This window comes from Schistocerca gregaria, unplaced genomic scaffold (assembly GCF_023897955.1).
Source record: "Schistocerca gregaria isolate iqSchGreg1 unplaced genomic scaffold, iqSchGreg1.2 ptg000077l, whole genome shotgun sequence".
Taxonomy (NCBI): Eukaryota; Metazoa; Arthropoda; class Insecta; order Orthoptera; family Acrididae; genus Schistocerca; species Schistocerca gregaria.
Genome location: NW_026061710.1, coordinates 12,837,893 through 12,982,071, shown reverse-complemented (window position 1 = coordinate 12,982,071; position 144,179 = coordinate 12,837,893). Strand labels below are relative to the sequence as shown.

At 45.2% G+C, this 144,179-nt stretch overlaps 1 non-coding gene across 1 annotated transcript; it reads left to right on the top strand.

The window, feature by feature from the left end:
* Positions 1 to 78,101: 78,101 nt before the first annotated feature.
* Trnar-ucg (transfer RNA arginine (anticodon UCG)) lies at positions 78,102 to 78,174 on the top strand. Its single transcript has one exon. It is a non-coding gene; the product is annotated as a tRNA-Arg (tRNA).
* Positions 78,175 to 144,179: the final 66,005 nt, after the last annotated feature.

Genomic DNA, 144,179 nt, shown 5'->3' with positions numbered 1-144,179 from the left:
TTTCTGATTAACGAGATTTAATGGAAATAGCAACTTTAAACTTTGCCTACGTCTCTGTCAGTCGCAAGGAAGCTGTATTTGAAGGTGAAGGTGATTTTGTAGACATGTGTGAAAGACATGTTCTGAAATGCAAGTGTTGTTGTTTGGAGAGCACATCGGTTACGTGTCAGATGTGTAGCCAAGCAGTAATGGGTCGTCATAGCTGCAAATATTAGCTGGTAATATGAAGTGTTGTCAGCTGAAGTCGGATGATGCAGACGACCGTAAGGACGAAGTACCCAAGAGTACCGCTAGGCCGCGCCTCTTTAGCTCAGCGATAGAGCAGTGTTCTAATAAACCAGGAGTCGTAAGTTCCATCCTAACAGGAGAAAGATTAATTTTGGAAATCAGTTGCGCGTCGTGGCCGTATAGCAAACAGTACCTGTGATGACGAACAATTAGCGACAGGCGTTTTTTTAAGAATTACTTTCAGATGCGATTAAGGCGAATGGCGCAGATAAAGCATTTGCCAAAGCGGTACAGCATAAGGTGGGACGAGGCAGTCTGAATTACATTTTATAGATGTATTTCTCACATATCTCAGAGCCTCTCGCGATATTCGTCGTCGTCGTCGTCGTCGTCGTCGTCGTCGTCGTCGCCGCCGCCGCCGCCGCTTCTGCAGAAGTAGCATATGGCAATCGTAGCAAATGCGGCGAGGGACGACCTGCCTTCGATTCCGAATGCACAAAGTGTGTGGTCTTGTTTCTCAGTCTATATTTGGTCGGTCACGTCAGAAGTTGAATGTAACGAATGGGTGGGAAAGAGCAAGGGGCAGCGGCTGTGTAGAACGAAAACACAAATCCTCAGGGGTGTGAGCGTTTCGAGATACATGTAAATGTTGGTCGTCAGTGACCGTGTGGCATAATGGATAAGGCGTCGGACTTCGGATCTGAAGATTACAGGTTCGAATGCTGTCACGCTTGTGTTTGTCCAGTTCTGAAAAAGAAACATAACGTTTTAATGTAGCAATTGAGCAGTACGAAACCGTCTGAATGTTGCTGTTGACCATTTTTTGCTTGGAGATGCTCTTGAGCTTGAAACACACACAACAAGACCGGTGTTAACTAGCGAAATGGTCGGCAGAGTGCCGACACAGTGAGATTTGACTATCACTTGCACATCTAAAACAACGTCGGAAAGTAACTCGTTCGGCTTTTGAGTCACATAAAGTATGTGTGTTAATTTTGACGCCACTAGCTCTGCATGTTGTCATGCAATTTCTGTACCTCTCAGAAATGATTATGACATAAAAGTGAAGTACGTGACGAGTGTGACGTTAGGAAAACATTAGGCATCATGGAGAGATTCTGTATGGGACCACCCAACGCAAACGAGTACTGTGTGACGTGCTACCCGGCAGGTATTCACCGAGGTAGCCGGCTAGCTCAGTCGGTACAGCGTCAGACTCTTAATCCCAGGGTCGTGGGTTCGAGCCAGACGCTGGGCGGAACGGAATTTTGTTCCGCTGCAGGTGTAAATTACCGTTTTTCTGATTAACGAGATTTAATGGAAATAGCAACTTTAAACTTTGCCTACGTCTCTGTCAGTCGCAAGGAAACTGTATTTGAAGGTGAAGGTGATTTTGTAGACATGTGTGAAAGACATGTTCTGAAATGCAAGTGTTGTTGTTTGGACAGCACATCGGTTACGTGTCAGATGTGTAGCCAAGCAGTAATTTGTCGCCATAGCTGCAAATATTAGCCGGTAATATGAAGTGTTGTCAGCTAAAGTCTGATGATGCAGACGACCGTAAGAACGAAGTACCCAAGAGTACCGCTAGGCCACGCCTCTTTAGCTCAGTGGTAGAGCACTGGTCTAATAAACCAGGGGTCGTAAGTTCCATTCTCACAGGAGAAAGATTAATTTTGGAAATTAGTTGCGCGTCGTGGCCGTATAGCAAACAGTACCTGTGATGACGAACAATTAGCGACAGGCGTTTTTTTAAGAATTACTCTCAGTTGCGATTAAGGCAAATGGCGCAGATAAAGCATTTGCCAAAGCGGTACAGCATAAGGTGGGACGAGGCAGTCTGAATTACATTTTATAGATGTATTTCTCACATATCTCAGAGCCTCTCGCGATATTCGTCGTCGTCGTCGTCGTCGTCGTCGTCGCCGCCGCCGCCGCTTCTGCAGAAGTAGCAAATGGCAATCGTAGCAAATGCGGCGAGGGTCGCCCTGCCTTCGATTCCGAATGCACAAAGTGTGTGGTCTTGTTTCTCACTCTATATTTGGTCGGTCTCGTCAGAGGTTGAATGTAACGAATGGGTGGGAAAGAGCAAGGGGCAGCGGCTGTGTAGAACGAAAACACAAATCCTCAGGGGTGTGAGCGTTTTGAGATGAGTCGTATACATGTAAATGTTGGTCGTCAGTGATCGTGTGGCCTAATGGATAAGGCGTCGGACTTCGGATCTGAAGATTACAGGTTCGAATGCTGTCACGCTTGTGTTTTTCCAGTTCTGAAAAAGAAACATAACGTTTTAATGTAGCAATTGAGCATTACGAAACCGTCTGAATGTTGCTGTTGACCATTTTTTGCTTGGAGATGCTCTTGAGCTTGAAACACACACAACAAGACCGGTGTTAACTAGCGAAATGGTCGGCAGAGTGCCGACACAGCGAGTTTTGACTATCACTTGCACATCTAAAACAACGTCGGAAAGTAACTCGTTCGGCTTTTGAGTCACATAAAGTATGTGCGTTAATTTTGACGCCACTAGCTCTGCATGTTGTCATGCAATTTCTTTACCTCTCAGAAATGATTATGACATAAAAGTGAAGTACGTGACGAGTGTGACGTTAGGAAAACATTAGGCATCATGGAGAGATTCTGTATGGGACCACCCAACCCAAACGAGTACTGTGTGACGTGCTACCCGGCAGGTATTCACCGAGGTAGCCGGCTAGCTGAGTCGGTAGAGCGTCAGACTCTTAATCCCAGTGTCGTGGGTTCGAGCCAGACGCTTGGCGGAACGGAATTTTGTTCCGCTGCAAGTGTAAATTACCGTTTTTCTGATTAACGAGATTTAATGGAAATAGCAACTTTAAACTTTGCCTACGTCTCTGTCAGTCGCAAGGAAGCTGTATTTGAAGGTGAAGGTGATTTTGTAGACATGTGTGAAAGACATGTTCTGAAATGCAAGTGTTGTTGTTTGGAGAGCACATCGGTTACGTGTCAGATGTGTAGCCAAGCAGTAATGGGTCGTCATAGCTGCAAATATTAGCTGGTAATATGAAGTGTTGTCAGCTGAAGTCGGATGATGCAGACGACCGTAAGGACGAAGTACCCAAGAGTACCGCTAGGCCGCGCCTCTTTAGCTCAGCGGTAGAGCAGTGTTCTAATAAACCAGGAGTTGTAAGTTCCATCCTAACAGGAGAAAGATTAATTTTGGAAATCAGTTGCGCGTCGTGGCCGTATAGCAAACAGTACCTGTGATGACGAACAATTAGCGACAGGCGTTTTTTTAAGAATTACTTTCAGATGCGATTAAGGCGAATGGCGCAGATAAAGCATTTGCCAAAGCGGTACAGCATAAGGTGGGACGAGGCAGTCTGAATTACATTTTATAGATGTATTTCTCACATATCTCAGAGCCTCTCGCGATATTCGTCGTCGTCGTCGTCGCCGTCGTCGCCGCCGCCGCCGCTTCTGCAGAAGTAGCAAATGGCAATCGTAGCAAATGCGGCGAGGGACGCCCTGCCTTCGATTCCGAATGCACAAAGTGTGTGGTCTTGTTTCTCAGTCTATATTTGGTCGGTCTCGTCAGAGGTTGAATGTAACGAATGGGTGGGAAAGAGCAAGGGGCAGCGGCTGTGTAGAACGAAAACACAAATCCTCAGGGGTGTGAGCGTTTCGAGATGAGTCGTATACATGTAAATGTTGGTCGTCAGTGACCGTGTGGCCTAATGGATAAGGCGTCGGACTTCGGATCTGAAGATTACAGGTTCGAATGCTGTCATGCTTGTGTTTTTCCAGTTCTGAAAAAGAAACATAACGTTTTAATGTAGCAATTGAGCAGTACGAAACCGTCTGAATGTTGCTGTTGACCATTTTTTGCTTGGAGATGCTCTTGAGCTTGAAACACACACAACAAGACCGGTGTTAACTAGCGAAATGGTCGGCAGAGTGCCGACACAGCGAGTTTTGACTATCACTTGCACATCTAAAACAACGTCGGAAAGTAACTCGTTCGGCTTTTGAGTCACATAAAGAATGTGTGTTAATTTTGACGCCACTAGCTCTGCATGTTGTCATGCAATTTCTGTACCTCTCAGAAATGATTATGACATAAAAGTGAAGTACGTGACGAGTGTGACGTTAGGAAAACATTAGGCATCATGGAGAGTTTCTGTATGGGACCACCCAACGCCAACGAGTACTGTGTGACGTGCTACCCGGCAGGTATTCACCGAGGTAGCCGGCTAGCTCAGTCGGTACAGCGTCAGACTCTTAATCCCAGGGTCGTGGGTTCGAGCCAGACGCTGGGCGGAACGGAATTTTGTTCCGCTGCAAGTGTAAATTACCGTTTTTCTGATTAACGAGATTTAATGGAAATAGCAACTTTAAACTTTGCCTACGTCTCTGTCAGTCGCAAGGAAACTGTATTTGAAGGTGAAGGTGATTTTGTAGACATGTGTGAAAGACATGTTCTGAAATGCAAGTGTTGTTGTTTGGACAGCACATCGGTTACGTGTCAGATGTGTAGCCAAGCAGTAATTTGTCGCCATAGCTGCAAATATTAGCCGGTAATATGAAGTGTTGTCAGCTAAAGTCTGATGATGCAGACGACCGTAAGAACGAAGTACCCAAGAGTACCGCTAGGCCGCGCCTCTTTAGCTCAGTGGTAGAGCACTGGTCTAATAAACCAGGGGTCGTAAGTTCCATTCTCACAGCAGAAAGATTAATTTTGGAAATTAGTTGCGCGTCGTGGCCGTATAGCAAACAGTACCTGTGATGACGAACAATTAGCGACAGGCGTTTTTTTAAGAATTACTCTCAGATGCGATTAAGGCAAATGGCGGAGATAAAGCATTTGCCAAAGCGGTACAGCATAAGGTGGGACGAGGCAGTCTGAATTACATTTTATAGATGTATTTCTCACATATCTCAGAGCCTCTCGCGATATTCGTCGTCGTCGTCGTCGTCGTCGTCGTCGCCGCCGCCGCCGCTTCTGCAGAAGTAGCAAATGGCAATCGTAGCAAATGCGGCGAGGGTCGCCCTGCCTTCGATTCCGAATGCACAAAGTGTGTGGTCTTGTTTCTCAGTCTATATTTGGTCGGTCTCGTCAGAGGTTGAATGTAACGAATGGGTGGGAAAGAGCAAGGGGCAGCGGTTGTGTAGAACGAAAACACAAATCCTCAGGGGTGTGAGCGTTTCGAGATGAGTCGTATACATGTAAATGTTGGTCGTCAGTGATCGTGTGGCCTAATGGATAAGGCGTCGGACTTCGGATCTGAAGATTACAGGTTCGAATGCTGTCACGCTTGTGTTTTTCCAGTTCTGAAAAAGAAACATAACGTTTTAATGTAGCAATTGAGCAGTACGAAACCGTCTGAATGTTGCTGTTGACCATTTTTTGCTTGGAGATGCTCTTGAGCTTGAAACACACACAACAAGACCGGTGTTAACTAGCGAAATGGTCGGCAGAGTGCCGACACAGCGAGTTTTGACTATCACTTGCACATCTAAAACAACGTCGGAAAGTAACTCGTTCGGCTTTTGAGTCACATAAAGTATGTGCGTTAATTTTGACGCCACTAGCTCTGCATGTTGTCATGCAATTTCTTTACCTCTCAGAAATGATTATGACATAAAAGTGAAGTACGTGACGAGTGTGACGTTAGGAAAACATTAGGCATCATGGAGAGATTCTGTATGGGACCACCCAACCCAAACGAGTACTGTGTGACGTGCTACCCGGCAGGTATTCACCGAGGTAGCCGGCTAGCTGAGTCGGTAGAGCGTCAGACTCTTAATCCCAGTGTCGTGGGTTCGAGCCAGACGCTGGGCGGAACGGAATTTTGTTCCGCTGCAAGTGTAAATTACCGTTTTTCTGATTAACGAGATTTAATGGAAATAGCAACTTTAAACTTTGCCTACGTCTCTGTCAGTCGCAAGGAAGCTGTATTTGAAGGTGAAGGTGATTTTGTAGACATGTGTGAAAGACATGTTCTGAAATGCAAGTGTTGTTGTTTGGAGAGCACATCGGTTACGTGTCAGATGTGTAGCCAAGCAGTAATGGGTCGTCATAGCTGCAAATATTAGCTGGTAATATGAAGTGTTGTCAGCTGAAGTCGGATGATGCAGACGACCGTAAGGACGAAGTACCCAAGAGTACCGCTAGGCCGCGCCTCTTTAGCTCAGCGGTAGAGCAGTGTTCTAATAAACCAGGAGTTGTAAGTTCCATCCTAACAGGAGAAAGATTAATTTTGGAAATCAGTTGCGCGTCGTGGCCGTATAGCAAACAGTACCTGTGATGACGAACAATTAGCGACAGGCGTTTTTTTAAGAATTACTTGCAGATGCGATTAAGGCGAATGGCGCAGATAAAGCATTTGCCAAAGCGGTACAGCATAAGGTGGGACGAGGCAGTCTGAATTACATTTTATAGATGTATTTCTCACATATCTCAGAGCCTCTCGCGATATTCGTCGTTGTCGTCGTCGCCGTCGTCGCCGCCGCCGCCGCCGCTTCTGCAGAAGTAGCAAATGGCAATCGTAGCAAATGCGGCGAGGGACGCCCTGCCTTCGATTCCGAATGCACAAAGTGTGTGGTCTTGTTTCTCAGTCTATATTTGGTCGGTCTCGTCAGAGGTTGAATGTAACGAATGGGTGGGAAAGAGCAAGGGGCAGCGGCTGTGTAGAACGAAAACACAAATCCTCAGGGGTGTGAGCGTTTCGAGATGAGTCGTATACATGTTAATGTTGGTCGTCAGTGACCGTGTGGCCTAATGGATAAGGCGTCGGACTTCGGATCTGAAGATTACAGGTTCGAATGCTGTCACGCTTGTGTTTTTCCAGTTCTGAAAAAGAAACATAACGTTTTAATGTAGCAATTGAGCAGTACGAAACCGTCTGAATGTTGCTGTTGACCATTTTTTGCTTGGAGATGCTCTTGAGCTTGAAACACACACAACAAGACCGGTGTTAACTAGCGAAATGGTCGGCAGAGTGCCGACACAGCGAGTTTTGACTATCACTTGCACATCTAAAACAACGTCGGAAAGTAACTCGTTCGGCTTTTGAGTCACATAAAGTATGTGCGTTAATTTTGACGCCACTAGCTCTGCATGTTGTCATGCAATTTCTTTACCTCTCAGAAATGATTATGACATAAAAGTGAAGTACGTGACGAGTGTGACGTTAGGAAAACATTAGGCATCATGGAGAGATTCTGTATGGGACCACCCAACCCAAACGAGTACTGTGTGACGTGCTACCCGGCAGGTATTCACCGAGGTAGCCGGCTAGCTGAGTCGGTAGAGCGTCAGACTCTTAATCCCAGTGTCGTGGGTTCGAGCCAGACGCTGGGCGGAACGGAATTTTGTTCCGCTGCAAGTGTAAATTACCGTTTTTCTGATTAACGAGATTTAATGGAAATAGCAACTTTAAACTTTGCCTACGTCTCTGTCAGTCGCAAGGAAGCTGTATTTGAAGGTGAAGGTGATTTTGTAGACATGTGTGAAAGACATGTTCTGAAATGCAAGTGTTGTTGTTTGGAGAGCACATCGGTTACGTGTCAGATGTGTAGCCAAGCAGTAATGGGTCGTCATAGCTGCAAATATTAGCTGGTAATATGAAGTGTTGTCAGCTGAAGTCGGATGATGCAGACGACCGTAAGGACGAAGTACCCAAGAGTACCGCTAGGCCGCGCCTCTTTAGCTCAGCGGTAGAGCAGTGTTCTAATAAACCAGGAGTCGTAAGTTCCATCCTAACAGGAGGAAGATTAATTTTGGAAATCAGTTGCGCGTCGTGGCCGTATAGCAAACAGTACCTGTGATGACGAACAATTAGCGACAGGCGTTTTTTTAAGAATTACTTTCAGATGCGATTAAGGCGAATGGCGCAGATAAAGCATTTGCCAAAGCGGTACAGCATAAGGTGGGACGAGGCAGTCTGAATTACATTTTATAGATGTATTTCTCACATATCTCAGAGCCTCTCGCGATATTCGTCGTCGTCGTCGTCGTCGTCGTCGTCGTCGTCGTCGTCGTCGTCGTCGCCGCCGCCGCCGCTTCTGCAGAAGTAGCAAATGGCAATCGTAGCAAATGCGGCGAGGGACGCCCTGCCTTCGATTCCGAATGCACAAAGTGTGTGGTCTTGTTTCTCAGTCTATATTTGGTCGGTCACGTCAGAGGTTGAATGTAACGAATGGGTGGGAAAGAGCAAGGGGCAGCGGCTGTGTAGAACGAAAACACAAATCCTCAGGGGTGTGAGCGTTTCGAGATGAGTCGTATACATGTTATAGTTGGTCGTCAGTGACCGTGTGGCCTAATGGATAAGGCGTCGGACTTCGGATCTGAAGATTACAGGTTCGAATGCTGTCACGCTTGTGTTTTTCCAGTTCTGAAAAAGAAACATAACGTTTTAATGTAGCAATTGAGCAGTACGAAACCGTCTGAATGTTGCTGTTGACCATTTTTTGCTTGGAGATGCTCTTGACCTTGAAACACACACAACAAGACCGGTGTCAACTAGCGAAATGGTCGGCAGAGTGCCGACACAGCGGGTTTTGACTATCACTTGCACATCTAAAACAACGTCGGAAAGTAACTCGTTCGGCTTTTGAGTCACATAAAGTATGTGCGTTAATTTTGACGCCACTAGCTCTGCATGTTGTCATGCAATTTCTTTACCTCTCAGAAATGATTATGACATAAAAGTGAAGTACGTGACGAGTGTGACGTTAGGAAAACATTAGGCATCATGGAGAGATTCTGTATGGGACCACCCAACCCAAACGAGTACTGTGTGACGTGCTACCCGGCAGGTATTCACCGAGGTAGCCGGCTAGCTCAGTCGGTACAGCGTCAGACTCTTAATCCCAGGGTCGTGGGTTCGAGCAAGACGCTGGGCTTAACGGAATTTTGTTCCACTGCAGGTGTAAATTACCGTTTTTCTGATTAACGAGATTTAATGGAAATAGCAACTTTAAACTTTGCCTACGTCTCTGTCAGTCGCAAGGAAACTGTATTTGAAGGTGAAGGTGATTTTGTAGACATGTGTGAAAGACATGTTCTGAAATGCAAGTGTTGTTGTTTGGACAGCACATCGGTTACGTGTCAGATGTGTAGCCAAGCAGTAATTTGTCGCCATAGCTGCAAATATTAGCCGGTAATATGAAGTGTTGTCAGCTAAAGTCTGATGATGCAGACGACCGTAAGGACGAAGTACCCAAGAGTACCGCTAGGCCGCGCCTCTTTAGCTCAGTGGTAGAGCACTGGTCTAATAAACCAGGGGTCGTAAGTTCCATTCTCACGGGAGAAAGATTAATTTTGGAAATTAGTTGCGCGTCGTGGCCGTATAGCAAACAGTACCTGTGATGACGAACAATTAGCGACAGGCGTTTTTTTGAGAACTACTCTCAGATGCGATTAAGGCAAATGGCGCAGATAAAGCATTTGCCAAAGCGGTACAGCATAAGGTGGGACGAGGCAGTCTGAATTACATTTTATAGATGTATTTCTCACATTTCTCAGAGCCTCTCGCGATATTCGTCGTCGTCGTCGTCGTCGTCGTCGCCGCCGCCGCCGCTTCTGCAGAAGTAGCAAATGGCAATCGTAGCAAATGCGGCGAGGGACGCCCTGCCTTCGATTCCGAATGCACAAAGTGTGTGGTCTTGTTTCTCAGTCTATATTTGGTCGGTCTCGTCAGAGGTTGAATGTAACGAATGGGTGGGAAAGAGCAAGGGGCAGCGGCTGTGTAGAACGAAAACACAAATCCTCAGGGGTGTGAGCGTTTCGAGATGAGTCGTATACATGTAAATGTTGGTCGTCAGTGACCGTGTGGCCTAATGGATAAGGCGTCGGACTTCGGATCTGAAGATTACAGGTTTGAATGCTGTCACGCTTGTGTTTTTCCAGTTCTGAAAAAGAAACATAACGTTTTAATGTAGCAATTGAGCAGTACGAAACCGTCTGAATGTTGCTGTTGACCATTTTTTGCTTGGAGATGCTCTTGAGCTTGAAACACACACAACAAGACCGGTGTTAACTAGCGAAATGGTCGGCAGAGTGCCGACACAGCGAGTTTTGACTATCACTTGCACATCTAAAACAACGTCGGAAAGTAACTCGTTCGGCTTTTGAGTCACATAAAGTATGTGCGTTAATTTTGACGCCACTAGCTCTGCATGTTGTCATGCAATTTCTTTACCTCTCAGAAATGATTATGACATAAAAGTGAAGCACGTGACGAGTGTGACGTTAGGAAAACATTAGGCATCATGGAGAGATTCTGTATGGGACCACCAAACCCAAACGAGTACTGTGTGACGTGCTACCCGGCAGGTATTCACCGAGGTAGCCGGCTAGCTCAGTCGGTAGAGCGTCAGACTCTTAATCCCAGTGTCGTGGGTTCGAGCCAGACGCTGGGCGGAGCGGAATTTTGTTCCGCTGCAAGTGTAAATTACCGTTTTTCTGATTAACGAGATTTAATGGAAATAGCAACTTTAAACTTTGCCTACGTCTCTGTCAGTCGCAAGGAAGCTGTATTTGAAGGTGAAGGTGATTTTGAAGACATGTGTGAAAGACATGTTCTGAAATGCAAGTGTTGTTGTTTGGAGAGCACATCGGTTACGTGTCAGATGTGTAGCCAAGCAGTAATGGGTCGTCATAGCTGCAAATATTAGCTGGTAATATGAAGTGTTATCAGCTGAAGTCGGATGATGCAAACGACCGTAAGGACGAAGTACCCAAGAGTACCGCTAGGCCGCGCCTCTTTAGCTCAGCGGTAGAGCAGTGTTCTAATAAACCAGGAGTCGTAAGTTCCATCCTAACAGGAGAAAGATTAGTTTTGGAAATCAGTTGCGCGTCGTGGCCGTATAGCAAACAGTACCTGTGATGACGAACAATTAGCGACAGGCGTTTTTTTAAGAATTACTTTCAGATGCGATTAAGGCGAATGGCGCAGATAAAGCCTTTGTCAAAGCGGTACAGCATAAGGTGGGACGAGGCAGTCTGAATTACATTTTATAGATGTATTTCTCACATATCTCAGAGCCTCTCGCGATATTCGTCGTCGTCGTCGTCGCCGTCGTCGCCGCCGCCGCCGCTTCTGCAGAAGTAGCAAATGGCAATCGTAGCAAATGCGGCGAGGGACGCCCTGCCTTCGATTCCGAATGCACAAAGTGTGTGGTCTTGTTTCTCAGTCTATATTTGGTCGGTCTCGTCAGAGGTTGAATGTAACGAATGGGTGGGAAAGAGCAAGGGGCAGCGGCTGTGTAGAACGAAAACACAAATCCTCAGGGGTGTGAGCGTTTCGAGATGAGTCGTATACATGTTATAGTTGGTCGTCAGTGACCGTGTGGCCTAATGGATAAGGCGTCGGACTTCGGATCTGAAGATTACAGGTTCGAATGCTGTCACGCTTGTGTTTTTCCAGTTCTGAAAAAGAAACATAACGTTTCAATGTAGCAATTGAGCAGTACGAAACCGTCTGAATGTTGCTGTTGACCATTTTTTGCTTGGAGATGCTCTTGAGCTTGAAACACACACAACAAGACCGGTGTTAACTAGCGAAATGGTCGGCAGAGTGCCGACACAGCGAGTTTTGACTATCACTTGCACATCTAAAACAACGTCGGAAAGTAACTCGTTCGGCTTTTGAGTCACATAAAGTATGTGTGTTAATTTTGACGCCACTAGCTCTGCATGTTGTCATGCAATTTCTGTACCTCTCAGAAATGATTATGACATAAAAGTGAAGTACGTGACGAGTGTGACGTTAGGAAAACATTAGGCATCATGGAGAGTTTCTGTATGGGACCACCCAACGCAGACGAGTACTGTGTGACGTGCTACCCGGCAGGTATTCACCGAGGTAGCCGGCTAGCTCAGTCGGTAGAGCGTCAGACTCTTAATCCCAGTGTCGTGGGTTCGAGCCAGACGCTGGGCGGAACGGAATTTTGTTCCGCTGCAAGTGTAAATTACCGTTTTTCTGATTAACGAGATTTAATGGAAATAGCAACTTTAAACTTTGCCTACGTCTCTGTCAGTCGCAAGGAAGCTGTATTTGAAGGTGAAGGTGATTTTGTAGACATGTGTGAAAGACATGTTCTGAAATGCAAGTGTTGTTGTTTGGAGAGCACATCGGTTACGTGTCAGATGTGTAGCCAAGCAGTAATGGGTCGTCATAGCTGCAAATATTAGCTGGTAATATGAAGTGTTGTCAGCTGAAGTCGGATGATGCAAACGACCGTAAGGACGAAGTACCCAAGAGTACCGCTAGGCCGCGCCTCTTTAGCTCAGCGGTAGAGCAGTGTTCTAATAAACCAGGAGTCGTAAGTTCCATCCTAACAGGAGAAAGATTAATTTTGGAAATCAGTTGCGCGTCGTTGCCGTATAGCAAACAGTACCTGTGATGACGAACAATTAGCGACAGGCGTTTTTTTAAGAATTACTTTCAGATGCGATTAAGGCGAATGGTGCAGATAAAGCATTTGCCAAAGCGGTACAGCATAAGGTGGGACGAGGCAGTCTGAATTACATTTTATAGATGTATTTCTCACATATCTCAGAGCCTCTCGCGATATTCGTCGTCGTCGTCGTCGCCGTCGTCGCCGCCGCCGCCGCTTCTGCAGAAGTAGCAAATGGCAATCGTAGCAAATGCGGCGAGGGACGCCCTGCCTTCGATTCCGAATGCACAAAGTGTGTGGTCTTGTTTCTCAGTCTATATTTGGTCGGTCTCGTCAGAGGTTGAATGTAACGAATGGGTGGGAAAGAGCAAGGGGCAGCGGCTGTGTAGAACGAAAACACAAATCCTTAGGGGTGTGAGCGTTTCGAGATGAGTCGTATACATGTACATGTTGGTCGTCAGTGACCGTGTGGCCTAATGGATAAGGCGTCGGACTTCGGATCTGAAGATTACAGGTTCGAATGCTGTCACGCTTGTGTTTTTCCAGTTCTGAAAAAGAAACATAACGTTTTAATGTAGCAATTGAGCAGTACGAAACCGTCTGAATGTTGCTGTTGACCATTTTTTGCTTGGAGATGCTCTTGAGCTTGAAACACACACAACAAGACCGGTGTTAACTAGCGAAATGGTCGGCAGAGTGCCGACACAGCGAGTTTTGACTATCACTTGCACATCTAAAACAACGTCGGAAAGTAACTCGTTCGGCTTTTGAGTCACATAAAGTATGTGCGTTAATTTTGACGCCACTAGCTCTGCATGTTGTCATGCAATTTCTTTACCTCTCAGAAATGATTATGACATAAAAGTGAAGTACGTGACGAGTGTGACGTTAGGAAAACATTAGGCATCATGGAGAGATTCTGTATGGGACCACCCAACCCAAACGAGTACTGTGTGACGTGCTACCCGGCAGGTATTCACCGAGGTAGCCGGCTAGCTCAGTCGGTAGAGCGTCAGACTCTTAATCCCAGTGTCGTGGGTTCGAGCCAGACGCTGGGCGGAGCGGAATTTTGTTCCGCTGTAAGTGTAAATTACCGTTTTTCTGATTAACGAGATTTAATGGAAATAGCAACTTTAAACTTTGCCTACGTCTCTGTCAGTCGCAAGGAAGCTGTATTTGAAGGTGAAGGTGATTTTGAAGACATGTGTGAAAGACATGTTCTGAAATGCAAGTGTTGTTGTTTGGAGAGCACATCGGTTACGTGTCAGATGTGTAGCCAAGCAGTAATGGGTCGTCATAGCTGCAAATATTAGCTGGTAATATGAAGTGTTATCAGCTGAAGTCGGATGATGCAAACGACCGTAAGGACGAAGTACCCAAGAGTACCGCTAGGCCGCGCCTCTTTAGCTCAGCGGTAGAGCAGTGTTCTAATAAACCAGGAGTCGTAAGTTCCATCCTAACAGGAGAAAGATTAATTTTGGAAATCAGTTGCGCGTCGTGGCCGTATAGCAAACAGTACCTGTGATGACGAACAATTAGCGACAGGCGTTTTTTTAAGAATTACTTTCAGATGCGATTAAGGCGAATGGCGCAGATAAAGCATTTGTCAAAGCGGTACAGCATAAGGTGGGACGAGGCAGTCTGAATTACATTTTATAGATGTATTTCTCACATATCTCAGAGCCTCTCGCGATATTCGTCGTCGTCGTCGTCGCCGTCGTCGCCGCCGCCGCCGCTTCTGCAGAAGTAGCAAATGGCAATCGTAGCAAATGCGGCGAGGGACGCCCTGCCTTCGATTCCGAATGCACAAAGTGTGTGGTCTTGTTTCTCAGTCTATATTTGGTCGGTCTCGTCAGAGGTTGAATGTAATGAATGGGTGAGAAAGAGCAAGGGGCAGCGGCTGTGTAGAACGAAAACACAAATCCTCAGGGGTGTGAGCGTTTCGAGATGAGTCGTATACATGTAAATATTGGTCGTCAGTGACCGTGTGGCCTAATGGATAAGGCGTCGGACTTCGGATCTGAAGATTACAGGTTCGAATGCTGTCACGCTTGTGTTTTTCCAGTTCTGAAAAAGAAACATAACGTTTTAATGTAGCAATTGAGCAGTACGAAACCGTCTGAATGTTGCTGTTGACCATTTTTTGCTTGGAGATGCTCTTGAGCTTGAAACACACACAACAAGACCGGTGTTAACTAGCGAAATGGTCGGCAGAGTGCCGACACAGCGAGTTTTGACTATCACTTGCACATCTAAAACAACGTCGGAAAGTAACTCGTTCGGCTTTTGAGTCACATAAAGTATGTGCGTTAATTTTGACGCCACTAGCTCTGCATGTTGTCATGCAATTTCTTTACCTCTCAGAAATGATTATGACATAAAAGTGAAGTACGTGACGAGTGTGACGTTAGGAAAACATTAGGCATCATGGAGAGATTCTGTATGGGACCACCCAACCCAAACGAGTACTGTGTGACGTGCTACCCGGCAGGTATTCACCGAGGTAGCCGGCTAGCTCAGTCGGTAGAGCGTCAGACTCTTAATCCCAGTGTCGTGGGTTCGAGCCAGACGCTGGGCGGAACGGAATTTTGTTCCGCTGCAAGTGTAAATTACCGTTTTTCTGATTAACGAGATTTAATGGAAATAGCAACTTTAAACTTTGCCTACGTCTCTGTCAGTCGCAAGGAAGCTGTATTTGAAGGTGAAGGTGATTTTGAAGACATGTGTGAAAGACATGTTCTGAAATGCAAGTGTTGTTGTTTGGAGAGCACATCGGTTACGTGTCAGATGTGTAGCCAAGCAGTAATGGGTCGTCATAGCTGCAAATATTAGCTGGTAATATGAAGTGTTGTCAGCTGAAGTCGGATGATGCAGACGACCGTAAGGACGAAGTACCCAAGAGTACCGCTAGGCCGCGCCTCTTTAGCTCAGTGGTAGAGCAGTGTTCTAATAAACCAGGAGTCGTAAGTTCCATCCTAACAGGAGAAAGATTAATTTTGGAAATCCGTTGCGCGTCGTGGCCGTATAGCAAACAGTACCTGTGATGACGAACAATTAGCGACAGGCGTTTTTTTAAGAATTACTTTCAGATGCGATTAAGGCGAATGGCGCAGATAAAGCATTTGCCAAAGCGGTACAGCATAAGGTGGGACGAGGCAGTCTGAATTACATTTTATAGATGTATTTCTCACATATCTCAGAGCCTCTCGCGATATTCGTCGTCGTCGTCGTCGCCGTCGTCGCCGCCGCCGCCGCTTCTGCAGAAGTAGCAAATGGCAATCGTAGCAAATGCGGCGAGGGACGCCCTGCCTTCGATTCCGAATGCACAAAGTGTGTGGTCTTGTTTCTCAGTCTATATTTGGTCGGTCTCGTCAGAGGTTGAATGTAACGAATGGGTGGGAAAGAGCAAGGGGCAGCGGCTGTGTAGAACGAAAACACAAATCCTTAGGGGTGTGAGCGTTTCGAGATGAGTCGTATACATGTAAATGTTGGTCGTCAGTGACCGTGTGGCCTAATGGATAAGGCGTCGGACTTCGGATCTGAAGATTACAGGGTCGAATGCTGTCACGCTTGTGTTTTTCCAGTTCTGAAAAAGAAACATAACGTTTTAATGTAGCAATTGAGCAGTACGAAACCGTCTGAATGTTGCTGTTGACCATTTTTTGCTTGGAGATGCTCTTGAGCTTGAAACACACACAACAAGACCGGTGTTAACTAGCGAAATGGTCGGCAGAGTGCCGACACAGCGAGTTTTGACTATCACTTGCACATCTAAAACAACGTCGGAAAGTAACTCGTTCGGCTTTTGAGTCACATAAAGTATGTGCGTTAATTTTGACGCCACTAGCTCTGCATGTTGTCATGCAATTTCTTTACCTCTCAGAATTGATTATGACATAAAAGTGAAGTACGTGACGAGTGTGACGTTAGGAAAACATTAGGCATCATGGAGAGATTCTGTATGGGACCACCCAACCCAAACGAGTACTGTGTGACGTGCTACCCGGCAGGTATTCACCGAGGTAGCCGGCTAGCTCAGTCGGTAGAGCGTCAGACTCTTAATCCCAGTGTCGTGGGTTCGAGCCAGACGCTGGGCGGAGCGGAATTTTGTTCCGCTGCAAGTGTAAATTACCGTTTTTCTGATTAACGAGATTTAATGGAAATAGCAACTTTAAACTTTGCCTACGTCTCTGTCAGTCGCAAGGAAGCTGTATTTGAAGGTGAAGGTGATTTTGAAGACATGTGTGAAAGACATGTTCTGAAATGCAAGTGTTGTTGTTTGGAGAGCACATCGGTTACGTGTCAGATGTGTAGCCAAGCAGTAATGGGTCGTCATAGCTGCAAATATTAGCTGGTAATATGAAGTGTTATCAGCTGAAGTCGGATGATGCAAACGACCGTAAGGACGAAGTACCCAAGAGTACCGCTAGGCCGCGCCTCTTTAGCTCAGCGGTAGAGCAGTGTTCTAATAAACCAGGAGTCGTAAGTTCCATCCTAACAGGAGAAAGATTAATTTTGGAAATCAGTTGCGCGTCGTGGCCGTATAGCAAACAGTACCTGTGATGACGAACAATTAGCGACAGGCGTTTTTTTAAGAATTACTTTCAGATGCGATTAAGGCGAATGGCGCAGATAAAGCATTTGTCAAAGCGGTACAGCATAAGGTGGGACGAGGCAGTCTGAATTACATTTTATAGATGTATTTCTCACATATCTCAGAGCCTCTCGCGATATTCGTCGTCGTCGTCGCCGCCGTCGTCGCCGCCGCCGCCGCTTCTGCAGAAGTAGCAAATGGCAATCGTAGCAAATGCGGCGAGGGACGCCCTGCCTTCGATTCCGAATGCACAAAGTGTGTGGTCTTGTTTCTCAGTCTATATTTGGTCGGTCTCGTCAGAGGTTGAATGTAACGAATGGGTGGGAAAGAGCAAGGGGCAGCGGCTGTGTAGAACGAAAACACAAATCCTCAGGGGTGTGAGCGTTTCGAGATGAGTCGTATACATGTAAATGTTGGTCGTCAGTGATCGTGTGGACTAATGGATAAGGCGTCGGACTTCGGATCTGAAGATTACAGGTTCGAATGCTGTCACGCTTTTGTTTTTCCAGTTCTGAAAAAGAAACATAACGTTTTAATGTAGCAATTGAGCAGTACGAAACCGTCTGAATGTTGCTGTTGACCATTTTTTGCTTGGAGATGCTCTTGAGCTTGAAACACACACAACAAGACCGGTGTTAACTAGCGAAATGGTCGGCAGAGTGCCGACACAGCGAGTTTTGACTATCACTTGCACATCTAAAACAACGTCGGAAAGTAACTCGTTCGGCTTTTGAGTCACATAAAGTATGTGCGTTAATTTTGACGCCACTAGCTCTGCATGTTGTCATGCAATTTCTTTACCTCTCAGAAATGATTATGACATAAAAGTGAAGTACGTTACGAGTGTGACGTTAGGAAAACATTAGGCATCATGGAGAGATTCTGTATGGGACCACCCAACCCAAACGAGTACTGTGTGACGTGCACCCGGCAGGTATTCACCGAGGTAGCCGGCTAGCTCAGTCGGTACAGCGTCAGACTCTTAATCCCACTGTCGTGGGTTCGAGCCAGACGCTGGGCGGAACGGAATTTTGTTCCGCTGCAAGTGTAAATTACCGTTTTTCTGATTAACGAGATTTAATGGAAATAGCAACTTTAAACTTTGCCTACGTCTCTGTCAGTCGCAAGGAAGCTGTATTTGAAGGTGAAGGTGATTTTGTAGACAAGTGTGAAAGACATGTTCTGAAATGCAAGTGTTGTTGTTTGGACAGCACATCGGTTACGTGTCAGATGTGTAGCCAAGCAGTAATTTGTCGCCATAGCTGCAAATATTAGCCGGTAATATGAAGTGTTGTCAGCTAAAGTCTGATGATGCAGACGACCGTAAGGACGAAGTACCCAAGAGTACCGCTAGGCCGCGCCTCTTTAGCTCAGTGGTAGAGCAGTGGTCTAATAAACCAGGGGTCGTAAGTTCCATTCTCACAGGAGAAAGATTAATTTTGGAAATTAGTTGCGCGTCGTGGCCGTATAGCAAACAGTACCTGTGATGACGAACAATTAGCGACAGGCGTTTTTTTAAGAATTACTTTCAGATGCGATTAAGGCGAATGGCGCAGATAAAGCATTTGTCAAAGCGGTACAGCATAAGGTGGGACGAGGCAGTCTGAATTACATTTTATAGATGTATTTCTCACATATCTCAGAGCCTCTCGCGATATTCGTCGTCGTCGTCGTCGTCGTCGTCGTCGTCGTCGTCGCCGCCGCCGCTTCTGCAGAAGTAGCAAATGGCAATCGTAGCAAATGCGGCGAGGGACGCCCTGCCTTCGATTCCGAATGCACAAAGTGTGTGGTCTTGTTTCTCAGTCTATATTTGGTCGGTCTCGTCAGAGGTTGAATGTAACGAATGGGTGGGAAAGAGCAAGGGGCAGCGGCTGTGTAGAACGAAAACACAAATCCTTAGGGGTGTGAGCGTTTCGAGATGAGTCGTATACATGTAAATGTTGGTCGTCAGTGACCGTGTGGCCTAATGGATAAGGCGTCGGACTTCGGATCTGAAGATTACAGGTTCGAATGCTGTCACGCTTGTGTTTTTCCAGTTCTGAAAAAGAAACATAACGTTTTAATGTAGCAATTGAGCAGTACGAAACCGTCTGAATGTTGCTGTTGACCATTTTTTGCTTGGAGATGCTCTTGAGCTTGAAACACACACAACAAGACCGGTGTTAACTAGCGAAATGGTCGGCAGAGTGCCAACACAGCGAGTTTTGACTATCACTTGCACATCTAAAACAACGTCGGAAAGTAACTCGTTCGGCTTTTGAGTCACATAAAGTATGTGCGTTAATTTTGACGCCACTAGCTCTGCATGTTGTCATGCAATTTCTGTACCTCTCAGAAATGATTATGACATAAAAGTGAAGTACGTGACGAGTGTGACGTTAGGAAAACATTAGGCATCATGGAGAGTTTCTGTATGGGACCACCCAACGCAAACGAGTACTGTGTTACGTGCTACCCGGCAGGTATTCACCGAGGTAGCCGGCTAGCTCAGTCGGTAGAGCGTCAGACTCTTAATCCCAGTGTCGTGGGTTCGAGCCAGACGCTGGGCGGAACGGAATTTTGTTCCGCTGCAAGTGTAAATTACCGTTTTTCTAATTAACGAGATTTAATGGAAATAGCAACTTTAAACTTTGCCTACGTCTCTGTCAGTCGCAAGGAAGCTGTATTTGAAGGTGAAGGTGATTTTGAAGACATGTGTGAAAGACATGTTCTGAAATGCAAGTGTTGTTGTTTGGAGAGCACATCGGTTACGTGTCAGATGTGTAGTCAAGCAGTAATGGGTCGTCATAGCTGCAAATATTAGCTGGTAATATGAAGTGTTGTCAGCTGAAGTCGGATGATGCAAACGACCGTAAGGACGAAGTACCCAAGAGTACCGCTAGGCCGCGCCTCTTTAGCTCAGCGGTAGAGCAGTGTTCTAATACACCAGGAGTCGTAAGTTCCATCCTAACAGGAGAAAGATTAATTTTGGAAATCAGTTGCGCGTCGTGGCCGTATAGCAAACAGTACCTGTGATGACGAACAATTAGCGACAGGCGTTTTTTTAAGAATTACTTTCAGATGCGATTAAGGCGAATGGCGCAGATAAAGCATTTGCCAAAGCGGTACAGCATAAGGTGGGACGAGGCAGTCTGAATTACATTTTATAGATGTATTTCTCACATATCTCAGAGCCTCTCGCGATATTCGTCGTCGTCGTCGTCGCCGTCGTCGCCGCCGCCGCCGCTTCTGCAGAAGTAGCAAATGGCAATCGTAGCAAATGCGGCGAGGGACGCCCTGCCTTCGATTCCGAATGCACAAAGTGTGTGGTCTTGTTTCTCAGTCTATATTTGGTCGGTCTCGTCAGAGGTTGAATGTAACGAATGGGTGGGAAAGAGCAAGGGGCAGCGGCTGTGTAGAACGAAAACACAAATCCTTAGGGGTGTGAGCGTTTCGAGATGAGTCGTATACATGTAAATGTTGGTCGTCAGTGACCGTGTGGCCTAATGGATAAGGCGTCGGACTTCGGATCTGAAGATTACAGGTTCGAATGCTGTCACGCTTGTGTTTTTCCAGTTCTGAAAAAGAAACATAACGTTTTAATGTAGCAATTGAGCAGTACGAAACCGTCTGAATGTTGCTGTTGACCATTTTTTGCTTGGAGATGCTCTTGAGCTTGAAACACACACAACAAGACCGGTGTTAACTAGCGAAATGGTCGGCAGAGTGCCGACACAGCGAGTTTTGACTATCACTTGCACATCTAAAACAACGTCGGAAAGTAACTCGTTCGGCTTTTGAGTCACATAAAGTATGTGCGTTAATTTTGACGCCACTAGTTCTGCATGTTGTCATGCAATTTCTTTACCTCTCAGAAATGATTATGACATAAAAGTGAAGTACGTGACGAGTGTGACGTTAGGAAAACATTAGGCATCATGGAGAGATTCTGTATGGGACCACCCAACCCAAACGAGTACTGTGTGACGTGCACCCGGCAGGTATTCACCGAGGTAGCCGGCTAGCTCAGTCGGTACAGCGTCAGACTCTTAATCCCACTGTCGTGGGTTCGAGCCAGACGCTGGGCGGAACGGAATTTTGTTCCGCTGCAAGTGTAAATTACCGTTTTTCTGATTAACGAGATTTAATGGAAATAGCAACTTTAAACTTTGCCTACGTCTCTGTCAGTCGCAAGGAAACTGTATTTGAAGGTGAAGGTGATTTTGTAGACAAGTGTGAAAGACATGTTCTGAAATGCAAGTGTTGTTGTTTGGACAGCACATCGGTTACGTGTCAGATGTGTAGCCAAGCAGTAATGGGTCGTCATAGCTGCAAATATTAGCTGGTAATATGAAGTGTTGTCAGCTGAAGTCGGATGATGCAGACGACCGTAAGGACGAAGTACCCAAGAGTACCGCTAGGCCGCGCCTCTTTAGCTCAGTGGTAGAGCAGTGTTCTAATAAACTAGGAGTCGTAAGTTCCATCCTAACAGGAGGAAGATTAATTTTGGAAATCAGTTGCGCGTCGTGGCCGTATAGCAAACAGTACCTGTGATGACGAACAATTAGCGACAGGCGTTTTTTTAAGAATTACTTTCAGATGCGATTAAGGCGAATGGCGCAGATAAAGCATTTGCCAAAGCGGTACAGCATAAGGTGGGACGAGGCAGTCTGAATTACATTTTATAGATGTATTTCTCACATATCTCAGAGCCTCTCGCGATATTCGTCGTCGTCGTCGTCGCCGTCGTCGCCGCCGCCGCCGCTTCTGCAGAAGTAGCAAATGGCAATCGTAGCAAATGCGGCGAGGGACGCCCTGCCTTCGATTCCGAATGCACAAAGTGTGTGGTCTTGTTTCTCAGTCTATATTTGGTCGGTCTCGTCAGAGGTTGAATGTAACGAATGGGTGGGAAAGAGCAAGGGGCAGCGGCTGTGTAGAACGAAAACACAAATCCTTAGGGGTGTGAGCGTTTCGAGATGAGTCGTATACATGTAAATGTTGGTCGTCAGTGACCGTGTGGCCTAATGGATAAGGCGTCGGACTTCGGATCTGAAGATTACAGGTTCGAATGCTGTCACGCTTGTGTTTTTCCAGTTCTGAAAAAGAAACATAACGTTTTAATGTAGCAATTGAGCAGTACGAAACCGTCTGAATGTTGCTGTTGACCATTTTTTGCTTGGAGATGCTCTTGAGCTTGAAACACACACAACAAGACCGGTGTTAACTAGCGAAATGGTCGGCAGAGTGCCGACACAGCGAGTTTTGACTATCACTTGCACATCTAAAACAACGTCGGAAAGTAACTCGTTCGGGTTTTGAGTCACATAAAGTATGTGCGTTAATTTTGACGCCACTAGCTCTGCATGTTGTCATGCAATTTCTTTACCTCTCAGAAATGATTATGACATAAAAGTGAAGTACGTGACGAGTGTGACGTTAGGAAAACATTAGGCATCATGGAGAGATTCTGTATGGGACCACCCAACCCAAACGAGTACTGTGTGACGTGCACCCGGCAGGTATTCACCGAGGTAGCCGGCTAGCTCAGTCGGTACAGCGTCAGACTCTTAATCCCACTGTCGTGGGTTCGAGCCAGACGCTGGGCGGAACGGAATTTTGTTCCGCTGCAAGTGTAAATTACCGTTTTTCTGATTAACGAGATTTAATGGAAATAGCAACTTTAAACTTTGCCTACGTCTCTGTCAGTCGCAAGGAAGCTGTATTTGAAGGTGAAGGTGATTTTGTAGACATGTGTGAAAGACATGTTCTGAAATGCAAGTGTTGTTGTTTGGAGAGCACATCGGTTACGTGTCAGATGTGTAGCCAAGCAGTAATGGGTCGTCATAGCTGCAAATATTAGCTGGTAATATGAAGTGTTGTCAGCTGAAGTCGGATGATGCAGACGACCGTAAGGACGAAGTACCCAAGAGTACCGCTAGGCCGCGCCTCTTTAGCTCAGCGGTAGAGCAGTGTTCTAATAAACCAGGAGTCGTAAGTTCCATCCTAACAGGAGGAAGATTAATTTTGGAAATCAGTTGCGCGTCGTGGCCGTATAGCAAACAGTACCTGTGATGACGAACAATTAGCGACAGGCGTTTTTTTAAGAATTACTTTCAGATGCGATTAAGGCGAATGGCGCAGATAAAGCATTTGCCAAAGAGGTACAGCATAAGGTGGGACGAGGCAGTCTGAATTACATTTTATAGATGTATTTCTCACATATCTCAGAGCCTCTCGCGATATTCGTCGTCGTCGTCGTCGCCGTCGTCGCCGCCGCCGCCGCTTCTGCAGAAGTAGCAAATGGCAATCGTAGCAAATGCGGCGAGGGACGCCCTGCCTTCGATTCCGAATGCACAAAGTGTGTGGTCTTGTTTCTCAGTCTATATTTGGTCGGTCACGTCAGAGGTTGAATGTAACGAATGGGTGGGAAAGAGCAAGGGGCAGCGGCTGTGTAGAACGAAAACACAAATCCTCAGGGGTGTGAGCGTTTCGAGATGAGTCGTATACATATAAATGTTGGTCGTCAGTGACCGTGTGGCCTAATGGATAAGGCGTCGGACTTCGGATCTGAAGATTACAGGTTCGAATTCTGTCACGCTTGTGTTTTTCCAGTTCTGAAAAAGAAACATAACGTTTTAATGTAGCAATTGAGCAGTACGAAACCGTCTGAATGTTGCTGTTGACCATTTTTTGCTTGGAGATGCTCTTGAGCTTGAAACACACACAACAAGACCGGTGTTAACTAGCGAAATGGTCGGCAGAGTGCCGACACAGCGAGTTTTGACTATCACTTGCACATCTAAAACAACGTCGGAAAGTAACTCGTTCGGCTTTTGAGTCACATAAAGTATGTGCGTTAATTTTGACGCCACTAGCTCTGCATGTTGTCATGCAATTTCTTTACCTCTCAGAAATGATTGACATAAAAGTGAAGTACGTGACGAGTGTGACGTTAGGAAAACATTAGGCATCATGGAGAGATTCTGTATGGGACCACCCAACCCAAACGAGTACTGTGTGACGTGCTACCCGGCAGGTATTCACCGAGGTAGCCGGCTAGCTCAGTCGGTACAGCGTCAGACTCTTAATCCCACTGTCGTGGGTTCGAGCCAGACGCTGGGCGGAACGGAATTTTGTTCCGCTGCAAATGTAAATTACCGTTTTTCTGATTAACGAGATTTAATGGAAATAGCAACTTTAAACTTTGCCTACGTCTCTGTCAGTCGCAAGGAAGCTGTATTTGAAGGTGAAGGTGATTTTGTAGACATGTGTGAAAGACATGTTCTGAAATGCAAGTGTTGTTGTTTGGACAGCACATCGGTTACGTGTCAGATGTGTAGCCAAGCAGTAATGGGTCGTCATAGCTGCAAATATTAGCTGGTAATATGAAGTGTTGTCAGCTGAAGTCGGATGATGCAGACGACCGTAAGGACGAAGTACCCAAGAGTACCGCTAGGCCGCGCCTCTTTAGCTCAGTGGTAGAGCAGTGTTCTAATAAACTAGGAGTCGTAAGTTCCATCCTAACAGGAGGAAGATTAATTTTGGAAATCAGTTGCGCGTCGTGGCCGTATAGCAAACAGTACCTGTGATGACGAACAATTAGCGACAGGCGTTTTTTTAAGAATTACTTTCAGATGCGATTAAGGCGAATGGCGCAGATAAAGCATTTGCCAAAGCGGTACAGCATAAGGTGGGACGAGGCAGTCTGAATTACATTTTATAGATGTATTTCTCACATATCTCAGAGCCTCTCGCGATATTCGTCGTCGTCGTCGTCGCCGTCGTCGCCGCCGCCGCCGCTTCTGCAGAAGTAGCAAATGGCAATCGTAGCAAATGCGGCGAGGGACGCCCTGCCTTCGATTCCGAATGCACAAAGTGTGTGGTCTTGTTTCTCAGTCTATATTTGGTCGGTCTCGTCAGAGGTTGAATGTAACGAATGGGTGGGAAAGAGCAAGGGGCAGCGGCTGTGTAGAACGAAAACACAAATCCTTAGGGGTGTGAGCGTTTCGAGATGAGTCGTATACATGTAAATGTTGGTCGTCAGTGACCGTGTGGCCTAATGGATAAGGCGTCGGACTTCGGATCTGAAGATTACAGGTTCGAATGCTGTCACGCTTGTGTTTTTCCAGTTCTGAAAAAGAAACATAACGTTTTAATGTAGCAATTGAGCAGTACGAAACCGTCTGAATGTTGCTGTTGACCATTTTTTGCTTGGAGATGCTCTTGAGCTTGAAACACACACAACAAGACCGGTGTTAACTAGCGAAATGGTCGGCAGAGTGCCGACACAGCGAGTTTTGACTATCACTTGCACATCTAAAACAACGTCGGAAAGTAACTCGTTCGGCTTTTGAGTCACATAAAGTATGTGCGTTAATTTTGACGCCACTAGCTCTGCATGTTGTCATGCAATTTCTTTACCTCTCAGAAATGATTATGACATAAAAGTGAAGTACGTGACGAGTGTGACGTTAGGAAAACATTAGGCATCATGGAGAGATTCTGTATGGGACCACCCAACCCAAACGAGTACTGTGTGACGTGCACCCGGCAGGTATTCACCGAGGTAGCCGGCTAGCTCAGTCGGTACAGCGTCAGACTCTTAATCCCACTGTCGTGGGTTCGAGCCAGACGCTGGGCGGAACGGAATTTTGTTCCGCTGCAAGTGTAAATTACCGTTTTTCTGATTAACGAGATTTAATGGAAATAGCAACTTTAAACTTTGCCTACGTCTCTGTCAGTCGCAAGGAAGCTGTATTTGAAGGTGAAGGTGATTTTGTAGACATGTGTGAAAGACATGTTCTGAAATGCAAGTGTTGTTGTTTGGAGAGCACATCGGTTACGTGTCAGATGTGTAGCCAAGCAGTAATGGGTCGTCATAGCTGCAAATATTAGCTGGTAATATGAAGTGTTGTCAGCTGAAGTCGGATGATGCAGACGACCGTAAGGACGAAGTACCCAAGAGTACCGCTAGGCCGCGCCTCTTTAGCTCAGCGGTAGAGCAGTGTTCTAATAAACCAGGAGTCGTAAGTTCCATCCTAACAGGAGGAAGATTAATTTTGGAAATCAGTTGCGCGTCGTGGCCGTATAGCAAACAGTACCTGTGATGGCGAACAATTAGCGACAGGCGTTTTTTTAAGAATTACTTTCAGATGCGATTAAGGCGAATGGCGCAGATAAAGCATTTGCCAAAGAGGTACAGCATAAGGTGGGACGAGGCAGTCTGAATTACATTTTATAGATGTATTTCTCACATATCTCAGAGCCTCTCGCGATATTCGTCGTCGTCGTCGTCGCCGTCGTCGCCGCCGCCGCCGCTTCTGCAGAAGTAGCAAATGGCAATCGTAGCAAATGCGGCGAGGGACGCCCTGCCTTCGATTCCGAATGCACAAAGTGTGTGGTCTTGTTTCTCAGTCTATATTTGGTCGGTCACGTCAGAGGTTGAATGTAACGAATGGGTGGGAAAGAGCAAGGGGCAGCGGCTGTGTAGAACGAAAACACAAATCCTCAGGGGTGTGAGCGTTTCGAGATGAGTCGTATACATATAAATGTTGGTCGTCAGTGACCGTGTGGCCTAATGGATAAGGCGTCGGACTTCGGATCTGAAGATTACAGGTTCGAATGCTGTCACGCTTGTGTTTTTCCAGTTCTGAAAAAGAAACATAACGTTTTAATGTAGCAATTGAGCAGTACGAAACCGTCTGAATGTTGCTGTTGACCATTTTTTGCTTGGAGATGCTCTTGAGCTTGAAACACACACAACAAGACCGGTGTTAACTAGCGAAATGGTCGGCAGAGTGCCGACACAGCGAGTTTTGACTATCACTTGCACATCTAAAACAACGTCGGAAAGTAACTCGTTCGGCTTTTGAGTCACATAAAGTATGTGCGTTAATTTTGACGCCACTAGCTCTGCATGTTGTCATGCAATTTCTTTACCTCTCAGAAATGATTATGACATAAAAGTGAAGTACGTGACGAGTGTGACGTTAGGAAAACATTAGGCATCATGGAGAGATTCTGTATGGGACCACCCAACCCAAACGAGTACTGTGTGACGTGCTACCCGGCAGGTATTCACCGAGGTAGCCGGCTAGCTCAGTCGGTACAGCGTCAGACTCTTAATCCCACTGTCGTGGGTTCGAGCCAGACGCTGGGCGGAACGGAATTTTGTTCCGCTGCAAGTGTAAATTACCGTTTTTCTGATTAACGAGATTTAATGGAAATAGCAACTTTAAACTTTGCCTACGTCTCTGTCAGTCGCAAGGAAGCTGTATTTGAAGGTGAAGGTGATTTTGTAGACATGTGTGAAAGACATGTTCTGAAATGCAAGTGTTGTTGTTTGGAGAGCACATCGGTTACGTGTCAGATGTGTAGCCAAGCAGTAATGGGTCGTCATAGCTGCAAATATTAGCTGGTAATATGAAGTGTTGTCAGCTGAAGTCGGATGATGCAGACGACCGTAAGGACGAAGTACCCAAGAGTACCGCTAGGCCGCGCCTCTTTAGCTCAGCGGTAGAGCAGTGTTCTAATAAACCAGGAGTCGTAAGTTCCATCCTAACAGGAGAAAGATTAATTTTGGAAATCAGTTGCGCGTCGTGGCCGTATAGCAAACAGTACCTGTGATGACGAACAATTAGCGACAGGCGTTTTTTTAAGAATTACTTTCAGATGCGATTAAGGCGAATGGCGCAGATAAAGCATTTGCCAAAGCGGTACAGCATAAGGTGGGACGAGGCAGTCTGAATTACATTTTATAGATGTATTTCTCACATATCTCAGAGCCTCTCGCGATATTCGTCGTCGTCGTCGTCGCCGTCGTCGCCGCCGCCGCCGCTTCTGCAGAAGTAGCAAATGGCAATCGTAGCAAATGCGGCGAGGGACGCCCTGCCTTCGATTCCGAATGCACAAAGTGTGTGGTCTTGTTTCTCAGTCTATATTTGGTCGGTCTCGTCAGAGGTTGAATGTAACGAATGGGTGGGAAAGAGCAAGGGGCAGCGGCTGTGTAGAACGAAAACACAAATCCTCAGGGGTGTGAGCGTTTCGAGATGAGTCGTATACATGTAAATGTTGGTCGTCAGTGATCGTGTGGCCTAATGGATAAGGCGTCGGACTTCGGATCTGAAGATTACAGGTTCGAATGCTGTCACGCTTGTGTTTTTCCAGTTCTGAAAAAGAAACATAACGTTTTAATGTAGCAATTGAGCAGTACGAAACCGTCTGAATGTTGCTGTTGACCATTTTTTGCTTGGAGATGCTCTTGAGCTTGAAACACACACAACAAGACCGGTGTTAACTAGCGAAATGGTCGGCAGAGTGCCGACACAGCGAGTTTTGACTATCACTTGCACATCTAAAACAACGTCGGAAAGTAACTCGTTCGGCTTTTGAGTCACATAAAGTATGTGTGTTAATTTTGACGCCAGTAGCTCTGCATGTTGTCATGCAATTTCTGTACCTCTCAGAAATGATTATGACATAAAAGTGAAGTACGTGACGAGTGTGACGTTAGGAAAACATTAGGCATCATGGAGAGTTTCTGTATGGGACCACCCAACGCAAACGAGTACTGTGTTACGTGCTACCCGGCAGGTATTCACCGAGGTAGCCGGCTAGCTCAGTCGGTACAGCGTCAGACTCTTAATCCCAGGGTCGTGGGTTCGAGCCAGACGCTGGGCTTAACGGAATTTTGTTCCGCTGCAGGTGTAAATTACCGTTTTTCTGATTAACGAGATTTAATGGAAATAGCAACTTTAAACTTTGCCTACGTCTCTGTCAGTCGCAAGGAAACTGTATTTGAAGGTGAAGGTGATTTTGTAGACAAGTGTGAAAGACATGTTCTGAAATGCAAGTGTTGTTGTTTGGACAGCACATCGGTTACGTGTCAGATGTGTAGCCAAGCAGTAATTTGTCGCCATAGCTGCAAATATTAGCCGGTAATATGAAGTGTTGTCAGCTAAAGTCTGATGATGCAGACGACCGTAAGGACGAAGTACCCAAGAGTACCGCTAGGCCGCGCCTCTTTAGCTCAGTGGTAGAGCAGTGGTCTAATAAACCAGGGGTCGTAAGTTCCATTCTCACAGGAGAAAGATTAATTTTGGAAATTAGTTGCGCGTCGTGGCCGTATAGCAAACAGTACCTGTGATGACGAACAATTAGCGACAGGCGTTTTTTTAAGAATTACTCTCAGATGCGATTAAGGCAAATGGCGCAGATAAAGCATTTGCCAAAGCGGTACAGCATAAGGTGGGACGAGGCAGTCTGAATTACATTTTATAGATGTATTTCTCACATATCTCAGAGCCTCTCGCGATATTCGTCGTCGTCGTCGTCGCCGCCGCCGCCGCTTCTGCAGAAGTAGCAAATGGCAATCGTAGCAAATGCGGCGAGGGACGCCCTGCCTTCGATTCCGAATGCACAAAGTGTGTGGTCTTGTTTCTCAGTCTATATTTGGTCGGTCACGTCAGAGGTTGAATGTAACGAATGGGTGGGAAAGAGCAAGGGGCAGCGGCTGTGTAGAACGAAAACACAAATCCTCAGGGGTGTGAGCGTTTCGAGATGAGTCGTATACATGTAAATGTTGGTCGTCAGTGACCGTGTGGCCTAATGGATAAGGCGTCGGACTTCGGATCTGAAGATTACAGGTTCGAATTCTGTCACGCTTGTGTTTTTCCAGTTCTGAAAAAGAAACATAACGTTTTAATGTAGCAATTGAGCAGTACGAAACCGTCTGAATGTTGCTGTTGACCATTTTTTGCTTGGAGATGCTCTTGAGCTTGAAACACACACAACAAGACCGGTGTTAACTAGCGAAATGGTCGGCAGAGTGCCGACACAGCGAGTTTTGACTATCACTTGCACATCTAAAACAACGTCGGAAAGTAACTCGTTCGGCTTTTGAGTCACATAAAGTATGTGCGTTAATTTTGACGCCACTAGCTCTGCATGTTGTCATGCAATTTCTTTACCTCTCAGAAATGATTATGACATAAAAGTGAAGTACGTGACGAGTGTGACGTTAGGAAAACATTAGGCATCATGGAGAGATTCTGTATGGGACCACCCAACCCAAACGAGTACTGTGTGACGTGCTACACGGCAGGTATTCACCGAGGTAGCCGGCTAGCTCAGTCGGTACAGCGTCAGACTCTTAATCCCACTGTCGTGGGTTCGAGCCAGACGCTGGGCGGAACGGAATTTTGTTCCGCTGCAAGTGTAAATTACCGTTTTTCTGATTAACGAGATTTAATGGAAATAGCAACTTTAAACTTTGCCTACGTCTCTGTCAGTCGCAAGGAAGCTGTATTTGAAGGTGAAGGTGATTTTGTAGACATGTGTGAAAGACATGTTCTGAAATGCAAGTGTTGTTGTTTGGAGAGCACATCGGTTACGTGTCAGATGTGTAGCCAAGCAGTAATGGGTCGTCATAGCTGCAAATATTAGCTGGTAATATGAAGTGTTGTCAGCTGAAGTCGGATGATGCAGACGACCGTAAGGACGAAGTACCCAAGAGTACCGCTAGGCCGCGCCTCTTTAGCTCAGCGGTAGAGCAGTGTTCTAATAAACCAGGAGTCGTAAGTTCCATCCTAACAGGAGGAAGATTAATTTTGGAAATCAGTTGCGCGTCGTGGCCGTATAGCAAACAGTACCTGTGATGACGAACAATTAGCGACAGGCGTTTTTTTAAGAATTACTTTCAGATGCGATTAAGGCGAATGGCGCAGATAAAGCATTTGCCAAAGCGGTACAGCATAAGGTGGGACGAGGCAGTCTGAATTACATTTTATAGATGTATTTCTCACATATCTCAGAGCCTCTCGCGATATTCGTCGTCGTCGTCGTCGCCGTCGTCGCCGCCGCCGCCGCTTCTGCAGAAGTAGCAAATGGCAATCGTAGCAAATGCGGCGAGGGACGCCCTGCCTTCGATTCCGAATGCACAAAGTGTGTGGTCTTGTTTCTCAGTCTATATTTGGTCGGTCTCGTCAGAGGTTGAATGTAACGAATGGGTGGGAAAGAGCAAGGGGCAGCGGCTGTGTAGAACGAAAACACAAATCCTCAGGGGTGTGAGCGTTTCGAGATGAGTCGTATACATGTAAATGTTGGTCGTCAGTGATCGTGTGGCCTAATGGATAAGGCGTCGGACTTCGGATCTGAAGATTACAGGTTCGAATGCTGTCACGCTTGTGTTTTTCCAGTTCTGAAAAAGAAACATAACGTTTTAATGTAGCAATTGAGCAGTACGAAACCGTCTGAATGTTGCTGTTGACCATTTTTTGCTTGGAGATGCTCTTGAGCTTGAAACACACACAACAAGACCGGTGTTAACTAGCGAAATGGTCGGCAGAGTGCCGACACAGCGAGTTTTGACTATCACTTGCACATCTGAAACAACGTCGGCAAGTAACTCGTTCGGCTTTTGAGTCACATAAAGTATGTGCGTTAATTTTGACGCCACTAGCTCTGCATGTTGTCATGCAATTTCTTTACCTCTCAGAAATGATTATGACATAAAAGTGAAGTACGTGACGAGTGTGACGTTAGGAAAACATTAGGCATCATGGAGAGATTCTGTATGGGACCACCCAACCCAAACGAGTACTGTGTGACGTGCTACCCGGCAGGTATTCACCGAGGTAGCCGGCTAGCTCAGTCGGTACAGCGTCAGACTCTTAATCCCACTGTCGTGGGTTCGAGCCAGACGCTGGGCGGAACGGAATTTTGTTCCGCTGCAAGTGTAAATTACCGTTTTTCTGATTAACGAGATTTAATGGAAATAGCAACTTTAAACTTTGCCTACGTCTCTGTCAGTCGCAAGGAAGCTGTATTTGAAGGTGAAGGTGATTTTGTAGACATGTGTGAAAGACATGTTCTGAAATGCAAGTGTTGTTGTTTGGAGAGCACATCGGTTACGTGTCAGATGTGTAGCCAAGCAGTAATGGGTCGTCATAGCTGCAAATATTAGCTGGTAATATGAAGTGTTGTCAGCTGAAGTTGGATGATGCAGACGACCGTAAGGACGAAGTACCCAAGAGTACCGCTAGGCCGCGCCTCTTTAGCTCAGCGGTAGAGCAGTGTTCTAATAAACCAGGAGTCGTAAGTTCCGTCCTAACAGGAGGAAGATTAATTTTGGAAATCAGTTGCGCGTCGTGGCCGTATAGCAAACAGTACCTGTGATGACGAACAATTAGCGACAGGCGTTTTTTTAAGAATTACTTTCAGATGCGATTAAGGCGAATGGCGCAGATAAAGCATTTGCCAAAGAGGTACAGCATAAGGTGGGACGAGGCAGTCTGAATTACATTTTATAGATGTATTTCTCACATATCTCAGAGCCTCTCGCGATATTCGTCGTCGTCGTCGTCGCCGTCGTCGACGCCGCCGCCGCTTCTGCAGAAGTAGCAAATGGCAATCGTAGCAAATGCGGCGAGGGACGCCCTGCCTTCGATTCCGAATGCACAAAGTGTGTGGTCTTGTTTCTCAGTCTATATTTGGTCGGTCTCGTCAGAGGTTGAATGTAACGAATGGGTGGGAAAGAGCAAGGGGCAGCGGCTGTGTAGAACGAAGACACAAATCCTCAGGGGTGTGAGCGTTTCGAGATGAGTCGTATACATGTAAATGTTGGTCGTCAGTGATCGTGTGGCCTAATGGATAAGGCGTCGGACTTCGGATCTGAAGATTACAGGTTCGAATGCTGTCACGCTTGTGTTTTTCCAGTTCTGAAAAAGAAACATAACGTTTTAATGTAGCAATTGAGCAGTACGAAACCGTCTGAATGTTGCTGTTGACCATTTTTTGCTTGGAGATGCTCTTGAGCTTGAAACACACACAACAAGACCGGTGTTAACTAGCGAAATGGTCGGCAGAGTGCCGACACAGCGAGTTTTGACTATCACTTGCACATCTAAAACAACGTCGGAAAGTAACTCGTTCGGCTTTTGAGTCACATAAAGTATGTGTGTTAATTTTGACGCCACTAGCTCTGCATGTTGTCATGCAATTTCTGTACCTCTCAGAAATGATTATGACATAAAAGTGAAGTACGTGACGAGTGTGACGTTAGGAAAACATTAGGCATCATGGAGAGTTTCTGTATGGGACCACCCAACGCAAACGAGTACTGTGTTACGTGCTACCTGGCAGGTATTCACCGAGGTAGCCGGCTAGCTCAGTCGGTACAGCGTCAGACTCTTAATCCCAGGGTCGTGGGTTCGAGCCAGACGCTGGGCTTAACGGAATTTTGTTCCGCTGCAGGTGTAAATTACCGTTTTTCTGATTAACGAGATTTAATGGAAATAGCAACTTTAAACTTTGCCTACGTCTCTGTCAGTCGCAAGGAAACTGTATTTGAAGGTGAAGGTGATTTTGTAGACAAGTGTGAAAGACATGTTCTGAAATGCAAGTGTTGTTGTTTGGACAGCACATCGGTTACGTGTCAGATGTGTAGCCAAGCAGTAATTTGTCGCCATAGCTGCAAATATTAGCCGGTAATATGAAGTGTTGTCAGCTAAAGTCTGATGATGCAGACGACCGTAAGGACGAAGTACCCAAGAGTACCGCTAGGCCGCGCCTCTTTAGCTCAGGGGTAGAGCAGTGGTCTAATAAACCAGGGGTCGTAAGTTCCATTCTCACAGGAGAAAGATTAATTTTGGAAATTAGTTGCGCGTCGTGGCCGTATAGCAAACAGTACCTGTGATGACGAACAATTAGCGACAGGCGTTTTTTTAAGAATTACTCTCAGATGCGATTAAGGCAAATGGCGCAGATAAAGCATTTGCCAAAGCGGTACAGCATAAGGTGGGACGAGGCAGTCTGAATTACATTTTATAGATGTATTTCTCACATATCTCAGAGCCTCTCGCGATATTCGTCGTCGTCGTCGTCGCCGCCGCCGCCGCTTCTGCAGAAGTAGCAAATGGCAATCGTAGCAAATGCGGCGAGGGACGCCCTGCCTTCGATTCCGAATGCACAAAGTGTGTGGTCTTGTTTCTCAGTCTATATTTGGTCGGTCTCGTCAGAGGTTGAATGTAACGTATGGGTGGGAAAGAGCAAGGAGCAGCGGCTGTGTAGAACGAAAACACAAATCCTCAGGGGTGTGAGCGTTTCGAGATGAGTCGTATACATGTAAATGTTGGTCGTCAGTGATCGTGTGGCCTAATGGATAAGGCGTCGGACTTCGGATCTGAAGATTACAGGTTCGAATGCTGTCACGCTTGTGTTTTTCCAGTTCTGAAAAAGAAACATAACGTTTTAATGTAGCAATTGAGCAGTACGAAACCGTCTGAATGTTGCTGTTGACCATTTTTTGCTTGGAGATGCTCTTGAGCTTGAAACACACACAACAAGACCGGTGTTAACTAGCGAAATGGTCGGCAGAGTGCCGACACAGCGAGTTTTGACTATCACTTGCACATCTAAAACAACGTCGGAAAGTAACTCGTTCGGCTTTTGAGTCACATAAAGTATGTGCGTTAATTTTGACGCCACTAGCTCTGCATGTTGTCATGCAATTTCTTTACCTCTCAGAAATGATTATGACATAAAAGTGAAGTACGTGACGAGTGTGACGTTAGGAAAACATTAGGCATCATGGAGAGATTCTGTATGGGACCACCCAACCCAAACGAGTACTGTGTGACGTGCTACCCGGCAGGTATTCACCGAGGTAGCCGGCTAGCTCAGTCGGTACAGCGTCAGACTCTTAATCCCACTGTCGTGGGTTCGAGCCAGACGCTGGGCGGAACGGAATTTTGTTCCGCTGCAAGTGTAAATTACCGTTTTTCTGATTAACGAGATTTAATGGAAATAGCAACTTTAAACTTTGCCTACGTCTCTGTCAGTCGCAAGGAAGCTGTATTTGAAGGTGAAGGTGATTTTGTAGACATGTGTGAAAGACATGTTCTGAAATGCAAGTGTTGTTGTTTGGAGAGCACATCGGTTACGTGTCAGATGTGTAGCCAAGCAGTAATGGGTCGTCATAGCTGCAAATATTAGCTGGTAATATGAAGTGTTGTCAGCTGAAGTCGGATGATGCAGACGACCGTAAGGACGAAGTACCCAAGAGTACCGCTAGGCCGCGCCTCTTTAGCTCAGCGGTAGAGCAGTGTTCTAATAAACCAGGAGTCGTAAGTTCCATCCTAACAGGAGGAAGATTAATTTTGGAAATCAGTTGCGCGTCGTGGCCGTATAGCAAACAGTACCTGTGATGACGAACAATTAGCGACAGGCGTTTTTTTAAGAATTACTTTCAGATGCGATTAAGGCGAATGGCGCAGATAAAGCATTTGCCAAAGCGGTACAGCATAAGGTGGGACGAGGCAGTCTGAATTACATTTTATAGATGTATTTCTCACATATCTCAGAGCCTCTCGCGATATTCGTCGTCGTCGTCGTCGTCGTCGTCGTCGCCGCCGCCGCTTCTGCAGAAGTAGCAAATGGCAATCGTAGCAAACGCGGCGAGGGACGCCCTGCCTTCGATTCCGAATGCACAAAGTGTGTGGTCTTGTTTCTCAGTCTATATTTGGTCGGTCACGTCAGAGGTTGAATGTAACGAATGGGTGGGAAAGAGCAAGGGGCAGCGGCTGTGTAGAACGAAAACACAAATCCTCAGGGGTGTGAGCGTTTCGAGATGAGTCGTATACATGTAAATGTTGGTCGTCAGTGACTGTGTGGCCTAATGGATAAGGCGTCGGACTTCGGATCTGAAGATTACAGGTTCGAATGCTGTCACGCTTGTGTTTTTCCAGTTCTGAAAAAGAAACATAACGTTTTAATGTAGCAATTGAGCAGTACGAAACCGTCTGAATGTTGCTGGTGACCATTTTTTGCTTGGAGATGCTCTTGAGCTTGAAACACACACAACAAGACCGGTGTTAACTAGCGAAATGGTCGGCAGAGTGCCGACACAGCGAGTTTTGACTATCACTTGCACATCTAAAACAACGTCGGAAAGTAACTCGTTCGGCTTTTGAGTCACATAAAGTATGTGCGTTAATTTTGACGCCACTAGCTCTGCATGTTGTCATGCAATTTCTTTACCTCTCAGAAATGATTATGACATAAAAGTGAAGTACGTGACGAGTGTGACGTTAGGAAAACATTAGGCATCATGGAGAGATTCTGTATGGGACCACCCAACCCAAACGAGTACTGTGTGACGTGCTACCCGGCAGGTATTCACCGAGGTAGCCGGCTAGCTCAGTCGGTACAGCGTCAGACTCTTAATCCCACTGTCGTGGGTTCGAGCCAGACGCTGGGCGGAACGGAATTTTTTTCCGCTGCAAGTGTAAATTACCGTTTTTCTGATTAACGAGATTTAATGGAAATAGCAACTTTAAACTTTGCCTACGTCTCTGTCAGTCGCAAGGAAGCTGTATTTGAAGGTGAAGGTGATTTTGTAGACATGTGTGAAAGACATGTTCTGAAATGCAAGTGTTGTTGTTTGGAGAGCACATCGGTTACGTGTCAGATGTGTAGCCAAGCAGTAATGGGTCGTCATAGCTGCAAATATTAGCTGGTAATATGAAGTGTTGTCAGCTGAAGTCGGATGATGCAGACGACCGTAAGGACGAAGTACCCAAGAGTACCGCTAGGCCGCGCCTCTTTAGCTCAGCGGTAGAGCAGTGTTCTAATAAACCAGGAGTCGTAAGTTCCGTCCTAACAGGAGGAAAATTAATTTTGGAAATCAGTTGCGCGTCGTGGCCGTATAGCAAACAGTACCTGTGATGACGAACAATTAGCGACAGGCGTTTTTTTAAGAATTACTTTCAGATGCGATTAAGGCGAATGGCGCAGATAAAGCATTTGCCAAAGAGGTACAGCATAAGGTGGGACGAGGCAGTCTGAATTACATTTTATAGATGTATTTCTCACATATCTCAGAGCCTCTCGCGATATTCGTCGTCGTCGTCGTCGCCGTCGTCGACGCCGCCGCCGCTTCTGCAGAAGTAGCAAATGGCAATCGTAGCAAATGCGGCGAGGGACGCCCTGCCTTCGATTCCGAATGCACAAGGTGTGTGGTCTTGTTTCTCAGTCTATATTTGGTCGGTCTCGTCAGAGGTTGAATGTAACGAATGGGTGGGAAAGAGCAAGGGGCAGCGGCTGTGTAGAACGAAGACACAAATCCTCAGGGGTGTGAGCGTTTCGAGATGAGTCGTATACATGTAAATGTTGGTCGTCAGTGATCGTGTGGCCTAATGGGTAAGGCGTCGGACTTCGGATCTGAAGATTACAGGTTCGAATGCTGTCACGCTTGTGTTTTTCCAGTTCTGAAAAAGAAACATAACGTTTTAATGTAGCAATTGAGCAGTACGAAACCGTCTGAATGTTGCTGTTGACCATTTTTTGCTTGGAGATGCTCTTGAGCTTGAAACACACACAACAAGACCGGTGTTAACTAGCGAAATGGTCGGCAGAGTGCCGACACAGCGAGTTTTGACTCTCACTTGCACATCTAAAACAACGTCGGAAAGTAACTCGTTCGGGTTTTGAGTCACATAAAGTATGTGTGTTAATTTTGACGCCACTAGCTCTGCATGTTGTCATGCAATTTCTGTACCTCTCAGAAATGATTATGACATAAAAGTGAAGTACGTGACGAGTGTGACGTTAGGAAAACATTAGGCATCATGGAGAGTTTCTGTATGGGACCACCCAACGCAAACGAGTACTGTGTTACGTGCTACCTGGCAGGTATTCACCGAGGTAGCCGGCTAGCTCAGTCGGTACAGCGTCAGACTCTTAATCCCAGGGTCGTGGGTTCGAGCCAGACGCTGGGCTTAACGGAATTTTGTTCCGCTGCAGGTGTAAATTACCGTTTTTCTGATTAACGAGATTTAATGGAAATAGCAACTTTAAACTTTGCCTACGTCTCTGTCAGTCGCAAGGAAACTGTATTTGAAGGTGAAGGTGATTTTGTAGACAAGTGTGAAAGACATGTTCTGAAATGCAAGTGTTGTTGTTTGGACAGCACATCGGTTACGTGTCAGATGTGTAGCCAAGCAGTAATTTGTCGCCATAGCTGCAAATATTAGCCGGTAATATGAAGTGTTGTCAGCTAAAGTCTGATGATGCAGACGACCGTAAGGACGAAGTACCCAAGAGTACCGCTAGGCCGCGCCTCTTTAGCTCAGTGGTAGAGCAGTGGTCTAATAAACCAGGGGTCGTAAGTTCCATTCTCACAGGAGAAAGATGAATTTTGGAAATCAGTTGCGCGTCGTGGCCGTATAGCAAACAGTACCTGTGATGACGAACAATTAGCGACAGGCGTTTTTTTAAGAATTACTCTCAGATGCGATTAAGGCAAATGGCGCAGATAAAGCATTTGCCAAAGCGGTACAGCATAAGGTGGGACGAGGCAGTCTGAATTACATTTTATAGATGTATTTCTCACATATCTCAGAGCCTCTCGCGATATTCGTCGTCGTCGTCGTCGCCGCCGCCGCCGCTTCTGCAGAAGTAGCAAATGGCAATCGTAGCAAATGCGGCGAGGGACGCCCTGCCTTCGATTCCGAATGCACAAAGTGTGTGGTCTTGTTTCTCAGTCTATATTTGGTCGGTAACGTCAGAGGTTGAATGTAACGAATGGGTGGGAAAGAGCAAGGGGCAGCGGCTGTGTAGAACGAAAACACAAATCCTCAGGGGTGTGAGCGTTTCCAGATGAGTCGTATACATGTAAATGTTGGTCGTCAGTGACCGTGTGGCCTAATGGATAAGGCGTCGGACTTCGGATCTGAAGATTACAGGTTCGAATTCTGTCACGCTTGTGTTTTTCCAGTTCTGAAAAAGAAACATAACGTTTTAATGTAGCAATTGAGCAGTACGAAACCGTCTGAATGTTGCTGTTGACCATTTTTTGCTTGGAGATGCTCTTGAGCTTGAAACACACACAACAAGACCGGTGTTAACTAGCGAAATGGTCGGCAGAGTGCCGACACAGCGAGTTTTGACTATCACTTGCACATCTAAAACAACGTCGGAAAGTAACTCGTTCGGCTTTTGAGTCACATAAAGTATGTGTGTTAATTTTGACGCCACTAGCTCTGCATGTTGTCATGCAATTTCTGTACCTCTCAGAAATGATTATGACATAAAAGTGAAGTACGTGACGAGTGTGACGTTAGGAAAACATTAGGCATCATGGAGAGATTCTGTATGGGACCACCCAACCCAAACGAGTACTGTGTGACGTGCTACCCGGCAGGTATTCACCGAGGTAGCCGGCTAGCTCAGTCGGTAGAGCGTCAGACTCTTAATCCCAGTGTCGTGGGTTCGAGCCAGACGCTGGGCGGAACGGAATTTTGTTCCGCTGCAAGTGTAAATTACCGTTTTTCTGATTAACGAGATTTAATGGAAATAGCAACTTTAAACTTTGCCTACGTCTCTGTCAGTCGCAAGGAAGCTGTATTTGAAGGTGAAGGTGATTTTGAAGACATGTGTGAAAGACATGTTCTGAAATGCAAGTGTTGTTGTTTGGACAGCACATCGGTTACGTGTCAGATGTGTAGCCAAGCAGTAATTTGTCGCCATAGCTGCAAATATTAGCCGGTAATATGAAGTGTTGTCAGCTAAAGTCTGATGATGCAGACGACCGTAAGGACGAAGTACCCAAGAGTACCGCTAGGCCGCGCCTCTTTAGCTCAGTGGTAGAGCAGTGGTCTAATAAACCAGGGGTCGTAAGTTCCATTCTCACAGGAGAAAGATTAATTTTGGAAATCAGTTGCGCGTCGTGGCCGTATAGCAAACAGTACCTGTGATGACGAACAATTAGCGACAGGCGTTTTTTTAAGAATTACTTTCAGATGCGATTAAGGCGAATGGCGCAGATAAAGCATTTGCCAAAGCGGTACAGCATAAGGTGGGACGAGGCAGTCTGAATTACATTTTATAGATGTATTTCTCACATATCTCAGAGCCTCTCGCGATATTCGTCGTCGTCGTCGTCGCCGTCGTCGCCGCCGCCGCCGCTTCTGCAGAAGTAGCAAATGGCAATCGTAGCAAATGCGGCGAGGGACGCCCTGCCTTCGATTCCGAATGCACAAAGTGTGTGGTCTTGTTTCTCAGTCTATATTTGGTCGGTCTCGTCAGAGGTTGAATGTAACGAATGGGTGGGAAAGAGCAAGGGGCAGCGGCTGTGTAGAACGAAAACACAAATCCTTAGGGGTGTGAGCGTTTCGAGATGAGTCGTATACATGTAAATGTTGGTCGTCAGTGACCGTGTGGCCTAATGGATAAGGCGTCGGACTTCGGATCTGAAGATTACAGGTTCGAATGCTGTCACGCTTGTGTTTTTCCAGTTCTGAAAAAGAAACATAACGTTTTAATGTAGCAATTGAGCAGTACGAAACCGTCTGAATGTTGCTGTTGACCATTTTTTGCTTGGAGATGCTCTTGAGCTTGAAACACACACAACAAGACCGGTGTTAACTAGCGAAATGGTCGGCAGAGTGCCGACACAGCGAGTTTTGACTCTCACTTGCACATCTAAAACAACGTCGGAAAGTAACTCGTTCGGCTTTTGAGTCACATAAAGTATGTGCGTTAATTTTGACGCCACTAGCTCTGCATGTTGTCATGCAATTTCTTTACCTCTCAGAAATGATTATGACATAAAAGTGAAGTACGTGACGAGTGTGACGTTAGGAAAACATTAGGCATCATGGAGAGATTCTGTATGGGACCACCCAACCCAAACGAGTACTGTGTGACGTGCTACCCGGCAGGTATTCACCGAGGTAGCCGGCTAGCTCAGTCGGTACAGCGTCAGACTCTTAATCCCACTGTCGTGGGTTCGAGCCAGACGCTGGGCGGAACGGAATTTTGTTCCGCTGCAAGTGTAAATTACCGTTTTTCTGATTAACGAGATTTAATGGAAATAGCAACTTTAAACTTTGCCTACGTCTCTGTCAGTCGCAAGGAAGCTGTATTTGAAGGTGAAGGTGATTTTGTAGACATGTGTGAAAGACATGTTCTGAAATGCAAGTGTTGTTGTTTGAAGAGCACATCGGTTACGTGTCAGATGTGTAGCCAAGCAGTAATGGGTCGTCATAGCTGCAAATATTAGCTGGTAATATGAAGTGTTGTCAGCTGAAGTCGGATGATGCAGACGACCGTAAGGACGAAGTACCCAAGAGTACCGCTAGGCCGCGCCTCTTTAGCTCAGCGGTAGAGCAGTGTTCTAATAAACCAGGAGTCGTAAGTTCCATCCTAACAGGAGGAAGATTAATTTTGGAAATCAGTTGCGCGTCGTGGCCGTATAGCAAACAGTACCTGTGATGACGAACAATTAGCGACAGGCGTTTTTTTAAGAATTACTTTCAGATGCGATTAAGGCGAATGGCGCAGATAAAGCATTTGCCAAAGCGGTACAGCATAAGGTGGGACGAGGCAGTCTGAATTACATTTTATAGATGTATTTCTCACATATCTCAGAGCCTCTCGCGATATTCGTCGTCGTCGTCGTCGCCGTCGTCGCCGCCGCCGCCGCTTCTGCAGAAGTAGCAAATGGCAATCGTAGCAAATGCGGCGAGGGACGCCCTGCCTTCGATTCCGAATGCACAAAGTGTGTGGTCTTGTTTCTCAGTCTATATTTGGTCGGTCTCGTCAGAGGTTGAATGTAACGTATGGGTGGGAAAGAGCAAGGGGCAGCGGCTGTGTAGAACGAAAACACAAATCCTCAGGGGTGTGAGCGTTTCGAGATGAGTCGTATACATGTAAATGTTGGTCGTCAGTGATCGTGTGGCCTAATGGATAAGGCGTCGGACTTCGGATCTGAAGATTACAGGTTCGAATGCTGTCACGCTTGTGTTTTTCCAGTTCTGAAAAAGAAACATAACGTTTTAATGTAGCAATTGAGCAGTACGAAACCGTCTGAATGTTGCTGTTGACCATTTTTTGCTTGGAGATGCTCTTGAGCTTGAAACACACACAACAAGACCGGTGTTAACTAGCGAAATGGTCGGCAGAGTGCCGACACAGCGAGTTTTGACTATCACTTGCACATCTAAAACAACGTCGGAAAGTAACTCGTTCGGCTTTTGAGTCACATAAAGTATGTGTGTTAATTTTGACGCCACTAGCTCTGCATGTTGTCATGCAATTTCTGTACCTCTCAGAAATGATTATGACATAAAAGTGAAGTACGTGACGAGTGTGACGTTAGGAAAACATTAGGCATCATGGAGAGATTCTGTATGGGACCACCCAACCCAAACGAGTACTGTGTGACGTGCTACCCGGCAGGTATTCACCGAGGTAGCCGGCTAGCTCAGTCGGTAGAGCGTCAGACTCTTAATCCCAGTGTCGTGGGTTCGAGCCAGACGCTGGGCGGAACGGAATTTTGTTCCGCTGCAAGTGTAAATTACCGTTTTTCTGATTAACGAGATTTAATGGAAATAGCAACTTTAAACTTTGCCTACGTCTCTGTCAGTCGCAAGGAAGCTGTATTTGAAGGTGAAGGTGATTTTGAAGACATGTGTGAAAGACATGTTCTGAAATGCAAGTGTTGTTGTTTGGAGAGCACATCGGTTACGTGTCAGATGTGTAGCCAAGCAGTAATGGGTCGTCATAGCTGCAAATATTAGCTGGTAATATGAAGTGTTGTCAGCTGAAGTCGGATGATGCAAACGACCGTAAGGACGAAGTACCCAAAAGTACCGCTAGGCCGCGCCTCTTTAGCTCAGCGGTAGAGCAGTGTTCTAATAAACCGGGAGTCGTAAGTTCCATCCTAACAGGAGAAAGATTAATTTTGGAAATCAGTTGCGCGTCGTGGCCGTATAGCAAACAGTACCTGTGATGACGAACAATTAGCGACAGGCGTTTTTTTAAGAATTACTTTCAGATGCGATTAAGGCGAATGGCGCAGATAAAGCATTTGCCAAAGCGGTACAGCATAAGGTGGGACGAGGCAGTCTGAATTACATTTTATAGATGTATTTCTCACATATCTCAGAGCCTCTCGCGATATTCGTCGTCGTCGTCGTCGCCGTCGTCGCCGCCGCCGCCGCTTCTGCAGAAGTAGCAAATGGCAATCGTAGCAAATGCGGCGAGGGACGCCCTGCCTTCGATTCCGAATGCACAAAGTGTGTGGTCTTGTTTCTCAGTCTATATTTGGTCGGTCTCGTCAGAGGTTGAATGTAACGAATGGGTGGGAAAGAGCAAGGGGCAGCGGCTGTGTAGAACGAAAACACAAATCCTTAGGGGTGTGAGCGTTTCGAGATGAGTCGTATACATGTAAATGTTGGTCGTCAGTGACCGTGTGGCCTAATGGATAAGGCGTCGGACTTCGGATCTGAAGATTACAGGTTCGAATGCTGTCACGCTTGTGTTTTTCCAGTTCTGAAAAAGAAACATAACGTTTTAATGTAGCAATTGAGCAGTACGAAACCGTCTGAATGTTGCTGTTGACCATTTTTTGCTTGGAGATGCTCTTGAGCTTGAAACACACACAACAAGACCGGTGTTAACTAGCGAAATGGTCGGCAGAGTGCCGACACAGCGAGTTTTGACTCTCACTTGCACATCTAAAACAACGTCGGAAAGTAACTCGTTCGGCTTTTGAGTCACATAAAGTATGTGCGTTAATTTTGACGCCACTAGCTCTGCATGTTGTCATGCAATTTCTTTACCTCTCAGAAATGATTATGACATAAAAGTGAAGTACGTGACGAGTGTGACGTTAGGAAAACATTAGGCATCATGGAGAGATTCTGTATGGGACCACCCAACCCAAACGAGTACTGTGTGACGTGCTACCCGGCAGGTATTCACCGAGGTAGCCGGCTAGCTCAGTCGGTACAGCGTCAGACTCTTAATCCCACTGTCGTGGGTTCGAGCCAGACGCTGGGCGGAACGGAATTTTGTTCCGCTGCAAGTGTAAATTACCGTTTTTCTGATTAACGAGATTTAATGGAAATAGCAACTTTAAACTTTGCCTACGTCTCTGTCAGTCGCAAGGAAGCTGTATTTGAAGGTGAAGGTGATTTTGTAGACATGTGTGAAAGACATGTTCTGAAATGCAAGTGTTGTTGTTTGAAGAGCACATCGGTTACGTGTCAGATGTGTAGCCAAGCAGTAATGGGTCGTCATAGCTGCAAATATTAGCTGGTAATATGAAGTGTTGTCAGCTGAAGTCGGATGATGCAGACGACCGTAAGGACGAAGTACCCAAGAGTACCGCTAGGCCGCGCCTCTTTAGCTCAGCGGTAGAGCAGTGTTCTAATAAACCAGGAGTCGTAAGTTCCATCCTAACAGGAGGAAGATTAATTTTGGAAATCAGTTGCGCGTCGTGGCCGTATAGCAAACAGTACCTGTGATGACGAACAATTAGCGACAGGCGTTTTTTTAAGAATTACTTTCAGATGCGATTAAGGCGAATGGCGCAGATAAAGCATTTGCCAAAGCGGTACAGCATAAGGTGGGACGAGGCAGTCTGAATTACATTTTATAGATGTATTTCTCACATATCTCAGAGCCTCTCGCGATATTCGTCGTCGTCGTCGTCGCCGTCGTCGCCGCCGCCGCCGCTTCTGCAGAAGTAGCAAATGGCAATCGTAGCAAATGCGGCGAGGGACGCCCTGCCTTCGATTCCGAATGCACAAAGTGTGTGGTCTTGTTTCTCAGTCTATATTTGGTCGGTCTCGTCAGAGGTTGAATGTAACGTATGGGTGGGAAAGAGCAAGGGGCAGCGGCTGTGTAGAACGAAAACACAAATCCTCAGGGGTGTGAGCGTTTCGAGATGAGTCGTATACATGTAAATGTTGGTCGTCAGTGATCGTGTGGCCTAATGGATAAGGCGTCGGACTTCGGATCTGAAGATTACAGGTTCGAATGCTGTCACGCTTGTGTTTTTCCAGTTCTGAAAAAGAAACATAACGTTTTAATGTAGCAATTGAGCAGTACGAAACCGTCTGAATGTTGCTGTTGACCATTTTTTGCTTGGAGATGCTCTTGAGCTTGAAACACACACAACAAGACCGGTGTTAACTAGCGAAATGGTCGGCAGAGTGCCGACACAGCGAGTTTTGACTATCACTTGCACATCTAAAACAACGTCGGAAAGTAACTCGTTCGGCTTTTGAGTCACATAAAGTATGTGTGTTAATTTTGACGCCACTAGCTCTGCATGTTGTCATGCAATTTCTGTACCTCTCAGAAATGATTATGACATAAAAGTGAAGTACGTGACGAGTGTGACGTTAGGAAAACATTAGGCATCATGGAGAGATTCTGTATGGGACCACCCAACCCAAACGAGTACTGTGTGACGTGCTACCCGGCAGGTATTCACCGAGGTAGCCGGCTAGCTCAGTCGGTAGAGCGTCAGACTCTTAATCCCAGTGTCGTGGGTTCGAGCCAGACGCTGGGCGGAACGGAATTTTGTTCCGCTGCAAGTGTAAATTACCGTTTTTCTGATTAACGAGATTTAATGGAAATAGCAACTTTAAACTTTGCCTACGTCTCTGTCAGTCGCAAGGAAGCTGTATTTGAAGGTGAAGGTGATTTTGAAGACATGTGTGAAAGACATGTTCTGAAATGCAAGTGTTGTTGTTTGGAGAGCACATCGGTTACGTGTCAGATGTGTAGCCAAGCAGTAATGGGTCGTCATAGCTGCAAATATTAGCTGGTAATATGAAGTGTTGTCAGCTGAAGTCGGATGATGCAAACGACCGTAAGGACGAAGTACCCAAAAGTACCGCTAGGCCGCGCCTCTTTAGCTCAGCGGTAGAGCAGTGTTCTAATAAACCGGGAGTCGTAAGTTCCATCCTAACAGGAGAAAGATTAATTTTGGAAATCAGTTGCGCGTCGTGGCCTTATAGCAAACAGTACCTGTGATGACGAACAATTAGCGACAGGCGTTTTTTTAAGAATTACTTTCAGATGCGATTAAGGCGAATGGCGCAGATAAAGCATTTGCCAAAGCGGTACAGCATAAGGTGGGACGAGGCAGTCTGAATTACATTTTATAGATGTATTTCTCACATATCTCAGAGCCTCTCGCGATATTCGTCGTCGTCGTCGTCGCCGTCGTCGCCGCCGCCGCCGCTTCTGCAGAAGTAGCAAATGGCAATCGTAGCAAATGCGGCGAGGGACGCCCTGCCTTCGATTCCGAATGCACAAAGTGTGTGGTCTTGTTTCTCAGTCTATATTTGGTCGGTCTCGTCAGAGGTTGAATGTAACGAATGGGTGGGAAAGAGCAAGGGCAGCGGCTGTGTAGAACGAAAACACAAATCCTTAGGGGTGTGAGCGTTTCGAGATGAGTCGTATACATGTAAATGTTGGTCGTCAGTGACCGTGTGGCCTAATGGATAAGGCGTCGGACTTCGGATCTGAAGATTACAGGTTCGAATGCTGTCACGCTTGTGTTTTTCCAGTTCTGAAAAAGAAACATAACGTTTTAATGTAGCAATTGAGCAGTACGAAACCGTCTGAATGTTGCTGTTGACCATTTTTTGCTTGGAGATGCTCTTGAGCTTGAAACACACACAACAAGACCGGTGTTAACTAGCGAAATGGTCGGCAGAGTGCCGACACAGCGAGTTTTGACTCTCACTTGCACATCTAAAACAACGTCGGAAAGTAACTCGTTCGGCTTTTGAGTCACATAAAGTATGTGCGTTAATTTTGACGCCACTAGCTCTGCATGTTGTCATGCAATTTCTTTACCTCTCAGAAATGATTATGACATAAAAGTGAAGTACGTGACGAGTGTGACGTTAGGAAAACATTAGGCATCATGGAGAGATTCTGTATGGGACCACCCAACCCAAACGAGTACTGTGTGACGTGCTACCCGGCAGGTATTCACCGAGGTAGCCGGCTAGCGCAGTCGGTACAGCGTCAGACTCTTAATCCCACTGTCGTGGGTTCGAGCCAGACGCTGGGCGGAACGGAATTTTGTTCCGCTGCAAGTGTAAATTACCGTTTTTCTGATTAACGAGATTTAATGGAAATAGCAACTTTAAACTTTGCCTACGTCTCTGTCAGTCGCAAGGAAGCTGTATTTGAAGGTGAAGGTGATTTTGTAGACATGTGTGAAAGACATGTTCTGAAATGCAAGTGTTGTTGTTTGAAGAGCACATCGGTTACGTGTCAGATGTGTAGCCAAGCAGTAATGGGTCGTCATAGCTGCAAATATTAGCTGGTAATATGAAGTGTTGTCAGCTGAAGTCGGATGATGCAGACGACCGTAAGGACGAAGTACCCAAGAGTACCGCTAGGCCGCGCCTCTTTAGCTCAGCGGTAGAGCAGTGTTCTAATAAACCAGGAGTCGTAAGTTCCATCCTAACAGGAGGAAGATTAATTTTGGAAATCAGTTGCGCGTCGTGGCCGTATAGCAAACAGTACCTGTGATGACGAACAATTAGCGACAGGCGTTTTTTTAAGAATTACTTTCAGATGCGATTAAGGCGAATGGCGCAGATAAAGCATTTGCCAAAGAGGTACAGCATAAGGTGGGACGAGGCAGTCTGAATTACATTTTATAGATGTATTTCTCACATATCTCAGAGCCTCTCGCGATATTCGTCGTCGTCGTCGTCGCCGTCGTCGCCGCCGCCGCCGCTTCTGCAGAAGTAGCAAATGGCAATCGTAGCAAATGCGGCGAGGGACGCCCTGCCTTCGATTCCGAATGCACAAAGTGTGTGGTCTTGTTTCTCAGTCTATATTTGGTCGGTCTCGTCAGAGGTTGAATGTAACGTATGGGTGGGAAAGAGCAAGGGGCAGCGGCTGTGTAGAACGAAAACACAAATCCTCAGGGGTGTGAGCGTTTCGAGATGAGTCGTATACATGTAAATGTTGGTCGTCAGTGATCGTGTGGCCTAATGGATAAGGCGTCGGACTTCGGATCTGAAGATTACAGGTTCGAATGCTGTCACGCTTGTGTTTTTCCAGTTCTGAAAAAGAAACATAACGTTTTAATGTAGCAATTGAGCAGTACGAAACCGTCTGAATGTTGCTGTTGACCATTTTTTGCTTGGAGATGCTCTTGAGCTTGAAACACACACAACAAGACCGGTGTTAACTAGCGAAATGGTCGGCAGAGTGCCGACACAGCGAGTTTTGACTATCACTTGCACATCTAAAACAACGTCGGAAAGTAACTCGTTCGGCTTTTGAGTCACATAAAGTATGTGTGTTAATTTTGACGCCACTAGCTCTGCATGTTGTCATGCAATTTCTGTACCTCTCAGAAATGATTATGACATAAAAGTGAAGTACGTGACGAGTGTGACGTTAGGAAAACATTAGGCATCATGGAGAGTTTCTGTATGGGACCACCCAACGCAAACGAGTACTGTGTTACGTGCTACCCGGCAGGTATTCACCGAGGTAGCCGGCTAGCTGAGTCGGTACAGCGTCAGACTCTTAATCCCAGGGTCGTGGGTTCGAGCTAGACGCTGGGCTTAACGGAATTTTGTTCCGCTGCAGGTGTAAATTACCGTTTTTCTGATTAACGAGATTTAATGGAAATAGCAACTTTAAACTTTGCCTACGTCTCTGTCAGTCGCAAGGAAACTGTATTTGAAGGTGAAGGTGATTTTGTAGACATGTGTGAAAGACATGTTCTGAAATGCAAGTGTTGTTGTTTGGACAGCACATCGGTTACGTGTCAGATGTGTAGCCAAGCAGTAATTTGTCGCCATAGCTGCAAATATTAGCCGGTAATATGAAGTGTTGTCAGCTAAAGTCTGATGATGCAGACGACCGTAAGGACGAAGTACCCAAGAGTACCGCTAGGCCGCGCCTCTTTAGCTCAGTGGTAGAGCAGTGGTCTAATAAACCAGGGGTCGTAAGTTCCATTCTCACAGGAGAAAGATTAATTTTGGAAATTAGTTGCGCGTCGTGGCCGTATAGCAAACAGTACCTGTGATGACGAACAATTAGCGACAGGCGTTTTTTTAAGAATTACTCTCAGATGCGATTAAGGCAAATGGCGCAGATAAAGCATTTGCCAAAGCGGTACAGCATAAGGTGGGACGAGGCAGTCTGAATTACATTTTATAGATGTATTTCTCACATATCTCAGAGCCTCTCGCGATATTCGTCGTCGTCGTCGTCGTCGTCGTCGTCGTCGTCGTCGTCGCCGCCGCCGCTTCTGCAGAAGTAGCAAATGGCAATCGTAGCAAATGCGGCGAGGGACGCCCTGCCTTCGATTCCGAATGCACAAAGTGTGTGGTCTTGTTTCTCAGTCTATATTTGGTCGGTCACGTCAGAGGTTGAATGTAACGAATGGGTGGGAAAGAGCAAGGGGCAGCGGCTGTGTAGAACGAAAACACAAATCCTCAGGGGTGTGAGCGTTTCGAGATGAGTCGTATACATGTAAATGTTGGTCGTCAGTGACCGTGTGGCCTCACATTCTGGCTTTAGCCGTCGCCGCGGTCGGACGTGCTTGTTGTTTACTCCGCGTACGTTAGCGCTATCGCCGGTGTTTGGTGTTTACGTGAAGTTCGCTGTACATTTTCGCTGTTATTTTTTGAGTGGTGTCTCTGATAAGTGTTTTTATAGTGCTTTCGTCCGTTCCACGTCTCGTGCTTCGCCGCAATTTCGGTTGTTGCCGGAATTTCGTCGGACCCGACGACCATGTCTGACACCGTCAGGAAGAATACTTTAGTCTTCTCGTTCGAGAAAGAAACACGGCCGGTCCAACCCACTGCGCTGGAAATCCACGATTGGCTGACTGAGGTAATCGGTATAAATTCTGACTCTGTTCATACCACGCAATTAGATGCTGAAAAATACTGTGTTTTTGTTAAATTTCTGAACTCAGTGACAGTCGATAAGTTGCTTGCAAAATGGGGTAATTCCGTCGAATTTGTTCATCGAGACGGTTCAAAAAGTAATGTCTCTGTACGAAAAGCTGATATCATGTACACCAATGTCAGGATTTTGAATGTTCCAATTGAAATTGATAATCAGTTGATCAAGGACGCTCTATCTAAATATGGCGAAGTTAAATCTATCTATAACGAAAGATGGTCGAAGCTATACAAGATACAGTGTTTTAATGGCATTAGATCCGTTGACATGGAGGTGAAAGCCAACATTCCGTCCCATATATCCGTTGCAGGCCATAAAGCACATGTTGTGTATTCTGGTCAGGAGCGCACGTGCAATATTTGCAATGAGACAGGTCATTTCCGACAAGATTGTCCGCGCCGTGTTTTTGTTCTTCGGAACAATCTAACACAGCGTCAAAAACTGACCCTCAGCGATGTCTTACCAAATAGCACTTCCCTTCTTTCGGTTAACGACAGTGGTGCATGTACTTCTGCAGTGCCCGCCATAACTACTACGGAGTTCCCTCCCCTGAGCGTCATTACATCACACCCTTCTGTTCCCGATTGCGATCTCCAGAATAAGAAGCGACCGTTGGAAACGACCGATGACGGCTCGGACGGCGAGTCCGCCCGTAATTCGCCTTCCACCCGCAAGCAGAAGCAGTGTAATGCGGATGTACTCGAGGAAACAAACAGTACATGTATTGACGTGACGACAGCCGCTAAGGCAACCCGGCCGCTGTCGGCGGCTGAACGGGTACAAACGGTCCACGGAGGGGACGCAGTAACGATTGTCGCGGAGACGGAAGAGGCGCACTCCGAAGCACAAGAGGTGACGGAGCGGAACCCAACTCAAGAATTTACAGACCCACAAACCGCCGACTCAGTCAGTGCTCTGGAGCTAGTGACGGAAGAACAAGGAAATGGCACTCGTAAAAAGGACGCTGTTGAGACAGCTTCGGTCACAACGGTGGTAAAGATAGACAATCCGAATGACGGCGCGTTGAACCAAGATGTCCGAAGACGCCGACTCAAACTGCAACCTAATCTCAAAGCTTCCCGTAACCAAAGCAAACAACAACCAGCACAAGAGGAAGCGACGGCCAAGAACGTCTTGTATGAAATCATCACGGAAAGACCTAAGGAGGTACCTTCAAGTGACATTAGTGATGCAAAGCCCCTCGGTAAAACTAAAACCCGAGATGTTCGGAATCCTGCACCAAAATGAGGCTGTAAGATGAAAAAAACAAAAGGATTTTGTTGAACCAGTTTCATTTCTAATTGTACTACTGTCTTAGTCATATTTCAGAGGAACCAGATGAAGTGTTTACCGAGCTTCAAATACTGACTATTCTTTTAGATGTTTGTTTAAGCAGAGTCGTTTCTCCCTTCTAGGAGCTGCACATCTTTTTTTTTTTTTTTAATATTTTGTTATCTTTTTAATCACTTATTTACTTTTTATGCAAACTAAATGTCCCAGGCATATACAATTACGACTATCAATATTAACAGGATTACATCCGTGACTAAAGTTACAGCGCTCAAGGATTATTTATATGAGTCAGGGACGGACATTGCTTTCCTACAGGAAGTAGTGCTGACTAATCTTACAGTGCCTGGATATTTGGCGATTTTAAATGTCTCACTTGACACCAACGTCGGTACAGCAATTTTAGTCAGGGAGGGGATTCCTGTCTCGGATATCGAGAGGTTGGACTCCGGCAGAGCGATAGGTATCAAAGTCTTTGGTTCTACCCTTATCAATCTGTATGCCCCTTCTGGCACATCTAATAGAATGGAAAGAGCACAGTTCTATAAAGAAGAAATCATTTATTTATTACGGAAAAACCCAAAAGATCTTATAATAGGCGGTGATTTTAATTGTGTGATAAATAAGAAAGACCAGGTTCCGAATTTTAATACCTGCAGTGAACTGAAGCGTTTCGTCACTGTTTTACAGCTTAAAGATGCTTGGGAAATAATGTATCCCACATTTGTGGCATTTACATTCCTAGGTCCTCACTCACGTAGCAGGATCGACAGACTCTACATATCGCAAAGTCTAGTTAGCTCCTTCATTAAAGCAGAGACGATTCCAGTTTACTTTTCTGATCATAGCTCCGTGCTAGCTTCCATCAACCTTACTGCGCAACCCACTCGCCGTTTTAGAAGTTCATGGCACCTTAATACGTCACTGATGCAGGACGACGGATTAGAAGAAAGTTTGACAGAAGCGTGGGCATTGTGCCTCCGCTCTGCAGATAGACACGTCTCAGTACTAGACTGGTGGTGCAACAGGGCAAAGCCTAAACTGAGAAAAGTTCTCATCCAGTATAGTGTACAACGATCGAAAGACTTGAAAAATTCCATAGAATTTTATTATACCATGCTGCGAAATTTATATGAGCAGGCAAACACTTCCAACGTCCGTCTGGCAGATATCAAGCAAACTAAGGCCAAATTGCTCAGTCTTAAAAGACAGCAGATGGAGGGTCTGAAATTAAAATCCAAGGCTAAGACAGTCGTGGAGGATGAACATGCTTCCTTGTACCATCTACTGAAGCACGAAAGAAACAGGAGACGCACCTTCATTGATGGACTTCAGTCTGAAACTGGCGAGACACTCACGACTCAGAGAGACATCGTCAATGCAGTGCACAAATATTACGAAGACCTATACACTGCCAACCCGGTATGTGAAGAGTCCTTCGATGAGTTCCTTAGTTACATAGCTCCACAGGTCTCGGACGAGGAAAACGAAGACCTTCTCGTTGAGTGTACTAACGAAGATATCCACAGAATCATCTGCAAATCTCCTCTGAGGAAATCGCCGGGACCGGATGGTTTGCCTGTTGAATTTTATAAACGATACTGGCCACTGATTGGTGACATGTTTACCCGAATGACGAACGAGGTGCTTCAGGGAAAGCATTTACCTGCTGTTTTTAAAGAGAGCACAATAGTACTAATCCCAAAAAATGCTACAAAAGAAACCTCAACAACTTTCGTCCTATCTCCCTGTTAAACTCCGATTATAAAATCATCGGCAGAATTTTAAACAACAGACTCTCACAGTTGGCCAAAAAGATAGTAAGTCCATACCAGTCCTGTGTGCCTACCAAGAGCATTTTCAAAAGCATAGCTGAATATAGAGATATAATTGCAATCACTGCTGTGACCACCATAAAATGTGCTATCATGTTTATTGACTTCCAGAAAGCATTTGATCGTGTGGATCATAGATTCCTTAGTGCCACACTGAACAAAATAGGTTTTAATGAGCGAGTCGTAAGTGTGATCAGAAATGTTGCAACAGGCATCAGCGCTTGTATATCAGTTAACTGCCAGAGGACAAAGCAGATTCAGATCAGGCGCGGCGTTCCTCAAGGAAGCCCCCTTTCCATGTTCCTATTCGTGCTTTCATTAGAACCTTTCCTCCGCAGTGTTCATGCCACTCTAACTGGCATCACATTATCTGGTCACCGAACAGTCATAAACGCCTATGCCGATGATGTCGGAGTCGTCCTGCGAAATCCCGACGACATTTTGAAATTGGAAACGCTAATTAAAAAGTACTGTAGAGTCTCCGGAGCAGGTGTCAACGCAAACAAAAGCAAACTCCTAAACCTGCGGGGTTTTCAACATACCACCTTAGCCTGGGCCACAATGGTCACCCAATGCAAAGTACTAGGAATAACACTGACACCTTGTCCGTTAAAAATGGCAGCTATCAATTGGAGAAATACGTCGGGACAACTTCTTGGAACAACAAGGGAAAACCTCCACCGTAACATGAACCAAGTTCAGAGGGTGATTTTCATTAACCACTGCATTCTCTCCAGGAGTTACTTTATAGCACAGATCTTCCCACTACCGAAAATGATTGGAAAAAAGATAATGTCTACCATTGCCAGCTATCTTTGGAGAGGGGATATATTCAGAGTCGACGCAAAAACTGCGACCTTAGATCCCAGGAATGGAGGTTTGGGTTTAGTTGACATCAGAAATAAGGCGTCTGCGCTTTTTATAAAAAGGACCGCCACTATCCTTAGCGACCACGCTGATAGCATTACAACTAAATTATTTGAAGTTGTCAGGCCTGCCAGTTTACAGGCGCCGGTGAATGTGCAAAAAATAAATAACCGGCTCCAGTACGTTCGTGTATATTTTGTGGAATTCAGCTATCTCGGCGGTGTCATCATCAACTCACGACGGATCACGGCCCGCGATATTCTGTGCCATCGAAAGAAAATGGAGGGGAGAAACAAATTGGAAAGTAAATACCCACACACTGATTGGGACGCCATATGGAAAAATATTAATATGCGTGGTCTACCATCGGACGTCAAGTCAGCGTGGTATAAAACAGTGAATGAGACCGTAAGCACCAATGAAAGGTTACATGCAATCGGCGTTAGCGACACGAACCTATGTCTCAAATGTAAATTGATCGACACGTTAGTGCACAGATTCACGTGCGGTGGCAATCTACAACTCTGTAATTGGATTAGGGAACAACTGGCTTTTCTTACGAGATCTTCGGTGGAAAATTTTCCCCCTGTTACTTTCCTCAGGCCTCAGACTTGCTATTTTCCAGCAGCAAAAAACAACTCGGTCCATTGGTTAATGGGACACTATGTGAATTACGTAATTAATCACCTGGGAAATGACAATTCCACTGATTTTTACATGTACTTGAAGTGTGCTTTTTATAACGCCCTGAAATATAAAGACCACAAGAAAAACTACGGCAATATGCTTAAAATTGTATTCGAGCGACTGGGCATTGGTTGACAAGCCAACGAGATAAACAAAAATCGTTTATTTAAGCGAAACGACGCTTAAACAAAAACAATTGGGGAGAAGTACAATTTTACAGTTTCATATTACAATCACTTATCCTCTGCTGGCAAAGAAGGCTATTTTGTTTATTGCACAGAAGAAGCCGAAGCCGAAAGCCAGTATCGCAGGGTTAAAGATAAATTGTTTTCTTATACATTCATTTTATGACTGAGAAGGAAGTCTCATTTGTTTCCATGGAAGGGAACATACTTTTTTATTATTATTATTAATCTCAAGAAGGAAAGGAGGCTATGGAATTAGTGCCTTAACATAAAATTCCTTCTTCACATTCCATGAAGATTTTTCTTTTACAATAAAAAAAAATAACAAACAAACAAAAATAATAATAATAACAATAAAAAAACTAAACAGAAATTAAAAAAAATAATATACAGGTTCAGGGTCCACTACTTCCTACAACTTTATTATATATTACAAAGAAGTATGCTAGGTTGCCGAGAAGCAGTGGACGAGAAAAAAAAAAAAAAAAAAAAAAAAAAAAAAAAAAAAAAAAAAAAAGCACTAAAGCTATAACCTTCAATCTCTATTGCCTCGGCATGACATAAATTTTTTGTTTCAAATGAAGCATCTTTTGGTTCAGGATTTCGAAGGCAAAACAGCATATATCTACGTATACACAAGATGTAAAATTTCTTATTGAAAACTATGATAAAGACACGCCTCAGCAACAGGACTGGGTGGAGACATCGCGGCCAGGCCTCGAGATTTTGACCCCTGCCCGCTTTGCCTCCGCCTGCCTCATGCTGCTTATATATATAAAAAAAAAAAAAAAAAGTGGCTAGGATACCTGGCTCTTACCCAGGAGGCCCGGGTTCGATTCCCGGTACCGGAAATGCGCATTTTGTTGCTAAAAAAAAAAAAAAAAAGTGGTTAAGGCGTCTGACTAGAAATCAGATTCCCTCTGGGAGCGTAGGTTCGTGTCCTACCGACTGCGTTGGTTTTTTTCTTTTTTTGTTTTGGAAGAAGGAGCAGAAAATATCCCGTTTTGGTACCTCGCCACACCTCACCTCTCACAGCCGTTTATAGTGCCTGTCCTTTACATAAGGGCGATTTCCAAGCGTCAGCTTTCGCGTCAGCCGAGCAAAGTCGGGACAAGTCGGGACATACTACAGGATGGTCTGGGTGGTGCAACGACGAAACAAAACCTTAATTTAAAAATCGAAAAAATGGGAAAAATAGGATGAAAAAGCAAAAAGAAGAATATAAACAAGTCTTACGGACTGCGTCGGTTTTTTTCTTTTTTTGTTTTGGCAGAAGGAGCAGAAAATATCGCGTTTTGGTACCCGCCACACCTCACCTCTCACAGCCGTCTATAGTGCCTGTCCTTTACATAAGGGCGATTTCCAAGCGTCAGCTTTCGCGTCAGCCGAGCAAAGTCGGGACAAGTCGGGACATACCACAGGATGGTCTGGGTGGTGCAACGACGAAAAAAAAAACGTTAATTTAACAGCAGGAGCCCACATAATGATAGGGAAATATTAGCGCCACTTGCGGTGGCCGGGAATCGAACCCGAATCAACTGCTTGGAAGGAAACTATGCTCATAATTACAACACCACTGTAGTGCCGCTGCTCGCAACGCCGCGCCTTGTCGGCTTCCCGCCCGCCGGCAGCGGCCCACGGCTATAGGAGCTGCAGGCGCATTACGAGGTAGGAGGGTGCATCCACACGCATTCGGGCAGCGCCTCCAAGCACGCTACGTCTTTGGGCAAGACTCGTCGCCGCTGACGCAAGGTTACTCACACGATAATGATGAGCGGTCGTTTTAAGGCAGTGTAGTGGAGGACTCCGCGAGTTTAGCCCTTTTTTCGACGTCGCTGGGTGGCAATCCCACTTTCCCTGCCAACAGCTAAAAAAAATAAAAAAAAAATAAAAAAAAAATGGATAAGGCGTCGGACTTCGGATCTGAAGATTACAGGTTCGAATTCTGTCACGCTTGTGTTTTTCCAGTTCTGAAAAAGAAACATAACGTTTTAATGTAGCAATTGAGCAGTACGAAACCGTCTGAATGTTGCTGTTGACCATTTTTTGCTTGGAGATGCTCTTGAGCTTGAAACACACACAACAAGACCGGTGTTAACTAGCGAAATGGTCGGCAGAGTGCCGACACAGCGAGTTTTGACTATCACTTGCACATTTAAAAAAACGTCGGAAAGTAACTCGTTCGGCTTTTGAGTCACATAAAGTATGTGTGTTAATTTTGACGCCACTAGCTCTGCATGTTGTCATGCAATTTCTGTACCTCTCAGAAATGATTATGACATAAAAGTGAAGTACGTGACGAGTGTGACGATAGGTAAACATTAGGCATCATGGAGAGTTTCTGTATGGGACCACCCAACGCAAACGAGTACTGTGTGACGTGCTACCCGGCAGGTATTCACCGAGGTAGCCGGCTAGCTCAGTCGGTACAGCGTCAGACTCTTAATCCCAGTGTCGTGGGTTCGAGCCAGACGCTGGGCGGAACGGAATTTTGTTCCGCTGCAGGTGTAAATTACCGTTTTTTCTGATTAACGAGATTTAATGGAAATAGCAACTTTAAACTTTGCCTACGTCTCTGTCAGTCGCAAGGAAACTGTATTTGAAGGTGAAGGTGATTTTGTAGACATGTGTGAAAGACATGTTCTGAAATGCAAGTGTTGTTGTTTGGACAGCACATCGGTTACGTGCCAAATGTGTAGCCAAGCAGTAATTTGTCGCCATAGCTGCAAATATTAGCCGGTAATATGAAGTGTTGTCAGCTAAAGTCTGATGATGCAGACGACCGTAAGGACGAAGTACCCAAGAGTACCGCTAGGCCGCCCCTCTTTAGCTCAGTGGTAGAGCAGTGGTCTAATAAACCAGGGGTCGTAAGTTCCATTCTCACAGGAGAAAGATTAATTTTGGAAATTAGTTGCGCGTCGTGGCCGTATAGCAAACAGTACCTGTGATGACGAACAATTAGCGACAGGCGTTTTTTTAAGAATTACTCTCAGATGCGATTAAGGCAAATGGCGCAGATAAAGCATTTGCCAAAGCGGTACAGCATAAGGTGGGACGAGGCAGTCTGAATTACATTTTATAGATGTATTTCTCACATATCTCAGAGCCTCTCGCGATATTCGTCGTCGTCGTCGTCGTCGTCGTCGTCGTCGTCGTCGTCGTCGTCGCCGCCGCCGCCGCTTCTGCAGAAGTAGCAAATGGCAATCGTAGCAAATGCGGCGAGGGACGCCCTGCCATCGATTCCGAATGCACAAAGTGTGTGGTCTTGTTTCTCAGTCTATATTTGGTCGGTCTCGTCAGAGGTTGAATGTAACGAATGGGTGGGAAAGAGCAAGGGGCAGCGGCTGTGTAGAACGAAAACACAAATCCTCAGGGGTGTGAGCGTTTCGAGATGAGTCGTATACATGTAAATGTTGGTAGTCAGTGACCGTGTGGCCTAATGGATAAGGCGTCGGACTTCGGATCTGAAGATTACAGGTTCGAATGCTGTCAGGCTTGCGTTTTTCCAGTTCTGAAAAAGAAACATAACGTTTTAATGTAGCAATTGAGCAGTACGAAACCGTCTGAATGTTGCTGTTGACCATTTTTTGCTTGGAGATGCTCTTGAGCTTGAAACACACACAACAAGACCGGTGTTAACTAGCGAAATGGTCGGCAGAGTGCCGACACAGCGAGTTTTGACTATCACTTGCACATCTAAAACAACGTCGGAAAGTAACTCGTTCGGCTTTTGAGTCACATAAAGTATGTGTGTTAATTTTGACGCCACTAGCCCTGCATGTTGTCATGCAATTTCTGTACCTCTCAGAAATGATTATGACATAAAAGTGAAGTACGTGACGAGTGTGACGTTAGGAAAACATTAGGCATCATGGAGAGTTTCTGTATGGGACCACCCAACGCAGACGAGTACTGTGTGACGTGCTACCCGGCAGGTATTCACCGAGGTAGCCGGCTAGCTCAGTCGGTACAGCGTCAGACTCTTAATCCCAGGGTCGTGGGTTCGAGCCAGACGCTGGGCGGAACGGAATTTTGTTCCGCTGCAGGTGTAAATTACCGTTTTTCTGATTAACGAGATTTAATGGAAATAGCAACTTTAAACTTTGCCTACGTCTCTGTCAGTCGCAAGGAAACTGTAGTTGAAGGTGAAGGTGATTTTGTAGACATGTGTGAAAGACATGTTCTGAAATGCAAGTGTTGTTGTTTGGACAGCACATCGGTTACGTGTCAGATGTGTAGCCAAGCAGTAATTTGTCGCCATAGCTGCAAATATTAGCCGGTAATATGAAGTGTTGTCAGCTAAAGTCTGATGATGCAGACGACCGTAAGGACGAAGTACCCAAGAGTACCGCTAGGCCGCCCCTCTTTAGCTCAGTGGTAGAGCAGTTGTCTAATAAACCAGGGGTCGGAAGTTCCATTCTCACAGGAGAAAGATTAATTTTGGAAATTAGTTGCGCGTCGTGGCCGTATAGCAAACAGTACCTGTGATGACGAACAATTAGCGACAGGCGTTTTTTTAAGAATTACTCTCAGATGCGATTAAGGCAAATGGCGCAGATAAAGCATTTGCCAAAGCGGTACAGCATAAGGTGGGACGAGGCAGTCTGAATTACATTTTATAGATGTATTCCTCACATATCTCAGAGCCTCTCGCGATATTCGTCGTCGTCGTCGTCGTCGCCGCCGCCGCCGCCGCTTCTGCAGAAGTAGCAAATGGCAATCGTAGCAAATGCGGCGAGGGACGCCCTGCCTTCGATTCCGAATGCACAAAGTGTGTGGTCTTGTTTCTCACTCTATATTTGGTCGGTCACGTCAGAGGTTGAATGTAACGAATGGGTGGGAGAGAGCAAGGGGCAGCGGCTGTGTAGAACGAAAACACAAATCCTCAGGGGTGTGAGCGTTTCGAGATGAGTCGTATACATGTAAATCTTGGTCGTCAGTGACCGTGTGGCCTAATGGATAAGGCGTCGGACTTCGGATCTGAAGATTACAGGTTCGAATGCTGTCACGCTTGTGTTTTTCCAGTTCTGAAAAAGAAACATAACGTTTTAATGTAGCAATTGAGCAGTACGAAACCGTCTGAATGTTGCTGTTGACCATTTTTTGCTTGGAGATGCTCTTGAGCTTGAAACACACACAACAAGACCGGTGTTAACTAGCGAAATGGTCGGCAGAGTGCCGACACAGCGAGTTTTGACTATCACTTGCACATCTAAAACAACGTCGGAAAGTAACTCGTTCGGCTTTTGAGTCACATAAAGTATGTGTGTTAATTTTGACGCCACTAGCTCTGCATGTTGTCATGCAATTTCTGTACCTCTCAGAAATGATTATGACATAAAAGTGAAGTACGTGACGAGTGTGACGTTAGGAAAACATTAGGCATCATGGAGAGTTTCTGTATGGGACCACCCAACGCAGACGAGTACTGTGTGACGTGCTACCCGGCAGGTATTCACCGAGGTAGCCGGCTAGCTCAGTCGGTACAGCGTCAGACTCTTAATCCCAGGGTCGTGGGTTCGAGCCAGACGCTGGGCGGAACGGAATTTTGTTCCGCTGCAGGTGTAAATTACCGTTTTTCTGATTAACGAGATTTAATGGAAATAGCAACTTTAAACTTTGCCTACGTCTCTGTCAGTCGCAAGGAAACTGTATTTGAAGGTGAAGGTGATTTTGTAGACATGTGTGAAAGACATGTTCTGAAATGCAAGTGTTGTTGTTTGGACAGCACATCGGTTACGTGTCAGATGTGTAGCCAAGCAGTAATTTGTCCCCATAGCTGCAAATATTAGCCGGTAATATGAAGTGTTGTCAGCTAAAGTCTGATGATGCAGACGACCGTAAGGACGAAGTACCCAAGAGTACCGCTAGGCCGCCCCTCTTTAGCTCAGTGGTAGAGCAGTGGTCTAATAAACCAGGGGTCGTAAGTTCCATTCTCACAGGAGAAAGATTAATTTTGGAAATTAGTTGCGCGTCGTGGCCGTATAGCAAACAGTACCTGTGATGACGAACAATTAGCGACAGGCGTTTTTTTAAGAATTACTCTCAGATGCGATTAAGGCAAATGGCGCAGATAAAGCATTTGCCAAAGCGGTACAGCATAAGGTGGGACGAGGCAGTCTGAATTACATTTTATAGATGTATTTCTCACATATCTCAGAGCCTCTCGCGATATTCGTCGTCGTCGTCGTCGTCGTCGTCGTCGTCGTCGTCGTCGTCGTCGCCGCCGCCGCCGCCGCCGCTTCTGCAGAAGTAGCAAATGGCAATCGTAGCAAATGCGGCGAGGGACGCCCTGCCTTCGATTCCGAATGCACAAAGTGTGTGGTCTTGTTTCTCACTCTATATTTGGTCGGTCACGTCAGAGGTTGAATGTAACGAATGGGTGGGAGAGAGCAAGGGGCAGCGGCTGTGTAGAACGAAAACACAAATCCTCAGGGGTGTGAGCGTTTCGAGATGAGTCGTATACATGTAAATGTTGGTCGTCAGTGACCGTGTGGCCTAATGGATAAGGCGTCGGACTTTGGATCTGAAGATTACAGGTTCGAATGCTGTCACGCTTGTGTTTTTCCAGTTCTGAAAAAGAAACATAACGTTTTAATGTAGCAATTGAGCAGTACGAAACCGTCTGAATGTTGCTGTTGACCATTTTTTGCTTGGAGATGCTCTTGAGCTTGAAACACACACAACAAGACCGGTGTTAACTAGCGAAATGGTCGGCAGAGTGCCGACACAGCGAGTTTTGACTATCACTTGTACATCTAAAACAACGTCGGAAAGTAACTCGTTCGGCTTTTGAGTCACATAAAGTATGTGTGTTAATTTTGACGCCACTAGCTCTGCATGTTGTCATGCAATTTCTGTACCTCTCAGAAATGATTATGACATAAAAGTGAAGTACGTGACGAGTGTGACGTTAGGAAAACATTAGGCATCATGGAGAGTTTCTGTATGGGACCACCCAACGCAGACGAGTACTGTGTGACGTGCTACCCGGCAGGTATTCACCGAGGTAGCCGGCTAGCTCAGTCGGTACAGCGTCAGACTCTTAATCCCAGGGTTGTGGGTTCGAGCCAGACGCTGGGCGGAACGGAATTTTGTTCCGCTGCAGGTGTAAATTACCGTTTTTCTGATTAACGAGATTTAATGGAAATAGCAACTTTAAACTTTGCCTACGTCTCTGTCAGTCGCAAGGAAACTGTATTTGAAGGTGAAGGTGATTTTGTAGACATGTGTGAAAGACATGTTCTGAAATGCAAGTGTTGTTGTTTGGACAGCACATCGGTTACGTGTCAGATGTGTAGCCAAGCAGTAATTTGTCCCCATAGCTGCAAATATTAGCCGGTAATATGAAGTGTTGTCAGCTAAAGTCTGATGATGCAGACGACCGTAAGGACGAAGTACCCAAGAGTACCGCTAGGCCGCCCTTCTTTAGCTCAGTGGTAGAGCAGTGGTCTAATAAACCAGGGGTCGTAAGTTCCATTCTCACAGGAGAAAGATTAATTTTGGAAATTAGTTGCGCGTCGTGGCCGTATAGCAAACAGTACCTGTGATGACGAACAATTAGCGACAGGCGTTTTTTTAAGAATTACTCTCAGATGCGATTAAGGCAAATGGCGCAGATAAAGCATTTGCCAAAGCGGTACAGCATAAGGTGGGACGAGGCAGTCTGAATTACATTTTATAGATGTATTTCTCACATATCTCAGAGCCTCTCGCGATATTCGTCGTCGTCGTCTTCGTCGTCGTCGTCGTCGTCGCCGCCGCCGCCGCCGCCGCTTCTGCAGAAGTAGCAAATGGCAATCGTAGCAAATGCGGCGAGGGACGCCCTGCCTTCGATTCCGAATGCACAAAGTGTGTGGTCTTGTTTCTCAGTCTATATTTGGTCGGTCACGTCAGAGGTTGAATGTAACGAATGGGTGGGAAAGAGCAAGGGGCAGCGGCTGTGTAGAACGAAAACACAAATCCTCAGGGGTGTGGGCGTTTCGAGATGAGTCGTATACATGTAAATGTTGGTCGTCAGTGACCGTGTGGCCTAATGGATAAGGCGTCGGTCTTCGGATCTGAAGATTACAGGTTCGAATGCTGTCACGCTTGTGTTTTTCCAGTTATGAAAAAGAAACATAACGTTTTAATGTAGCAATTGAGCAGTACGAAACCGTCTGAATGTTGCTGTTGACCATTTTTTGCTTGGAGATGCTCTTGAGCTTGAAACACACACAACAAGACCGGTGTTAACTAGCGAAATGGTCGGCAGAGTGCCGACACAGCGAGTTTTGACTATCACTTGCACATCTAAAAAAACGTCGGAAAGTAACTCGTTCGGCTTTTGAGTCACATAAAGTATGTGTGTTAATTTTGACGCCACTAGCTCTGCATGTTGTCATGCAATTTCTGTACCTCTCAGAAATGATTATGACATAAAAGTGAAGTACGTGACGAGTGTGACGTTAGGAAAACATTAGGCATCATGGAGAGTTTCTGTATGGGACCACCCAACGCAGACGAGTACTGTGTGACGTGCTACCCGGCAGGTATTCGCCTAGGTAGCCGGCTAGCTCAGTCGGTACAGCGTCAGACTCTTAATCCCAGGGTTGTGGGTTCGAGCCAGACGCTGGGCGGAACGGAATTTTGTTCCGCTGCAGGTGTAAATTACCGTTTTTCTGATTAACGAGATTTAATGGAAATAGCAACTTTAAACTTTGCCTACGTCTCTGTCAGTCGGAAGGAAACTGTATTTGAAGGTGAAGGTGATTTTGTAGACATGTGTGAAAGACATGTTCTGAAATGCAAGTGTTGTTGTTTGGACAGCACATCGGTTACGTGTCAGATGTGTAGCCAAGCAGTAATTTGTCCCCATAGCTGCAAATATTAGCCGGTAATATGAAGTGTTGTCAGCTAAAGTCTGATGATGCAGACGACCGTAAGGACGAAGTACCCAAGAGTACCGCTAGGCTGCCCCTCTTTAGCTCAGTGTTAGAGCAGTGGTCTAATAAACCAGGGGTCGTAAGTTCCATTCTCACAGGAGAAAGATTAATTTTGGAAATTAGTTGCGCGTCGTGGCCGTATAGCAAACAGTACCTGTGATGACGAACAATTAGCGACAGGCGTTTTTTTAAGAATTACTCTCAGATGCGATTAAGGCAAATGGCGCAGATAAAGCATTTGCCAAAGCGGTACAGCATAAGGTGGGACGAGGCAGTCTGAATTACATTTTATAGATGTATTTCTCACATATCTCAGAGCCTCTCGCGATATTCGTCGTCGTCGTCGTCGTCGTCGTCGTCGTCGTCGTCGTCGTCGCCGCCGCCGCCGCCGCCGCTTCTGCAGAAGTAGCAAATGGCAATCGTAGCAAATGCGGCGAGGGACGCCCTGCCTTCGATTCCGAATGCACAAAGTGTGTGGTCTTGTTTCTCACTCTATATTTGGTCGGTCACGTCAGAGGTTGAATGTAACGAATGGGTGGGAGAGAGCAAGGGGCAGCGGCTGTGTAGAACGAAAACACAAATCCTCAGGGGTGTGAGCGTTTCGAGATGAGTCGTATACATGTAAATGTTGGTCGTCAGTGACCGTGTGGCCTAATGGATAAGGCGTCGGGCTTCGGATCTGAAGATTACAGGTTCGAATGCTGTCACGCTTGTGTTTCTCCAGTTCTGAAAAAGAAACATAACGTTTTAATGTAGCAATTGAGCAGTACGAAACCGTCTGAATGTTGCTGTTGACCATTTTTTGCTTGGAGATGCTCTTGAGCTTGAAACACACACAACAAGACCGGTGTTAACTAGCGAAATGGTCGGCAGAGTGCCGACACAGCGAGTTTTGACTATCACTTGCACATCTAAAACAACGTCGGAAAGTAACTCGTTCGGCTTTTGAGTCACATAAAGTATGTGTGTTAATTTTGACGCCACTAGCTCTGCATGTTGTCATGCAATTTCTGTACCTCTCAGAAATGATTATGACATAAAAGTGAAGTACGTGACGAGTGTGACGTTAGGAAAACATTAGGCATCATGGAGAGTTTCTGTATGGGACCACCCAACGCAGACGAGTACTGTGTGACGTGCTACCCGGCAGGTATTCACCGAGGTAGCCGGCTAGCTCAGTCGGTACAGCGTCAGACTCTTAATCCCAGGGTCGTGGGTTCGAGCCAGACGCTGGGCGGAACGGAATTTTGTTCCGCTGCAGGTGTAAATTACCGTTTTTCTGATTAACGAGATTTAATGGAAATAGCAACTTTAAACTTTGCCTACGTCTCTGTCAGTCGCAAGGAAACTGTATTTGAAGGTGAAGGTGATTTTGTAGACATGTGTGAAAGACATGTTCTGAAATGCAAGTGTTGTTGTTTGGACAGCACATCGGTTACGTGTCAGATGTGTAGCCAAGCAGTAATTTGTCCCCATAGCTGCAAATATTAGCCGGTAATATGAAGTGTTGTCAGCTAAAGTCTGATGATGCAGACGACCGTAAGGACGAAGTACCCAAGAGTACCGCTAGGCCGCGCCTCTTTAGCTCAGTGGTAGAGCAGTGGTCTAATAAACCAGGGGTCGTAAGTTCCATTCTCACAGGAGAAAGATTAATTTTGGAAATTAGTTGCGCGTCGTGGCCGTATAGCAAACAGTACCTGTGATGACGAACAATTAGCGACAGGCGTTTTTTTAAGAATTACTCTCAGATGCGATTAAGGCAAATGGCGCAGATAAAGCATTTGCCAAAGCGGTACAGCATAAGGTGGGACGAGGCAGTCTGAATTACATTTTATAGATGTATTTCTCACATATCTCAGAGCCTCTCGCGATATTCGTCGTCGTCGTCTTCGTCGTCGTCGTCGTCGTCGCCGCCGCCGCCGCCGCCGCTTCTGCAGAAGTAGCAAATGGCAATCGTAGCAAATGCGGCGAGGGACGCACTGCCTTCGATTCCGAATGCACAAAGTGTGTGGTCTTGTTTCTCAGTCTATATTTGGTCGGTCACGTCAGAGGTTGAATGTAACGAATGGGTGGGAAAGAGCAAGGGGCAGCGGCTGTGTAGAACGAAAACACAAATCCTCAGGGGTGTGGGCGTTTCGAGATGAGTCGTATACATGTAAATGTTGGTCGTCAGTGACCGTGTGACCTAATGGATAAGGCGTCGGACTTCGGATCTGAAGATTACAGGTTCGAATGCTGTCACGCTTGTGTTTTTCCAGTTATGAAAAAGAAACATAACGTTTTAATGTAGCAATTGAGCAGTACGAAACCGTCTGAATGTTGCTGTTGACCATTTTTTGCTTGGAGATGCTCTTGAGCTTGAAACACACACAACAAGACCGGTGTTAACTAGCGAAATGGTCGGCAGAGTGCCGACACAGCGAGTTTTGACTGGCACTTGCACATCTAAAACAACGTCGGAAAGTAACTCGTTCGGCTTTTGAGTCACATAAAGTATGTGTGTTAATTTTGACGCCACTAGCTCTGCATGTTGTCATGCAATTTCTTTACCTCTCAGAAATGATTATGACATAAAAGTGAAGTACGTGACGAGTGTGACGTTAGGAAAACATTAGGCATCATGGAGAGATTCTGTATGGGACCACCCACCCCAAACGAGTACTGTGTGACGTGCTACCCGGCAGGTATTCACCGAGGTAGCCGGCTACCTCAGTCGGTAGAGCGTCAGACTCTTAATCCCAGGGTCGTGGGTTCGAGCCAGACGCTGGGCGGAACGGAATTTTGTTCCGCTGCAGGTGTAAATTACCGTTTTTCTGATTAACGAGATTTAATGGAAATAGCAACTTTAAACTTTGCCTACGTCTCTGTCAGTCGCAAGGAAACTGTATTTGAAGGTGAAGGTGATTTTGTAGACATGTGTGAAAGACATGTTATGAAATGCAAGTGTTGTTGTTTGGAGAGCACATCGGTTACGTGTCAGATGTGTAGCCAAGCAGTAATTTGTCCCCATAGCTGCAAATATTAGCCGGTAATATGAAGTGTTGTCAGCTAAAGTCGGATGATGCAGACGACCGTAAGGACGAAGTACCCAAAAGTACCGCTAGGCCGCGCCTCTTTAGCTCAGTGGTAGAGCACTGGTCTAAGAAACCAGGGGTCGTAAGTTCCATCCTCACAGGAGAAAGATGAATTTTGGAAATCAGTTGCGCGTCGTGGCCGTATAGCAAACAGTACCTGTGATGACGAACAATTAGCGACAGGCGTTTTTTTAAGAATTACTCTCAGATGCGATTAAGGCGAATGGCGCAGATAAAGCATTTGCCAAAGTGGTACAGTATAAGGTGGGACGAGGCAGTCTGAATTACATTTTATAGATGTATTTCTCACATATCTCAGAGCCTCTCGCGATATTCGTCGTCGTCGTCGTCGTCGTCGTCGTCGTCGTCGTCGTCGCCGCCGCCGCCGCCGCTTCTGCAGAAGTAGCAAATGGCAATCGTAGCAAATGCGGCGAGGGACGCCCTGCCTTCGATTCCGAATGCACAAAGTGTGTGGTCTTGTTTCTCAGTCTATATTTGGTCGGTCACGTCAGAGGTTGAATGTAACGAATGGGTGGGAAAGAGCAAGGGGCAGCGGCTGTGTAGAACGAAAACAAAAATCCTCAGGGGTGTGAGCGTTTCGAGATGAGTCGTATACATGTAAATGTTGGTCGTCAGTGACCGTGTGGCCTAATGGATAAGGCGTCGGACTTCGGATCTGAAGATTACGGGTTCGAATGCTGTCACGCTTGTGTTTTTCCAGTTCTGAAAAAGAAACATTACGTTTTAATGTAGCAATTGAGCAGTACGAAACCGTCCGAATGTTGCTGTTGACCATTTTTTGCTTGGAGATGCTCTTGAGCTTGAAACACACACAACAAGACCGGTGTTAACTAGCGAAATGGTCGGCAGAGTGCCGACACAGCGAGTTTTGACTATCACTTGCACATCTAAAACAACGTCGGAAAGTAACTCGTTCGGCTTTTGAGTCACATAAAGTATGTGTGTTAATTTTGACGCCACTAGCTCTGCATGTTGTCATGCAATTTCTGTACCTCTCAGAAATGATTATGACATAAAAGTGAAGTACGTGACGAGTGTGACGTTAGGAAAACATTAGGCATCATGGAGAGTTTCTGTATGGGACCACCCAACGCAAACGAGTACTGTGTTACGTGCTACCCGGCAGGTATTCACCGAGGTAGCCGGCTAGCTCAGTCGGTACAGCGTCAGACTCTTAATCCCAGGGTCGTGGGTTCGAGCCAGACGCTGGGCTTAACGGAATTTTGTTCCGCTGCAGGTGTAAATTACCGTTTTTCTGATTAACGAGATTTAATGGAAATAGCAACTTTAAACTTTGCCTACGTCTCTGTCAGTCGCAAGGAAACTGTATTTGAAGGTGAAGGTGATTTTGTAGACATGTGTGAAAGACATGTTCTGAAATGCAAGTGTTGTTGTTTGGACAGCACATCGGTTACGTGTCAGATGTGTAGCCAAGCAGTAATTTGTCCCCATAGCTGCAAATATTAGCCGGTAATATGAAGTGTTGTCAGCTAAAGTCTGATGATGCAGACGACCGTAAGGACGAAGTACCCAAGAGTACCGCTAGGCCGCCCCTCTTTAGCTCAGTGGTAGAGCAGTGGTCTAATAAACCAGGGGTCGTAAGTTCCATTCTCACAGGAGAAAGATTAATTTTGGAAATTAGTTGCGCGTCGTGGCCGTATAGCAAACAGTACCTGTGATGACGAACAATTAGCGACAGGCGTTTTTTTAAGAATTACTCTCAGATGCGATTAAGGCAAATGGCGCAGATAAAGCATTTGCCAAAGCGGTACAGCATAAGGTGGGACGAGGCAGTCTGAATTACATTTTATAGATGTATTTCTCACATATCTCAGAGCCTCTCGCGATATTTGTCGTCGTTGTCTTCGTCGTCGTCGTCGTCGTCGTCGCCGCCGCCGCCGCCGCCGCTTCTGCAGAAGTAGCAAATGGCAATCGTAGCAAATGCGGCGAGGGACGCCCTGCCTTCGATTCCGAATGCACAAAGTGTGTGGTCTTGTTTCTCAGTCTATATTTGGTCGGTCACGTCAGAGGTTGAATGTAACGAATGGGTGGGAAAGAGCAAGGGGCAGCGGCTGTGTAGAACGAAAACACAAATCCTCAGGGGTGTGGGCGTTTCGAGATGAGTCGTATACATGTAAATGTTGGTCGTCAGTGACCGTGTGGCCTAATGGATAAGGCGTCGGTCTTCGGATCTGAAGATTACAGGTTCGAATGCTGTCACGCTTGTGTTTTTCCAGTTATAAAAAAGAAACATAACGTTTTAATGTAGCAATTGAGCAGTACGAAACCGTCTGAATGTTGCTGTTGACCATTTTTTGCTTGGAGATGCTCTTGAGCTTGAAACACACACAACAAGACCGGTGTTAACTAGCGAAATGGTCGGCAGAGTGCCGACACAGCGAGTTTTGACTATCACTTGCACATCTAAAACAACGTCGGAAAGTAACTCGTTCGGCTTTTGAGTCACATAAAGTATGTGTGTTAATTTTGACGCCACTAGCTCTGCATGTTGTCATGCAATTTCTGTACCTCTCAGAAATGATTATGACATAAAAGTGAAGTACGTGACGAGTGTGACGTTAGGAAAACATTAGGCATCATGGAGAGTTTCTGTATGGGACCACCCAACGCAGACGAGTACTGTGTGACGTGCTACCCGGCAGGTATTCGCCTAGGTGGCCGGCTAGCTCAGTCGGTACAGCGTCAGACTCTTAATCCCAGGGTTGTGGGTTCGAGCCAGACGCTGGGCGGAACGGAATTTTGTTCCGCTGCAGGTGTAAATTACCGTTTTTCTGATTAACGAGATTTAATGGAAATAGCAACTTTAAACTTTGCCTACGTCTCTGTCAGTCGCAAGGAAACTGTATTTGAAGGTGAAGGTGATTTTGTAGACATGTGTGAAAGACATGTTCTGAAATGCAAGTGTTGTTGTTTGGACAGCACATCGGTTACGTGTCAGATGTGTAGCCAAGCAGTAATTTGTCCCCATAGCTGCAAATATTAGCCGGTAATATGAAGTGTTGTCAGCTAAAGTCTGATGATGCAGACGACCGTAAGGACGAAGTACCCAAGAGTACCGCTAGGCCGCCCCTCTTTAGCTCAGTGGTAGAGCAGTGGTCTAATAAACCAGGGGTCGTAAGTTCCATTCTCACAGGAGAAAGATTAATTTTGGAAATTAGTTGCGCGTCGTGGCCGTATAGCAAACAGTACCTGTGATGACGAACAATTAGCGACAGGCGTTTTTTTAAGAATTACTCTCAGATGCGATTAAGGCAAATGGCGCAGATAAAGCATTTGCCAAAGCGGTACAGCATAAGGTGGGACGAGGCAGTCTGAATTACATTTTATAGATGTATTTCTCACATATCTCAGAGCCTCTCGCGATATTCGTCGTCGTCGTCTTCGTCGTCGTCGTCGTCGTCGCCGCCGCCGCCGCCGCCGCTTCTGCAGAAGTAGCAAATGGCAATCGTAGCAAATGCGGCGAGGGACGCCCTGCCTTCGATTCCGAATGCACAAAGTGTGTGGTCTTGTTTCTCAGTCTATATTTGGTCGGTCACGTCACAGGTTGAATGTAACGAATGGGTGGGAAAGAGCAAGGGGCAGCGGCTGTGTAGAACGAAAACACAAATCCTCAGGGGTGTGGGCGTTTCGAGATGAGTCGTATACATGTAAATGTTGGTCGTCAGTGACCGTGTGGCCTAATGGATAAGGCGTCGGACTTCGGATCTGAAGATTACAGGTTCGAATGCTGTCACGCTTGTGTTTTTCCAGTTATGAAAAAGAAACATAACGTTTTAATGTAGCAATTGAGCAGTACGAAACCGTCTGAATGTTGCTGTTGACCATTTTTTGCTTGGAGATGCTCTTGAGCTTGAAACACACACAACAAGACCGGTGTTAACTAGCGAAATGGTCGGCAGAGTGCCGACACAGCGAGTTTTGACTGGCACTTGCACATCTAAAACAACGTCGGAAAGTAACTCGTTCGGCTTTTGAGTCACATAAAGTATGTGTGTTAATTTTGACGCCACTAGCTCTGCATGTTGTCATGCAATTTCTTTACCTCTCAGAAATGATTATGACATAAAAGTGAAGTACGTGACGAGTGTGACGTTAGGAAAACATTAGGCATCATGGAGAGATTCTGTATGGGACCACCCACCCCAAACGAGTACTGTGTGACGTGCTACCCGGCAGGTATTCACCGAGGTAGCCGGCTAGCTCAGTCGGTAGAGCGTCAGACTCTTAATCCCAGGGTCGTGGGTTCGAGCCAGACGCTGGGCGGAACGGAATTTTGTTCCGCTGCAGGTGTAAATTACCGTTTTTCTGATTAACGAGATTTAATGGAAATAGCAACTTTAAACTTTGCCTACGTCTCTGTCAGTCGCAAGGAAACTGTATTTGAAGGTGAAGGTGATTTTGTAGACATGTGTGAAAGACATGTTATGAAATGCAAGTGTTGTTGTTTGGAGAGCACATCGGTTACGTGTCAGATGTGTAGCCAAGCAGTAATTTGTCCCCATAGCTGCAAATATTAGCCGGTAATATGAAGTGTTGTCAGCTGAAGTCGGATGATGCAGACGACCGTAAGGACGAAGTACCCAAAAGTACCGCTAGGCCGCGCCTCTTTAGCTCAGTGGTAGAGCACTGGTCTAAGAAACCAGGGGTCGTAAGTTCCATCCTCACAGGAGAAAGATGAATTTTGGAAATCAGTTGCGCGTCGTGGCCGTATAGCAAACAGTACCTGTGATGACGAACAATTAGCGACAGGCGTTTTTTTAAGAATTACTCTCAGATGCGATTAAGGCGAATGGCGCAGATAAAGCATTTGCCAAAGTGGTACAGCATAAGGTGGGACGAGGCAGTCTGAATTACATTTTATAGATGTATTTCTCACATATCTCAGAGCCTCTCGCGATATTCGTCGTCGTCGTCGTCGTCGTCGTCGTCGTCGTCGCCGCCGCTTCTGCAGAAGTAGCAAATGGCAATCGTAGCAAATGCGGCGAGGGACGCCCTGCCTTCGATTCCGAATGCACAAAGTGTGTGGTCTTGTTTCTCAGTCTATATTTGGTCGGTCACGTCAGAGGTTGAATGTAACGAATGGGTGGGAAAGAGCAAGGGGCAGCGGCTGTGTAGAACGAAAACACAAATCCTCAGGGGTGTGAGCGTTTCGAGATGAGTCGTATACATGTAAATGTTGGTCGTCAGTGACCGTGTGGCCTAATGGATAAGGCGTCGGACTTCGGATCTGAAGATTACGGGTTCGAATGCTGTCACGCTTGTGTTTTTCCAGTTCTGAAAAAGAAACATTACGTTTTAATGTAGCAATTGAGCAGTACGAAACCGTCCGAATGTTGCTGTTGACCATTTTTTGCTTGGAGATGCTCTTGAGCTTGAAACACACACAACAAGACCGGTGTTAACTAGCGAAATGGTCGGCAGAGTGCCGACACAGCGAGTTTTGACTATCACTTGCACATCTAAAACAACGTCGGAAAGTAACTCGTTCGGCTTTTGAGTCACATAAAGTATGTGTGTTAATTTTGACGCCACTAGCTCTGCATGTTGTCATGCAATTTCTGTACCTCTCAGAAATGATTATGACATAAAAGTGAAGTACGTGACGAGTGTGACGTTAGGAAAACATTAGGCATCATGGAGAGTTTCTGTATGGGACCACCCAACGCAAACGAGTACTGTGTTACGTGCTACCCGGCAGGTATTCACCGAGGTAGCCGGCTAGCTCAGTCGGTACAGCGTCAGACTCTTAATCCCAGGGTCGTGGGTTCGAGCCAGACGCTGGGCTTAACGGAATTTTGTTCCGCTGCAGGTGTAAATTACCGTTTTTCTGATTAACGAGATTTAATGGAAATAGCAACTTTAAACTTTGCCTACGTCTCTGTCAGTCGCAAGGAAACTGTATTTGAAGGTGAAGGTGATTTTGTAGACATGTGTGAAAGACATGTTCTGAAATGCAAGTGTTGTTGTTTGGACAGCACATCGGTTACGTGTCAGATGTGTAGCCAAGCAGTAATTTGTCGCCATAGCTGCAAATATTAGCCGGTAATATGAAGTGTTGTCAGCTGAAGTCGGATGATGCAGACGACCGTAAGGACGAAGTACCCAAGAGTACCGCTAGGCCGCGCCTCTTTAGCTCAGCAGTAGAGCAGTGTTCTAATAAACCAGGGGTCGTAAGTTCCATCCTAACATGAGAAAGATGAATTTTAAAATCAGTTGCACGTCGTGGCCGTATAGCAAACAGTATCTGTGATGACGAACAATTAGCGACAGGCGTTTTTTTAAGAATTACTCTCAGATGTGATTAAGGCGAATGGCGCAGATAAAGCGTTTACCAAAGCGGTACAGCATACGGTGGGACGAGGCAGTCTGAATTACATTTTATAGATGTATTCCTCACATATCTCAGAGCCTCTCGCGGTCGTCGTCGTCGTCGTCGTCGTCGTCGTCGGCGCCGCTTCTGCAGAAGTAGCAAATTTCCAGCGTAGCAAATCCGGCGAGGGACGCCCTGCCTTCGATTCCGAATGCACAAAGTGTGTGGTCTTGTTTCTCAGTCTATATTTGGTCGGTCTCGTAAGAGGTTGAATGTACCGAGTGGGTGGGAAAGAGCAAGCGGCAGCGGCTGTGTAGAACGAAAACACAAATCCTCAGGGGTGTGAGCGTTTCGAGATGAGTCGTATACATGTTATAATTGGTCGACAGTGACCGTGTGGCCTAATGGATAAGGCGTCGGACTTCGGATCTGAAGATTACAGGTTCTAATGCTGTCATGCTCGTGTTTTTCCAGTTCTGAAAAAGAAACATACCGTTTTAATGTAGCAATTGAGCACTACGAAACCGTCTGAATGTTGCTGTTGACCATTTTTTGCTTGGAGATGCTCTTGAGCTTGAAACACACACAACAAGACCGGTGTTAACTAGCGAAATGGTCGGCAGAGTGCAGACACCGCGAGTTTTGACTGGCACTTACACATCTGAAACAACGTCGGAAAGTAACTCGTTCGGCTTTTGAGTCACATAAAGTATGTGTGTTAATTTTGACGCCACTAGCTCTGCATGTTGTCATGCAATTTCTTTACCTCTCAGAAATGATTATGACATAAAAGTGAAGTACGTGACGAGTGTGACGTTAGGAAAACATTAGGCATCATGGAGAGATTCTGTATGGGACCACCCACCCCAAACGAGTACTGTGTGACGTGCTACTCGGCAGGTATTCACCGAGGTAGCCGGCTACCTCAGTCGGTAGAGCGTCAGACTGTTAATCCCAGGGTCGTGGGTTCGAGCCAGACGCTGGGCGGAACGGAATTTTGTTCCGCTGCAGGTGTAAATTACCGTTTTTCTGATTAACGAGATTTAATGGAAATAGCAACTTTAAACTTTGCCTACGTCTCTGTCAGTCGCAAGGAAACTGTATTTGAAGGTGAAGGTGATTTTGTAGACATGTGTGAAAGACATGTTATGAAATGCAAGTGTTGTTGTTTGGAGAGCACATCGGTTACGTGTCAGATGTGTAGCCAAGCAGTAATTTGTCCCCATAGCTGCAAATATTAGCCGGTAATATGAAGTGTTGTCAGCTAAAGTCGGATGATGCAGACGACCGTAAGGACGAAGTACCTAAAAGTACCGCTAGGCCGCGCCTCTTTAGCTCAGTGGTAGAGCACTGGTCTAAGAAACCAGGGGTCGTAAGTTCCATCCTCACAGGAGAAAGATGAATTTTGGAAATCAGTTGCGCGTCGTGGCCGTATAGCAAACAGTACCTGTGATGACGAACAATTAGCGACAGGCGTTTTTTTAAGAATTACTCTCAGATGCGATTAAGGCGAATGGCGCAGATAAAGCGTTTACCAAAGCGGTACAGCATACGGTGGGACGAGGCAGTCTGAATTACATTTTATAGATGTATTCCTCACATATCTCAGAGCCTCTCGCGGTCGTCGTCGTCGTCGTCGTCGTCGTCGTCGTCGGCGCCGCTTCTGCAGAAGTAGCAAATTTCCAGCGTAGCAAATCCGGCGAGGGACGCCCTGCCTTCGATTCCGAATGCACAAAGTGTGTGGTCTTGTTTCTCAGTCTATATTTGGTCGGTCTCGTAAGAGGTTGAATGTACCGAGTGGGTGGGAAAGAGCAAGCGGCAGCGGCTGTGTAGAACGAAAACACAAATCCTCAGGGGTGTGAGCGTTTCGAGATGAGTCGTATACATGTTATAATTGGTCGTCAGTGACCGTGTGGCCTAATGGATAAGGCGTCGGACTTCGGATCTGAAGTTTACAGGTTCTAATGCTGTCATGCTCGTGTTTTTCCAGTTCTGAAAAAGAAACATACCGTTTTAATGTAGCAATTGAGCACTACGAAACCGTCTGAATGTTGCTGTTGACCATTTTTTGCTTGGAGATGCTCTTGAGCTTGAAACACACACAACAAGACCGGTGTTAACTAGCGAAATGGTCGGCAGAGTGCCGACACCGCGAGTTTTGACTGGCACTTACACATCTGAAACAACGTCGGAAAGTAACTCGTTCGGCTTTTGAGTCACATAAAGTATGTGTGTTAATTTTGACGCAACTAGCTCTGCATGTTGTCATGCAATTTCCTTACCTCTCAGAAATGATTATGACATAAAAGTGAAGTACGTGACGAGTGTGACGTTAGGAAAACATTAGGCAGCATGGAGAGATTCTGTATGGGACCACCCAACCCAAACGAGTACTATGTGACATGTTACCCGGCATGTATTCGCCGAGGTAGCCGGCTGGCGCTGTCGGTAGAGCGTCAGACTCTTAATCCCAGGGTCGTGGGTTCGAGCCACACGCTGGGAGGAACGGAATTTTGTTCCGCTGCAGATGTAAATTACCGTTTTTCTGATTACCGAGATGTAATGGAAAAAGCAACTTTAAACTTTGCCTATGTCTCTGTCAGTCACAAGAAAACTGTATTTGAAGGTGAAGGTGATTTTGTAGACATGTGTGAAAGATATGTTCAGAAATGCAAGTGTTGTTGTTTGGAGAGAACATTGGTTACGTGTCAGATGTGTAGCTAAGCAGTAATGTTTCGTCATAGCTGCAAATATTAGCCGGTAATATGAAGTGTTGTCAGCTGAAGTCGGATGATGCAGACGACCGTAAGGACGAAGTACCCAAGAGTACCGCTATGCCGCGCCTCTTTAGCTCAGCGTTAGAGCAGTGCTCTAATAAACCAGGAGTCGTAAGTTCCATTCTAACAGCAGAAAGATGAATTTTGGAAATCAGTTGTGCGTCGTGGCCGTATAGCAAACAGTATCTGTGATGACGAACAATTAGCGACAGGCGTTTTTTTAAGAATTACTCTCAGATGTGATTAAGGCGAATGGCGCAGATAAAGCATTTACCAAAGCGGTACAGCATACGGTGCGACGAGGCAGTCTGAATTACATTTTATAGATGTATTTCTCACATATCTCAGAGCCTCTCGCGGTCGTCGTCGTCGTCGTCGTCGTCGTCGTCGTCATCGGCGGCGCCGCTTCTGCAGAAGTAGCAAATTTCCAGCGTAGCAAATCCGGCGAGGGACGCCCTGCCTTCGATTCCAAATGCACAAAGTGTGTGGTCTTGTTTCTCAGTCTATATTTGGTCGGTCTCGTAAGAGGTTGAATGTACCGAGTGGGTGGGAAAGAGCAAGCGGCAGCGGCTGTGTAGAACGAAAACACAAATCCTCAGGGGTGTGAGCGTTTCGAGATGAGTCGTATACATGTTATAGTTTGTCGTCAGTGACCGTGTGGCCTAATGGATAAGGCGTCGGACTTCGGATCTGAAGATTACAGGTTCGAATGCTGTCACGCTCGTGTTTTTCCAGTTCTGAAAAAGAAACATACCGTTTTAATGTAGCAATTGAGCACTACGAAACCGTCTGAATGTTGCTGTTGACCATTTTTTTGCTTGGAGATGCTCTTGAGCTTGAAACACACACAACAAGACCGGTGTTAACTAGCGAAATGGTCGGCAGAGTGCCGACACCGCGAGTTTTGACTGGCACTTACACATCTGAAACAACGTCGGAAAGTAACTCGTTCGGCTTTTGAGTCACATAAAGTATGTGTGTTAATTTTGACGCAACTAGCTCTGCATGTTGTCATGCAATTTCCTTACCTCTCAGAAATGATTATGACATAAAAGTGAAGTACGTGACGAGTGTGACGATAGGAAAACATTAGGCAGCATGGAGAGATTCTGTATGGGACCACCCAACCCAAACGAGTACTGTGTGACGTGCTACCCGGCAGGTATTCGCCGAGGTAGCCGGCTAGCGCAGTCGTTAGAGCGTCAGACTCTTAATCCCAGGGTCGTGGGTTCGAGCCACACGCTGGGAGAAACGGAATTTTGTTCCGCTGCAGATGTAAATTACCGTTTTTCTGATTAACGAGATGTAATGGAAAAAGCAACTTTAAACTTTGCCTATGTCTCTGTCAGTCACAAGAAAACTGTATTTGAAGGTGAAGGTGATTTTGTAGACATGTGTGAAAGACATGTTCTGAAATGCAAGTGTTGTTGTTTGGAGAGAACATTGGTTACGTGTCAGATGTGTAGCTAAGCAGTAATGGGTCGTCATAGCTGCAAATATTAGCCGGTAATATGAAGTGTTGTCAGCTGAAGTCGGATGATGCAGACGACCGTAAGGACGAAGTACCCAAGAGTACCGCTAGGCCGCGCCTCTTTAGCTCAGCGGTAGAGCAGTGTTCTAATAAACCAGGAGTCGTAAGTTCCATCCTAACAGGAGAAAGATGAATTTTGGAAATCAGTTGCGCGTCGTGGCCGTATAGCAAACAGTATCTGTGATGACGAACAATTAGCGACAGGCGTTTTTTTAAGAATTACTCTCAGATGTGATTAAGTCGAATGGCGCAGATAAAGCATTTACCAAAGCGGTACAGCATACGGTGGGACGAGGCAGTCTGAATTACATTTTACAGATGTATTTCTCACATATCTTAGAGCCTCTCGCGGTCGTCGTCGTCGTCGTCGTCGTCGTCGTCGGCGCGGCCGCCGCCGCTTCTGCAGAAGTAGCAAATGGCCAGCGTAGCAAATCCGGCGAGGGACGCCCTGCCTTCGATTCCGAATGCACAAAGTGTGCGATCTTGTTTCTCAGTCTATATTTGGTCGGTCTCGTAAGAGGTTGAATGTACCGAGTGGGTGGGAAAGAGCAAGCGGCAGCGGCTGTGTAGAACGAAAACACAAATCCTCAGGGGTGTGAGCGTTTCGAGATGAGTCGTATACATGTTATAGTTGGTCGTCAGTGACCGTGTGGCCTAATGGATAAGGCGTCGGACTTCGGATCTGAAGATTACAGGTTCGAATGCTGTCATGGTCGTGTTTTTCCAGTTCTGAAAAAGAAACATACCGTTTTAATGTAGCAATTGAGCACTACGAAACCGTCTGAATGTTGCTGTTGACCATTTTTTGCTTGGAGATGCTCTTGAGCTTGAAACACACACAACAAGACCGGTGTTAACTAGTGAAATGGTCGGCAGAGTGCCGACACCGCGAGTTTTGACTGGCACTTACACATCTGAAACAACGTCGGAAAGTAACTCGTTCGGCTTTTGAGTCACATAAAGTATGTGTGTTAATTTTGACGCAACTAGCTCTGCATGTTGTCATGCAATTTCTTTACCTCTCAGAAATGATTATGACATAAAAGTGAAGTACGTGACGAGTGTGACGTTAGGAAAACATTAGGCAGCATGGAGAGATTCTGTATGGGACCACCCAACCCAAACGAGTACTGTGTGACGTGCTACCCGGCAGGTTTCGCAGAGGTAGCCGGCTAGCGCAGTCGGTAGAGCATCAGACTCTTAATCCCAGGGTCGTGGGTTCGAGCCACACACTGGGAGGAACGGAATTTTGTTCCGCTGCAGATGTAAATTACCGTTTTTCTGATTACCGAGATGTAATGGAAAAAGCAACTTTAAACTTTGCCTATGTCTCTGTCAGTCACAAGAAAACTGTATTTGAAGGTGAAAGTGATTTTGTAGACATGTGTGAAAGACATGTTCTGAAATGCAAGTGTTGTTGTTTGGAGAGAACATTGGTTACGTGTCAGATGTGTAGCTAAGCAGTAATGGGTCGTCATAGCTGCAAATATTAGCCGGTAATATGAAGTGTTGTCAGCTGAAGTCGGATGATGCAGACGGCCGTAAGGACGAAGTACCCAAGAGTACCGCTAGGCCGCGCATCTTTAGCTCCGCGGTAGAGCAGTGTTCTAATAAACCAGGAGTCGTAAGTTCCATCCTAACAGGAGAAAGATGAATTTTGGAAATCAGTTGTGCGTCGTGGCCGTATAGCAAACAGTATCTGTGATGACGAACAATTAGCGACAGGCGTTTTTTTAAGAATTACTCTCAGATGTGATTAAGGCGAATGGCGCAGATAAAGCATTTACCAAAGCGGTACAGCATACGGTGGGACGAGGAAGTCTGAATTACTTTTTACAGATGTATTTCTCACATATCTCAGAGCCTCTCGCGGTCGTCGTCGTCGTCGTCGTCGGCGCGGTCGCCGCCGCTTCTGCAGAAGTAGCAAATGGCCAGCGTAGCAAATCCGGCGAGGGACGCCCTGCCTTCGATTCCGAATGCACAAAGTGTGTGGTCTTGTTTCTCAGTCTATATTTGGTCGGTCTCGTAAGAGGTTGAATGTACCGAGTGGGTGGGAAAGAGCAAGCGGCAGCGGCTGTGTAGAACGAAAACACAAATCCTCAGAGGTGTGAGCGTTTCGAGATGAGTCGTATACATGTTATAGTTGGTCGTCAGTGACCGTGTGGCCTAGTGGATAAGGCGTCGGACTTCGGATCTGAAGATTACAGGTTCGAATGCTGTCACGCTCATGTTTTTCCAGTTCTGAAAAAGAAACATACCGTTTTAATGTAGCAATTGAGCACTACGAAACCGTCTGAATGTTGCTGTTGACCATTTTTTGCTTGGAGATGCTCTTGAGCTTGAAACACACACAACAAGACCGGTGTTAACTAGTGAAATGGTCGGCAGAGTGCCGACACGGCGAGTTTTGACTGGCACTTACACATCTGAAACAACGTCGGAAAGTAACTCGTTCGGCTTTTGAGTCACATAAAGTATGTGTGTTAATTTTGACGCATCTAGCTCTGCATGTTGTCATGCAATTTCCTTACCTCTCAGAAATGATTATGACATAAAAGTGAAGTACGTGACGAGTGTGACGTTAGGAAAACATTAGGCAGCATGGAGAGATTCTGTATGGGACCACCCAACCCAAACGAGTACTGTGTGACGTGCTACCCGGCAGGTATTCCCCGAGGTAGCCGGCTAGCGCAGTCGGTAGAGCGTCAGACTCTTAATCCAAGGTTCGTGGGTTCGAGCCACACGCTGGGAGGAACGGAATTTTGTTCCGCTGCAGATGTAAATTACCGTTTTTCTGATTACCGAGATGTAATGGAAAAAGCAACTTTAAACTTTGCCTATGTCTCTGCAGTCACAAGAAAACTGTATTTGAAGGTGAAAGTGATTTTGTAGACATGTGTGAAAGACATGTTCTGAAATGCAAGTGTTGTTGTTTGGAGAGAACATTGGTTACGTGTCAGATGTGTAGCTAAGCAGTAATGGGTCGTCATAGCTGCAAATATTAGCCGGTAATATGAAGTGTTGTCAGCTGAAGTCGGATGATGCAGACGACCGTAAGGACGAAGTCCCCTAGAGTACCGCTAGGCCGCGCCTATTTAGCTCAGCGGTAGAGCAGTGTTGTAATAAACCAGGAGTCGTAAGTTCCATCCTAACAGGAGAAAGATGAAATTTGGAAATCAGTTGCGCGTCGTGGCCGTATAGCAAACAGTGTCTGTGATGACGAACAATTAGCGACAGGCGTTTTTTTAAGAATTACTCTCAGATGTGATTAAGGCGAATGGCGCAGATAAAGCATTTACCAAAGCGGTACAGCATACGGTGGGACGAGGCAGTCTGAATTACGTTTTACAGAGGTATTTCTCACATATCTCAGAGCCTCTCGCGGTCGTCGTCGTCGTCGTCGTCGGCGCGGCCGCCGCCGCTTCTGCAGAAGTAGCAAATGGCCAGCGTAGCAAATCCGGCGAGGGACGCCCTGCCTTCGATTCCGAATGCACAAAGTGTGTGGTCTTGTTTCTCAGTCTATATTTGGTCGGTCTCGTAAGAGGTTGAATGTACCGAGTGGGTGGGAAAGAGCAAGCGGCAGCGGCTGTGTAGAACGAAAACACAAATCCTCAGGGGTGTGAGCGTTTCGAGATGAGTCGTATACATGTTATAGTTGGTCGTCAGTGACCGTGTGGCCTAATGGATAAGGTGTCGGACTTCGGATCTGAAGATTACAGGTTCGAATGCTGTCACGCTCGTGTTTTTCCAGTTCTGAAAAAGAAACATACCGTTTTAATGTAGCAATTGAGCACTACGAAACCGTCTGAATGTTGCTGTTGACCATTTTTTGCTTGGAGATGCTCTTGAGCTTGAAACACACACAACAAGACCGGTGTTAACTAGCGAAATGGTCGGCAGAGTGCCGACACGGCGAGTTTTGACTGGCACTTACACATCTGAAACAACGTCGGAAAGTAACTCGTTCGGCTTTTGAGTCACATAAAGTATGTGTGTTAATTTTGACGCAACTAGCTCTGCATGTTGTCATGCAATTTCCTTACCTCTCAGAAATGATTATGACATAAAAGTGAAGTACGTGACGAGTGTGACGTTAGGAAAACATTAGGCAGCATGGAGAGATTCTGTATGGGACCACCCAACCCAAACGAGTACTGTGTGACGTGCTACCCGGCAGGTATTCCCCGAGGTAGCCGGCTAGCGCAGTCGGTAGAGCGTCAGACTCTTAATCCAAGGTTCGTGGGTTCGAGCCACACGCTGGGAGGAACGGAATTTTGTTCCGCTGCAGATGTAAATTACCGTTTTTCTGATTACCGAGATGTAATGGAAAAAGCAACTTTAAACTTTGCCTATGTCTCTGCAGTCACAAGAAAACTGTATTTGAAGGTGAAAGTGATTTTGTAGACATGTGTGAAAGACATGTTCTGAAATGCAAGTGTTGTTGTTTGGAGAGAACATTGGTTACGTGTCAGATGTGTAGCTAAGCAGTAATGGGTCGTCATAGCTGCAAATATTAGCCGGTAATATGAAGTGTTGTCAGCTGAAGTCGGATGATGCAGACGACCGTAAGGACGAAGTCCCCTAGAGTACCGCTAGGCCGCGCCTATTTAGCTCAGTGGTAGAGCAGTGTTGTAATAAACCAGGAGTCGTAAGTTCCATCCTAACAGGAGAAAGATGAAATTTGGAAATCAGTTGCGCGTCGTGGCCGTATAGCAAACAGTGTCTGTGATGACGAACAATTAGCGACAGGCGTTTTTTTAAGAATTACTCTCAGATGTGATTAAGGCGAATGGCGCAGATAAAGCATTTACCAAAGCGGTACAGCATACGGTGGGACGAGGCAGTCTGAATTACGTTTTACAGAGGTATTTCTCACATATCTCAGAGCCTCTCGCGGTCGTCGTCGTCGTCGTCGTCAGCGCGGCCGCCGCCGCTTCTGCAGAAGTAGCAAATGGCCAGCGTAGCAAATCCGGCGAGGGACGCCCTGCCTTCGATTCCGAATGCACAAAGTGTGTGGTCTTGTTTCTCAGTCTATATTTGGTCGGTCTCGTAAGAGGTTGAATGTACCGAGTGGGTGGGAAAGAGCAAGCGGCAGCGGCTGTGTAGAACGAAAACACAAATCCTCAGGGGTGTGAGCGTTTCGAGATGAGTCGTATACATGTTATAGTTGGTCGTCAGTGACCGTGTGGCCTAATGGATAAGGTGTCGGACTTCGGATCTGAAGATTACAGGTTCGAATGCTGTCACGCTCGTGTTTTTCCAGTTCTGAAAAAGAAACATACCGTTTTAATGTAGCAATTGAGCACTACGAAACCGTCTGAATGTTGCTGTTGACCATTTTTTGCTTGGAGATGCTCTTGAGCTTGAAACACACACAACAAGACCGGTGTTAACTAGCGAAATGGTCGGCAGAGTGCCGACACGGCGAGTTTTGACTGGCACTTACACATCTGAAACAACGTCGGAAAGTAACTCGTTCGGCTTTTGAGTCACATAAAGTATGTGTGTTAATTTTGACGCAACTAGCTCTGCATGTTGTCATGCAATTTCCTTACCTCTCAGAAATGATTATGACATAAAAGTGAAGTACGTGACGAGTGTGACGTTAGGAAAACATTAGGCAGCATGGAGAGATTCTGTATGGGACCACCCAACCCAAACGAGTACTGTGTGACGTGCTACCCGGCAGGTATTCGCCGAGGTAGCCGGCTAGCGCAGTCGGTAGAGCGTCAGACTCTTAATCCCAGGGTCGTGGGTTCGAGCCACACGCTGGGAGGAACGGAATTTTGTTCCGCTGCAGATGTAAATTACCGTTTTTCTGATTACCGAGATGTAATGGAAAAAGCAACTTTAAACTTTGCCTATGTCTCTGTCAGTCACAAGAAAACTGTATTTGAAGGTGAAAGTGATTTTGTAGACATGTGTGAAAGACATGTTCTGAAATGCAAGTGTTGTTGTTTGGAGAGAACATTGGTTACGTGTCAGATGTGTAGCTAAGCAGTAATGGGTCGTCATAGCTGCAAATATTAGCCGGTAATATGAAGTGTTGTCAGCTGAAGTCGGATGATGCAGACGGCCGTAAGGACGAAGTACCCAAGAGTACCGCTAGGCCGCGCCTCTTTAGCTCAGCGGTAGAGCAGTGTTCTAATAAACCAGGAGTCGTAAGTTCCATCCTAACAGGAGAAAGATGAATTTTGGAAATCAGTTGTGCGTCGTGGCCGTATAGCAAACAGTATCTGTGATGACGAACAATTAGCGACAGGCGTTTTTTTAAGAATTACTCTCAGATGTGATTAAGGCGAATGGCGCAGATAAAGCATTTACCAAAGCGGTACAGCATACGGTGGGACGAGGCAGTCTGAATTACGTTTTACAGAGGTATTTCTCACATATCTCAGAGCCTCTCGCGGTCGTCGTCGTCGTCGGCGCGGCCGCCGCCGCTTCTGCAGAAGTAGCAAATGGCCAGCGTAGCAAATCCGGCGAGGGACGCCCTGCCTTCGATTCCGAATGCACAAAGTGTGTGGTCTTGTTTCTCAGTCTATATTTGGTCGGTCTCGTAAGAGGTTGAATGTACCGAGTGGGTGGGAAAGAGCAAGCGGCAGCGGCTGTGTAGAACGAAAACACAAATCCTCAGGGGTGTGAGCGTTTCGATATGAGTCGTATACATGTTATAGTTGGTCGTCAGTGACCGTGTGGCCTAATGGATAAGGTGTCGGACTTCGGATCTGAAGATTACTGGTTCGAATGCTGTCACGCTCGTGTTTTTCCAGTTCTGAAAAAGAAACATACCGTTTTAATGTAGCAATTGAGCACTACGAAACCGTCTGAATGTTGATATTCTTCACGGGTTTGCAGCCGGATCATTTCGTCCTCCAGACACAATATTTCGGCGGACCAGCTGGCCGCCATCCTCAGGTGAGTTAATGCTGGTGCACTGCCTCGCCGGAACTGAGTTCCAGCCACAACGACGGAAACCTTTATACACCACAAACCGTTCACCGCGCGTGCGCGAGAAGATAGCGCCTCCTGGCGGTAAGAAGACACGCAGCGCGCCGGTGGAGAAAGACGGCGGAAACGATAAATCGCATCAGGAAGGATCCAAAGATCGAAAAGAAGAACGTTTTTGTTTAATGTCCGACAACATCGGATTCCATATTTTGCTTAGAGGAAAACCTCTATCCCTGTTAATAATATTGCTTGCTAATCTGATTTCAATAGATTCTTTAAGAATACATTCCCAATAGCGAGAAGCAGGAGAGATCAATTGTGTCCTGTCGTACATCATTCTGTGTCCCTCGTTAAGGCAATGTTCCGCCACTGCAGATTTCTCGGGCTGGAGCAACCGAGTGTGCCGATGATGTTCCACACACCGGTCCTTAATCGTTCGAATAGTCTGACCAATGTACTTCTTTCCACAGTGACACGGGATTTCATATACACCGGGTTTCCTCAGACCCAAATTATCCTTAATTGAGCCGAGAAGGGCTCTAGTCTTGGCCACCGGCGTAAAAACACTTTTAATATCATATCTCCTTAGAATTCTTGAAATTTTAGATGATATACTTCCCGCAAAGGGTAAATAAGCAACAGCTACAAAAGTATCCTCTATAGGCTCGCGTGACGGACCAAACTGAAGAGCACGGCATATTTGTTGTTCCGTATATCCATTCTGTTTGAAAACAGTTTTCAAATGGTCAAGTTCTTCTTTAAAATGTTCCTCGTCAGAAATGGCATAAGCTCTTTTTACCAAAGTCCGCAAAACTCCACTACGTTGGTGTGGTGGATGACAGCTGGTCGCATGAAGATAACGGTCAGTATGAGTGGGTTTCCGATACACACTGTGTCCGAAAGTCCCATCGTTCTTTCTTTCAACCAAAACATCAAGAAATGGAAGTTTGCCATCACTTTCAATTTCCATGGTAAACTGAATGCTCGGATGTAGACAATTAAAGTGATCCAAAAAACGATTCAAGGCATCAATTCCATGCGGCCAAACCATAAAAATGTCATCAACATATCTGAAAAAACACTTAGGTTTAAGAAACGAAGTTTTGAGTGCCATGTCCTCAAAGTCTTCCATAAAAAGGTTAGCGACTATGGGGGAGAGGGGACTCCCCATAGCCACTCCGTCAGTTTGCTCAAAATATACATCATTAAAAAGGAAATACGTCGAAGTCAACACATGACGACATAACTTGGTGGTTTCTTCATCTAATTTCTCACTGATTAGTGACAGGGACTCTTCAAGAGGGACCCGAGTAAAAAGAGAAATAACATCAAAGCTGACAAGCAAGTCAGAAGGACCAGAGTATAATGATTTTAATCGTCGAATGAAGTCAGACGAATTAGATATGTGATGTTCACATTTTCCCACATATGGCCTGAGGACCGAAGCTAAATATTTGGCCAAATTATAGGTAGGGGCGCCCAAGTTGCTGACAATGGGACGCAGAGGAATACCACTCTTATGTATTTTGGGTAAACCATACAATCTCGGAGGAACCGCCGCACCAGGATGAAGTTTCTTGATGACATCACTAGGTAAAGAGCTCTTCTTTAAAAGTGAGAGAGTCTTTCGTTTTATACAATCCGTGGGATCATTTTTGATTTTCCGATAGGCCGATTCCTGTAGCAAAAGATCCATTTTGGCAACATAATCCTCACGTGCGAGAATAACCGTGGCATTGCCTTTATCAGCCGGAAGAATAATTAGATCCCGATTTTCTCTCAGAGACCGAATAGCAGCCCTTTCACAAGATGGAATATTATTCCTTGGAGGTGGAGTTCGACGAAGTTTATAGGCAACCTCCTGCCTGATCTCTTCTGCCTTGTCCTCAGGAAGGCGGGCCACAGCTTGTTCTACAGCACAAATAAAATCCGTAATAGGAGTCCTCTTGGGAGTAGGTGCGAAATTTAACCCTTTTTTTCAAAACAGATAATGTAGCATCATCAAATTCCTGAGTCGTAAGATTAATAACCACCCGTTGACGGGTGAATGTTGCTGTTGACCATTTTTTGCTTGGAGATGCTCTTGAGCTTGAAACACACACAACAAGACCGGTGTTAACTAGCGAAATGGTCGGCAGAGTGCCGACACAGCGAGTTTTGACTGGCACTTACACATCTGAAACAACGTCGGAAAGTAACTCGTTCGGCTTTTGAGTCACATAAAGTATGTGTGTTAATTTTGACGCAACTAGCTCTGCATGTTGTCATGCAATTTCCTTACCTCTCAGAAATGATTATGACATAAAAGTGAAGTACGTGACGAGTGTGACGTTAGGAAAACATTAGGCAGCATGGAGAGATTCTGTATGGGACCACCCAACCCAAACGAGTACTGTGTGACGTGCTACCCGGCAGGTATTCGCTGAGGTAGCCGGCTAGCGCAGTCGGTAGAGCGTCAGACTCTTAATCCCAGGGTCGTGGGTTCGAGCCACACGCTGGGAGGAACGGAATTTTGTTCCGCTGCAGATGTAAATTACCGTTTTTCTGATTACCGAGATGTAATGGAAAAAGTAACTTTAAACTTTGCCTATGTCTCTGTCAGTCACAAGAAAACTGTATTTGAAGGTGAAAGTGATTTTGTAGACATGTGTGAAAGACATGTTCTGAAATGCAAGTGTTGTTGTTTGGAGAGAACATTGGTTACGTGTCAGATGTGTAGCTAAGCAGTAATGGGTCGTCATAGCTGCAAATATTAGCCGGTAATATGAAGTGTTGTCAGCTGAAGTCGGATGATGCAGACGACCGTAAGGACGAAGTACCCAAGAGTACCGCTAGGCCGCGCCTCTTTAGCTCAGCGGTAGAGCAGTGTTCTAATAAACCAGGAGTCGTAAGTTCCATCCTAACAGGAGAAAGATGAATTTTGGAAATCAGTTGTGCGTCGTGGCCGTATAGCAAACAGTATCTGTGATGACGAACAATTAGCGACAGGCGTTTTTTTAAGAATTACTCTCAGATGTGATTAAGGCGAATGGCGCAGATAAAGCATTTACCAAAGCGGTACAGCATACGGTGGGACGAGGCAGTCTGAATTACGTTTTACAGAGGTATTTCTCACATATCTCAGAGCCTCTCGCGGTCGTCGTCGTCGTCGGCGCGGCCGCCGCCGCTTCTGCAGAAGTAGCAAATGGCCAGCGTAGCAAATCCGGCGAGGGACGCACTGCCTTCGATTCCGAATGCACAAAGTGTGTGGTCTTGTTTCTCAGTCTATATTTGGTCGGTCTCGTAAGAGGTTGAATGTACCGAGTGGGTGGGAAAGAGCAAGCGGCAGCGGCTGTGTAGAACGAAAACACAAATCCTCAGGGGTGTGAGCGTTTCGAGATGAGTCGTATACATGTTATAGTTGGTCGTCAGTGACCGTGTGGCCTAATGGATAAGGTGTCGGACTTCGGATCTGAAGATTACTGGTTCGAATGCTGTCACGCTCGTGTTTTTCCAGTTCTGAAAAAGAAACATACCGTTTTAATGTAGCAATTGAGCACTACGAAACCGTCTGAATGTTGCTGTTGACCATTTTTTGCTTGGAGATGCTCTTGACCTTGAAACACACACAACAAGACCGGTGTTAACTAGCGAAATGGTCGGCAGAGTGCCGACACGGCGAGTTTTGACTGGCACTTACACATCTGAAACAACGTCGGAAAGTAACTCGTTCGGCTTTTGAGTCACATAAAGTATGTGTGTTAATTTTGACGCAACTAGCTCTGCATGTTGTCATGCAATTTCCTTACCTCTCAGAAATGATTATGACATAAAAGTGAAGTACGTGACGAGTGTGACGTTAGGAAAACATTAGGCAGCATGGAGAGATTCTGTATGGGACCACCCAACCCAAACGAGTACTGTGTGACGTGCTACCCGGCAGGTATTCGCCGTGGTAGCCGGCTAGCGCTGTCGGTAGAGCGTCAGACTCTTAATCCCAGGGTCGTGGGTTCGAGCCATACGCTGGGAGGAACGGAATTTTGTTCCGCTGCAGATGTAAATTACCGTTTTTCTGATTAACGAGATGTAATGGGAAAAGCAACTTTAAACTTTGCCTATGTCTCTGTCAGTCACAAGAAAACTGTATTTGAAGGTGAAGGTGATTTTGTAGACATGTGTGAAAGACATGTTCTGAACTGCAAGTGTTGTTGTTTCGAGAGAACATTGGTTACGTGTCAGATGTGTAGCTAAGCAGTAGTGGGTCGTCATAGCTGCAAATATTAGCCGGTAATATGAAGTGTTGTCAGCTGAAGTCGGATGATGCAGACGACCGTAAGGACGAAGTACCCAAGAGTACCGCTAGGCCGCGCCTCTTTAGCTCAGCGTTAGAGCAGTGTTCTAATAAACCAGGAGTCGTAAGTTCCATCCTAACAGGAGAAAGATGAATTTAGGAAATCAGTTATGCGTCGTGGCCGTATAGCAAACAGTATCTGTGATGACGAACAATTAGCGACAGGCGTTTTTTTAAGAATTACTCTCAGATGTGATTAAGGCGAATGGCGCAGATAAAGCATTTACCAAAGCGGTACAGCATACGGTGGGACGAGGCAGTCTGAATTACGTTTTACAGAGGTATTTCTCACATATCTCAGAGCCTCTCGCGATATTCGTCGTCGTCGTCGTCGTCGTCGTCGTCGCCGCCGCCGCTTCTGCAGAAGTAGCAAATGGCCAGCGTAGCAAATCCGGCGAGGGACGCCCTGCCTTCGATTCCGAATGCACAAAGTGTGTGGTCTTGTTTCTCAGTCTATATTTGGTCGGTCTCGTAAGAGGTTGAATGTACCGAGTGGGTGGGAAAGAGCAAGCGGCAGCGGCTGTGTAGAACGAAAACACAAATCCTCAGGGGTGTGAGCGTTTTGAGATGAGTCGTATACATGTTATAGTTGGTCGTCAGTGACCGTGTGGCCTAATGGATAAGGCGTCGGACTTCGGATCTGAAGATTACAGGTTCGAATGCTGTCACGCTCGTGTTTTTCCAGTTCTGAAAAAGAAACATACCGTTTTAATGTAGCAATTGAGCACTACGAAACCGTCTGAATGTTGCTGTTGACCATTTTTTGCTTGGAGATGCTCTTGAGCTTGAAACACACACAACAAGACTGGTGTTAACTAGCGAAATGGTCGGCAGAGTGCCGACACCGCGAGTTTTGACTGGCACTTACACATATGAAACAACGTCGGAAAGTAACTCGTTCGGCTTTTGAGTCACATAAAGTATGTGTGTTAATTTTGACACAACTAGCTCTGCATGTTGTCATGCAATTTCCTTACCTCTCAGAAATGATTATGACATAAAAGTGAAGTACGTGACGAGTGTGACGTTAGGAAAACATTAGGCAGCATGGAGAGATTCTGTATGGGACCACCCAACCCAAACGAGTACTGTGTGACGTGCTACCCGGCAGGTATTCGCCGAGGTAGTCGGCTAGCGCAGTCGGTAGAGCGTCAGACTCTTAATCCCAGGGTCGTGGGTTCGAGCCACACGCTGGGAGGAACGGAATTTGTTCCGCTGCAGATGTAAATTACCGTTTTTCTGATTAACGAGATGTAATGGAAAAAGCAACTTTAAACTTTGCCTATGTCTCTGTCAGTCACAAGAAAACTGTATTTGAAGGTGAAGGTGATTTTGTAGACATGTGTGAAAGACATGTTCTGAAATGCAAGTGTTGTTGTTTGGAGAGAACATTGGTTACGTGTCAGATGTGTAGCTAAGGAGTAATGGGTCGTCATAGCTGCAAATATTAGCCGGTAATATGAAGTGTTGTCAGCTGAAGTCGGATGATGCAGACGACCGTAAGGACGAAGTACCCAACAGTACCGCTAGGCCGCGCCTCTTTAGCTCAGCGGTAGAGCAGTTTTCTAATAAACCAGGAGTCGTAAGTTCCATCCTAACAGGAGAAAGATGAATTTTGGAAATCAGTTGTGCGTCGTGCCCGTATAGCAAACAGTATCTGTGATGACGAACAATTAGCGACAGGCGTTTTTTTAAGAATTACTCTCAGATGTGATTAAGGCGAATGGCGCAGATAAAGCATTTACCAAAGCGGTACAGCATACGGTGGGACGAGGCAGTCTGAATTACATTTTATAGATGTATTTCTCACATATCTCAGAGCCTCTCGCGATCTTCGTCGTCGTCGTCGTCGTCGTCGTCGTCGTCGTCGTCGTCGTCGTCGTCGCCGCCGCCGCTTCTGCAGAAGTAGCAAATGGCCATCGTAGCAAATGCGGCGAGGGACGGCCTGCCTTCGATTCCGAATGCACAAATTGTGTGGTCTTGTTTCTCAGTCTATATTTGGTCGGTCTCGTCAGAGGTTGAATGTAAGGAATGGGTGGGAAAGAGCAAGGGGCAGCGGCTGTGTAGAACGAAAACACAAATCCTCAGGGGTGTGAGCGTTTCGAGATGAGTCGTATACATGTAAATGTTGATCGTCAGTGACCGTGTGGTCTAATGGATAAGGCGTCGGACTTCGTATCTGAAGATTACAGGTTCGAATGCTGTCACGCTTGTGTTTTTCCAGTTCTGAAAAAGAAACATACCGTTTTAATGTAGCAATTGAGCAGTACGAAACCGTCTGAATGTTGCTGTTGACCATTTTTTGCTTGGAGATGCTCTTGAGCTTGAAACACACACAGCAAGACCGGTGTTAACTAACGAAATGGTCGGCAGAGTGCCGACACCGCGAGTTTTGACTGGCACTTGCACATCTAAAACAACGTCGGAAAGTAACTCGTTCGGCTTTTGAGTCACATAAAGTATGTGTGTTAATTTTGACGCCACTAGCTCTGCTTGTTGTCATGCAATTTCTTTGCCTCTCAGAAATGATTATGACATAAAAGTGAAGTACGTGACGAGTGTGACGTTAGGAAAACATTAGGCAGCATGGAGAGATTCTGTATGGGACCACCCAACCCAAACGAGTACTGTGTGACGTGCTACCCGGCAAGTATTCACCGAGGTAGCCGGCTATCTCAGTCGGTAGAGCGTCAGACTCTTAATCCCAGGGTCGTGGGTTCGAGCCAGACGCTGGGCGGAACGGAATTTTGTTCCGCTGCAGGTGTAAATTACCGTTTTTCTGATTAACGAGATTTAATGGAAATAGCAACTTTAAACTTTGCCTACGTCTCTGTCAGTCGCAAGGAAACTGTATTTGAAGGTGAAGGTGATTTTGTAGACATGTGTGAAAGACATGTTCTGAAAAGCAAGTGTTGTGGTTTGGAGAGCACATCGGTTACGTGTCAGATGTGTAGCCAAGCAGTAATTTGTCGCCATAGCTGCAAATATTAGCCGGTAATATGAAGTGTTGTCAGCTAAAGTCTGATGGTGCAGACGACCGTAAGGACGAAGTACCCAAGAGTACCGCTAGGCCGCGCCTCTTTAGCTCAGTGGTAGAGCACTGGTCTAATAAACCAGGGGTCGTAAGTTCCATCCTCACAGTAGAAAGATGAATTTTGGAAATCAGTTGCGCGTCGTGGCCGTATAGCAAACAGTACCTGTGATGACGAACAATTAGCGACAGGCGTTTTTTTAAGATTTACTCTCAGATGTGATTAAGGCGAATGGCGCAGATAAAGCATTTGCCAAAGCGGTACAGCATACGGTGGGACGAGGCAGTCTGAATTACATTTTATAGATGTATTTCTCACATATCTCAGAGCCTCTCGCGATCTTCGTCGTCGTCGTCGTCGTCGTCGTCGCCGCCGCTTCTGCAGAAGTAGCAAATGGCCATCGTAGCAAATGCGGCGAGGGACGGCCTGCCTTCGATTCCGAATGCACAAATTGTGTGGTCTTGTTTCTCAGTCTATATTTGGTCGGTCTCGTCAGAGGTTGAATGTAACGAATGGGTGGGAAAGAGCAAGGGGCAGCGGCTGTGTAGAACGAAAACACAAATCCTCAGGGGTGTGAGCGTTTCGAGATGAGTCGTATACATGTAAATGTTGATCGTCAGTGACCGTGTGGTCTAATGGATAAGGCGTCGGACTTCGTATCTGAAGATTACAGGTTCGAATGCTGTCACACTTGTGTTTTTCCAGTTCTGAAAAAGAAACATACCGTTTTAATGTAGCAATTGAGCAGTACGAAACCGTCTGAATGTTGCTGTTGACCATTTTTTGCTTGGAGATGCTCTTGAGCTTGAAACACACACAGCAAGACCGGTGTAAACTAACGAAATGGTCGGCAGAGTGCCGACACCGCGAGTTTTGACTGGCACTTGCACATCTAAAACAACGTCGGAAAGTAACTCGTTCGGCTTTTGAGTCACATAAAGTATGTGTGTTAATTTTGACGCCACTAGCTCTGCTTGTTGTCATGCAATTTCTTTGCCTCTCAGAAATGATTATGACATAAAAGTGAAGTACGTGACGAGTGTGACGTTAGGAAAACATTAGGCAGCATGGAGAGATTCTGTATGGGACCACCCAACCCAAACGAGTACTGTGTGACGTGCTACCCGGCAAGTATTCACCGAGGTAGCCGGCTATCTCAGTCGGTAGAGCGTCAGACTCTTAATCCCAGGGTCGTGGGTTCGAGCCAGACGCTGGGCGGAACGGAATTTTGTTCCGCTGCAGGTGTAAATTACCGTTTTTCTGATTAACGAGATTTAATGGAAATAGCAACTTTAAACTTTGCCTACGTCTCTGTCAGTCGCAAGGAATCTGTATTTGAAGGTGAAGGTGATTTTGTAGACATGTGTGAAAGACATGTTCTGAAAAGCAAGTGTTGTGGTTTGGAGAGCACATCGGTTACGTGTCAGATGTGTAGCCAAGCAGTAATTTGTCGCCATAGCTGCAAATATTAGCCGGTAATATGAAGTGTTGTCAGCTAAAGTCTGATGGTGCAGACGACCGTAAGGACGAAGTACCCAAGAGTACCGCTAGGCCGCCCCTCTTTAGCTCAGTGGTAGAGCACTGGTCTAATAAACCAGGGGTTGTAAGTTCCATCCTCACAGGAGAAAGATGAAATTTGGAAATCAGTTGCGCGTCGTGGCCGTATAGCAAACAGTACCTGTGATGACGAACAATTAGCGACAGGCGTTTTTTTAAGATTTACTCTCAGATGTGATTAAGGCGAATGGCGCAGATAAAGCATTTGCCAAAGCGGTACAGCATAAGGTGGGACGAGGCAGTCTGAATTACATTTTATAGATGTATTTCTCACATATCTCAGAGTCTCTCGCGATCTTCGTCGTCGTCGTCGTCGTCGTCGTCGTCGTCGTCGCCGCCGCCGCTTCTGCAGAAGTAGCAAATGGCCATCGTAGCAAATGCGGCGAGGGACGGCCTGCCTTCGATTCCGAATGCACAAATTGTATGGTCTTGTTTCTCAGTCTATATTTGGTCGGTCTCGTCAGAGGTTGAATGTAAGGAATGGGTGGGAAAGAGCAAGGGGCAGCGGCTGTGTAGAACGAAAACACAAATCCTCAGGGGTGTGAGCGTTTCGAGATGAGTCGTATACATGTAAATGTTGATCGTCAGTGACCGTGTGGTCTAATGGATAAGGCGTCGGACTTCGTATCTGAAGATTACAGGTTCGAATGCTGTCACACTTGTGTTTTTCCAGTTCTGAAAAAGAAACATACCGTTTTAATGTAGCAATTGAGCAGTACGAAACCGTCTGAATGTTGCTGTTGACCATTTTTTGCTTGGAGATGCTCTTGAGCTTGAAACACACACAGCAAGACCGGTGTTAACTAACGAAATGGTCGGCAGAGTGCCGACACAGCGAGTTTTGACTGGCACTTGCACATCTAAAACAACGTCGGAAAGTAACTCGTTCGGCTTTTGAGTCACATAAAGTATGTGTGTTAATTTTGACGCCACTAGCTCTGCTTGTTGTCATGCAATTTCTTTGCCTCTCAGAAATGATTATGACATAAAAGTGAAGTACGTGACGAGTGTGACGTTAGGAAAACATTAGGCAGCATGGAGAGATTCTGTATGGGACCACCCAACCCAAACGAGTACTGTGTGACGTGCTACCCGGCAAGTATTCACCGAGGTAGCCGGCTATCTCAGTCGGTAGAGCGTCAGACTCTTAATCCCAGGGTCGTGGGTTCGAGCCAGACGCTGGGCGGAACGGAATTTTGTTCCGCTGCAGGTGTAAATTACCGTTTTTCTGATTAACGAGATTTAATGGAAATAGCAACTTTAAACTTTGCCTACGTCTCTGTCAGTCGCAAGGAAACTGTATTTGAAGGTGAAGGTGATTTTGTAGACATGTGTGAAAGACATGTTCTGAAAAGCAAGTGTTGTGGTTTGGAGAGCACATCGGTTACGTGTCAGATGTGTAGCCAAGCAGTAATTTGTCGCCATAGCTGCAAATATTAGCCGGTAATATGAAGTGTTGTCAGCTAAAGTCTGATGGTGCAGACGACCGTAAGGACGAAGTACCGAAGAGTACCGCTAGGCCGCGCCTATTTAGCTCAGCGGTAGAGCAGTGTTGTAATAAACCAGGAGTCGTAAGTTCCATCCTAACAGGAGAAAGATGAAATTTGGAAATCAGTTGCGCGTCGTGGCCGTATAGCAAACAGTGTCTGTGATGACGAACAATTAGCGACAGGCGTTTTTTTAAGAATTACTCTCAGATGTGATTAAGGCGAATGGCGCAGATAAAGCATTTACCAAAGCGGTACAGCATACGGTGGGACGAGGCAGTCTGAATTACGTTTTACAGAGGTATTTCTCACATATCTCAGAGCCTCTCGCGGTCGTCGTCGTCGTCGTCGTCGGCGCGGCCGCCGCCGCTTCTGCAGAAGTAGCAAATGGCCAGCGTAGCAAATCCGGCGAGGGACGCCCTGCCTTCGATTCCGAATGCACAAAGTGTGTGGTCTTGTTTCTCAGTCTATATTTGGTCGGTCTCGTAAGAGGTTGAATGTACCGAGTGGGTGGGAAAGAGCAAGCGGCAGCGGCTGTGTAGAACGAAAACACAAATCCTCAGGGGTGTGAGCGTTTCGAGATGAGTCGTATACATGTTATAGTTGGTCGTCAGTGACCGTGTGGCCTAATGGATAAGGTGTCGGACTTCGGATCTGAAGATTACAGGTTCGAATGCTGTCACGCTCGTGTTTTTCCAGTTCTGAAAAAGAAACATACCGTTTTAATGTAGCAATTGAGCACTACGAAACCGTCTGAATGTTGCTGTTGACCATTTTTTGCTTGGAGATGCTCTTGAGCTTGAAACACACACAACAAGACCGGTGTTAACTAGCGAAATGGTCGGCAGAGTGCCGACACGGCGAGTTTTGACTGGCACTTACACATCTGAAACAACGTCGGAAAGTAACTCGTTCGGCTTTTGAGTCACATAAAGTATGTGTGTTAATTTTGACGCAACTAGCTCTGCATGTTGTCATGCAATTTCCTTACCTCTCAGAAATGATTATGACATAAAAGTGAAGTACGTGACGAGTGTGACGTTAGGAAAACATTAGGCAGCATGGAGAGATTCTGTATGGGACCACCCAACCCAAACGAGTACTGTGTGACGTGCTACCCGGCAGGTATTCGCCGAGGTAGCCGGCTAGCGCAGTCGGTAGAGCGTCAGACTCTTAATCCCAGGGTCGTGGGTTCGAGCCACACGCTGGGAGGAACGGAATTTTGTTCCGCTGCAGATGTAAATTACCGTTTTTCTGATTACCGAGATGTAATGGAAAAAGCAACTTTAAACTTTGCCTATGTCTCTGTCAGTCACAAGAAAACTGTATTTGAAGGTGAAAGTGATTTTGTAGACATGTGTGAAAGACATGTTCTGAAATGCAAGTGTTGTTGTTTGGAGAGAACATTGGTTACGTGTCAGATGTGTAGCTAAGCAGTAATGGGTCGTCATAGCTGCAAATATTAGCCGGTAATATGAAGTGTTGTCAGCTGAAGTCGGATGATGCAGACGGCCGTAAGGACGAAGTACCCAAGAGTACCGCTAGGCCGCGCCTCTTTAGCTCAGCGGTAGAGCAGTGTTCTAATAAACCAGGAGTCGTAAGTTCCATCCTAACAGGAGAAAGATGAATTTTGGAAATCAGTTGTGCGTCGTGGCCGTATAGCAAACAGTATCTGTGATGACGAACAATTAGCGACAGGCGTTTTTTTAAGAATTACTCTCAGATGTGATTAAGGCGAATGGCGCAGATAAAGCATTTACCAAAGCGGTACAGCATACGGTGGGACGAGGCAGTCTGAATTACGTTTTACAGAGGTATTTCTCACATATCTCAGAGCCTCTCGCGGTCGTCGTCGTCGTCGGCGCGGCCGCCGCCGCTTCTGCAGAAGTAGCAAATGGCCAGCGTAGCAAATCCGGCGAGGGACGCCCTGCCTTCGATTCCGAATGCACAAAGTGTGTGGTCTTGTTTCTCAGTCTATATTTGGTCGGTCTCGTAAGAGGTTGAATGTACCGAGTGGGTGGGAAAGAGCAAGCGGCAGCGGCTGTGTAGAACGAAAACACAAATCCTCAGGGGTGTGAGCGTTTCGATATGAGTCGTATACATGTTATAGTTGGTCGTCAGTGACCGTGTGGCCTAATGGATAAGGTGTCGGACTTCGGATCTGAAGATTACTGGTTCGAATGCTGTCACGCTCGTGTTTTTCCAGTTCTGAAAAAGAAACATACCGTTTTAATGTAGCAATTGAGCACTACGAAACCGTCTGAATGTTGCTGTTGACCATTTTTTGCTTGGAGATGCTCTTGAGCTTGAAACACACACAACAAGACCGGTGTTAACTAGCGAAAAGGTCGGCAGAGTGCCGACACGGCGAGTTTTGACTGGCACTTACACATCTGAAACAACGTCGGAAAGTAACTCGTTCGGCTTTTGAGTCACATAAAGTATGTGTGTTAATTTTGACGCAACTAGCTCTGCATGTTGTCATGCAATTTCCTTACCTCTCAGAAATGATTATGACATAAAAGTGAAGTACGTGACGAGTGTGACGTTAGGAAAACATTAGGCAGCATGGAGAGATTCTGTATGGGACCACCCAACCCAAACGAGTACTGTGTGACGTGCTACCCGGCAGGTATTCGCTGAGGTAGCCGGCTAGCGCAGTCGGTAGAGCGTCAGACTCTTAATCCCAGGGTCGTGGGTTCGAGCCACACGCTGGGAGGAACGGAATTTTGTTCCGCTGCAGATGTAAATTACCGTTTTTCTGATTACCGAGATGTAATGGAAAAAGTAACTTTAAACTTTGCCTATGTCTCTGTCAGTCACAAGAAAACTGTATTTGAAGGTGAAAGTGATTTTGTAGACATGTGTGAAAGACATGTTCTGAAATGCAAGTGTTGTTGTTTGGAGAGAACATTGGTTACGTGTCAGATGTGTAGCTAAGCAGTAATGGGTCGTCATAGCTGCAAATATTAGCCGGTAATATGAAGTGTTGTCAGCTGAAGTCGGATGATGCAGACGGCCGTAAGGACGAAGTACCCAAGAGTACCGCTAGGCCGCGCCTCTTTAGCTCAGCGGTAGAGCAGTGTTCTAATAAACCAGGAGTCGTAAGTTCCATCCTAACAGGAGAAAGATGAATTTTGGAAATCAGTTGTGCGTCGTGGCCGTATAGCAAACAGTATCTGTGATGACGAACAATTAGCGACAGGCGTTTTTTTAAGAATTACTCTCAGATGTGATTAAGGCGAATGGCGCAGATAAAGCATTTACCAAAGCGGTACAGCATACGGTGGGACGAGGCAGTCTGAATTACGTTTTACAGAGGTATTTCTCACATATCTCAGAGCCTCTCGCGGTCGTCGTCGTCGTCGTCGGCGCGGCCGCCGCCGCTTCTGCAGAAGTAGCAAATGGCCAGCGTAGCAAATCCGGCGAGGGACGCACTGCCTTCGATTCCGAATGCACAAAGTGTGTGGTCTTGTTTCTCAGTCTATATTTGGTCGGTCTCGTAAGAGGTAGAATGTACCGAGTGGGTGGGAAAGAGCAAGCGGCAGCGGCTGTGTAGAACGAAAACACAAATCCTCAGGGGTGTGAGCGTTTCGAGATGAGTCGTATACATGTTATAGTTGGTCGTCAGTGACCGTGTGGCCTAATGGATAAGGTGTCGGACTTCGGATCTGAAGATTACTGGTTCGAATGCTGTCACGCTCGTGTTTTTCCAGTTCTGAAAAAGAAACATACCGTTTTAATGTAGCAATTGAGCACTACGAAACCGTCTGAATGTTGCTGTTGACCATTTTTTGCTTGGAGATGCTCTTGACCTTGAAACACACACAACAAGACCGGTGTTAACTAGCGAAATGGTCGGCAGAGTGCCGACACGGCGAGTTTTGACTGGCACTTACACATCTGAAACAACGTCGGAAAGTAACTCGTTCGGCTTATGAGTCACATAAAGTATGTGTGTTAATTTTGACGCAACTAGCTCTGCATGTTGTCATGCAATTTCCTTACCTCTCAGAAATGATTATGACATAAAAGTGAAGTACGTGACGAGTGTGACGTTAGGAAAACATTAGGCAGCATGGAGAGATTCTGTATGGGACCACCCAACCCAAACGAGTACTGTGTGACGTGCTACCCGGCAGGTATTCGCTGAGGTAGCCGGCTAGCGCAGTCGGTAGAGCGTCAGACTCTTAATCCCAGGGTCGTGGGTTCGAGCCACACGCTGGGAGGAACGGAATTTTGTTCCGCTGCAGATGTAAATTACCGTTTTTCTGATTAACGAGATGTAATGGAAGAAGCAACTTTAAACTTTGCCTATGTCTCTGTCAGTCACAAGAAAACTGTATTTGAAGGTGAAGGTGATTTTGTAGACATGTGTGAAAGACATGTTCTGAACTGCAAGTGTTGTTGTTTCGAGAGAACATTGGTTACGTGTCAGATGTGTAGCTAAGCAGTAGTGGGTCGTCATAGCTGCAAATATTAGCCGGTAATATGAAGTGTTGTCAGCTGAAGTCGGATGATGCAGACGACCGTAAGGACGAAGTACCCAAGAGTACCGCTAGGCCGCGCCTCTTTAGCTCAGCGTTAGAGCAGTGTTCTAATAAACCAGGAGTCGTAAGTTCCATCCTAACAGGAGAAAGATGAATTTAGGAAATCAGTTATGCGTCGTGGCCGTATAGCAAACAGTATCTGTGATGACGAACAATTAGCGACAGGCGTTTTTTTAAGAATTACTCTCAGATGTGATTAAGGCGAATGGCGCAGATAAAGCATTTACCAAAGCGGTACAGCATACAGTGGGACGAGGCAGTCTGAATTACATTTTATAGATGTATTTCTCACGTATCTCAGAGCCTCTCGCGGTCGTCGTCGTCGTCGTCGTCGACGTCGTCGTCGTCGCCGCTTCTGCAGAACTAGCAAATGGCCAGCGTTGCAAATCCGGCGAGGGACGCACTGCCTTCGATTCCGAATGCACAAAGTGTGTGGTCTTGTTTCTCAGTCTATATTTTGTCGGTCTAGTAAGAGGTTGAATGTACCGAGTGGGTGGGAAAGAGCAAGCGGCAGCGGCTGTGTAGAACGAAAACACAAATCCTCAGGGGTGTGAGCGTTTCGAGATGAGTCGTATACATGTTATAGTTGGTCGTCAGTGACCGTGTGGCCTAATGGATAAGGCGTCGGACCTCGGATCTGAAGATTACAGGTTCGAATGCTGTCACGCTCATGTTTTTCCAGTTCTGAAAAAGAAACATACCGTTTTAATGTAGCAATTGAGCACTACGATACCGTCTGAATGTTGCTGTTGACCATTTTTTGCTTGGAGATGCTCTTGAGCTTGAAACACACACAACAAGACCGGTGTTAACTAGTGAAATGGTCGGCAGAGTGCCGACACCGCGAGTTTTGAATGGCACTTACACATCTGAAACAACGTCGGAAAGTAACTCGTTCGGCTTTTGAGTCACATAAAGTATGTGTGTTAATTTTGACGCAACTAGCTCTGCATGTTGTCATGCAATTTCCTTACCTCTCAGAAATGATTATGACATAAAAGTGAAGTACGTGACGAGTGTGACGTTAGGAAAACATTAGGCAGCATGGAGAGATTCTGTATGGGACCACCCAACCCAAACGAGTACTGTGTGACGTGCTACCCGGCAGGTATTCGCCGAGGTAGCCGGCTAGCGCAGTCGGTAGAGCGTCAGACTCTTAATCCCAGAGTCGTGGGTTCGAGCCACACGCTGGGAGGAACGGAATTTTGTTCCGCTGCAGATGTAAATTACCGTTTTTCTGATTAACGAGATGTAATGGAAAAAGCAACTTTAAACTTTGCCTATGTCTCTGTCAGTCACAAGAAAACTGTATTTGAAGGTGAAGGTGATTTTGTAGACATGTGTGAAAGACATGTTCTGAAATGCAAGTGTTGTTGTTTGGAGAGAACATTGGTTACGTGTCAGATGTGTAGCTAAGCAGTAATGGGTCGTCATAGCTGCAAATATTAGCCGGTAATATGAAGTGTTGTCAGCTGAAGTCGGATGATGCAGACGACCGTAAGGACGAAGTACCCAACAGTACCGCTAGGCCGCGCCTCTTTAGCTCAGCGGTAGAGCAGTGTTCTAATAAACCTGGAGTCGTAAGTTCCATCCTAACAGGGGAAAGATGAATTTTGGAAATCAGTTGTGCGTCGTGGCCGTATAGCAAACAGTATCTGTGATGACGAACAATTAGCGACAGGCGTTTTTTTAAGAATTACTCTCAGATGTGATTAAGGCGAATGGCGCAGATAAAGCATTTACCAAAGCGGTACAGCATACGGTGGGACGAGGCAGTCTGAATTACATTTTATAGATGTATTTCTCATGTATCTCAGAGCCTCTCGCGGTCGTCGTCGTCGACGTCGTCGTCGTCGCCGCTTCTGCAGAACTAGCAAATGGCCAGCGTTGCAAATCCGGCGAGGGACGCACTGCCTTCGATTCCGAATGCACAAAGTGTGTGGTCTTGTTTCTCAGTCTATATTTTGTCGGTCTAGTAAGAGGTTGAATGTACCGAGTGGGTGGGAAAGAGCAAGCGGCAGCGGCTGTGTAGAACGAAAACACAAATCCTCAGGGGTGTGAGCGTTTCGAGATGAGTCGTATACATGTTATAGTTGGTCGTCAGTGACCGTGTGGCCTAATGGATAAGGCGTCGGACCTCGGATCTGAAGATTACAGGTTCGAATGCTGTCACGCTCATGTTTTTCCAGTTCTGAAAAAGAAACATACCGTTTTAATGTAGCAATTGAGCACTACGATACCGTCTGAATGTTGCTGTTGACCATTTTTTGCTTGGAGATGCTCTTGAGCTTGAAACACACACAACAAGACCGGTGTTAACTAGTGAAATGGTCGGCAGAGTGCCGACACCGCGAGTTTTGAATGGCACTTACACATCTGAAACAACGTCGGAAAGTAACTCGTTCGGCTTTTGAGTCACATAAAGTATGTGTGTTAATTTTGACGCAACTAGCTCTGCATGTTGTCATGCAATTTCCTTACCTCTCAGAAATGATTATGACATAAAAGTGAAGTACGTGACGAGTGTGACGTTAGGAAAACATTAGGCAGCATGGAGAGATTCTGTATGGGACCACCCAACCCAAACGAGTACTGTGTGACGTGCTACCCGGCAGGTATTCGCCGAGGTAGCCGGCTAGCGCAGTCGGTAGAGCGTCAGACTCTTAATCCCAGGGTCGTGGGTTCGAGCCACACGCTGGGAGGAACGGAATTTTGTTCCGCTGCAGATGTAAATTACCGTTTTTCTGATTAACGAGATGTAATGGAAAAAGCAACTTTAAACTTTGCCTATGTCTCTGTCAGTCACAAGAAAACTGTATTTGAAGGTGAAGGTGATTTTGTAGACATGTGTGAAAGACATGTTCTGAAATGCAAGTGTTGTTGTTTGGAGAGAACATTGGTTACGTGTCAGATGTGTAGCTAAGCAGTAATGGGTCGTCATAGCTGCAAATATTAGCCGGTAATATGAAGTGTTGTCAGCTGAAGTCGGATGATGCAGACGACCGTAAGGACGAAGTACCCAACAGTACCGCTAGGCCGCGCCTCTTTAGCTCAGCGGTAGAGCAGTGTTCTAATAAACCAGGAGTCGTAAGTTCCATCCTAACAGGAGAAAGATGAATTTTGGAAATCAGTTGTGCGTCGTGGCCGTATAGCAAACAGTATCTGTGATGACGAACAATTAGCGACAGGCGTTTTTTTAAGAATTACTCTCAGATGTGATTAAGGCGAATGGCGCAGATAAAGCATTTACCAAAGCGGTACAGCATACGGTGGGACGAGGCAGTCTGAATTACATTTTATAGATGTATTTCTCACGTATCTCAGAGCCTCTCGCGGTCGTCGTCGTCGTCGTCGTCGTCGTCGGCGCCGCCGCCGCCGCTTCTGCAGAACTAGCAAATGGCCAGCGTTGCAAATCCGGCGAGGGACGCCCTGCCTTCGATTCCGAATGCACAAAGTGTGTGGTCTTGTTTCTCAGTCTATATTTGGTCGGTCTCGTAAGAGGTTTAATGTACCGAGTGGGTGGGAAAGAGCAAGCGGCAGCGGCTGTGTAGAACGAAAACACAAATCCTCAGGGGTGTGAGCGTTTCGAGATGAGTCGTATACATGTTATAGTTGGTCGTCAGTGACCGTGTGGCCTAATGGATAAGGCGTCGGACCTCGGATCTGAAGATTACAGGTTCGAATGCTGTCACGCTCATGTTTTTCCAGTTCTGAAAAAGAAACATACCGTTTTAATGTAGCAATTGAGCACTACGATACCGTCTGAATGTTGCTGTTGACCATTTTTTGCTTGGAGATGCTCTTGAGCTTGAAACACACACAACAAGACCGGTGTTAACTAGTGAAATGGTCGGCAGAGTGCCGACACCGCGAGTTTTGAATGGCACTTACACATCTGAAACAACGTCGGAAAGTAACTCGTTCGGCTATTGAGTCACATAAAGTATGTGTGTTAATTTTGACGCAACTAGCTCTGCATGTTGTCATGCAATTTCCTTACCTCTCAGAAATGATTATGACATAAAAGTGAAGTAGGTGACGAGTGTGACGTTAGGAAAACATTAGGCAGCATGGAGAGATTCTGTATGGGACCACCCAACCCAAACGAGTACTGTGTGACGTGCTACCCGGCAGGTATTCGCCAAGGTAGCCGGCTAGCGCAGTTGGTAGAGCGTCAGACTCTTAATTCCAGGGTCGTGGGTTCGAGCCACACGCTGGGAGGAACGGAATTTTGTTCCGCTGCATATGTAAATTACCGTTTTTCTGATTAACGAGATGTAATGGAAAAAGCAACTTTAACCTTTGCCTATGTCTCTGTCAGTCACAAGAAAACTGTATTTGAAGGTGAAGGTGATTTTGTAGACATGTGTGAAAGACATGTTCTGAAATGCAAGTGTTGTTGTTTGGAGAGAACATTGGTTACGTGTCAGATGTGTAGCTAAGCAGTAATGGGTCGTCATAGCTGCAAATATTAGCCGGTAATATGAAGTGTTGTCAGCTGAAGTCGGATGATGCAGACGACCGTAAGGACGAAGTACCCAACAGTACCGCTAGGCCGCGCCTCTTTAGCTCAGCGGTAGAGCAGTGTTCTAATAAACCAGGAGTCGTAAGTTCCATCCTAAAAGGAGAAAGATGAATTTTGGAAATCAGTTGCGCGTCGTGGCCGTATAGCAAACAGTATCTGTGATGACGAACAATTAGCGACAGGCGTTTTTTTAAGAATTACTCTCAGATGTGATTAAGGCGAATGGCGCAGATAAAGCATTTACCAAAGCGGTACAGCATACGGTGGGACGAGGCAGTCTGAATTACATTTTATAGATGTATTTCTCACATATCTCAGAGCCTCTCTCGGTCGTCGTCGTCGTCGTCGTCGTCGTCGGCGCTTCTGCAGAACTAGCAAATGGCCAGCGTTGCAAATCCGGCGAGGGACGCCCTGCCTTCGATTCTGAATGCACAAAGTGTGTGGTCTTGTTTCTCAGTCTATATTTGGTCGGTCTCGTAAGAGGTTGAATGTACCGAGTGGGTGGGAAAGAGCAAGCGGCAGCGGCTGTGTAGAACGAAAACACAAATCCTCAGGGGTGTGAGCGTTTCGAGATGAGTCGTATACATGTTATAGTTGGTCGTCAGTGACCGTGTGGCCTAATGGATAAGGCGTCGGACCTCGGATCTGAAGATTACAGGTTCGAATGCTGTCACGCTCATGTTTTTCCAGTTCTGAAAAAGAAACATACCGTTTTAATGTAGCAATTGAGCACTACGATACCGTCTGAATGTTGCTGTTGACCATTTTTTGCTTGGAGATGCTCTTGAGCTTGAAACACACACAACAAGACCGGTGTTAACTAGTGAAATGGTCGGCAGAGTGCCGACACCGCGAGTTTTGAATGGCACTTACACATCTGAAACAACGTCGGAAAGTAACTCGTTCGGCTATTGAGTCACATAAAGTATGTGTGTTAATTTTGACGCAACTAGCTCTGCATGTTGTCATGCAATTTCCTTACCTCTCAGAAATGATTATGACATAAAAGTGAAGTACGTGACGAGTGTGACGTTAGGAAAACATTAGGCAGCATGGAGAGATTCTGTATGGGACCACCCAACCCAAACGAGTACTGTGTGACGTGCTACCCGGCAGGTATTCGCCAAGGTAGCCGGCTAGCGCAGTTGGTAGAGCGTCAGACTCTTAATTCCAGGGTCGTGGGTTCGAGCCACACGCTGGGAGGAACGGAATTTTGTTCCGCTGCATATGTAAATTACCGTTTTTCTGATTAACGAGATGTAATGGAAAAAGCAACTTTAACCTTTGCCTATGTCTCTGTCAGTCACAAGAAAACTGTATTTGAAGGTGAAGGTGATTTTGTAGACATGTGTGAAAGACATGTTCTGAAATGCAAGTGTTGTTGTTTGGAGAGAACATTGGTTACGTGTCAGATGTGTAGCTAAGCAGTAATGGGTCGTCATAGCTGCAAATATTAGCCGGTAATATGAAGTGTTGTCAGCTGAAGTCGGATGATGCAGACGACCGTAAGGACGAAGTACCCAACAGTACCGCTAGGCCGCGCCTCTTTAGCTCAGCGGTAGAGCAGTGTTCTAATAAACCAGGAGTCGTAAGTTCCATCCTAAAAGGAGAAAGATGAATTTTGGAAATCAGTTGCGCGTCGTGGCCGTATAGCAAACAGTATCTGTGATGACGAACAATTAGCGACAGGCGTTTTTTTAAGAATTACTCTCAGATGTGATTAAGGCGAATGGCGCAGATAAAGCATTTACCAAAGCGGTACAGCATACGGTGGGACGAGGCAGTCTGAATTACATTTTATAGATGTATTTCTCACATATCTCAGAGCCTCTCTCGGTCGTCGTCGTCGTCGTCGTCGTCGTCGTCGTCGGCGCTTCTGCAGAACTAGCAAATGGCCAGCGTTGCAAATCCGGCGAGGGACGCCCTGCCTTCGATTCTGAATGCACAAAGTGTGTGGTCTTGTTTCTCAGTCTATATTTGGTCGGTCTCGTAAGAGGTTGAATGTACCGAGTGGGTGGGAAAGAGCAAGCGGCAGCGGCTGTGTAGAACGAAAACACAAATCCTCAGGGGTGTGAGCGTTTCGAGATGAGTCGTATACATGTTATAGTTGGTCGTCAGTGACCGTGTGGCCTAATGGATAAGGCGTCGGACCTCGGATCTGAAGATTACAGGTTCGAATGCTGTCACGCTCATGTTTTTCCAGTTCTGAAAAAGAAACATACCGTTTTAATGTACTAATTGAGCACTACGATACCGTCTGAATGTTGCTGTTGACCATTTTTTGCTTGGAGATGCTCTTGAGCTTGAAACACACACAACAAGACCGGTGTTAACTAGTGAAATGGTCGGCAGAGTGCCGACACCGCGAGTTTTGACTGGCACTTACACATCTGAAACAACGTCGGAAAGTAACTCGTTCGGCTTTTGAGTCACATAAAGTATGTGTGTTAATTTTGACGCAACTAGCTCTGCATGTTGTCATGCAATTTCCTTACCTCTCAGAAATGATTATGACATAAAAGTGAAGTACGTGACGAGTGTGACGTTAGGAAAACATTAGGCAGCATGGAGAGATTCTGTATGGGACCACCCAACCCAAACGAGTACTGTGTGACGTGCTTCCCGGCAGGTATTCGCCGATGTAGCCGGCTAGCGCAGTTGGTAGAGCGTCAGACTCTTAATTCCAGGGTCGTGGGTTCGAGCCACACGCTGGGAGGAACGGAATTTTGTTCCGCTGCAGATGTAAATTACCGTTTTTCTGATTAACGAGATGTAATGGAAAAAGCAACTTTAAACTTTGCCTATGTCTCTGTCAGTCACAAGAAAACTGTATTTGAAAGTGAAGGTGATTTTGTAGACATGTGTGAAAGACATGTTCTGAAATGCAAGTGTTGTTGTTTGGAAAGAACATTGGTTACGTGTCAGATGTGTAGCTAAGCAGTAATGGGTCGTCATAGCTGCAAATATTAGCCGGTAATATGAAGTGTTGTCAGCTGAAGTCGGATGATGCAGACGACCGTAAAGACGAAGTACCCAACAGTACCGCTAGGCCGCGCCTCTTTAGCTCAGCGGTAGAGCAGTGTTCTAATAAACCAGGAGTCGTAAGTTCCATCCTAACAGGAGAAAGATGAATTTTGGAAATCAGTTGCGCGTCGTGGCCGTATAGCAAACAGTATCTGTGATGACGAACAATCAGCGACAGGCGTTTTTTTAAGAATTACTCTCAGATGTGATTAAGGCGAATGGCGCAGATAAAGCATTTACCAAAGCGGTACATCATACGGTGGGACGAGGCAGTCTGAATTACATTTTATAGATGTATTTCTCACATATCTCAGAGCTTCTCGCGGTCGTCGTCGTCGTCGTCGTCGTCGTCGGCGCCGCCGCCGCCGCTTCTGCAGAAGTAGCAAATGGCCAGCGTAGCAAATCCGGCGAGGGACGCCCTGCCATCGATTCCGAATGCACAAAGTGTGTGGTCTTGTTTCTCTGTCTATATTTGGTCGGTCTCGTAAGAGGTTGAATGTACCGAGTGGGTGGGAAAGAGCAAGCGGCAGCGGCTGTGTAGAACGAAAACACAAATCCTCAGGGGTGTGAGCGTTTCGAGATGAGTCGTATACATGTTATAGTTGGTCGTCAGTGACCGTGTGGCCTAATGGATAAGGCGTCGGACTCCGGATCTGAAGATTACAGGTTCGAATGCTGTCGCGCTCATGTTTTTCCAGTTCTGAAAAAGAAACATACCGTTTTAATGTAGCAATTGAGCACTACGAAACCGTCTGAATGTTGCTGTTGACCATTTTTTGCTTGGAGATGCTCTTGAGCTTGAAACACACACAACAAGACCGGTGTTAACTAGCGAAATGGTCGGCAGAGTGCCGACACCGCGAGTTTTGACTGGCACTCACACATCTGAAACAACGTCGGAAAGTAACTCGTTCGGCTTTTGAGTCACATGAAGTATGTGTGTTAATTTTGACGCAACTAGCTCTGCATGTTGTCATGCAATTTTCTTACCTCTCAGAAATGATTATGACATAAAAGTGAAGTACGTGACGAGTGTGACGTTAGGAAAACATTAGGCAGCATGGAGAGATTCTGTATGGGACCACCCAACCCAAACGAGTACTGTGTGACGTGCTACCCGGCAGGTATTCGCCGAGGTAGGCGGCTAGCGCAGTCGGTAGAGCGTCAGACTCTTAATCGCAGGGTCGTGGGTTCGAGCCACACGCTGGGAGGAACGGAATTTTGTTCCGCTGCAGATGTAAATTACCGTTTTTCTGATTAACGAGATGTAATGGAAAAAGCAACTTTAAACTTTGCCTATGTCTCTGTCAGTCACAAGAAAACTGTATTTTAAGGTGAAGGTGATTTTGTAGACATGTGTGAAAGACATGTTCTGAAATGCAAGTGTTGTTGTTAGGAGAGAACATTGGTTACGTGTCAGATGTGTAGCTAAGCAGTAATGGGTCGTCATAGCTGCAAATATTAGCCGGTAATATGAAGTGTTGTCAGCTGAAGTCGGATGATGCAGACGACCGTAAGGACGAAGTACCCAACAGTACCGCTAGGCCGCGCCTCTTTAGCTCAGCGGTAGAGCAGTGTTCTAATAAACCAGGAGTCGTAAGTTCCATCCTAACAGGAGAAAGATGAATTTTGGAAATCAGTTGCGCGTCGTGGCCGTATAGCAAACAGTATCTGTGATGACGAACAATTAGCGACAGACGTTTTTTTAAGAATTACTCTCAGATGTGATTAAGGCGAATGGCGCAGATAAAGCATTTACCAAAGCGGTACATCATACGGTGGGACGAGGCAGTCTGAATTACATTTTATAGATGTATTTCTCACATATCTCAGAGCTTCTCGCGGTCGTCGTCGTCGTCGTCGTCGTCGTCGTCGTCGTCGGCGCCGCCGCCGCCGCCGCTTCTGCAGAAGTAGCAAATGGCCAGCGTAGCAAATCCGGCGAGGGACGCCCTGCCATCGATTCCGAATGCACAAAGTGTGTGGTCTTGTTTCTCTGTCTATATTTGGTCGGTCTCGTAAGAGGTTGAATGTACCGAGTGGGTGGGAAAGAGCAAGCGGCAGCGGCTGTGTAGAACGAAAACACAAATCCTCAGGGGTGTGAGCGTTTCGAGATGAGTCGTATACATGTTATAGTTGGTCGTCAGTGACCGTGTGGCCTAATGGATAAGGCGTCGGACTCCGGATCTGAAGATTACAGGTTCGAATGCTGTCGCGCTCATGTTTTTCCAGTTCTGAAAAAGAAACATACCGTTTTAATGTAGCAATTGAGCACTACGAAACCGTCTGAATGTTGCTGTTGACCATTTTTTGCTTGGAGATGCTCTTGAGCTTGAAACACACACAACAAGACCGGTGTTAACTAGCGAAATGGTCGGCAGAGTGCCGACACCGCGAGTTTTGACTGGCACTCACACATCTGAAACAACGTCGGAAAGTAACTCGTTCGGCTTTTGAGTCACATGAAGTATGTGTGTTAATTTTGACGCAACTAGCTCTGCATGTTGTCATGCAATTTTCTTACCTCTCAGAAATGATTATGACATAAAAGTGAAGTACGTGACGAGTGTGACGTTAGGAAAACATTAGGCAGCATGGAGAGATTCTGTATGGGACCACCCAACCCAAACGAGTACTGTGTGACGTGCTACCCGGCAGGTATTCGCCGAGGTAGGCGGCTAGCGCAGTCGGTAGAGCGTCAGACTCTTAATCGTAGGGTCGTGGGTTCGAGCCACACGCTGAGAGGAACGGAATTTTGTTCCGCTGCAGATGTAAATTACCGTTTTTCTGATTAACGAGATGTAATGGAAAAAGCAACTTTAAACTTTGCCTATGTCTCTGTCAGTCACAAGAAAACTGTATTTTAAGGTGAAGGTGATTTTGTAGACATGTGTGAAAGACATGTTCTGAAATGCAAGTGTTGTTGTTTGGAGAGAACATTGGTTACGTGTCAGATGTGTAGCTAAGCAGTAATGGGTCGTCATAGCTGCAAATATTAGCCGGTAATATGAAGTGTTGTCAGCTGAAGTCGGATGATGCAGACGACCGTAAGGACGAAGTACACAACAGTACCGCTAGGCCGCGCCTCTTTAGCTCAGCGGTAGAGCAGTGTTGTAACAAACCAGGAGTCGTAAGTTCCATCCTAACAGGAGAAAGATGAATTTTGGAAATCAGTTGCGCGTCGTGGCCGTATAGCAAACAGTATCTGTGATGACGAACAATTAGCGACAGGCGTTTTTTTAAGAATTACTCTCAGATGTGATTAAGGCGAATGGCGCAGATAAAGCATTTACCAAAGCGGTACAGCATACGGTGGGACGAGGCAGTCTGAATTACATTTTATAGATGTATTTCTCACATATCTCAGAGCCTCTCGCGGTCGTCGTCGTCGTCGTCGTCGTCGTCGTCGTCGTCGTCGTCGTCGTCGGCGCCGCCGCCGCCGCTTCTGCAGAAGTAGCAAATGACCAGCGTTGCAAATCCGGCGAGGGACGCCCTGCCTTCGATTCCGAATGCACAAAGTGTGTGGTCTTGTTTCTCAGTCTATATTTGGTCGGTCTCGTAAGAGGTTGAATGTACCGAGTGGGTGGGAAAGAGCAAGCGGCAGCGGCTGTGTAGAACGAAAACACAAATCCTCAGGGGTGTGAGCGTTTCGAGATGAGTCGTATACATGTTATAGTTGGTCGTCAGTGACTGTGTGGCCTAATGGATAAGGCGTCGGACCTCGGATCTGAAGATTACAGGTTCGAATGCTGTCACGCTCATGTTTTTCCAGTTCTGAAAAAGAAACATACCGTTTTAATGTAGCAATTGAGCACTACGATACCGTCTGAATGTTGCTGTTGACCATTTTTTGCTTGGAGATGCTCTTGAGCTTGAAACACACACAACAAGACCGGTGTTAACTAGTGAAATGGTCGGCAGAGTGCCGACACCGCGAGTTTTGACTGGCACTTACACATCTGAAACAACGTCGGAAAGTAACTCGTTCGGCTTTTGAGTCACATAAAGTATGTGCGTTAATTTTGACGCAACTAGCTCTGCATGTTGTCATGCAATTTCCTTACCTCTCAGAAATGATTATGACATAAAAGTGAAGTACGTGACGAGTGTGACGTTAGGAAAACATTAGGCAGCATGGAGAGATTCTGTATGGGACCACCCAACCCAAACGAGTACTGTGTGACGTGCTACCCGGCAGGTATTCGCCGAGGCAGCCGGCTAGCGCAGTCGGTAGAGCGTCAGACTCTTAATCCCAGGGTCGTGGGTTCGAGCCACACGCTGGGAGGAACGGAATTTTGTTCCGCTGCAGATGTAAATTACCGTTTTTCTGATTAACGAGATGTAATGGAAAAAGCAACTTTAAACTTTGCCTATGTCTCTGTCAGTCACAAGAAAACTGTATTTGAAGGTGAAGGTGATTTTGTAGACATGTGTGAAAGACATGTTCTGAAATGCAAGTGTTGTTGTTAGGAGAGAACATTGGTTACGTGTCAGATGTGTAGCTAAGCAGTAATGGGTCGTCATAGCTGCAAATATTAGCCGGTAATATGAAGTGTTGTCAGCTGAAGTCGGATGATGCAGACGACCGTAAGGACGAAGTACCCAACAGTACCGCTAGGCCGCGCCTCTTTAGCTCAGCGGTAGAGCAGTGTTCTAATAAACCAGGAGTCGTAAGTTCCATCCTAACAGGAGAAAGATGAATTTTGGAAATCAGTTGTGCGTCGTGGCCGTATAGCAAACAGTATCTGTGATGACGAACAATTAGCGACAGGCGTTTTTTTAAGAATTACTCCCAGATGTGATTAAGGCGAATGGCACAGATAAAGCATTTACCAAAGCGGTACAGCATACGGTGGGACGAGGCAGTCTGAATTACATTTTATAGATGTATTTCTCACATATCTCAGAGCCTCTCGCGGTCGTCGTCGTCGTCGTCGTCGTCGTCGTCGTCGTCGTCGTCGTCGTCGTCGTCGTCGGCGGCGGCGGCGGCGGCGGCGGCGCCGCCGCCGCCGCTTCTGCAGAAGTAGCAAATGGCCAGCGTAGCAAATCCAGCGAGGGACGCCCTGCCATCGATTCCGAATGCACAAAGTGTGTGGTCTTGTTTCTCAGTCTATATTTGGTCGGTCACGTCAGAGGTTGAATGTAACGAATGGGTGGGAAAGAGCAAGGGGCAGCGGCTGTGTAGAACGAAAACACAAATCCTCAGGGGTGTGAGCGTTTCGAGATGAGTCGTATACATGTAAATGTTGGTCGTCAGTGACCGTGTGGCCTAATGGATTTCTGGCTTTAGCCGTCGCCGCGGTCGGACGTGCTTGTTGTTTACTCCGCGTACGTTAGCGCTATCGCCGGTGTTTGGTGTTTACGTGAAGTTAGCTGTACATTTTCGCTGTTATTTTTTGAGTGGTGTCTCTGATAAGTGTTTTTATAGTGCTTTCGTCCGTTCCACGTCTCGTGCTTCGCCGCAATTTCGGTTGTTGCCGGAATTTCGTCGGAACCGACGACCATGTCTGACACCGTCAGGAAGAATACTTTAGTCTTCTCGTTCGAGAAAGAAACACGGCCGGTCCAACCCACTGCGCTGGAAATCCACGATTGGCTGACTGAGGTAATCGGTATAAATTCTGACTCTGTTCATACCACGCAATTAGATGCTGAAAAATACTGTGTTTTTGTTAAATTTCTGAACTCAGTGACAGTCGATAAGTTGCTTGCAAAATGGGGTAATTCCGTCGAATTTGTTCATCGAGACGGTTCAAAAAGTAATGTCTCTGTACGAAAAGCTGATATCATGTACACCAATGTCAGGATTTTGAATGTTCCAATTGAAATTGATAATCAGTTGATCAAGGACGCTCTATCTAAATATGGCGAAGTTAAATCTATCTATAACGAAAGATGGTCGAAGCTATACAAGATACAGTGTTTTAATGGCATTAGATCCGTTGAAATGGAGGTGAAAGCCAACATTCCGTCCCATATATCCGTTGCAGGCCATAAAGCACATGTTGTGTATTCTGGTCAGGAGCGCACGTGCAATATTTGCAATGAGACAGGTCATTTCCGACAAGATTGTCCGCGCCGTGTTTTTGTTCTTCGGAACAAACTAACACAGCGTCAAAAACTGACCCTCAGCGATGTCTTACCAAATAGCACTTCCCTTCTTTCGGTTAACGACAGTGGTGCATGTACTTCTGCAGTGCCCGCCATAACTACTACGGAGTTCCCTCCCCTGAGCGTCATTACATCACACCCTTCTGTTCCCGATTGCGATCTCCAGAATAAGAAGCGACCGTTGGAAACGACCGATGACGGCTCGGACGGCGAGTCCGCCCGTAATTCGCCTTCCACCCGCAAGCAGAAGCAGTGTAATGCGGATGTGCTCGAGGAAACAAACAGTACATGTATTGACGTGACGACAGCCGCTGAGGCAACCCGGCCGCTGTCGGCGGCTGAACAGGTACAAACGGTCCACGGAGGGGACGCAGTAACGATTGTCGCGGAGACGGAAGAGGCGCACTCCGAAGCACAAGAGGTGACGGAGCGGAACCCAACTCAAGAACTTACAGACCCACAAACCGCCGACTCAGTCAGTGCTCTGGAGCTAGTGACGGAAGAACAAGGAAATGGCACTCGTAAAAAGGACGCTGTTGAGGCAGCTTCGGTCACAACGGTGGTAAAGATAGACAATCCGAATGACGGCGCGTTGAACCAAGATGTCCGAAGACGCCGACTCAAACCGCAACCTAATCTCAAAGCTTCCCGTAACCAAAGCAAACAACAACCAGCACAAGAGGAAGCGACGGCCAAGAACGTCTTGTATGAAATCATCACGGAAAGACCTAAGGAGGTACCTTCAAGTGACATTAGTGATGCAAAGCCCCTCGGTAAAACTAAAACCCGAGATGTTCGGAATCCTGCACCAAAATGAGGCTGTAAGATGAAAAAAAAAAAAGGATTTTGTTGAACCAGTTTCATTTCTAATTGTACTACTGTCTTAGTCATATTTCAGAGGAACCAGATGAAGTGTTTACCGAGCTTCAAATACTGACTATTCTTTTAGATGTTTGTTTAAGCAGAGTCGTTTCTCCCTTCTAGAAGCTGCACATCTCTTTTTTTTATTAATATTTTGTTATTTTTTTAATCACTTATTTACTTTTTATGCAAACTAAATGTCCCAGGCATATACAATTACGACTATCAATATTAACAGGATTACATCCGTGACTAAAGTTACAGCGCTCAAGGATTATTTATATGAGTCAGGGACGGACATTGCTTTCCTACAGGAAGTAGTGCTGACTAATCTTACAGTGCCTGGATATTTGGCGATTTTAAATGTCTCACTTGACACCAACGTCGGTACAGCAATTTTAGTCAGGGAGGGGATTCCTGTCTCGGATATCGAGAGGTTGGACTCCGGCAGAGCGATAGGTATAAAAGTCTTTGGTTCTACCCTTATCAATCTGTATGCCCCTTCTGGCACATCCAATAGAATGGAAAGAGCACAGTTCTATAAAGAAGAAATCATTTATTTATTACGGAAAAACCCAAAAGATCTTATAATAGGCGGTGATTTTAATTGTGTGATAAATAAGAAAGACCAGGTTCCGAATTTTAATAACTGCAATGAACTGAAGCGTTTCGTCACTGTTTTACAGCTTAAAGATGCTTGGGAAATAATGTATCCCACATTTGTGGCATTTACATTCCTAGGTCCTCACTCACGTAGCAGGATCGACAGACTCTACATATCGCAAAGTCTAGTTAGCTCCTTCATTAAAGCAGAGACGATTCCAGTTTACTTTTCTGATCATAGCTCCGTGCTAGCTTCCATCAACCTTACTGCGCAACCCACTCGCCGTTTTAGAAGTTCATGGCACCTTAATACGTCACTGATGCAGGACGACGGATTAGAAGAAAGTTTGACAGAAGCGTGGGCATTGTGCCTCCGCTCTGCAGATAGACACGTCTCAGTACTAGACTGGTGGTGCAACAGGGCAAAGCCTAAACTGAGAAAAGTTCTCATCCAGTATAGTGTACAACGATCGAAAGACTTGAAAAATTCCATCGAATTTTATTATACCATGCTGCGAAATTTATATGAGCAGGCAAACACTTCCAACGTCCGTCTGGCAGATATCAAGCAAACTAAGGCCAAATTGCTCAGTCTTAAAAGACAGCAGATGGAGGGTCTGAAATTAAAATCCAAGGCTAAGACAGTCGTGGAGGATGAACATGCTTCCTTGTACCATCTACTGAAGCACGAAAGAAACAGGAGACGCACCTTCATTGATGGACTTCAGTCTGAAACTGGCGAGACACTCACGACTCAGAGAGACATCGTCAATGCAGTGCACAAATATTACGAAGACCTACACACTGCCAACCCGGTATGTGAAGAGTCCTTCGATGAGTTCCTTAGTTCCATAGCTCCACAGGTCTCGGACGAGGAAAACGAAGACCTTCTCGTTGAGTGTACTAACGAAGATATCCACAGAATCATCTGCAAATCTCCTCTGAGGAAATCGCCGGGACCGGATGGTTTGCCTGTTGAATTTTATAAACGATACTGGCCACTGATTGGTGACATGTTTACCCGAATGACGAACGAGGTGCTTCAGGGAAAGCATTTACCTGTTGTTTTTAAAGAGAGCACAATAGTACTAATCCCAAAAAATGCTGCAAAAAGAAACCTCAACAACTTTCGTCCTATCTCCCTGTTAAACTCCGATTATAAAATCATCGGCAGAATTTTAAACAACAGACTCTCACAGTTGGCCAAAAAGATAGTAAGTCCATACCAGTCCTGTGTGCCTACCAAGAGCATTTTCAAAAGCATAGCTGAATATAGAGATATAATTGCAATCACTGCTGTGACCACCATAAAATGTGCTATCATGTTTATTGACTTCCAGAAAGCATTTGATCGTGTGGATCATAGATTCCTTAGTGCCACACTGAACAAAATAGGTTTTAATGAGCGGTTCGTAAGTGTGATCAGAAATGTTGCAACAGGCATCAGCGCTTGTATATCAGTTAACTGCCAGAGGACAAAGCAGATTCAGATCAGGCGCGGCGTTCCTCAAGGAAGCCCCCTCTCCATGCTCCTATTCGTGCTTTCATTAGAACCTTTCCTCCGCAGTGTTCATGCCACTCTAACTGGCATCACATTATCTGGTCACCGAACAGTCATAAACGCCTATGCCGATGATGTCGGAGTCGTCCTGCGAAATCCCGACGACATTTTGAAATTGGAAACGCTAATTAAAAAGTACTGTAGAGTCTCCGGAGCAGGTGTCAACGCAAACAAAAGCAAACTCCTAAACCTGCGGGGTTTTCAACATACCACCTTAGCCTGGGCCACAATGGTCACCCAATGCAAAGCACTAGGAATAACACTGACACCTTGTCCGTTAAAAATGGCAGCTATCAATTGGAGAAATACGTCGGGACAACTTCTTGGAACAACAAGAGAAAACCTCCACCGTAACATGAACCAAGTTCAGAGGGTGATTTTCATTAACCACTGCATTCTCTCCAGGAGTTACTTTATAGCACAGATCTTCCCACTACCGAAAATGATTGGAAAAAAGATAATGTCTACCATTGCCAGCTATCTTTGGAGAGGGGATATATTCAGAGTCGACGCAAAAACTGCGACCTTAGATCCCAGGAATGGAGGTTTGGGGTTAGTTGACATCAGAAATAAGGCGTCTGCGCTTTTTATAAAAAGGACCGCCACTATCCTTAGCGACCACGCTGATAGCATTACAACTAAATTATTTGAAGTTGTCAGGCCTGCCAGTTTACAGGCGCCGGTGAATGTGCAAAAAATAAATAACCGGCTCCAGTACGTTCGTGTATATTTTGTGGAATTCAGCTATCTCGGCGGTGTCATCATCAACTCACGACGGATCACGGCCCGCGATATTCTGTGCCATCGAAAGAAAATGGAGGGGAGAAACAAATTGGAAAGTAAATACCCACACACTGATTGGGACGCCATATGGAAAAATATTAATATGCGTGGTCTACCATCGGACGTCAAGTCAGCGTGGTATAAAACAGTGAATGAGACCGTAAGCACCAATGAAAGGTTACATGCAATCGGCGTTAGCGACACGAACCTATGTCTCAAATGTAAATTGATCGACACGTTAGTGCACAGATTCACGTGCGGTGGCAATCTACAACTCTGTAATTGGATTAGGGAACAACTGGCTTTTCTTACGAGATCTTCGGTGGAAAATTTTCCCCCTGTTACATTCCTCAGGCCTCAGACTTGCTATTTTCCAGCAGCAAAAAACAACTCGGTCCATTGGTTAATGGGACACTATGTGAATTACGTAATTAATCACCTGGGAAATGACAATTCCACTGATTTTTACATGTACTTGAAGTGTGCTTTTTATAACGCCCTGAAATATAAAGACCACAAGAAAAACTACGGCAATATGCTTAAAATTGTATTCGAGCGACTGGGCATTGGTTGACAAGCCAACGAGATAAACAAAAATCGTTTATTTAAGCGAAACGACGCTTAAACAAAAACAATTGGGGAGAAGTACACTTTTACAGTTTCATATTACAATCACTTATCTTCTGCTGGCAAAGAAGGCTATTTTGTTTATTGCACAGAAGAAGCCGAAGCCGAAAGCCAGTATCGCAGGGTTAAAGATAAATTGTTTTCTTATACATTCATTTTATGACTGAGAAGGAAGTCTCATTTGTTTCCATGGAAGGGAACATACTTTATTATTATTATTATTAATCTCAAGAAGGAAAGGAGGCTATGGAATTAGTGCCTTAACATAAAATTCCTTCTTCACATTCCATGAAGATTTTTCTTTTCCAATAAAAAAATAACAAACAAACAAAAATGATAATAATAACAATAAAAAAAACTAAACAGAAATTAAAAAAAATAATATACAGGTTCAGGGTCCACTACTTCCCACAACTTTATTATATATTACAAAGAAGTATGCTAGGTTGCCGAGAAGCAGTGGATGAGAAAAAAAAAAAAAAAAAAAAAGCACTAAAGCTATAACCTTCAATCTCTATTGCCTCGGCATGACATAAATTTTTTGTTTCAAATGAAGCATCTTTTGGTTCAGGATTTCGAAGGCAAAACAGCATATATCTACGTATACACAAGTTGTAAAATTTCTTATTGAAAACTATGATAAAGACACGCCTCAGCAACAGGACTGGGTGGAGACATCGCGGCCAGGCCTCGAGATTTTGACCCCTGCCCGCTTTGCCTCCGCCTGCCTCATGCTGCCAAGTTCCTTACAAAAAAAAAAAAAAAAAAAAAAAAAGTGGTGGTAAGTTCCATCCTCAGAGGAGGAAGACGAATTAAAAAAAAAAAAAAAAAAAAAAAAGTGGCGCAATTGGTTAGCGCACGGTACTTATAAGGCAGTAGCCGTAAAAAAAAAAAAAAAAAAAAAGTGGTAGAGCACTGATCTAATAATCCAGGGGTCGTAAGTTCCATCCTCACAGGAGAAAGATGAAAAAGAAAAAAAAAAAAAAAAATGGATAAGGCGTCGGACTTCGGATCTGAAGATTACTGGTTCGAATGCTGTCACGCTCATGTTTTTCCAGTTCTGAAAAAGAAACATACCGTTTTAATGTAGCAATTGAGCACTACGAAACCGTCTGAATGTTGCTGTTGACCATTTTTTGCTTGGAGATGCTCTTGAGCTTGAAACACACACAACAAGACCGGTGTTAACTAGCGAAATGGTCGGCAGAGTGCCGACACCGCGAGTTTTGACTGGCACTTACACATCTGAAACAACGTCGGAAAGTAACTCGTTCGGCTTTTGAGTCACATGAAGTATGTGTGTTAATTTTGACGCAACTAGCTCTGCATGTTGTCATGCAATTTTCTTACCTCTCAGAAATGATTATGACATAAAAGTGAAGTACGTGACGAGTGTGACGTTAGGAAAACATTAGGCAGCATGGAGAGATTCTGTATGGGACCACCCAACCCAAACAAGTACTGCGTGACGTGCTACCCGGCAGGTATTCGCCGAGGTAATCGCCGGCACGGTAGCTCAGCGTGTTCGGTCAGAGGGTTAGCTTCCCTCTGTAATTAAAAAAAACTGAGTTAATCGATCAACTACGAACTTAACCGGATTTCTTACGACGTCCGCCCCGAGCAGATGAAACGAACACAAGCGAATAAAATGAGATTAAAAAAAAAAAAAAAAAGGTAGCCGGCTAGCGCAGTCGGTAGAGCGTCAGACTCTTAATCCCAGGGTCGTGGGTTCGAGCCACACGCTGGGAGGAACGGAATTTTGTTCCGCTGCAGATGTAAATTACCGGTTTTCTGATTAACGAGATGTAATGGAAAAAGCAACTTTAAACTTTGCCTATGTCTCTGTCAGTCACAAGAAAACTGTATTTGAAGGTGAAGGTGATTTTGTAGACATGTGTGAAAGACATGTTCTGAAATGCAAGTGTTGTTGTTTGGAGAGAACATTGGTTACGTGTCAGATGTGTAGCTAAGCAGTAATGGGTCGTCATAGCTGCAAATATTAGCCGGTAATATGAAGTGTTGTCAGCTGAAGTCGGATGATGCAGACGACCGTAAGGACGAAGTACCCTACAGTACCGCTAGGCCGCGCCTCTTTAGCTCAGCGGTAGAGCAGTGTTCTAATAAACCAGGAGTCGTAAGTTCCTTCCTAACAGGAGAAAGATGAATTTTGGAAATCAGTTGTGCGTCGTGGCCGTATAGCAAACAGTATCTGTGATGACGAACAATTAGCGACAGGCGTTATTTTAAGAATTACTCTCAGATGTGATTAAGGCGAATGGCGCAGATAAAGCATTTACCAAAGCGGTACAGCATACGGTGGGACGAGGCAGTCTGAATTACATTTTATAGATGTATTTCTCACATATCTCAGAGCCTCTCGCGGTCGTCGTCGTCGTCGTCGTCGTCGTCGTCGTCGTCGTCGTCGTCGTCGCCGCCGCTTCTGCAGAAGTAGCAAATGGCCAGCGTTGCAAATCCGGCGAGGGACGCCCTGCCTTCGATTCCGAATGCACAAAGTGTGTGGTCTTGTTTCTCAGTCTATATTTGGTCGGTCTCGTAAGAGGTTGAATGTACCGAGTGGGTGGGAAAGAGCAAGCGGCAGCGGCTGTGTAGAACGAAAACACAAATCCTCAGGGGTGTGAGCGTTTCGAGATGAGTCGTATACATGTTATAGTTGGTCGTCAGTGACCGTGTGGCCTAATGGATAAGGCGTCGGACTTCGGATCTGAAGATTACTGGTTCGAATGCTGTCACGCTCATGTTTTTCCAGTTCTGAAAAAGAAACATACCGTTTTAATGTAGCAATTGAGCACTACGAAACCGTCTGAATGTTGCTGTTGACCATTTTTTGCTTGGAGATGCTCTTGAGCTTGAAACACACACAACAAGACCGGTGTTAACTAGCGAAATGGTCGGCAGAGTGCCGACACCGCCAGTTTTGACTGGCACTTACACATCTGAAACAACGTCGGAAAGTAACTCGTTCGGCTTTTGAGTCACATGAAGTATGTGTGTTAATTTTGACGCAACTAGCTCTGCATGTTGTCATGCAATTTTCTTACCTCTCAGAAATGATTATGACATAAAAGTGAAGTACGTGACGAGTGTGACGTTAGGAAAACATTAGGCAGCATGGAGAGATTCTGTATGGGACCACCCAACCCAAACAAGTACTGCGTGACGTGCTACCCGGCAGGTATTCGCCGAGGTAATCGCCGGCACGGTAGCTCAGCGTGTTCGGTCAGAGGGTTAGCTTCCCTCTGTAATTAAAAAAAACTGAGTTAATCGATCAACTACGAACTTAACCGGATTTCTTACGACGTCCGCCCCGAGCAGATGAAACGAACACAAGCGAACAAAATGAGATTAAAAAAAAAAAAAAAAAGGTAGCCGGCTAGCGCAGTCGGTAGAGCGTCAGACTCTTAATCCCAGGGTCGTGGGTTCGAGCCACACGCTGGGAGGAACGGAATTTTGTTCCGCTGCAGATGTAAATTACCGGTTTTCTGATTAACGAGATGTAATGGAAAAAGCAACTTTAAACTTTGCCTATGTCTCTGTCAGTCACAAGAAAACTGTATTTGAAGGTGAAGGTGATTTTGTAGACATGTGTGAAAGACATGTTCTGAAATGCAAGTGTTGTTGTTTGGAGAGAACATTGGTTACGTGTCAGATGTGTAGCTAAGCAGTAATGGGTCGTCATAGCTGCAAATATTAGCCGGTAATATGAAGTGTTGTCAGCTGAAGTCGGATGATGCAGACGACCGTAAGGACGAAGTACCCTACAGTACCGCTAGGCCGCGCCTCTTTAGCTCAGCGGTAGAGCAGTGTTCTAATAAACCAGGAGTCGTAAGTTCCTTCCTAACAGGAGAAAGATGAATTTTGGAAATCAGTTGTGCGTCGTGGCCGTATAGCAAACAGTATCTGTGATGACGAACAATTAGCGACAGGCGTTATTTTAAGAATTACTCTCAGATGTGATTAAGGCGAATGGCGCAGATAAAGCATTTACCAAAGCGGTACAGCATACGGTGGGACGAGGCAGTCTGAATTACATTTTATAGATGTATTTCTCACATATCTCAGAGCCCCTCGCGGTCGTCGTCGTCGTCGTCGTCGTCGTCGTCGTCGTCGCCGCTTCTGCAGAAGTAGCAAATGGCCAGCGTAGCAAATCCGGCGAGGGACGCCCTGCCTTCGATTCCGAATGCACAAAGTGTGTGGTCTTGTTTCTCAGTCTATATTTGGTCGGTCTCGCAAGAGGTTGAATGTACCGAGTGGGTGGGAAAGAGCAAGCGGCAGCGGCTGTGTAGAACGAAAACACAAATCCTCAGGGGTGTGAGCGTTTCGAGATGAGTCGTATACATGCTATAGTTGGTCGTCAGTGACCGTGTGGCCTAATGGATAAGGCGTCGGACTTCGGATCTGAAGATTACAGGTTCAAATGCTGTCACGCTCGTGTTTTTCCAGTTCTGAAAAGGAAACATACCGTTTTAATGTAGCAATTGAGCACTACGATACCGTCTGAATGTTGCTGTTGACCATCTTTTGCTTGGAGATGCTCTTGAGCTTGAAACACACACAACAAGACTGGTGTTAACTAGTGAAATGGTCGGCAGAGTGCCGACACCGCGAGTTTTGACTGGCACTTACACATCTGAAACAACGTCGGAAAGTAACTCGTTCGGCTTTTGAGTCACATAAAGTATGTGTGTTAATTTTGACGCAACTAGCTCTGCATGTTGTCATGCAATTTCCTTACCTCTCAGAAATGATTATGACATAAAAGTGAAGTACGTGACGAGTGTGACGTTAGGAAAACATTAGGCAGCATGGAGAGATTCTGTATGGGACCACCCAACCCAAATGAGTACTGTGTGACGTGCTACGCGGCAGGTTTCGCGGAGGTTGCCGGCTAGCGCAGTCGGTAGAGCGTCAGACTTTTAATCCCAGGGTCGTGGGTTCGAGCCACACGCTGGGAGGAAGGGAATTTTGTTCCGCTGCAGATGTAAATTACCGTTTTTCTGATTAACGAGATGTAATGGAAGAAGCAACTTTAAACTTTGCCTATGTCTCTGTCAGTCACAAGAAAACTGTATTTGAAGGTGAAGGTGATTTTGTAGACATGTGTGAAAGACATGTTCTGAAATGCAAGTGTTGTTGTTTGGAGAGAACATTGGTTACGTGTCAGATGTGTAGCTAAGCAGTAATGGGTCGTTATAGCTGCAAATATTAGCCGGTAATATGAAGTGTTGTCAGCTGCAGTCGGATGATGCAGACGACCGTAAGGACGAAGTACCCAACAGTACGGCTAGGCCGCGCCTCTTTAGCTCAGCGGTAGAGCAGTGTTCTTACAAACCAGGAGTCGTAAGTTCCATCCTAACAGGAGAAAGATGAATTTTGGAAATCAGTTGCGCGTCGTGGCCGTATAGCAAACAGTATCTGTGATGACGAACAATTAGCGACAGGCGTTTTTTTAAGAATTACTCTCAGATGTGATTAAGGCGAATGGCGCAGATAAAGCATTTACCAAAGCGGTACAGCATACGGTGGGCCGAGGCAGTCTGAATTACATTTTATAGATGTATTTCTCACATATCTCAGAGCCTCTCGCGGTCGTCGTCGTCGTCGTCGTCGTCGTCGTCGTCGTCGTCGTCGTCGTCGCCGCCGCCGCCGCTTCTGCAGAAGTAGCAAATGGCCAGCGTAGCAAATCCGGCGAGGGACGCCCTGCCTTCGATTCCGAATGCACAAAGTGTGTGGTCTTGTTACTCAGTCTATATTTGGTCGGTCTCGTAAGAGGTTGAATGTACTGAGTGGGTGGGAAAGAGCAAGCGGCAGCGGCTGTGTAGAACGAAAACACAAATCCTCAGGGGTGTGAGCGTTTCGAGATGAGTCGTATACATGCTATAGTTGGTCGTCAGTGACCGTGTGGCCTAATGGATAAGGCGTCGGACTTCGGATCTGAAGATTACAGGTTCAAATGCTGACACGCTCGTGTTTTTCCAGTTCTGAAAAAGAAACATACCGTTTTAATGTAGCAATTGAGCACTACGAAACCGTCTGAATGTTGCTGTTGACCATTTTTTGCTTGGAGATGCTCTTGAGCTTGAAACACACACAACAAGACCGGTGTTAACTAGTGAAATGGTCGGCAGAGTGCCGACACCGCGAGTTTTGACTGGCACTTACACATCTGAAACAACGTCGGAAAGTAACTCGTTCGGCTTTTGAGTCACATAAAGTATGTGTGTTAATTTTGACGCAACTAGCTCTGCATGTTGTCATGCAATTTCCTTACCTCTCAGAAATGATTATGACATAAAAGTGAAGTACGTGACGAGTGTGACGTTAGGAAAACATTAGGCAGCATGGAGAGATTCTGTATGGGACCACCCAACCCAAACGAGTACTGTGTGACGTGCTACCCGGCAGGTATTCGGCGAGGTAGCCGGCTAGCGCAGTCGGTAGAGCGTCAGACTCTTAATCCCAGGGTCGTGGGTTCGAGCCACACGCTGGGAGGAACGGAATTTTGTTCCGCTGCAGATGTAAATTACCGTTTTTCTGATTAACGAGATGTAATGGAAAAAGCAACTTTAAACTTTGCCTATGTCGCTGTCAGTCACAAGAAAACTGTATTTGAAGGTGAAGGTGATTTTGTAGACATGTGTGAAAGACATGTTCTGAAATGCAAGTGTTGTTGTTTGGAGAGAACATTGGTTACGTGTCAGATGTGTAGCTAAGCAGTAATGGGTCGTCATAGCTGCAAATATTAGCCGGTAATATGAAGTGTTGTCAGCTGAAGTCGGATGATGCAGACGACCGTAAGGACGAAGTACACAACAGTACCGCTAGGCCGCGCCTCTTTAGCTCAGCGGTAGAGCAGTGTTGTAACAAACCAGGAGTCGTAAGTTCCATCCTAACAGGAGAAAGATGAATTTTGGAAATCAGTTGCGCGTCGTGGCCGTATTGCAAACAGTATCTGTGATGACGAACAATTAGCGACAGGCGTTTTTTTAAGAATTACTCTCAGATGTGATTAAGGCGAATGGCACAGATAAAGCATTTACCAAAGCGGTACAGCATACGGTGGGACGAGGCAGTCTGAATTACATTTTATAGATGTATTTCTCACATATCTCAGAGCCTCTCGCGGTCGTCGTCGTCGCCGCTTCTGCAGAAGTAGCAAATGGCCATCGTAGCAAATCCGGCGAGGGACGCCCTGCCTTCGATTCCGAATGCACAAAGTGTGTGGTCTTGTTTCTCAGTCTATATTTGGTCGGTCTCGTAAGAGGTTGAATGTACCGAGTGGGTGGGAAAGAGCAAGCGGCAGCGGCTGTGTAGAACGAAAACACAAATCCTCAGGGGTGTGAGCGTTTCGAGATGAGTCGTATACATGTTACAGTTGTTCGTCAGTGACCGTGTGGCCTAATGGATAAGGCGTCGGACTTCGGATCTGAAGATTACAGGTTCGAATGCTGTCACGCTCGTGTTTTTCCAGTTCTGAAAAAGAAACATACCGTTTTAATGTAGCAATTGAGCACTACGAAACCGTCTGAATGTTGCTGTTGACCATTTTTTGCTTGGAGATGCTCTTGAGCTTGAAACACACACAACAAGCCCGGTGTTAACTAGTGAAATGGTCGGCAGAGTGCCGACACCGCGAGTTTTGACTGGCACTTACACGTCTGAAACAACGTCGGAAAGTAACTCGTTCGGCTTTTGAGTCACATAAAGTAAGTGTGTTAATTTTGACGCAACTAGCTCTGCATGTTGTCATGCAATTTCCGTACCTCTCAGAAATGATTATAACATAAAAGTGAAGTACGTGACGAGTGTGACGTTAGGAAAACATTAGGCAGCATGGAGAGATTCTGTATGGGACCACCCAACCCAAACGAGTACTGTGTGACGTGCTACCCGGCAGGTATTCGGCGAGGTAGCCGGCTAGCGCAGTCGGTAGAGCGTCAGACTCTTAATCCCAGGAGTCGTGGGTGCGAGCCACACGGTGGGAGGAACGGTATTTTGTTCCGCTGCAGATGTAAATTACCGTTTTTCTGATTAACGAGATGTAATGGAAAAAGCAACTTTAAACTTTGCCTATGTCTCTGTGAGTCACAAGAGAACTGTATTTGAAGGTGAAGGTGATTTTGTAGACATGTGTGTAAGACATTTTCTGAAATGCAAGTGTTATTGTTTGGAGAGCACATTGGTTACGTGTCAGATGTGTAGCTAAGCAGTAATGGGTCGTCATAGCTGCAAATATTAGCCGGTAATATGAAGTGTTGTCAGTTGAAGTCGGATGATGCAGACGACCGTAAGGACGAAGCACCCAAAAGTACAGCTAGGCCGCGCCTCTTTAGCTCAGCGGTCGAGCAGTGTTCTAATAAACCAGGAGTCGTATGTTCCATCCTAACAGGAGAAAGATGAATTTTGGAAATCAGTTGCACATCGTGGCCGTATAGCAAACGGTATCTGTGATGACGAACAATTAGCGACAGGCGTTTTTTTAAGAATTACTCTCAGATGTGATTAAGGCGAATGGCGCAGATAAAGCATTTACCAAAGCGGTACAGCATACGGTGGGCCGAGGCAGTCTGAATTACATTTTATAGATGTATTTCTCACATATCTCAGAGCCTCTCGCGGTCGTCGTCGTCGCCGCTTCTGCAGAAGTAGCAAATGGCCATCGTAGCAAATCCGGCGAGGGACGCCCTGCCTTCGATTCCGAATGCACAAAGTGTGTGGTCTTGTTTCTCAGTCTATATTTGGTCGGTCTCGTAAGAGGTTGAATGTACCGAGTGGGTGGGAAAGAGCAAGCGGCAGCGGCTGTGTAGAACGAAAACACAAATCCTCAGGGGTGTGAGCGTTTCGAGATGAGTCGTATACATGTTATATTTGGTCGTCATTGACTGTGTGGCCTAATGGATAAGGCGTCGCACTTCGGATCTGAAGATTACAGGTTCGAATGATGTCACGCTCGTGTTTTTCCAGTTCTGAAAAAGAAACATACCGTTTTAATGTAGCAATTGAGCACTACGAAGCCGTCTGAATGTTGCTGTTGACCATTTTTTGCTTGGAGATGCTCTTGAGCTTGAAACACAAACAACAAGACCGGTGTTAGCTAGCGAAATGGTCGGCAGAGTGCCGACACAGCGAGTTTTGACTGGCACTTACACATCTAAAACAACGTCGGAAAGTAACTCGTTCGGCTTTTGAGTCACATAAAGTATGTGTGTTAATTTTGACGCCACTAGCTCTGCATGTTGTCATGCAATTTCTTTACCTCTCAGAAATGATTATGACATAAAAGGGAAGTACGTGACGAGTGTGACGTTAGGAAAACATTAGGCAGCATGGAGAGATTCTGTATGGGACCACCCAACCCAAACGAGTACTGTGTGACGTGCTACCCGGCAGGTATTCGGCGAGGTAGCCGGCTAGCGCAGTCGGTAGAGCGTCAGACTCTTAATCCCAGGGTCGTGAATTCGAGCCAGACGCTGGGAGGAACGGAATTTTGTTCCGCTGCAGATGTAAATTACCGTTTTTCTGATTAACGAGATGTAATGGAAAAAGCAACTTTAAACTTTGCCTATGTCTCTGTCAGTCACAAGGAAACTGTATTTGAAGGTGAAGGTGATTTAGTAGACATGTGTGAAAGACATGTTCTGAAATGCAAGTGTTGTTGTTTGGAGAGCACATCTGTTACGTGTCAGATGTGTAGCCAAACAGTAATGGGTCGTCATAGCTGCAAATATTAGCTGGTAATATGAAGTGTTGTCAGCTGAAGTCGGATGATGCAGACGACCGTAAGGACGAAGTACTCAAGAGTACCGCTAGGCCGCGCCTCTTTAGCTCAGCGGTAGGGCAGTGTTCTAATAAACCAGGAGTCATACGTTCCATCCTAACAGGAGAAAGATGAATTTTGGAAATCAGTTGCGCGTCGTGGCCGTATAGCAAACAGTATCTGTGATGACGAACAATTAGCGACAGGCGTTTTTTTAAGAATTACTCTCAGATGTGATTAAGGCGAATGGCTCAAATAAAGCATTTACCAAAGCGGTACAGCATAAGGTGGGACGAGGCAATCTGAATTACATTTTATAGATGTATTTCTCACATATCTCAGAGCCTCTAGCGGTCGTCGTCGTCGTCGTCGTCGTTGTCGTCGTCGTTGTCGTCGGCGGCGGCGCCGCCGCCGCCGCTTCTGCAGAAGTAGCAAATGGCCATCGTAGCAAATCCGGCGAGGGACGCCCTGCCTTCGATTCCGAATGCACAAAGTGTATGGTCTTGTTTCTCAGTCTATATTTGGTCGGTCTCGTAAGAGGTTGAATGTACCGAGTGGGTGGGAAAGAGCAAGCGGCAGCGGCTGTGTAGAACGAAAACACAAATCCTCAGGGGTGTGAGCGTTTCGAGATGAGTCGTATACATGTTGTAGTTGGTCGTCAGTGACTGTGTGGCCTAATGGATAAGGCGTCGGACTTCGGATCTGAAGATTACAGGTTCGAATGATGTCACGCTCGTGTTTTTCCAGTTCTGAAAAAGAAACATACCGTTTTAATGTAGCAATTGAGCACTACGAAACCGTCTGAATGTTGCTGTTGACCATTTTTTGCTTGGAGATGCTCTTGAGCTTGAAACACACACAACAAGACCGGTGTTAACTAGCGAAATGGTCGGCAGAGTGCCGACACAGCGAGTTTTGACTGGCACTTACACATCTGAAACAACGTCGGAAAGTAACTCGTTCGGCTTTTGAGTCACATAAAGTATGTGTGTTAATTTTGACGCATCTAGCTCTGCATGTTGTCATGCAATTTCCTTACCTCTCAGAAATGATTATGACATAAAAGTGAAGTACGTGACGAGTGTGACGTTAGGAAAACATTAGGCAGCGTGGAGAGATTCTGTATGGGACCACCCAACCCAAACGAGTACTGTGTGACGTGCTACCCGGCAGGTATTTGGCGAGGTAGCCGGCTAGCGCAGTCGGTAGAGCGTCAGACTTTTAATCCCAGGGTCGTGGGTTCGAGCCAGACCCTGGGAGGAACGGAATTTTTTTCCGCTGCAGATGTAAATTACCGTTTTTCTGATTAACGAGATGTAATGGAAAAGGCAACTTTAAACTTTGCCTATGTCTCTGTCAGTCACAAGGAAACTGTATTTGAAGGTGAAGGTGATTTAGTAGACATGTGTGAAGGACATGTTCTGAAATGCAAGTGTTGTTGTTTGCAGAGCACATCTGTTACGTGTCAGATGTGTAGCCAAACAGTAATGGGTCGTCATAGCTGCAAATATTAGCCGGTAATATGAAGTGTTGTCAGCTTAAGTCGGATGATGCAGACGACCGTAAGGACGAACTATCCAAGAGTACCGTGAAACCTTCCCGTCTAATATTGGATGAACGTTTGCTTGCTGACTGAACGCTGCGTCTCTTAAAATCTTTTAACTGCTGCTCTGTCAAGACTACCTGCTGATTATTACGACGAAGCATAAAATGTGTTGTCGCCGTGGCCCTCAGTCGTTACCTGAAATTATTAAGACTGATTCTTACCTTTAATTATTTATACTGGATCGCCATCTGACTGCTACAGCAAACTGTGGAATGAATATACTTACTTCTCTTTAACATAATTATAAGCTGCTGGTGGAGTTTCATAATACTTTGTGACTGGAATTCTTTAAGTTGAAGTTAATTTAGATTTGATAAAAGCTGAAGCTCAGTTTAGACTTTTCTTTTAAGATAACAATAAATTCCGTAAAGCATTTACGTGAATGATTTTGGGATAGAAAATTCTTAATGCATTTAATCTGGTAGAAGTTAACTATATTCTGAGAACGATCTTGACAAACAATTACAAGGGGTATAGTTCTTTACAAAAATTCTTAAAAAGTAGCGTTGCGCTACATACCTAATTTTCCATCAAAATTACATAACTATATTCTGAGAACGATCTTGACAAACAATTACAAGGGGCATAGTTCTTTACAAAAATTCTTAAAAACCAGCATTGCGCTACATATAGCGAGTGGCTGGCGAGCACACCGCTTCTTTCAAAGTGTTAATTCATACCTCGCTTACAGCGACCTCCTCTCATGTCTCGCTAGCTACGACTGCCTCGTCTCACATCTTACTCGCAACTGCTCGCTTCCAACGCTCAATGCTACAAAAGTGCGGTCTCGCCGCCAACAATGGTTTTTGGTGCAGACAATCCCTGCTATCATTACAGATGTATTACTGCGCGCTGTTTCCCGCTCTTTCTCAATAATACACAATGCAATTTAATTAACAAAACAATTTAAATAAGAAACAGTTCAGATAATTACATGCTAAAACAGTTTAAATACGCCTATTACATAATTACATATGCCGCTACTTGGCTTTCTTAAAATTTTACTACGTTGTTGAGTCATATGGACTCAACATAAGTATAAAATTTGATTATAGAAAATAGTTTGAACAAAGTGTATACACAAATGCTGTCATACGAAATGATTTGTCTATCTCTAATAAAGAGAATATGTAAATAGAAAGGGTTTTAGTAGGAATTGTACATCAAGTAAAATTTGGTTCCCTTAAATTTAACAACAAGAATAAGAGTAAATGTGAAAATCAATATACAGATCATATGAAGCAATTGAAAGTTTACATTATGAAACATTTAATTCAAATTGGCATCTCTTAGTACCACAATTAAGGAAGGTACAAAAGGAATTGGATAGCATGGTCAAAGCACTGGCAACTGTCTGTGAATGCACTCAAAAGTCTGTTCCTTTCCCTCACATAGCACAACACCAGGTTTCGCCATGTGGTTCCATCATCGCCTTGCTCCATAGTTTTAGTGTACCCAAACACTAAGTACGTCGTCGAATAGCCTGAGTTGCCGCAGCCACATCAGGATTAAGTTCCATCTCCAATGGTCCATTAAGGTTGGTGGTGTGCATCTTGGTATGCAAACACCTATTGTCGTACATCATACTGTGGTGTGTATCTAGGTATGCTGGCACCAATTGACATACATCGGGCTGTGGTGTGCATCTAGGTATGCAAACACCTCGCCGAGAACATCATTGGTTGAAGTCACGTGTTTCACAATTCACTGATTCTGTGCTCAATAACCATGGGGATGCACAGGAATTAAGGTACGGGTAAAATTGTTTTGGCAATGGGTTCACGGACATTGTTGGTACCATAATTTGACTACCAAATAATTTTCCCTATGACAAAATATGTTGTGTCATAATTTGTAACAATATGTAATTTTAATTTAAGAATTCTTCCAGAAAATTATTCCCATATATAAAAGACATAAAAGTTCCTATTTATTCAGTATTTGATAGTATACAGATTTGTTATAGACAAGTACATTATTACTTATTCTGTATTTACATATCTTAGTTTCTTACATCATTAATTATAAATTTTGTTGACAATGCATTTCTTGACTTCCTGTCCTAAAATTTTATCTTCCATTCAGGGGTGTAGTCGTCAGTTATGAGTCGTCAAATGTCAGGTCATAATATACAATAAAATTACTGTCATAAAATTATTTAAAGTATTCTTTTGCAGCTGAAAATTAAGGTAAACATTATTCTGGTTAGACATTGTAATGTGTGGTCCCCATCCATAGTGTTGCAATGTGTCACATGCTAGCAAAATTATTTCTTAACATTATACATTTCTTATATACTAACATAACATACACATTCTTCTTCTGCATCTGTGTCAACTCTCTGCATAACCTGTTATAAACATTCAGCATTAATTAACGTCAGCGCACGGCATGACTTATTATAAAACATTCAGTATTAATTATCGTCAGTGCACGGCATGACTTCAATAAACATCTTCTGGTACTTCTCGTCCGCTCCTGGCATGACCTATAAAACACTTTATCATAATATTAACTGCTGCAAAATCACGTCAGCTCCCGGCATGACCTATAAAATTTCTGTAATGACAATTAGCGTCAGCTATCTGCGTGACCTAAAGATTCACATCCTTATTCTAACTAAAACTACGTTTCATTTTGATGATGTGTGATAACAATGCTGCATTCTGGAATAAAGAGTACATGTTAATGTTGTTGTTGTTGTTGTTGTCTTCAGTCCTGAGACTGGTTTGATGCAGCTCTCCATGCTACTCTATCCTGTGCAAGCTGCTTCATCTCCCAGTACCTACTGCAACCTACATCCTTCTGAATCTGCTTAGTGTACTGATCTCTCGGTCTCCCTCTACGATTTTTACCCTCCACGCTGCCCTCCAATGCTAAATTTGTGATCCCTTGATGCCTCAAAACATGTCCTACCAACCGATCCCTTCTTCTAGTCAAGTTGTGCCACAAACTTCTCTTCTCCCCAATCCTATTCAATACCTCCTCATTAGTTACGTGATCTATCCACCTTATCTTCAGTATTCTTCTGTAGCACCACATTTCGAAAGCTTCTATTCTCTTCTTGTCCAAACTAGTTATCGTCCATGTTTCACTTCCATACATGGCTACACTCCAAACAAATACTTTCAGAAACGACTTCCTGATACATAAATCTATATTTGATGTTAACAAATTTCTCTTCTTCAGAAACGCTTTCCTTGCCATTGCCAGTCTACATTTTATATCCTCTCTACTTCGACCATCATCAGTTATTTTACTTCCTAAATAGCAAAACTCCTTTACTACTTTAAGTGTCTCATTTCCTAATCTAATTCCCTCAGCATCACCCGATTTAATTTGACTACATTCCATTATCCTCGTTTTGCTTTTGTTAATGTTCATCTTATATCCTCCTTTCAAGACACTGTCCATTCCGTTCAACTGCTCTTCCAAGTCCTTTGCCGTCTCTGACAGAATTACAATGTCATCGGCGAACCTCAAAGTTTTTACTTCGTCTCCATGAATTTTAATACCTACTCCAAATTTTTCTTTTGTTTCCTTTACTGCTTGCTCAATATACAGATTGAATAACATTGGGGAGAGGCTACAACCCTGTCTCACTCCTTTCCCAACCACTGCTTCCCTTTCATGCCCCTCGACTCTTATTACTGCCATCTGGTTTCTGTACAAATTATAAATAGCCTTTCGCTCCCTGTATTTTACCCCTGCCACCTTTAGAATTTGAAAAAGAGTATTCCAGTCAACATTGTCAAAAGCTTTCTCTAAGTCTACAAATGCTAGAAACGTAGGTTTGCCTTTTCTTAATCTTTCTTCTAAGATAAGTCGTAAGGTCAGTATTGCCTCACGTGTTCCAACATTTCGACGGAATCCAAACTGATCCTCCCCGAGGTCTGCATCTACCAGTTTTTCCATTCGTCTGTAAAGAATTCGCGTTAGTATTTTGCAGCCGTGGCTTATTAAACTGATAGTTCGGTAATTTTCACATCTGTCAGCACCTGCTTTCTTTGGGATTGGAATTATTATATTCTTCTTGAAGTCTGAGGGTATTTCGCCTGTCTCAAACATCTTGCTCACCAGCTGGTAGAGTTTTGTCATGACTGGCTCTCCCAAGGCCGTCAGTAGTTCTAATGGAATGTTGTCTACTCCGGGGGCCTTGTTTCGACTCAGGTCTTTCAGTGCTCTGTCAAACTCTTCACGCAGTATTGTATCTCCCATTTCGTCTTCATCTACATCCTCTTCTATTTCCATAATATTGTCCTCAAGTACATCGCCCTTGTATAAACCTTCTATATACTCCTTCCACCTTTCTGCCTTCCCTTCTTTGCTTAGAACTGGGCTGCCATCTGAGCTCTTGATATTCATACACGTGGTTCTCTTCTCTCCAAAGGTCTCTTTAATTTTCCTGTAGGCAGTATCTATCTTACCCCTAGTGAGATAAGCTTCTACATCCTTACATTTGTCCTCTAGCCATCCCTGTTTAGCCATTTTGCACTTCCTGTCGATCTCATTTTTGAGACGTTTGTATTCCTTTTTGCCTGCTTCATTTACTGCATTTTTATATTTTCTCCTTTCATCAATTAAATTCAATATTTCTTCTGTTACCCAAGGATTTCTAGCAGCCCTCGTCTTTGTACCTACTTTATCCTCTGCTGCCTTCACTACTACATCCCTCAGAGCTACCCATTCTTCTTCTACTGTATTTCTTTCCCCTATTCCTGTCAATTGTTCCCTTATGCTCTCTCTGAAACTCTGTACAACCTCTGGTTCTTTCAGTTTATCCAGGTCCCATCTCTTTAATTTCTCACATTTTTGCAGTTTCTTCAGTTTTAATCTACAGGTCATAACCAATAGATTGTGGTCAGAGTCCACATCTGCCCCTGGAAATGTCTTACAACTTAAAACCTGGTTCCTAAATCTCTGTCTTACCATTATATAATCTATCTGATACCTTTTAGTATCTCCAGGGTTCTTCCACGTATACAACCTTCTTTCATGATTCTTAAACCAAGTGTTAGCTATGATTAAGTTGTGCTCTGTGCAAAATTCTACGAGGCGGCTTCCTCTTTCATTTCTTAGCCCCAATCCATATTCACCTACTATGTTTCCTTCTCTCCCTTTTCTTACACTCGAATTCCAGTCACCCATTACTATTAAATTTTCGTCTCCCTTCACTATCTGAATAATTTCTTTTATTTCATCGTACATTTCTTCAATTTCTTCATCATCTGCAGAGCTAGTTGGCATATAAACTTGTACTACTGTAGTAGGTGTGGGCTTCGTATCTATCTTGGCCACAATAATGCGTTCACTATGCTGTTTGTAGTAGCTTACCCGCATTCCTATTTTCCTATTCATAATTAAACCTACTCCTGCATTACCCCTATTTGATTTTGTGTTTATAACCCTGTAGTCACCTGACCAGAAGTCTTGTTCCTCCTGCCACCGAACTTCACTAATTCCCACTATATCTAACTTTAACCTATCCATTTCCCTTTTTAAATTTTCTAACCTACCTGCCCGATTAAGGGATCTGACATTCCACGCTCCGATCCGTAGAACGCCAGTTTTCTTTCTCCTGATAACGACATCCTCCTGAGTAGTCCCCGCCCGGAGATCCGAATGGGGGACTATTTTACCTCCGGAATATTTTACCCAAGAGGATGCCATCATCATTTAATCATACAGTAAAGCTGCATGTCCTCGGGAAAAATTACGGCTGTAGTTTCCCCTTGCTTTCAGCCGCTCGCAGTACCAGCACAGCAAGGCCGTTTTGGTTAATGTTGCAAGGCCAGATCAGTCAATCATCCAGACTGTTGCCCCTGCAACTACTGAAAAGGCTGCTGCCCCTCTTCAGGAACCACACGTTTGTCTGGCCTCTCAACAGATACCCCTCCATTATGGTTGCACCTACGGTACGGCCATCTGTATCGCTGAGGCACGCAAGCCTCCCCACCAACGGCAAGGTCCATGGTTCATGGGGGGGGTGTTAATGTTACCACTAAAATAATTGATTAATGAACGATCTATATTATCAGTTTAGCTATTGCAAAAATCGACATTTTCTTAAGTAATTATGTCACGTTATAAAAAAAAAATTTCTTTCATTTATGAGCTCTCAGTGCACAAATTCATACGTCGTGTCGTTGTCTGCATGTTCTCTTTAAGTTAGGAAATGTTTCTCGTGTTTTTATTTGTCTTGGCTGGCGTAGCATCATTAAGTACTGCTGTGTTCTTTAAGGTACGGTGAAATATTAGCGGCCCGCTGCGTGTCGCGGCTTTGTTTGTTACTGAAGCGCGCTGAAACTACCATTGTTGCATACTTACGTGTCACGCCGTCCTTTCGTCAGCTGAAATGCAAAATTTAAGTCAAGAAATGTTTCACGTTGGATACATGATGATTCCCTAATGATTTCTTCTTACGTAGCGTTTCCACATGCACTACATTAGCGTGTGGAATATTACGAACTCTGTAAGGGCCTGCATACAGAAGTTCGAATTTACGGCATCTGTGCTTACCTTTGTTGGAAAGAAAATGAGTGCGAATCAGTACTTTGTCGCCAATCTCGTACTTCTGTAGTCGACTTACCTGCTTCTGTTGTTTCTTCCGCCGATCTGCAGCTCTTTTAGTGTTTGCTAATGCTGTGTCTATTATTTCACAATGTCGAAGCCTACGCGTCTTAGGAAAAGTAATTAGTTCGGTAATTTTGTTCGGTGGGTCTTTATTTGTCAGTATTACGGTTGGTGATAGCATAGTAGATTCATTGGGTATTGCATTTATCACTTCTTGAAACTGTAAAATATATTTATCCCATGTTGTATGTCTTTTATGACAATAAATTCTGCATAACTTCCCGATCTCTTTCATTATTCTTTCTGATGGGTTGGAAGAACTATGATATCTTGATATGTAAATAGGTGTTATGTTCTTACTTTCTAACATTTTCTTCCATACGTCTGACCTAAACTGCGGACCGTTATCCAAAATAACCTTCTGTACACGTCCTACTACTGATAGAAAATCTCTTACAAACGCTCTTGATACTGTTCTTGCTGTTGCTTTCCTTAGTGGAGAAAATGTTACAAATTTGGATGTTAGTTCTACAGCTACAAAAATATAACTATAACCATTATTTGTTCTGGGGATTGGACCGAAAAGATCCACTGCTGCCATGTGTCTTAACTTAACCGGTATGATGGGATACAATGGTGGAATGTGTGAAACTGTTGATGATTTAGCTTTTTGACATATCTTGCATGATGCTATTACTTTTCTTATGTGTTTTTCCATGTTATTAAAGTGGCAATTTTGTCGCAGAATCGGAAGCATTTCCTCGTTCCGTAGTGTCCATTACTTAGATGTGTATACCATATCAGTTTATTTACGATCCCTTCCGAAATGCATAAAAGCCAATTATTACCGTCTCGGTATGATCGAATAAAGACTATATTTTGATGTACAGTGTAATGAAGTCTGACTTTAGCGTTACTTCTGTCTTTCAAAAGCGTTACAATCTCTTTCAGTGTTTCATCTTTCTGCTGTTCTCTCTCTATATCCTGTAATGCTGCTGATATAAAGTTTTCGAAAGTTACTTGTTTAATATACATAATACTATGGTTGTTGTAGCAAAAGGTATTTTCTTTCTCCATGCGTTTATTGTGAATGGACCTCGACAATGCGTCGGCAAAAGTATTCTGCGTGCCTGGAATGTGTATAATGGTAAAATCAAACTCTTGTAGGTATAATTTCCAGCGGCTTAATCTATCGTGCGTAAGTTTTGCTGACAATAAAAACTGGATTGCTCGGTGATCGCTATATATTGTTGTATGTCGGCCATATAGAAAATGACGGAATCGCTTAAAAGCGTAAATTACACATAGTGTCTCTAATTCTGTTACAGAATAATTGCGCCCTGCTGGAGAAAGTATCCTGCTTGCAAAAGCAATGTGTTTCACGACTGTCTTATCTTCTTCCTTTATTTCTTGGAAAATATGTACTCCTAGTGCTGTGGTTGAACTATCTGTTGCAACGGAAAAGTTTTGTGTTGGGTCAGGGTGTGATAACAAAGGTGCTTTTAATAATGCTTCTTTCAAGTTCTCGAATTCAGCTTCAACGTCTTCATTCCATGACCAAAGTGTGTTTTTACTTGTAAGCTGGTATAGCAAGGGCGTGTCTAATGCTTTGTAGTGGATAAATTTTCTAAAATAATTGATAAGACCTAAAAAGCTCCGAAGTTCCTTTTTGTTTGTTGGCACGTCGATGTCTTTCAGTGCTTGCAATTTGTCAGGGTCTGATGCGATACCTGTTTGTGAGATAATGTGCCCTAGAAATTTTATTGACGCTTTACCAAATTCAGATTTACACAAGTTTATAGTTATACCATTCTTCTCGAATGTATTCAGTAATTGTTGAAGAGTATGATTGTGTTGTTCCCAGTTTTCTGCTGCAATTAAAATGTCATCGACATATGTAGTAATTTTGTTTTTCAGATCTTGTGGTAGAATAGTATTCATGCCTCGTATAAAGGCGGCAGACGAAATCGTTAGTCCAAACGGAAGTTTACAAAATTGATAGCATTCCCCAAAGCAAAGGAATGCCGTATATTTTCGGCAATTTGGGTGTAGTTGGATTTGCCAAAACCCTGATTTCAGGTCGAGTGTAGTATAAATGGAGGTGCCATGAAATTTTTGCAGTAACTCTTCTAACGTCTGTGGTCGGTCGGTTTCTGTAATGATTATTTTATTAACTTGACGTGAATCTAAAACTAAACGTAGTGATCCATCCTTCTTTTCAACAATGTGTAGTGGATTTATATATTGGCTGGCTGCTGGTTCTATTATTCCTTGATCGATCATTGCTCGTAATTCTTTCTTAACTGCTTCTGTGTGTATGTGTGGGATTGGATAATGCTTTGCTTTGAAAGTCTCGTGTGGTTTCACCTGAAATTCGTACATAAATCCTGTCATTGTTCCTGGAACATTGGCAAAAACTGCTTTGTGTTGTACCAGAATATTTTCAAGTTCTGTGCGTTCTGCGTCGCATTTTGCTACACTATTGTCTACCTTGCGTGTAATTGTCTCGAACATATTGTACTCCTGTTCCTCTACCAAGTCATTATTAAGTGTGTTCGTGTATAGTGCGATATAACAATCGTTATCTTGAGAATCAGTAATAATCTCGATCCTGTGCATATTTTGTTCTTCGGAGGATACTGTGTTTTGAAATCTTACGATCACTTCCCTGTTTTCCTTTTGTAGTGTGAGGTATGACGATTTGAAGTCAATCTTCGCATCGTACTGAACAAGAAAATTTATTCCTAATATCATGTCTGTTGTTAAATTCGGAACTATCCAACAATCACTGTGGAACGTTTCCCCTGCAAAAACAAATGTTAATTGTGTCTGTCTTTTAACTTCAATGCCTTTTCCTGCAAAAGCTCCCTTGACCTTCGTTCTGTTTAAAGGAAATACTGGGTAATCATTATTGCTATTGCATCTGTTAAATGTGTCTTCGTTAATTACGCACATAGGTGAACCTGAATCAATTATCGCTAAAATATTGTGCGACTGTAAATTTATCTCTATTATTGGGTGATATATTGTTTTCTGTAGGATTGGTTTTTCCTGTAACAATGTGTCTCTCACGTCGTCAAATGTAATGGCATTTTCGGTCGTTATGTTTTCTCTGTGTGATTTCATAGTATCGACATTAAGAGATTCATTGCAGGTTTTCTCTAGTCATAATTCTTCCGATATGTGATTTTCAGCTTGGGAGTTTGGTATGTGTTCTATCAACTGTACAGTTCTGCCGTTTTGATTATTAGCAGTGTCTGGTGGATGAAATCTGGTGTCTGGTACATTCATACGGTAACGCAGCTGTTGGGCCCTGTTGTAGTTTCCGTTAAAATTGTCATTGTGGAACGTCCTCGGCGGTCTGTGTTCGTTTTCTTTTCTCCTGTCGTTATAACTGTGACTGTACGGCAGCCCACCTGCACCCTGTAGAAACGTTTGTTTTTGTTCATTTTGCGGTCGACCCGCGTAATGGCCTTCCCCGGTCGCATTATCTGAGCGATGATTCATATGGAAATTTGACTTATTCGGTTGCGTGTTAAGTCTCAGATTCTGTTGCTGTCCTGAATATAAATTTACCGTGTCAGTATAATGTTTTTCATTACTCCTGTTTTCGTTGTCATTTTCGCTGCGAAAGCGTTTACTCGGATTGTTATTACCAAATCGTGTTTGTTCAAAAGTAGCTGAGTTTGTTTGTTTTCCGTTCTGTCGTGAAAAATTTTTGTTAACAAATGCGTAGTCTGCCTGGTGTGCTTCTAATAGTTGTTGCCATGTCAGTAATGACACTTTCAAAGCTCTGGGCAGTTTTGAAATGCAAAGCTGTATTAATGCCGATTGACTGTATGGCTCGTTGAGGTACTGGTTCTGTTCCACCATGTACTCGAAAAATTGTGTGATTGTTGGAAAGGTAGAATTTTCAAAGTTTGGCAAACTAAGTAGCCGATCTTTGATGCTGTTTTGTGTAGTGTCAGACCAATATGCTGATAAAAATGCTTCCTCAAATGCTTCTACGGAAAAACATTGTCTAGCAATTGGTCGCATTCGTCGTGCTGGTTCTCCTTCAAGAAAACTGACAATAAATTCTAACTTATGTTGTACTGGCCATGATGGTGGAAGTGCTCCCCTGAACTGTTGGATAAAATCCAACGGATGTATTTGCGCCCTGTCGTTTTTAAATGTTTTAAACTTTCTAACTGAAAGAAAATGTTTGTGATCAAAACTGTCATGTCTGTGTGTGTAAGTGTTGTCGTATTGTCTTGAATATGGATTCGGGTGTCTTTCTTCCTGGGTAAAATCTCTTACTCTCTGAAGTCTACCAACATTATATGTATTATGGATCTGAGGCATTTCGTAACGGTGTGTGTTCTGTTGAAAATGATTATGTGCGGCGGTTTCTTGTGCGTCCGCTATCTCTTGCTGTAGAGAATTTATTTGCTGATGCAATGAATCATTACGCGATTTTAGATCTGTGATAGTTTGTTGTATATTTGTCAATGGCGTGTTATTACTATTAGAGTTCTGTTGCACTGGGACTGGTGCAGTGTCGTCTGATCTCTCGTCATTGTTAGTATCTAAAAGATCTATTCTTGTAGTGAGTTCATTGATCTTTTCTGTCAGTTCGTTTCGTAATTTACGGTTGCTTTTGGTGACTTTCTTAAAATCTGCCTTTAAATTTTCTGTGTCATGGTTAATTTCTATGTGTTCTATTTTGTCAGTTAGTGTCTGATCGTCCTCTGTTAATTTATCTTTAACATTCTGGATTTCAGTGTCTGTAGAAGTTTTCACATCGATTGTCTGTGTTTGGATTTCTGTAAGCCTGTCTTGTATTTGATTATTTGTTTCTTTGACCGTTTCGATTTCTTCCGAGATCAACTGTATGTGATTGTCTACATATGTTTTGCCCTGGGCAAACACTTTCTTTTTGTCGTCCTGACGCTGTTTAGTGATTGTTTGTAGTAATTCTTTTAGTTCTTTATCCTGCGATCGCACCTGTTTACGGTGACGTATCAAACAGTTTTCTGTGTGATTGTTAAAACGTTCATCAATCTGAGCGTTTTGTTTAGCAAAGTTTTCTCTCATTCTTTCCCGTATACTAACTGTAAATGTTGCTTGGTTATCGGATATTTCTTGAATTTTGTCGCGTAATTCTTGTGTTGATTGTGAACATTTTTCAGCGACTGTTTGAATTTCTACTTTGATTTCGTGTGTTTTAGATTTTGGTACATGTTGTCTAATTTCTGATCTGTGTGTGCGCGTTCTGCCTTAATTTCGTTTTTTAGATCTTGTGACCTTTTTTCTAATTCTTGTGACCCTCTGTTAAAGTTTTGATTCATGTCTTGTCTCATTTGTAGCAAAAATGCCATTATTGGATCCGTTTCGGATTGACTTCTGTGTGTATTTGTATTCGTTGTTAAAGGCTGTAGATCTGTGTTCATTTGAACATCCTCAGATGATTGTGACTGCGTCACGTTTTCCGTAATTTCGGAATTTTGGTCATGAGAACTGTTGGATCTGCTACGCAGGTTGTGTAGCTGTGTACCGTTTGAATCTAAATCAGTGCTTAATGGAGTCTCTCTGTCTGACTGCATTGTAGTGGTTTCGTTACTGAAACTGTTATGTCTACTATGCGGAATTTGTGACTGTGTACCGTCTGTTGCATTTAATGCCAAATTATTTTGCACTACCGTTTCATTGTCTGTGGGCATTTCTGAAGTTACTTGTTCGTTAAACGCTTCCATATTGTTACAGTTATTAAATGTCTGATCACCTAACGTTTCAGAATCAGGGTTTTCACACGTATTATTACTGCCTATTCCAGAAAAGAATCTCTCGTCAGTAATTTGTACAGTTTTATCAGTTTGAGAACGAGTAATTATTCTGCGGGACATTGTCTATAATCATCACACGCAACAAAAAGTTTTATCAGTTTGAGAACGAGTAATTATTCTGCGGGACATTGTCTATAATCATCACACGCAACAAAATATATCACTGTTCAAAGCGGATTCAACACTGAACAAACACTTTTCCACGCCGAATCAATAAAGCAAACAGAATTGCCGATGACCTGTGAATAAAAGTTATACACTTTAGTATATGCGTTGCGCCACTTAACAGTAACTTATTCACACTATTATCAAAGTCAGTATATTCATATCCACAGTAGATTCACTAAAATGTCGTACTGAATGGATATCGCCAAGTGAAACCTTCCCGTCTAATATTTGATGAACGTTTGCTTGCTGACTGAACGCTGCGTCTCTTAAAATCTTTTAACTGCTGCTCTGTCAAGACTACCTGCTGATTATTACGACGAAACATAAAATGTGTTGTCGCCGTGGCCCTCAGTCGTTACCTGAAATTATTAAGACTGATTCTTACCTTTAATTATTTATACTGGATCGCCATCTGACTGCTACAGCAAACTGTGGAATGAATATACTTACTTCTCTTTAACATAATTATAAGCTGCTGGTGGAGTTTCATAATACTTTGTGACTGGAATTCTTTAAGTTGAAGTTAATTTAGATTTGATAAAAGCTGAAGCTCAGTTTAGACTTTTCTTTTAAGATAACAATAAATTCCGTAAAGCATTTACGTGAATGATTTTGGGATAGAAAATTCTTAATGCATTTAATCTGGTAGAAGTTAACTATATTCTGAGAACGATCTTGACAAACAATTACAAGGGGTATAGTTCTTTACAAAAATTCTTAAAAGGTAGCGTTGCGCTACATACCTAACTTTCCATCAAAATTACATAACTATATTCTGAGAACGATCTTGACAAACAATTACAAGGGGCATAGTTCTTTACAAAAATTCTTAAAAACCAGCATTGCGCTACATATAGCGAGTGGCTGGCGAGCACACCGCTTCTTTCAAAGTGTTAATTCATACCTCGCTTACAGCGACCTCCTCTCATGTCTCGCTAGCTACGACTGCCTCGTCTCACATCTTACTCGCAACTGCTCGCTTCCAACGCTCAATGCTACAAAAGTGCGGTCTCGCCGCCAACAATGGTTTTTGGTGCAGACAATCCCTGCTATCATTACAGATGTATTACTGCGCGCTGTTTCCCGCTCTTTCTCAATAATACACAATGCAATTTAATTAACAAAACAATTTAAATAAGAAACATTTCAGATAATTACATGCTAAAACAGTTTAAATACGCCTATTACATAATTACAACCGCTACGCCGCGCCTCTTTAGCTCAGCGGAAGAGCAGTGTTCTAATAAACCAGGAGTCGTAAGTTCTATCCTAACAGGAGAAAGATGAATTTTGGAAATCAGTTGCGCGTCGTGGCCGTATAGCAAACAGTATCTGTAATGACGAACAATTAACGACAGGCGTTTTTTTAAGAATTACTCTCAGATGTGATTAAGGCAAATGGCGCAGATAAAGCATTTACCAAAGCGGTACAGCATAAGGTGGGACGAGGCAGTCTGAATTACATTTTATAGATGTATTTCTCACATATCTCAGAGCCTCTTGCGGTCGTCGTCGTCGTCGTCGTCGGCGTCGCCACCGCCGATTCTGCAGAAGTAGCAAATGACCAGCGTAGCAAATCTGGCGAGGGACGCCCTGCCTTCGATTCCGAATGCACCAAGTGTGTGGTCTTGTTTCTCAGTCTATATTTGGTCGGTCTCGTAAGAGGCTGAATGTAACGAGTGGGTGGGAAAGAGCAAGCGGCAGCGGCTGTGTAGAACGAAAACACAAATCCTCAGGGGTGTGAGCGTTTCGAGATGAGTCGTATACATGTTATAGTTGGTCGTCAATGACCGTGTGGGCTAATGGATAAGGCGTCGGACTTCGGATCTGAAGATTACAGGTTCGAATGCTGTCACGCTCGTGTTTTTCCAGTTCTGAAAAAGAAACATACCGTTTTAATGTAGCAATTGAGCACTACGAAACCGTCTGAATGTTGCTGTTGACCATTTTTTGCTTGGAGATGCTCTTGAGCTTGAAACACACACAACAAGACCGGTGTTAACTAGTGAAATGGTCGGCAGAGTGCCGACACCGCGAGTTTTGACTGGCACTTACACATCTGAAACAACGTCGGAAAGTAACTCGTTCGGCTTTTGAGTCACATAAAGTATGTGTGTTAATTTTGACGCCACTAGCTCTGCATGTTGTCATGCAATTTCTTTACCTCTCAGATATGATTATGACATAAAAGTGAAGTACGTGACGAGTGTGACGTTAGGAAAACATTAGGCAGCATGGAGAGATTCTGTATGGGACCACCCAACCCAAACGAGTACTGTGTGACGTGCTACCCGGCAGGTATTCGCCGAGGTAGCCGGCTAGCGCAGTCGGTAGAGCGTCAGACACTAATTCAGGGTCGTGGGTTTGAGCCACACGATGGGAGGAACGGAATTTTGTTCCGCTGCAGATGTAAATTACCGTTTTTCTGATTAACGAGATGTAATGGAAATAGCAACTTTGCCTATATGTCTGTCAGTCACAAGGAAACTGTATTTGAAGGTGTAGGTGATTTAGTAGACATGTGTGAAAGACATGTTCTGAAATGCAAGTGTTGTTGTTTGGAGAGCATGTCTGTTACGTGTCAGATGTGTATCCAAACAGTAATGGGTCGTCATAGCTGCAAATATTAGCTGGTAATATGAAGTGGTGTCAGCTGAAGTCGGATGATGCAGACGACCGTAAGGACGAAGTACCCAAGAGTATCGCTAGGCCGCGCCTCTTTACCTCAGCGGTAGAGCAGTGTTCTAATAAACCAGGAGTCGTAAGTTCCATCCTAAC